The following is a 105084-nucleotide window of genomic DNA, read 5'->3' as shown; positions in this document are numbered from 1 at the left end:
GAAATAAAATATTAATGAAGTACTGGGCTTTAAAGTTGGTCCATAAGTAGAATCTGAAGGAAGTATTATGAATTTGATAAACTGCATTTAAAAAATTTGCAACTGAGGGCACCTGAGTGGCTCAGTTGGTTAAGCATCTGCCCTCTGCTCAGGTTATGATCCCAGGGTCCTGGGATCCAGTCCCACAGTGGGCTCCCTGCTCAGCCAGAGTGTCTGCTTCTCCCTCATCCTATGCCTCTCCTCCCCCCTTACGCTCACTCGCTCTCTTGCAAACAAATAAAAAGTTTTTGTGTTTTTTTTTTTTTTTGCAACTGAATAATGGTTCAGACCATAGGAGGTTCAGAGGAAGCCAGTCATGCTGGCTACTGTTTTTCTCTTTGAGATTTGCATTCAGATTTATCAAGGGACACATAACATGCCAAGTGTGGAGGAAACTTCTAAAGAATGTAGTATTTTTTCCCTCAACACACTCTAGTCACACCCAGCAATGACCACAGATATGTTGAAGTTCGGTCTGGCTGTATCCTTGCAACATTCTGAGCGGAGTATTCACCTCCTGTGGAATCTGTCAAAACACTGAAGGGTCTGTTCTCAGTAATCTGTTATCTGGCCTTCAGCCCAGTTAATTCACTGGAGCTGAGCAGGAAGAGAAGACCAAGAGTAAGAAGTGAATGGAAATCTTTTGGGATTCCCTTAAGTACCAACACTCAAATGATGCATAAAATTAGAACCATTGCTTTTTAAGGATATGCACTTGAATACTAGGCATACACAAAAATGCTCAACCTCTTTCAAAATGAGAGGAATGTCAGAAGTACATCAACACACACACACTTTAACTTAGTCAATGGACGAAGATCAAAAAGGTTGATAATACACTCTGAAGCTGGCAAAGCAGTAAGTGAATACTCCCATATGTTTCTCTTGGGGGTATATATTGGCATAATACCTGTGGTCAGGTCTAAGATTTGATTTTACCCTACTTATAAGCTAAGAAGTTAGCCTGTCACTCTTTCATGAATCCTGAAATAAGACAAGGGACTCCAGGATCAGACACACAGGACTTTATTACTCACCGAACATTAAGCAGCATGAGCATTGGTGTGTTTGCACAGATCTCCTTGCCCCCAAGTCCCACAGGGGAAGAGCAAGAGACCCAGAGGGATTCTGCTGAGGTACCCTGAGCCTGAGGAACCTGCCCCTTTTATAGCAAGCAATAAGCAAGCTTGCTTTTTTTTTTTTGTCTTAGAGGGAGGCATTACTCGCCCACTCAGGGTTCCTCGCTACAAACCCTAACCTGAGAAACAGTCCATGTGAAAGTGGTCAGGGCCTTGCCTTCTTGGTATACCCAAGAATGCATAGGAGAGAGCCATGGAAGAGTTCTCCCAAGATCTCTGCTAGGCAATTTGGCAATAAAAATTACAAATATACTTAACTTTTGACCTAGCAATTCCACCTCTAGGAAACTATCTTATATATATATACTTGCACATGCACAAAATGATGGCTATAGAGGTTATTTATTCCAGCATTATTTATAATAGAAAAAGATCAGAAACTGAAATGTCTGTTGATATGGGACTTTGCTTGATTAATTATAATACACCTTCGTGATGAAATACCACAGAGTATAATAAAACATGATGAGTGGTAACTTAGACTGCCAAGTGAAGAAAACAGATGCAGAAAGTATTCATAACATTCTCCCATTTGTGTAAAAGAGGTAAAATGTATGCATTTTCTTGTGCTGTATATGCTTAAGTTTCATTTTTTTTAAGGACACACAATAAACTGTGAGAGGTGAATTGAATGGCTCGAAAAAGCAGTAGGAGACATTTTCTTGTATATCCTTTTACATGTTTTGGTTTTGAAACTATATAACTACTCAAAGGAGTAACTGAAAGAAAACAAACTATCTTCTGAAATTCCACCAACCATTTTATTTTATTTTATTTATTTCTAAAAGATTTTATTTGAGAGAGAGAGAGAGACAGAGTATAAGCAGTGTGAGGGGCAGAAGGCGAAGCAGGGTCTTTGCTGAACAAGGAACCTGATGCAGGGCTCGATCCCAGGACCCGCATCATGACCTGAAAGGAAGGCAGACACTTAACAGACTGAGCTATCCAGGCACCCACGTTTTGATTTTTGAACCATGCGATTTTAACTATTCAAAAAGATTAACAGAAAGAACACAAATTATAATATTTTCTGAAATTCCAACCAACCATTTTAAACCAAAGTTCAGGGAGTTACCGTAGTCCTCTTAGTTTAAGTGTCTCACGAAGGGAAATCAGCTCCTGATCAGGATTTATTTTATCACCCACCATACATATTTGATATCCCACTTAATCCACCTGCTGATCCTAGTGAAGTATATTTTGTCAGCGTCTTACGGAAGAGAAGATAGGTCACAGAACCATACCCTGACCTGGACTTTCTGTGTATAACCTGAAAACCCATTTTTCCCATACCTGACCCTTCCTTCCTGAGCCAGAACTCTGTCTGGGGAGGCTCTTTTCCCTCCCTCTCATGACAGTGCCTCCATCAGCAGCTGGCAGTCCTGGCTGCATACGGATAACTGAGAAACACATTGATAAGAGCAAGAAATTACAGATTCCAGTACGACATCACACCAAAGGATTTGGATTCAAACTTTTAATAATAAATTGTGCCAGTAGAAGCTTTTCAAAGGCAATGATATATCAATAAATAATAGTTAAATTGAGTTCCTGAGAAAGAACCTACCACATGAAAGTATGTCAGAGCGCTGTAAATAACAGGGCGTTACTATAAAATAGCGAAAATACTGACAGTCACGATACAAGCACAGCAGACTTCAGAATTTGCCATTCATACAAATGTAAACCAGTACACAGTAATTGTTTTTTTTTGTTTGTTTTTTCTTAGTTTAGACATTGATAAACTTGTAAGTGTTGTTGCCTAGATATATACTAAATAATGGATACATTATGCTAAAAAATTCAAGGAAAAATATGTGGAATAACATAATGAAAAATATGACACATCAGATTTTTAAAAAGCAAAAAAGAATTGAACTTTTTACTGAGAAATAAATCACTTTAAATAGGAATCATACTAATTTGAAATAAGGAAAATTTTGTGTGTTTATCTATGTAGTTATATATACATCTACACTTCTAAGAAAATACGTATGGCTTATTTTTTTATTCCAATGTCACTTTGAATAATCCTTGCTGTTTTACAAAGATTAGAAAAGTATATTTTTAAAACCAAGTTAAGATTGATGCTTCAAAGCACACCAAAAAAAAGTGAAAGAATTAAATTTCATCATGGTCATAACACCTCCCTTGTCTACAATGACAGGAGGAATGACACCACGCAAACTGTTCAGTGCGGGCAATGTCCTGGCAGCCGGGCCGTGGCCACAGGGTTCCACTTATCAGCTATGCCAATGAGAGTATACTAACTAGCAAAATGGACAGAGTTCGATGATTAACTTAATATTTTTTGGCATAGCTAAATTAATCCCTTTTGATGTATACAAGTTTAGTATATGACAAATATTTAAGTTTACCCCCCAAAGAATCCAATCATACCCAAGACGCACACACAAAAATCACCTCTCAGTTACACATCTGCATTTCTTTGACAAAACAATAAGGGATACAATCATAGCAAAGAAGTCACCCACACGATACGTTATCAGCAAACTGTCTAGAACATCTCATTTAAAGATACTCAGTAAAAACATATTCACAGAACCTGCTGTGAATGGCAAGATATGGTAATTTTATAATAGAAAAACCCTGCTCATGCAGTACTCTCTACACACCAGACATCTGAAATCACACCCACATAATCACCTTGCTCACACTTCCTAGTATACTATCATATGCAAAAAGCAAAAAAAGAAAAAAAAAAGAAAGAAAAAGCAGCTTTTAACATTATATCACAATTTTGAAATGTGGGAAAAAATATAAAACAAAAACCACTGTGTGAATAAAATGGTATCAGTAATATCAGAACAGTGTTACCTTTTTTTTTTTTTTTTTACACATTATTGCACAGAGATTTCTTATCACATGTTCTTCAGTTTTTATGTCTTTTCCTAAATGTGAGTAAGTGCTATGGATAAAATACAAATGTAGAAAATAACAGCAGCATGATTTGTCAAAGTTAATCCCTATAATTTAGTAAGAAAAATGGCTATAAACAAAATAAGTGCTCTTTCTAAACTGTACTAAATTTTTAAAAATATTGTTTTAATGCAGTGAAGGTCCTCAAAAGCCAATTTCAGTTCAACGCAATGTTGACACCTGTCCCCCACCCCCATCAAACAGAATCTGCTAGACTTGAGTCCTTTATAAAAAAGCTTTTTTGTTTGTTTTGGGGGTTTTTGATGAAGACCAGAACTTCAAGTGAAGTAACCAATGGACTAACTTGAACAAAGAAGACCTCGACTCTCAATCAGGCCTGTTAAGAAACCAGCTTTGGGCCCCCTGGACCTCTGAAGAAGCAGAGTGTCAGGGACTCCAAATCACTGTCTACACGTACACTGGCTGGCAACCTTCAGTCTGATCCACCATATCAGAATTTTCCAAATCAGAGTCCTCAGCCTGTGAAGCATCTGCTCCTGAAGGCTTTGGGCACCTAAAGGGATAGCCATTGTCATCAAAGAACCTTCGGAAAGTGAACTCATAAAATGCATGCTCAGGGTGTTTGTTATTTGGAGAGGTGAGTGTGTCCCAGGCCTTCGTGCTATCTTCACTAGCATCGTTCCAAGGGCTTTCTTCATCAACAGGGTCAAAATTTGAGGTGTCCATAGGGTGGCTGATCTTGGGGACATAGGGGGCTGGCTGCTTCCGGATGTCACTCGAGAAATCAATGGCCCCGAAGAATGGATGAGCCTTCAGGTCGTCGGCCCCATTCCTCCCCAGCCGGTGGTCAGCTGCGCAGCACAATTTGGTGATGAGGTCCCGGGCCTCGGGGCTCAGCTTGACCTGGGCTGGAATGTGGAGCGTGTTCTCCCAGTTTATGACCTGAAGAGACAACAAAACTAAAGTTTTCCTTTCTTTTCACATTTTAAGTTTCACTTACGGCAGTTCTGAGATAGTATGTGATGACATAGCTTTTAACTAATTGGACTTTGACAATGGGAGGATATTTAGAATAGATCGAGGAGCAGCAGGTGCAAAGCTGAGCAGCTATCAAAGGTCAACATGGGTAAGTAGCAGGCTCCCAGCCTGAGGCGGGGGGTATGTAAGCCAAACAGACCATAATAGACGGACTTTCTTCTATCAGAAATACAGTTAAGCAAAAGAATTTTGTGATTTCTATAAAAATGAAGAGGCTGATCACTGGAGTCATTTCTTTAGCTTATGCAAGAGATTTCTATTGAACCATCATGGTTTGCATTCAGTACTTATTATGGCCAAGAGATGGTCCACTGGGATTTTGTTAAAAAAAAAAAAAAAAGACAACTTCACATAGGAGAATAAAGGTGACAGAACCTATGGTCTTGGCCTCGTGCTTGTGACGGTCAGTTGCACAGACCAGCCATCAGGATGTTTAGTAAATACATTTGTCATAAAGTTCATCTACTATGAAGAGAAAACCTAATGGACGTCTCTATTATTTATACTTAGAATCAGGATAAAGCAAGGCCAAATTATCAGGCTACAGGCAGGGGTGACAGGGCACTGGAGACAGGCATGGAGACAGCTGGGTGTATGGGTGGGAGGGCTGATTTGAACTCGAGTAGTTGTTTTAATAAAGCTAAAATTATAAAAGTCAAAGAAGAAAACATAGGGGAAAATCTTCATGACATTATATTTGGCAACAATTTCTTGGATATGATACCAAAAGCACAGGCAACAAAACAAAAAATACATAAAATGGACTTTATCAAAATTAAAAACTTTTGTGTACCAAAGGACACTACTAACAGAGTGAAAAGGTAACCCCCAGAATGAGAGACTAAAACTGCAAAGCATATATCTGATTGGGGATTAATGTCCAGAATATATAAAGATCTCCTACAATTCAACAATAATAACCTGATTAAAAAAGAGCTAAAGACTTGAACAGACATTCTCCAAGCATGTGCAAATGTCCACTAAGCACACGAAGAGAGGCTCACTCACTATCATCAGGGAAATACAAATCAAAACCACAATGAGATACCACCTCACACCAACTAGGATGACTGATTAAAAAAACAAGTAAAATAAGTGTTGATGAGCATGTGAAGAAACTGGACCCTTCATGCATGGATGATGGGAATGTAAAATCATGCAGCCACTGGGGCCAATAGTTTGGTGGTTCCTCAAAAGTTTAAACACAGAATGAACACATGATCTGGCCATCTCACTTCTGGGTATGTAACCCCCCAAAAGAAAGCAGTACTTATATATGTACTCATGTTGACAGCAGCATTATTCAATCACCAAAATGTAGAACAAGCCCAAGTGACCCATCACCACATGATGGATAGATAAATGTGCTGTACACATACAGTGGAATATTCTTCAGCCTTATAAAGAAAGGAAATTCTGATATGTGCTACAGCATGGATGGACCCCAAAGACATTATGGTAAGTCAAATTTAGCCAGTCATGAAAAGACAAATACGGTTATTACACTTTCATGAGGCATCTAGACTGGGCAACTTCATAGACACAGAAAGTAGAAGAGAGGTTATAGAGTCTAGCGGAAGGAAGAAGGGGAGTTATTGTTTAATGGGTACAGTTTCTGTTGGGGATGATAAAAATATTCAAAAACAGGTAATGGTTACAGTTGTACAACACTGTGAATGCACTCAATGCCAATGAACTGTAAAATTAAAAATGGTTAAAATGTCAAATTTTATCACAATAAAAACATTGGGTTATTATCATGCAGGCAAATTAGTGAACAGTTCGGCAATTCAATTAAGATACAGATAATGTCAAATTGCATTTTTATTATTACTGGAGTGAAAACTAAGCCTTCATTCAGGGTTTTTCTAAGTAAGGGATTATTAATTTAAGGCCTAACATAGACTCTGGGACATATGGATACTTCATAGAATTGTTAGTAAACACCTATGGTTAAGTGCACTGTTAAAGGAAGTCTCAAAGATTTCATCAGCTTCTCTGTTCAATCCTTAAATAATCAAATCATTTATTTCAGAGAATGGCTATCATTCTATCATTCTAAAACTAGTTATTTAGTATTAAATGATTGACAGAGTAAATATTCTTTCCAACTGATATTAGAAATATGTAAAACTAGCCCAACCACACAGCTGATAGTCTGCAAACAGTAATATAGCATATAATGCAGTATAACATTCAAAGAAATAACTGTGTTTCTTTAGGTCTAGTTCATAGAGTTTTCAGTGTTTTTTGCAAAGGAGGCATGGGTGACAGCAGAGAATGGATGTATACAGTGCACCTTTAAAGCATCTCACTGTTCATGGTTCAAGATGGTGGGTGGCCACTGGTTCAAGTAAAACTTCAGATACACATATGTATCAAAACACAGGTCTCTCTCTGCTTGACTTATTTCACTCAGCATAATCTCTTCCAGTCCCGTCCATGTTGCTACAAGAGTTGGATATTCATCCTTTCTGATGGAGGCATCATACTCCATAGTGTATATGGACCACATCTTCCTTATCCTTTCGTCCGTTGAAGGGCATCTTGGTTCACTTATTTGTGGAGCATAACAAATAGCATGGAGGACATGGGGAGTTAGAGAGGAGAAGGGAGTGGAGGGAAATTGGAAGGGGAGGTGAATCATGAGAGACTATGGACTCTGAAAAACAATCTGAGGGGTTTGAAGTGGCGGGGGCGGGGTGGGAGGTTGGGGAACCAGGTGGTGGGTATTAGAGAGGGCACCGATTACATGGAGCACTGGGTGTGGTGCAAAAATAATGAATACTGTGATGCTAAAAATAAATTAAAAAAAAAAAAAAAAAAACCACCTTGCTAACCAATAAAGCTTAACATTTGGCCAAAACCAACCAAACAAACAAACAAACACAGGTCTAACTTTGTGGCATTAGTAAAATGAAAAATTTTATACAGGTAATAATAATTACAATACTTTAAAATACACAACTAACAATCCAACACTATTCAGAATGAAAGGTCAAATGCTGAGTGGAGATGCATGGGTTCATCAGAAAAGCACGTGTGTTTGCAGCAAGGGGACGCACAGGCTCATTAGTTCCTACCTTCAGTTGCGTTTCTGTGGGAGTAGGGGCCAAAAAGGGAGGCTGCCCCACCAGCATCTCAAAGAGAATCACACCGACACTCCACCAGTCACAGAGCTGAGTGTATCCTGAAAGACAGAGGCTCACTCAATTCCAACACAGGCATGTATTCTTCTCAGAGAAGCATTTTGTGAAATCCTCAAATGCTAACTGACTGTTAAGGGGGAAAGCATGTTCAAGCAGCATACATGTTATGTAAAAGAAAACCAACCTACACAAAATGCACCTCCCTGCACGTGTGGCTCGGAATAGAAGGCTGGATGGGACACCTGCCAGGATGGTGCCAGTCTTCATGTATTCTCTTCTTTTCTACCATTAATCTATGATAAACACAGGATGCTTTTGTAATAGAACTTTCTAATTTTAAAAGCCTATTGTTATTATTAGCAACACTACTAACTAGGATTTTAAGTCCTTAAAGAATGTACAAAGACATCAATTAAAATAGGACTAACTAAAAAACAGCAAGTGCTACACCTGCCAGCCTCAAGGGCTTCCTGGGGAGGCTTGCTAAGTTGATTTTGGAAGAAGCTGAGGAATATGGAGCAGAAGAGGGAAAGGGGGCCCTTTGGCAACTGAAACAACTGTCTCCTAAGACACAGTGTAACACACTCACGGAGCCAGGCCCTTCCTCACCGAGCTCCCAAGACACTGGTAGCTGAGGCGGGGCACCCTGCAGCTTGGGCAGGCAGGGCCGGCCTCATCAAGGCAGCGGAACAGGTCCATTTTTCTTTTATTTTCTCCCACTTTTCCTTCAGAGCTCTGTATCCCAGTCCCAGCCATGCTCTGGTCCTGATGTCACCTGAACACTGCCAAGCCTGAACTGGGCCGTAAGACCTGCCGGCAGTGCTTGCTAACTCTGTTCTCCCCGCATCCCATCTCCTCCTGCCCTGGTGTGGCGCTGGAGGCAGTAGGGTCACACCAACCTGTTTCCTGGACTGCGGCACGTGTCAGGGTGCCAGAGACACCTCCCACCTCCCACTGGGAGAGGAAGGAGAGAACTACACCTTTCCGGGGCAGTGAGGCCGGTATTCACAACCACCTCTCAAGGTAGTTACTGTTATGCCTGTGGCTCTGAGTGGTTAAGTGATTTGCCTTGGATTTCCACAGCTAACAAAGAAAACTGACTTGAACAGACTTCAAAGACTCGAAACAACACATGTGAAAAGACAGACCACCACCCATGTGAAAAGACAGACCACCACCCTTTGGATTTACTGCATTGTCACTACAAGCCCCACAGCTATCACTGAAAGGTTCCTCTGGTACTCAGTCAAATGAGTATTTAATAGAATAGCCACACAGATCAATTTTACTGAATGCTTGTAATTTCACGCATACCACTGTCCCCAAATCTCACCTGCCAGCACTTCTGGACTAACAGGGGAGAAAGGGAGGAAAACAAAACTAGCGTTCTGTCATACTTCCTAACCAACTGGATAGGCTATATGCAGCTAGGAACCTGGGCACATACGGTTCAGACAGACTGAATAGTGTCCCTGTGCCCTCAGAGTTGTTTCTGTCAAAACCAGTTGTGGAGATTCTCTTGGGTTCTAGACAGAAAGTCCACACCCTACACCCAATCTATCCCAGCCAAAGCTAGTGAGGCAGGTCTAATGGTGTGTGTCCTCTTTCACCCCAGAAGCCACAGCAGCTGCAAAACAGATGTGAGACATGCTGGAGGCCTGTGAGGGAAATAATTTCCTCTCGGGCTTCCACGAGTACAAAAAATACAATGAGAACATTCAGCCTTGGAAAACTGGAGCTGGAGAGACTCAGAGGTCATCTGGCTCCACAGGTTTGAAGTCAAGATGGCTGCCAGTTGGGGAGCTGCCTGTGGCCGGAAGCACAAACCTTTTCGGAGGAGCACTTCCGGCGCAATGTAATTTGGGGTCCCAACCAGGGAGTGTGCCAGACACCTCTGGTGCTGCTTCCTGGCTCTCTGCTCCAGAGTCTTCAGCCTGTCTCCACATCGACAATTAGACACGTCATCCCAGAGGTCGCTGGGTTCCATGCTGTCCTGTCTGATGTGGCTCCCTTTCACCCAGAAATCAGGGGCAGTGAAAGAACAGAATAAAAAACAAAGTGAATTTCCACTATTCAATGATGCAACAAATCCACAGCTTCAAAGGGGGAAAGTAATTCAGTTCAGCTCCAGACATATTACAAGAAAGGATCCTCCCCAGCTGCTCTGCAGGGGTGGTCCATGATTCCTGGGTGTGAGATTCAAGTCAAGAGGTAACAAACACTAAGAAAGATGGATGAGGCAATAAGAGGAGCTGGGTGCTGTGCAGGGTGACAGTGTGATGTGCCAGGAGAAAAGCTCAGGTAACTAGGGGAATACCAGACATAGCACTCTGGTCAAAGTCTACTACCTGTCTGACAAGACATGTCTCAAGATGAGCATGGAAAAGCATGAGACGACTTAAAAATATTTAAAAAAAAGTGGCTTTAATGCCAGAAAAATGGGAAAGATTAAATGATTTAGGATTAGTTTTGAGTTAAAAAATAAATGCATGAGGCTCAATTGATAAAGCATGCAACTCTTGATCTTGGGGTTGTGAGTTCAAGCCCATTATGTGTAAAGATTACTTAAAAAAAAAAAAAAACTTACTAAAAAAGAAAGACTGAGCCATGGTATTAAAATAACTATCTCAAGAAACTGAGTCATAAGTAAGCTGGCCATTAGCTTAGAAGATGGAGTTAACCTATATCTGTACTTACAGATACCTATAGGAGAGGGTCACATTAACTAGAAGAGAGGACTCTTGGGAGGTTGTGAGACTTATTTTTTAAGGCTCATTTTATAAGGGCATAGTGATGGTCCCCACAAAGGTCCCATGATACCCCATAGCCTATTGTCCTAAAAATACTATAGTAAAACTTGAATCCATTAATTTAAAAAACTTTTTTCACGTATCATACTACTGCTTCAGGGAGAAAAGGATGTCATGACGAATTATAAAATAACGGAAAACAGATCATTTCAAATGATCAGGAACCACCCAGATGGGTAAGAGTTGCCTTAGATGGTTTAGTTATATGTCTAGATGTAGAAGGTGGATGTGGCACATCTAAGACAATACCTTTCTGGTAGTATTTGGAATTGTGAGTCCACCTGAACCCAGTGCAGAGGCCAAAATCTGTCAGTTTGATGTGACCATCAAGATCTATCAAAATGTTGTCTGGCTTAATGTCTCGGTGGATAAAGCCCATCTTGTGGACACTCTCAATGGCCAGAGTCAACTCGGCGATGTAGAAGCGGGCCAGGTGCTCAGGGAAGACCTCCATCCGGATCAGCAGGCTCATCATGTCTCCCCCTGGGATATAGTCCATCACAAAGTACAGGCTGTCCTTGTCTTGGAAGGAGTAGTAGAGTTTGACCACCCACTCGTTGTCCGCCTCGGCCAGGATGTCCCTCTCAGCCTTGACATGAGCCACCTGATTTCGGTTCAGGACATCCTTCTTCCTCAGCGTCTTCATGGCATACAGGGCATGAGTGTCCACCTTACAAGCAAGGCATACTTCTCCAAAGGCACCAATCCCCAGAGTTTTGATTTTCACAAACATGGACTTGTCCATTTTGGCCCTCTTCAGCCTGTTGTAATTAGACTCCTTCTGGTAGAGGATCTTCCTCATCTGTTCCTGCTCAGCTTCACAGAGTCCAGCCTGTGGGGAAGGAAAACAAGGAAGTCATGTTAGAGGAGTCTGTGGGAGGAAACATATGGGACAGGAGATACAAGGGTCCTAACTTAATTTATAGAAACAAGAACACTGAATGGGTCCAGTATACTACAAGCAAGACAACAACTGATTCTGTTCTTTATATGCTTATGTAGACACAAGTCTGGAATCTAAAAGGAAGACAAAACGGGTGATTTTAGGCCCCAGAGGAAATTTCTATAAATAAAAATCTGCAAAAAAAAAAAAAAAAAAAGAAGGGACCACAAAGTTCCTAGAACTCTAAGAGCAATCTAATAATTTAATAGCTTAAGGAAAATGGGAACAAGGAAAAGTCAGTGAAAATGGGAGAGTAGAAAGGACAGAGATTTGATTTTTAGAATCTGGAATGACTGGCGTTGTATGATTTAAATTTACTGTAACATTTTATTTATTTATTTGACAACAGCGATCACAAGTAGGCAGAGAGAGAGAGGTGGAAGCAGGCTCCCTGCTGAGCAGAGAGCTGGATGTGGGGCTCAATCCCAGGACCCTGGGATCATGACCTGAGCCGAAGGCAGAGGCTTTAACCCACTGAGCCACCCAGGTGCCCCTATTGTAACATTTTAATTTAGATCATTTCATTAATCACCTTCTCTAGCAGATTAGTGTCAACTAAGGTACATTTAAAATATTATTTACTGGGGTACCTGGGTGGCTCAGTCAGTTAAGCATCTGATTTTGGCTCAGGTCATGATCCCAGGGTACTGGGATGTCCCTCTCCCTCTAGCCCCTGCCCCTCCCCCTGGTTGTGTTCTTTCTGTCTCTCTCTCTCTCTCTCTCAAATAAATAAATAAATAAATAAATAAAATCTTTCAAAAATATATATTATTTGCTAATTAAAGGATACATAGATTATTACCAGATATATTTTCCCTTATAAATCCCACAATTTCAATTTGTAGAACCTCAGACTTTGTTTCTCCTCTTTCAAAATGTTTAAATACCAGTTACTAACAAATTTTGTTAAGGAATAAGTACACACCATAAAAATCGATCTGGTAATCTGCCTGTTGGCTGCATCACACTCAGTGTTCACTGCTCCCCTGCAGAGTCAGGGTGAACGGGCAAGGGAGCCTGAAATATGTGTCATTTCTCCAAGGTGTTCACCCTGTAACCGTATCATTGCCCTGTGAGATGAATCATTTGTGATAAAGATGCATAAAGCAGAAACAAAAAAGGAATTCTGCTGTAATTCCTACTACCAATATAGGAAAGAGCCAGGGCCAAATGATAAGAACATAATTAGAAATTACTTTAGCCATTTCCTGTTCTAGCTGCAACCTCCGGTTGACCTTCTGCTGGTAGGTTTTTATGACATTTTCCACGTGCTGCTCCATGAAGAACTTAAACGCATACGGCGAGTAGCTCTTGATGCGAGATTCCCTCTTCTCTTCATCTCTGCTGTTTTTCCGAACGGGAACAGGAGAGGTCTGAATCTGCTTTTTATCCTTCCCCACTTTCTCCCCTTTGGCATTTTTGTGGCTCTTGTCACTCCTCTCGGCAGGCTCGGCAGCCTGGCTGCCTCGGAGGCTCTGCTCCATGCCCACACACAGGCTGTCCATGTCATACTGCTCTGACTTACTCCGGAGCAGCAAATGCTTGGGATACGGTGGGGGCGGGCACCTCAGGTCTGGGCTGCCATAGTCAACGTCCAGCGGGTATGCATTGGCGCCCCCCAGGGGCAGAGGGTGCTCATCCTTGGAGTCCAGACTCTCCACCCCGGGGCTGGGTGCAGGCACCCAGGCTGGATGGGAGGGCCCCACAGCTGTCTGGGGCTCGGGCCGCATTACCCTCACACTCTTCACTGGGTGCAGGATGTGGGCGGCCGTCACAGCCGTGATGGTGTTGGGGGAGGGCATGGAAGGCTCCGTCTTGCTGGGCACTCCTGCCCGGATGGGCACGGCCACTGGCTGCTGGTGGTTGTTGAAAGAGTTGGTTCTGCTGGGGATGGGGCCTTCAGGCAGGAATGCCACGTGCTGGCGGGGGGGTGCCTCCAGGCCCGGCTTCTGAAGAGAGTCGCGGCGGGACAGGGTAGAGGACTGCCACTGCTGGACAGGAGGGCTGCTCAGGTCATAAAGGTCCACGTTGAGGCTGTTTCTGGAGGGTGTGATCAGACTCTGCGGGGGGCTGTCGCTTGTGAACACCTGGCCCCGGGAGCCCATCATGTGCATTTGGTGGGCCTGTTTGTGGTGCGAATGGGGCATGTACAGCCCTGTGGCCCCTCCCGTGGGTGGAAATACATGGCCAGCCCCCGGCTGCACGGTTGGGCCCTTGGCAGCAAGGTTTGCGTATGCTCCTGCCTCCTTGTTTTGGAAGGAGGGGCTACGCTGGATGCCATAGCCCAGAGGCTCCCCAGGTACCAGCACGTGTGGCCTGTAGTGGGGGCCTTGCAGTGGGAGGGGTTGGCCCCCGGGGCCGGCCACTGGGAAGTTCATCCCTGCAGCCTCCATGTTTGCGGCATAGCCTTTGGGCTGGTGCTGATGGCCACCAGGCACGCTGTGAGTGCTTCCGGCGAAAAGAAAGTCCATATACTGACGAGGTACCTCCTCCAGTGTGCTGCTGCCCTCGTAGACTGCCCCACTCATCTGATGGTAGGGTGGGAAAGGCTCGCCTGTTCCTTCAAAGCTTGGCCTCCTTGGCACGGGGGCTGGTGTGATGCCCTTTCCTGCAGAGGAAAGAATGGGGACATGGTATTAGAGGAGAACCTGCTCCATTGACTCTGGCTCTTTCAGGCTGGCGCCTCGCTCTGGCCATGTCCTTGGGGTCAACAATGCTGTACAGGCTCTGAAATGACCCCAGGCCCTCTGGAAGGCCCTCCCACAGAGGCTAAACTCTGCTGTGGGCAGATCCGGACGACCTTCTGGGTCAAAGGCTCTGCCCCACCCATCAAAGGCCCCTCACAGGGACACCTGGCAGAGCCGAGAACCTCTACAGACATCATCTAGGGCAGAAGCACAGCCAAACAATTACTTTTCCTGGGCTAAGAAGATGCATCAGCAAATACATGTCAAAGGCAAATGTAGAAGACAATCATTACAGACATAGGCCTGCATTTCCCCTTAGAGCTGTGCTCTAAGACAGACCCTGGGACTCTAAGAATCTTGATTTGGAGAGCCAGCAGGCAATCATTCAAGGACCTTCTATCAACAAGAAAACAAGAGTCTGTGTTCTCTTAACAAAAAAGATACAACTTCCCACTCAATAGAAATTGATGAAGTGGGCTTTATCAAAGATCTTCTACAAAATAAGGAAAACTCTTTTTGCTAAATATCCAAAAATCCCTTATCATTCCCAGGGACTCAGCCACCCAAAACTTCTCATCTGCTACATCCTCGGAGAGAAACATTCACTGAGATCCAGTGAGGCAGAGCATGTGTGCTGGTGTGTCTGGCCCCTCCCAGGGGACACTGCAGGGGCTGTCCTAGTGCCATTGCCACGGCTGCCAGTCCGGAGAGCTGCCTGCCAGCCTGCTCTGAGGTAAGAGTGTGAGCAAAGATGTGTTCTAAGATCAATGAAATAAACCTCCCTTTTCAAAGACTCCCTCATAAGCCCAAGAGAAAATAGAACATTTTAGATCTCACTCTGCTGGGTTGCCTAACTTTAATATCCAGTGGGTTTTTTAATCTTCCCAGAACAAAGCATATATACAAGCAACCCCCGCCCCCACCACAGGAAATACCACAGGCTATTTCAGGACCCAGGTAAGTCCTGTGATTGGCCAACTGCTGCCTCCCCTCACAGGGCATGAAGGCAGAGCAAGGCAGGCCCAGCTCACCACGAAGTGCAGTGAGGCAAAGGGCCAAGAGATAATCTGCTGGCCGGGGCCATACTGGACCTCCCTTCTTGTAAGTGGAGTTGTGTTTTTCGATCCCTCACAGTGCTGCAGGTCTGAGCTCACCTGGCGAGGTCTGCTTAATGACTCGCACAATCTGCTCGTTCCTCGGGTCCAGGTAGCCCATCTTGCTGATGTACTCCAGAGCGGCTTCAATGCTCCGGCTGCCGGTCTGCTTCAGAGCCCTGCCTGCCATCTCCTGGGAGAAAAGCACAAGGCTGCTTCAGTGGGTGGTATCAATGCCTGTCATCTTAAAACAAAGCCACGCGAGGACTTGCGTTGCCACCATGCTCAGGACTGTTGTGACATCTGCCCCTCTGTGCCTGCTGGGGTCCTGCAACGTGCCACAGACAAGTCTCAGAATGAGCACAACTGGCTCCATGTCCTCAGGTGCCTTGTGACAAAAGCTCCCACACACTAAACCGTAGGCTATTTTGGATACGTCACAAACACACTGGAATTTTGATGGTGGACCTGGAAGAATCTTAAGTTCTGCTTCTCCTTAGAAGACTTCTGTGATTGGACTGATTCTGCTTTGTGGGCAAACCTAAAACTAGAACAGTTTAATGTGAAGAATGGCTGAAGGCAGAGACCTTGTCTTTAACCTGCTCTGACCCCCAGGTTAACTTGGAGAAAGAGGAAGAGGGGAGGGTCACCAGAGACATTTAAAAAGAGCTTGCTGAATGCCCCTAGCTGGCTATGGTAGCTGGAACTTGCACTTGGGCTCCTGGTCTTGTGGGAGAAAGAGAAGCCAGGCCCTAAAGGAGCCCTCAGAGAAGTGCCCAGCATAGGACAAGCCCCCTAAAACTGCTTGTGGGATGAACAAGAGAAATAAGCTGGGGACAACCACAGGAGACACAGAGGACAAAGGTCAGGGTGAAGGACAAGGGTCAGAGGAGACGGATTCCTCCTGCTGGTGGGGAGGGGCCCCAGACACTGCTGGTGGAAGAGATGAAGGCATAGCTAGCTCCCCAAGGACCCACAGAATTTGGGTAGATGGAGAGTCCAGGGGGTATTCTTGGCAGGGGGAACAGCCAGAGCAGAGGCCAGGGGGACAGAGGATGGGCTGAGTGGCAGGCAGCAAACAGGGACATGAGAGACAGCAGAGAGGGAGCTAGACTGTACCAGGTACAGAGGCTTTCCAATCGGGGACATGAGGCAATGAGAAGATCAGGTTGGGCAGAGAGATGGTAAGCAGAGCTGGAGGCATTCTGAGGTCAGAGAGATCACACAGGCAGAGCGGATGGGACACAGGAAGGGACAAGGTGCCTGTTGGTTGGCTCAGTAGAGCTGTGGGCGCACAGGAAGGATGGCAGAGGCTGGCCTCCTCGAGACAATAATGGAACAGGCTGAGGCAGCAAATGGGGAATTTGTGGGAGGGAACACAGAGCACTGTGAAGGTGGAGGGGCAGGCAAGCAGGGAGGAGCAACAAAAGGCAGAAGGGGTGGTGACAAGAGACAAGAGGGGGCCCAAAGGCATAAGGGGTAGGAAAGCAATGCAAAGGAGATCCCGTGGCTCAGACAGGAGGAGAACAGGAGTGAGGGTGCAGGAAGATCCCAGGATGACGAGAAGGAAGCTCAGAGCTGTTCCAGGCAGAAAGACAGTGGCTGTGCTAGCTAGCTAAGGGCCACTCTGGAGAATCAGAACTCATCCCACACACTGAGAAGGAACCGATCTCCCTGGCTTCCCAACCAAGTGCTTTTCCAGGCTAACTCAGAGCTGACCACTATGCTCCTGCCAGCCCTGGGACAGGGCATCACCTACCAATGACCTTCATCAGACCAATCTGTCTGTCCATGTGTCCTTCTCTGGGACTGGGAGAACCTGGTGGGGCCTGAATTCCACCTCATTTGTGACTGTATCCACCCACCTAATGCAGCAAGTGGAACAAATTCAGCGCCCAATACCCCTCTGATTACGTAATACTAAAATCCAGTTTTCCTTTCCTGGTCATATCCCCGCTTCGTGGCAGGACAAGACGTGACAAGATGATTGGGGCAGGGGCAGGCACTGATGGCCTGAGATGGATGGGTGCGGACATGGTAGGTGCAGGAGGCAGGGCATGGCGGGGGCAGGGGGTGGGGAGAACATGGAGAGCCACTGATGAGGCAGAGGGAGAAACAGTGGTTAAGAACAGAGCTGAGTTTTGAAAGCAGAGCTTGGACGGACAGAAATGGCAAGTGTGTCAAATCTGGTGGGGCTGTTGAGAAAAGTGCAGAAGTGAACACAGCGATGCCTCACCTGTAGACGGGAGGTCATGCTTCAACCTCCCGACTTCACAGCTATGTTATGCGATGAGATCATGTCTGCAGAGAACTCTCGACAGCTCGGAGGAAAACACGGTATAAGGCCGCATCTTATCAGGATCACCCTGGAGCTTTTGGCACCCATTTAAAATGTGTGCCCAAGGGGGCTGACCCTAACCACGGCTGTCTGCTCTGTCTGAAACATGACCACCAGCTCCTGTCTTCTTCAGGGTGAACTGCCAGACACGCTCACTCCCTCAGCACCTGCCAAACGGCAGAAGAGTGTAGACTCTGACAGACCACCACATTCTCAAACTCTCTCAGTTTACTGGGTACCCATGATTTCAGGTTTATACGTTTATTGTGCTTTGAATCTAGGAACTTAACCAAGAAAAATGAACAGGAGACCACAAATAATGACTGTTCATAGCAACGCCTCAAATCATAAAACCTAACCAATGCTAACGAGGCAACCTGTTTATTAAAAACCATCAAATAATCCAGGTCAGGAGAGTCTTGCCCCTGTGTGTTCCTCATCCTCATTTGGAAAATAAGTGGTTTGTATAAGTTAACTCTCAGAAGATGCTATATACACACATGTGCAGCTGGGTTTTACAGCTGAAGGAAATCCAGGATCATTTCTAAATCCACGGGAACACGCATGCTGCCTCTCATCCACCCGCCCCATCTGCCGTGGACTGCGCACAGACCCAAGCAGGCGTCAGCCAGTGCTAAACCCGTCCAACAGCATACCCTGCTCCCTGCATGGCTGCTGCGTGTGACCTCGCTAAAGCCCCACACAACTCTGGCTCTCAGACACCAAGCCAGCAGCTTGGACTGTCACCCCGGGAAGTAGGTTGGAACCTGCTTGGGGAGAGGTGCCAAGAGAGGAAGGGCAGCAGCCGCTGCCTCCAGCATCCCCACAGGGTGTCCAGGTGCTCCCAAAGGTCAGATGCCCCTCCTGGCACAGGTCAGTGATGATGGTGGAGCCAAGTCTGTCATTATACACAGTATTTCTAATGTACCCAAGAATGCCCAACTTCTGCCCCAGAGCATAGGTACTTTTCCTGGATGGTATGTGCTTGGACACTGGCATATCTATATGCATGCTGCACGGGCTAGTACACGCAGTCCCCCTGCCCCTTTCTCCGGCAGTCACGTCCTGTCTGCCTGAGGACTGCCTCTTCCTCTTACCCGTCCCCACACCGCCCCTGCACTCCCCACCGCCCACACACGTATGCTCCTCTGTACCTCGTGCTCCCATCTATTACTGATCTGTCTCGGGGCATCTAAAGTCTGCCCTACTAGTGTAGCAGCCCAATGAGCACAGAAACAATGTCTCACTAGTTCTGATTTCCTTAGTACCTTCAGTAATAAGTGTCTTTGGAATAAAACTAAAAAGGCCTATCACAACTGTAATAGAGAAAAGGAAAACAAAACAAAAACCAAGGGAGAAAAGGGGTGACCTAATAAGGCCAAAGTTAAAGTGATGTGGCATGTGTGGGGCCCAGGCGGTGACAAGGCCCCCCACCCTCCACAAGGACCACCTCATTCACAGGAGCTGTGAAAACGAAGAGATCATCTTCCAACCATTCCTGAGACCTGACTAACAATATCACTTCTTCCCACACAGCTTTTTTTCAGTGTATACCTTCCATGGAAATGCTCCATGGGCAGTCTTGCCCTCCAAGGCAGATCTGAGAGGAATCTGGGCTCTGAGATCTGGTGGGCCACCTGGCCCTCCCACCCTCCTTTGTTGCAGGACAGGGCTTCCATGGAATTCAAGGGAAACAATGAGGGATGAACCAGGCCCTGGGAGGGCAGAGGTGCCCCCAACCAGGGGCAGCTGCATGGCAGCAGGAGTGAACAGGGGCCCCCAGTCCCCAGACCAGTCAGGGGATCCAGACTTCAACATCCATCCCCAGACCCCAACTGTGTCTGTCTGTCCATTGGCGCCTTCCATCCTACTCCCTGTCTCATCTCAAATCCCCATTTCACAAAACTGCTCTTCAGTTTTCAATGGACTGATGAAGAAACAGAAACTACTGATCAGCCCATTATCAAATCCATAATAAAAATGACTGGGAGGAAAAAATAATACACCCCAAGATGCAATTAACAACAGCTAAAAGTACCTATTACAGGGGTTTGCACTTAACAGAAGGGTGACTTTCTATCCGAAATTCGAACCTGGGAAGCTCAGAGATACAGACATGGCCAAACAGTGGCTGCTCATAGTTCACAGCGTGGAAACAAAAATGAGCAGGAGCTGATATGGTCAAAGCTAATCATGAACGCAATCTTCACTGTAAAATTTCCATGGAAACTACTTGGTTTTGATGAAAATAAAAGTAAAACCGGAAACAATTGTAAATTATCTAATTTCTAATGAAACCTAATGTGGGAGCTGACAAATGATGACCTTAAGCCTGTCCCAGAAAGTCACTGAAGCTTCATCTGCCACATTCTCCCCAACTCGTAGGAAGCTGTCCTGCCACCTGCTGCCCATAGGAGCCCATACTGCTGTCTGCTAGACTCTCTGCAGACCCCACACAGTATGTCTTGTGGTGCAGCTGGCTCAGCTCCAAGGTTTCCCTCCTATTAGAGAAGGCTAGAGGGTGACAGAGACAAGACAGGCGACTGCTCCCTGAAAAAGAGATCCCACCAAAGGCCCTGGAAACACTTCAGCGTTCACCCACAGCTTCCTAGTCGGCCCCAAGGAGCAAAAGCTCACAGGCAATTTGGTGGCACCTCTTCTGGACAAGCTGCCCCAGGGATGAGAGACTGAGAGAGAGGAAAGAAGCCACAATCCTACGCTCACTAGTGACCACCACGGGCCGCACACCACATGCCAGGCATGAGCAGAGAGTGGCAAAGGTGCTCAAAGCCATGTCAGGACAAGGACAACTGGAAAGGGGGCTGGTGCCCTCTGGCTGGGCAAAAAGCCTGTGCACAGGCAAAGAGACAAGTGCACAGACAGTCAGGGGGATGGCAAGAGGCTGGCACCAGGAGATGGAGGGGGGATGAAGCTAATTCCGGGCATCGAGGCCTAGAGCCAAGCTGAGGCGCTCCTTTCTTAAGCGCTCACCCACCGTCAACGTCCTGATCGAGAATTGTGCAGGGCCATTCCGAGCTAAAACCTGCTCTTGAGCAGGCAGCAGGGTGGCAGAGCACTACAGAGCCTCGACATGGGAGCATGAGCCATGCGGCCTGGCTTTACTCCTGCCCTCTGCCACGTAGCAGCTGTGTAACCTTTAGCCAGCCAGGCATCTACCTACTTTGAGCATTTGTTTCCTCCCTGTGAAAGAAGCTAAGAGGGCCACCCCACAGATTAGAAGAGATAATGACATGTTTCAACACCATTTAAGGGTTTGCTCTTATAGTTCACAGAGGTACTTCAAGTGTCTCTGGTGACAAACATAAAGATTATGTTTGCAGATTTGATACAGATTCAGTATTTAATCTTTCTAATACTTTATACTTCATTTTTCCTACCATAATTATAACTAAACGGTAAGGAATTCTTTTCACCAAGTCTCAACAGACACCTCCAACCTCTTCCAGTTCACCTAGGGCTGCCCCATAAATATTACTCTGTTCCGTGGGTGCTAAAATGGGAACAGGGTTGGGTGGCCGTGCCCTGAAGTGAACAAGTTGCCCTAAGAAGGATGGTCAGGAATCTGACACTAGAAAGAGCCAGCTGAATGACAGAATGACTGAATGGGACTCTGGCGGGAGAGCCACAAAGGAGGACAGGGGTGCCTCTGCGGAGTCCAGGAAGTGGGGAGGCAGGATGAGGTGCTCTGGGTCCTCACGCAGGTGGCCTCCTGCTGTGTGGGAAGGTGGAGATAAAGCACAAACAAGGGCTGTACCCAACCACAGGCTGAAGGAAAAGTAAAACGCATACTTCAGTATGATTTCACAAAAATCAAACTATTTCCCCAAGTTTTCCTCTAGTACCTAATTTGCATACCTGGGCCATTCTTCAGGAAAGCCTCTTCTACAGAAGTTCACAAAATCTTCAAGCTACCCTACCATGTGTCTCCTATATTGCTTACCACTTACTAATTATCAACGGTCTAAAACTGAGCAATACAATAGGTTAAAAAGACTTTGATAGCTTTATGCCACCTAGCAACATGCACCAAGAAAATATTATGTACAACTCATTCTCCTAAAGCACTCCAGAAAGCTTCAGTTAGGATTGTTTAATAGCTCATACAAAAGTTATGCTTATCCACTAGGGACTCGGGCACCGTGTCTATAAGCCAGCCTTCTCTTTCACACAGCCCGGCGTGCTGGGGTTGAAGCTACTGCGTGAGCTGTGCTAGGTCTGGTACAAGCTGCCTCCAGGGTTCAAACTCACTTCCTTGGTGACTGCTCTGTGCCACCTACGGCAATGACTCCACCTGTGCAAACCCACCCACCTGTTCCAGTCCTCCCGTTTAGTAAACAACAGTGCCGTTCTCCCAACCTTGGAAGCATCCTGACTGAGATTGCCTTCACATCCCACATCCAATCTAGAAGCACTTTTTCTCAGCTTTACCTAGACTAGAGTAGTAGAAGATGCTCGATGCTCTGAAGGCAAGAGCCTTACACTTTAGGTATTTCTCCCAAAAGATTTCTCCTTTTATATTTTATCAATAAACTGTTGAGCACTTAAAACTGGTTCTTGTTAAAATAAATTCTGGAAAATGGGATTTCCCCATATCTTGTCTGCTATCAAAGGGACTGCAGTGAGGCAGTTTAACAAAATGGCCAAGTGGCTGGTGTGTAGGGCATGGAACCAAACTGCCCTCTCGCTGTTCTGGCAGACTTGAGCTGCTCCACACCCCAATTTCAAAGCATTCACCAAGACCAGCCAAGCCTCCACTGTAGGTCCATTTCACCTAACAATCCCCTCTGCCTAGTCGGGATCCTGCCCCTCAGTAAGCTTCCTACCCAGCAGCCCTGCCAGCTGCTGCACGGCTCCCAGAGCCTGCCCTGCCGGCCCTGCAGCCCAAACACGACAGGAAGCCCACCGAACAGCTCGAGGAGGCCCAGCAATCAGCTGTGCTACTTCTCCAGGTGTGAGGGCTCTTGATGCCAACAATACCCAGCCTGGGGAAAAGGCTGTGGTCTGGCCAGGGATGTGCCCCACCTGCCTTTGCTCTCCTGACATGATCACCCTCAAATGGGTACATTTTCTCCACCACTCACAGGTCCTCCAGTACAGAGCTGTAGCAAACCTAGTTATGCACCTACGGTTTTTGAGTCATAACTCATAAGAGGACAAAAGCTGGGTTCACACACTCTATAAGGCTCGATTATTTTATGGGCATCAATGCAGGATTAAGCTAACTGAAAGTCAGCGGAGAGTTATTATGTATGAAGGAAGGAATTTTCTATGGAGGTCCTTCCTGGTAAGGAAGCATTTTTTTCAAATATAGCAAAGCCATATCCCAACATTTTAACATTCCACTTACAAATTTTGGCTGCAAAATGAGAAATGTAGAACTCGGGTCTTGTTGGGTCCATGTGGGCCTATGTCTCAGTCCTCAATAGACACTACTAACTTAATTTCAGAGTCAGAATGGAGGAAAAGAATCTCTGGCCATCCCTTGATGAAGACCCCATCTCTGGTCAAGACCCCCAGCCACCTGAGCACTGCTGTCCTGGGACTCAAACACCTCCCTTCTATCCCCAAATCAATGGGCACTTCCTCAGCCTGTCCAGGAAAAGGAAGACAGCACAGCTAGCTTTGTAATTGGGTGGTACTCCTCTTTTTCACCTTAAAAAGGAATCTGATCCAGAAGACTAGATTTCCTGAAGAGAACACCAAGATGGAAAAGAAACAAACAGCAGCATATTTGGGAAGGGCACCCACGGTGAGCAGCAGCCCTGAGAGGAAAGGTGCCCGGGTGCATGGAAAGCTACGGCCCAGATAGCTGCTCCCGGTGTGCATAGCCCACACATGTCGCAAGGGCTGCCGCCGCTCTGCGTTCCCTCAACCAAATGCTTCCAGGAGTTCTTTTGGAAACAGAATGGAACACAGTGTTTCAGTGCATCCTGCCGCCAGTCTGTCAAGCCTTAATCAGAAACACCGGCCTCGGCGGACTGGATGTGAATCACCAGCCAGCCCAGCAGACCAGCCTCCTGCCATTCTCTGCCCTGCACGCAGTTCCCAGACAGAAGGAAGAGCTCTCTACGTGGGCTTGTAGGCACTTCCTTGTGTGTGTGCTCCAAAAATGGCTTGGATGAACAGAAGCAACCTCTGACTTTTAAAGGTGTGTGCAAGAAAAGAAAATTACTAATGCACATTAGTGGCTCACAGCAACTTCAACCGCTCGTGGCGGCCTCCGAAAGGTTTGCTGGATGAAGCCACTGGACCTACACCTTATTTACCCAGCAAGTGGCTGTGAGTAGGTATAGTAACGGCCCAGTACTTTGGAGGAAAAAAACCACTTTTTAGAGTAACCTGTAGATAAGAGAATGAAGAATAAATCTGGCCTAAAACTAAACATGAAAATTTTCAACCTTGCCAATGATCAAAGAAACACTAATAAAATAATATTTTATAATCACTATTAGCACCGAAATAAAATAAAACAGTATAAAGACAAATGGGTTGTTGAAACTCTTCAACAGTCCCAGACTTTTGGTGGCAATATAAACTATCATACTCCTTTAAGATGAATGTTTGTTATTAAGTATCAATAGTTATAAAATTTGCTTGTACCCTGATTAAATAATTTTACTTCTTGAAATTTATTCTAAGGCTTTTTTTTTTTTTTTTTTAAAGAAATCTCTACCACCAACATTGGGCTTAAACTCATGGTCCTGACAGATAAAGAGTCTCATGCTCTACTGACTGAGCCCAGCCAGGTGTCCCTTTCAGGCTATTTATTTATTTATTTTTTTTTTTAATTTTTTTTTTTTAAAGATTTTATTTATTTTATTTGACAGACAGAGATTACAAGCAGGCAGAGAGGCAGGCAGAGAGAGAGGGGAGGAAGCAGGCTCACTGCTGAGCAAAGAGCCCGATGTGGGGCTCGATCCCAGGAACTGGGATCATGACCTGAGCCGAAGGCAGAGGCTTTAACCCACTCAGCCACCCAGGCGCCCCCTTTTCAGGCTATTTAAAATAATACTTAAAAAGTATTTTAAATATCAATTTGTACAAAGAGGTATCCAAATTAGGTATAATAAATCAGCCCCTTAAATAGAAGGAGGTGGAACAGGAGTTGGAAGGAGCTTAAATATCCAATGATAGAATGATTATGTTAATTATAATTAATGTATTGCCCAGAACATACTAATACAGCCATAAAAATACTTTCTATGGCCACAATTATTTCACTTGGCAAAAATTTACTAAGCACCTACCTCTGTTCTCAATACTAAATATGCAGTAGTGAACAACACATGCAACTTGCAATAGTGTAAGCACATGCAAAAATGCTTACATACAAAACATTATGTATCTTTAACTACGTACGAATTAATTATTATATGTGAACAAGAGCTTAATTAGAACACGAGAAAAGAATCTGATTTGATTTTATATTGGATTACCCATGATTTCTTTTTGTTAAAGACAGTAACACAGTAAGAGTACTTATTGATGAACATGCTGCATTCCATTAGAATAAAACTACCTGTATTATCTAGCATCATCATTGTGAGCAGGTAATAAACTATTCAGATCACTATGGAGTCCAATGAGAGAGCAAGATTTCACAAGGTAATCCCTCTAAAATACCATGATATTTGCTAAACTGCTAAAGATTTTTACTTTTGCCAGTGTCAAGGTAGGTGAAGAGAGGTATGCACATTCCATGGAAACTTAGTACAGCAAAATTCCCTCTTAGTTTTCATACACACATATGGTTTCAGGGGTCCAGATCCTCTCTTTCTACTCATGTGTGCCTGTGTCCAAAAATGAGGACCAACTCCTCCATCCCTTGTACACAGGCTGCAGCTCTCAGAGGAAGGTGGAGTCTATCGCCCCACCCCTTCAGTCATGGCTGGCCTGGGATCTTGCCCCAGTGGAATGAACCACAAGTGAAATGGTGCCCGTTCTGCGCCTTGCCTAGCCTTCAAGAGGCCTGGCTGCTTCCATCTTTACTCTTTGGCTCCCTGTGTGATTTAAGAGAAACCCAGCCAGCCTCAGCAGTTCCAGCCTGCCCCGCTGCAGTTCTGGCTTGTGGGTGATGCCATCTTGGATGCTAAACCCCCAGCTGAGCTCCCAGTGGAATATGTCATAAAGAACCCCAGCAGATGTCACATGGAGCAGAAGAACCGTCCAGGAGAGGCCAGCCAATCCAGAGGATCACCACAAATAATAAATTACTGTGATTTTGCAGCCACCAAACGTTCCGGGATGGTTTGTTACACAACAATAGACAATTGATAACTGACTCATCTTTTTCTGCAGTACATAATCTGGGGAAAAAAGTATGATTACCTATTTATCTTAAAACTTTACATTATCATAATTTGGCTGCATATTCAGCAGTAAGTAGTACTGCCTTTCTACACAGTCTTGCAACTCTGTTGGCCCTCAAATAGATACTTGGTTGGGTTAATATTTGACTACAAAATTATTATTTTATCTCTAAATGTTTTTGTTCTCTTAAAGGAGTACCTAACCCTTGGGTATGACTTGTTACAGTAATTAAACCCAATCTCTTGTTGAGAAAAATAAACTATTTTTTTAGTAATGAAAGTAATAAAAAAAAAATATACAAAGCCACTTTAAAGTGCTTCAGGAAAGAATAGGCAAATGAATCTTTTTTTTTTCTTAAGTAAGCTCTATGTCTAATATGGGGCTTAAACTCACAATGCTGAGATCAAGAGTTGCCTGCTCTACCAACTGAGCCAGCCAGGGGCCCCTGGGCAAATGAATCTTTAACAGCACACATGCTGTTCAATGTCATGTCTGCAAGGGAGAACTCCTGGGTTCCAACCACATGTGTGCATGGGCACGCACTTACAAGTGCCCACAGCCCACAGTCTGGGCTTAGGAAATCAGTACTGTACTGAGCTTCCCAGTCCCAGTCTCCAATCTGCAGGCATCCCTGTGCTCTGGCAGGAAGCCCTTTGGCTCCAGCAGCACAGGGAATAATCCAGCAGCATCCTGATCCAAAGAGTGAGAGCCAAAGCCCAACAGAGATTGAGCAAGAGCTTCACAAGCCAGAATCGGCTCTGTCCCCTTCTCTCCCACACACAAGACATCCCTGCTCTTATGACGGACAACAGGTACTCTAAAATGTGGCTGGTAAAATTCAGCAAAAAAAATAAGCATACACACAATGCACACGGAGTTATCCTATGCCTCACTTTTATCAAGTCTCTAAAACAACCTCTACTGCTGAAGGAAATGCAGATCATCACTTCCAGTGTTCTGAGTGCTTAGGGAAGCAAGAAGCCTCTGGCAACACAAATATTGTGTGATCCACAGGAAGCAATGATGATGGCCCCTCAGAAGACAGAATTCTAGGGAAAATTCTGGTAACCATCAGCCATGGGTTTGACTTCTTGAGTACGTACAGGTCCATGTTTTCCCAGCACAAAAGAAAGCCTATCATCACTAAGAGCACACACTTTTCAAGAATGAGCTGAAGAATGCCAGATGGGAGGGTAGGGCTGAACTCAGGCAGAAGACAGATCAACAAAGTTTCTGGCTAAGAGGACAAGATTATACAGAGAAAACTTAGAACATAACCTGACCTTGACAGAGTAGATAATTGAATAGATACTAAGAGACCCAAAGCCAGCCTTCTTGGCTCCCTCTGTTGGGGAGAGCTCAGGCTGGCCAGGATGGCACCAACCTCAGGCTTTCTTCTGTGGCTTTCTCTTCCTTTTAAGACAGGCTCAGAGGTCAGGACAAGAGTCCAGGAAGAAGGACTTGCCAAAGCTTGGGAGTCCAACTGCAAACTTAACTCTGAACTTCTACTGACGTCTAACAGGGACACTGGTAAGATAGATACTAAAGATAAGGTAAGCAAAAGGCCACCTGCCATTTGTCTTTGGCTCCTAGAGGAGCATTACCCAGTGGTAAGGAGAATTAGGACAGGAGGTAATTTTGAGTTTTAATTCACACTCTTGATGGGAATTCTACCTTTAGAGGAAAAAAAGTCTCCATAAAGGAAAAGATTCAATGTCTGCCTCAACCCATTGATGCCTGAGGAAGAAAAATCATAGCAAGACAGTGATGGGGCCAGTGGTCAGTAAGCAAGGCATGGGGATGTTATTAATGAGCAAAAGAAAACTGTGCCCGAGATGTGCATGCTTTTATCAAAGATACTGGTACCCGTCCCTGGTCTCCAATACCCACTGTATACATCCTTTGAAAAGGGCAAGTAGATGACAGGTTCAACTCTATGAAGAATCGTCTGCTACCAAAGCATACGTACTATGATGGGCTTGAGTTTATGAAGGACTAGCCTGTGCCGGGACTGGGCATCAAGCCAGCCAAAAGATAAACCAGAGTCCTCGAAGCTGAAGCATGAACAGCTTAAACACAGTTCTGGACAAACAGATTTCTCCTACTGGGCTCCAAGCCAATCCTGACTCTTGAAATTAAGTTCACCAAATACGTGGGAAGACTGGCTGCTCTTCACTTCCGGACAAATGCTGCCTGTCAAGTTCTGCCCCTGTCTATGAGATGCTTACCTGAAAACAGCACATGGACCTACTTCACTAGCCCATGCTTTTGTCACAGAACTTGAAGTTTGTTTTCCTTGCTTTTTAAATGAGTAACTGTTTTTGTTTTTCTGTGTGTTCTGGGCCCTCAGTACTACCTCTGTCTCACTTTGTTGGGGATGGTCAGCCCGTAAGTATCAAGCGGAACAGGTGTTTAGATGCAGTGTACACAGAGCTCTCTTCCCTATGGTTACTTATTTTTTTTTTTTTTTGTTATCAAGTAAATGGGAATATCTAGAAAGCTATAGGCTGGTCAAAGAAAACAGTAATCTGCTACTTTTGTAAGAACTCTTCAAAGATAATCAGGTAATATATTATAGTATAATTTATTAAAATGTATAAGTATCTTAGTTATGAAACATGGTAGTGAAAACTGAAATTCACTATTAAGTTTTTATGTATTTTTCAGAAAGAGTTACAGTATAACTTTGAGATGAATATATATTGGGCAGTCAACTTTTAATTCACATCTCTGAAGACTTGGAAGCTCTGTAACAATCTTCATTTTCCAACAATGCTTTATTTTTATTTTAAGTAGGCTTCACACCAAATGTGGGGCATTAACTCATAATGCTGAGATTAAGAACTGCATGCTCTGCTGACGAAGCCAGCCAGGTACTCCTCCATCAATGCTTTCAAATCCACTCATTTTGTTTCAAACTTGGCTATGACTAACAGATATAATTTTTTTGTTAATTCTATGTTGCTGACAGTGAGACACTGCATTGCCAAAATAGTGGTGACAAACATTGCCAAATAGTGGTATAAATTTTATGTTAAAAAAATATATCTGTTTGGCAATAATCTGGAGAAAAGGGAACCCTCATGCACTGTTGGTGGGAATGTAAACTGATATAGCCACTTTGGAAAACAGTATGGAGCTACCTCAAAAAATGAAAAATAAGAATACTGTATGATCCAGCAATTCCACTTCTGGGTATTTATCCAAAGGAAATAAAAATACTAACTCGAAAAGATATTTCCATCCCCATGTTTGTTCCAGCATTATTTACAACAGCCAAGACATGGAAGCTTAAGTGTCCACTGATGGATGAATGGATAAAGAAAATGTGGTATCTATATCTACATCTACACACACACACACACACACCCACACACGAATATTCTTCAGCCATAAAAAAGGAGCTAGAGAATGACAAATACTGTATGAGCTCACTTATATGTAGAATCTTAAAAAAAACCCCAAAGCAAGCTCATAGCTACAGAGGAGATACAGGCAGTTTTCAGAGGTGAAGTGTGGGGAATGGGTGAAACGGGTAAAGGGGTCAAAAGGCATAAACTTCCAGTTACAAAATAAGTAAGTCCTGGGCATGTAATACATAAGCATGGTGACTACTTAATAATACATACTGTATTGCATATTTGAAAGCTGCTAGGAGAGTAGATCCTAAAAGTTTTCATCAAAAAAGAAAATTTTGTAACTATGCATGGTAATGGATGTTAACTAGATTCACTGTGACAGTCGTTTTGCAATATATACAGATATTGAATCATTATGTTATATACCCTAAGTTAATATGTCACATATCAATCATACCTCAATTATTTAAAAAATGTGTATATAACATTTTAATATTTTTTAAAAGATTTTATTTATTTGAGAGAGAGAGAGAGACGGCACCTACACAGGCTGGGGGGTGGGATGGGCAGAGGGAGAGAAGCAGACTTCCCGCTGAGCAGGGAGCCCCCTGTGGGAGTTGATCCCAAGACCTTGAGATCATGACCCAAGCCCAAGGCAGACACTTAACCGAATGAGCCACCAAGGTCCCCCAACATTTTAATATTTTTAATATTAAATATATATTAATAGATTAAAATAAAAAATATTAAATAGAATGCTACATTTACATTCTTGTTGTGCCCAATAGGGCAAGGATATATTCTGCCAAGTTCCGATGACAAACATGTCTCTCGATACCCAATTTTTCCTAGGAAGGAAGAAATTATCAATGACACTTCTTAGAACACCAAGGAGTGAACCCAGGTCTCTGAAGAGCCTTTGCTGTTAGCTACGGTACCACAAAGCTCTCTCCTACTCAGGGAACAGGGGTAGACCAGGCCCAGCCCAACAACCTGGACAGCCACCAGCGGAGGATACAGAGCAGTGGATGTGGGTGCAGATGCGTACATGAGAGAGGGAGAGATGGAGAGAGGGACTAATTGTAGAAAAAGGGGATGGGGCACCTGGGTGGCTTAGTCATTAGGCATCTGCCTTAGGTCATGATCCCAAGTGTCCTAGGATCGAGCACCGCACTGAGCTCCCTGCTCAAGGGGAAGCCTGCTTCTCCCTCTCCCATTCCCCCTGCCTGTGTTCCCTTTCTCTCTGTGTCTGTCAAGTAAATAAATAAAATCTTAAAAAAAAAAAAAAGGCAGGCTCAGTGTGGCTGGAACACAGCAGGCAAGGAAGGCCAGGATCGTGAGTGCCCATCCCACTGAGACTCCCAAGGCTGCGATGCTACTTTGACTATGGCCACAGGAAGCAGTCCATTTTACACAAAAACTCATTACACATGCACCTAACTGATCCAAGTGATTCAACACCAGCTGTGCGCTGCACTCTTCCATCTCTCCTCTACTTCCTGGCTTTGGAATGCTGGACATGATCCTGCAGATTCATTTCAGGATGAAAATGGGCAACAAACCACTGGGTGGGAACTCAACACACAGGCCATGATAAGGACTTTGGCTTTCACCCTGAGTGAGACCAGAAGCCACACAAGAGCACAAGATCTGCCTTTGGCTTTAAAAGGATTACTCAGGAGCTGCCTGGGTGGCTAAGTGGGTTAAGCCTCTGCCTTTGGCTCAGGTCATGATCTCAGAGTCCTGGGATCGAGCCCCGCATCGGGCTCTCTGCTTAGTGGGGAGCCTGCTTCCCCAGCCCCTCTTCTTGCCTCTGCCTACTTGTGATCTCTATCAAATAAATAAATCTTTAAAAAAAAAAAAAAAAAAAAAGGATTGCTTGGGGGACACCTGGGCAGCTCAGTGGGTTAAGTGTCTGCCTTTGGCTCAGGTCATGATCCCGGGGTCCTGGGATCGAGTCCTACACACTGGGCTCCTCGCTCAGCAGGGAGTCTCCTTCTCCCTCTGCCTGCCATACTCCCTGCTTGTGCTCTCTGCCTCTCTAATAAATAAATAAAATCTTAAAAATAATAAATAGAAGGATTGCTCAGGCCACGGTGTGAGAATGGACTGTAAAGGTGCAAGGGGAGAGAAGGGAGATCAGTTGACACAACAGACCTGACTGACTCCACAAGCTCTGTGGCCCAGCAACTGCATGAAGGGCCCTCCTGGGACTCCTGCTGGGCTCTCAGGAAGGTCCTTCCAGCTCCAATGGGGCCTCTGTTACTATCTCCTGCTGCTGCAGACCACAACCCTTGGTTGGGTGGGGGGGGATATCTCCTCAGTGTAGGGGGCAGGCTTGTGGGTATTGTTGGAAGAAAGACTTGAGACAGACAGAAACAGAGTCAGAAACTGTGCACATGGTCTCCAATCTTCAAAATGACTCTAAAACACCAGTATTCATGTTTTATGAAAATCAGGAGATGAGGCTTGGAATGAGTAATCATATTGCAAGTTCATGTCATCAGCGGTTCAAACTCAAATAGTCAAAAAAAAAAATACAATGTCATTAGTAACAGAGAACTGCATTTTCTTTTTTAGAGAGAGAGAGCGTGCAAGTGGAGGCGGGGGAGGGAGAGGGGGAGAGAGAGAGAGAGAAAATCTCAAGCAGACTACACGCCCAGCAGAGAGCCCAATGTAGGGATCTGTCTCACAACTCTGAGATCATGACCTGAGCCAAAATCAAGAGTCAGATGCTATCTGAGACTGAGCCACCCACGTGCACCTAGAATTGCATTTTTAATTTAAATTCAATTTAGTTAACATAGTATATTATTAGTTTCAGGGGTAGAATTTAGTGATTCATCAGCTGCACATAACACCCAGCGCTCATCACATCACCCAGTTACCCCCTCCCTCCACCAACTTCCCCTCCAGCAAATGTTCTCTACAGTTAAGAGTCTCTTATGGTTTGCCTCCCCCCGGAATTGCATTTTGAAAAACTATTTCACACCTCTTAGGTTGACATATTTAAAATGTCTGACACCACCAGCTATTGGCAAGGACAGGAAAACCTGCCCTGATAAACCAAGGAAAGGAATGTGAATTGGTATAACCACAGAGAATACTTTGACAATATCTAGGAAAGTTAAAGATGATCAAATCCTGTGACCCTGAAATCCTACTTCTAAGTATATACTCTAGGGAAACTGCCATGTTCACAAGAGGACATACAGAAGAATGTTCACTGCATTTCTGTTGGTAAAAGAAAACTGGAAACAATCTGAATGTCCATCAATGGGCTAGTGGATAGATAAGTGATGATGTAATTATACAATGCAATACAACTGAGCAATTATAATGAATTAGAGCCTCTTCTGTCAACAAGGATAAATCTCAAAAACATGGGGCATGAAAAAAGTAAGTTGCAAAATCATACTGTACAGAGCTTTTTCCCCAAATTTGTAAAACAGTCCTGTGGATTGGTTATAGGATGCATGGGAAAAAGATGAACTCAGTATGATAGAGGCTGGGGAGGGAGGGGTGCGATCAAGGCTGGAAGAGCCCAAAGAAGCCCCACACTGTATGTAATACAGTCTCTAAAGCAGCACCAGGATTCCTGACTCCAAGTTATATTACAGCTGTAGTCATCAAAACAGTACTGTATGCATGAAACAGACACATAGATCAATGGGAATAGAATACAGAACTCAGAAATAAGCCCACAATTACATGATCAATTAACCTTCCACAAAGCAGGAAAGAATATACAATGGGAAAAAGTCTCTTCATCAAAGGTGTTGGGAAAACTGGACAGCTACATGCATGCAGAAAAATGAAACTGGACCACATTCTGTAAGAAACACACAAACATAAATTCAAAATGGATTAAAGACCTAAATGTGAGACCTGAAACCATAAAAATCCTAGAAGAGAGCTCAGGCAATAATGTCTCTGACATCAGCCATTGAAACATTTTTCTAGATACATCTCATAAGCAAGGGACAATCAAAAAAATTAAAAGGCAAACTATTGAATTGGAGAAGATATTTGCAAGTGACCTATCTGATAAAGGGTTGGTGTCTAAAATATATAAAATACTTCCAAAACTCAATATTGAAAAAACAAATAATCCAATCAGAAAATAGGCAGAAGATATAAACAGACATTTCTCCAAAGAAGATAGCCAACAGACACATGAAAAGATGCTCATCATCACTTATTCTCAGGGAATGCAAATCAAAACTACAATGAGGAGACGCCTGGGTGGCTCAGTTGGTTAAGTGGCTGCCTTCGGCTCAGGTCATGATCCCAGGGTCCTGGGATCAAGTCCCGCATCGGGCTCCTTGCTCAGTGGGGAGCCTGCTTCTCTCTCTGCCTCTGCCTGCCACATAACCTGCTTATGTGTACTCTCTCTCTCTCTGACAAATAAATAAATAAAATCTTAAAAAAAAAAAAAAACTACAATGAGCTACCACCTCAAACCTGTCAGAGTGGCTAAAATCAACAACACAAGAAACAGCAAGTGTTGGCAAGGATGTGGAGAAAAAGGAACCCTTGTGCATTGTTGGTGGGAATGCAGATTGCTACAGCTTCTATGGAAAACAGTAGGGAGGTTCCTCAAAAAAAATTAGAAGCAGAACTACCCTGTGATCCAGTAACTGCACTACTGCTTATTTACTCAAAGAATACAAAAAAACTAATTCAAAGGGTACATGCTCCCGTAAGTTTACAGCAGCATTATTTACAATAGCCAAATTATGGAAGCAGCCCAAGTGTCCACCAATGGATGAATGGATAAAGAAGAGGAGACACACACACACACACACACACACACACACACACACACAGAGGAATATTATTAAGCCACAAAAAAGAATGAAACCTTGCCATTTGCAATGACGTGGATGGAGTTAGAGGGTTATGTATAACACTAAGTGAAATCAGTCAGAGAAAGACAAATACAGTATCATTTAACTCATATGTGGAATTTAAGAAACAAAACAAAGAAGCAAAGAGGAGAAGGACATATCAACAGACGCTTAATTATAAAGAACAGACTGATGGTTACCAGAAGAGAGGTGGGTGGGGGGTGGGTGAAATAGGTGATAGGGATTACGAAGGGCACGTTCATGATGAGCACCAGCTGATGTATGGACGTGTTGAACTGCTATACTGTACACCTGAAACTAATACCACAATGTATGTTGACTAAATGGAATTAAAATAAAAACCTAAAAAAAAGTCTTGGAAACAAATGTGGAGAAATGTTCTCTTATTCTCCTTTTATGAATGTTTGGAAGATAACATCATCACCAATCATCACCAAACATACTGAACAATAAAACCAAGACCCAGCTTCTCTTTGTCCCACGGCCTTTCTTCACAATCCTGCCTCCTTATCCTGCATGCTCTCAGGGCCAAAAACTGAGTCATATTCATGTTTGTACCCACTGGGCTTAGCAAACAGGGACTGTTCAATGTTTGGTTAAGTAATGAACAAATGAATAAGTGTGCGAAAGCATAGCTCTTTCATGCCTTGGTTACCTTACCACCTTGCAAGGTCCCGGGAGGCAGGAACAAGCACCCTTTCACTGTGATTCAGTGCCCCAAAGACCTTTACACAGCGTCAAAAAACTCGTACTTCCTTTGCACCTGTTCCTGTCTCCTCCCCTTCTCCTCTCAGGCAAGTATCTGAAAATCCCTCTGGCAAATTGGTTCAAATTCTCTGTTGGCAACTGGCCCAGCAAATCATGTCTAGGAATGATATAGTATATCCACATGAGTGTTGCAAATAGGGTGAAAAATTACAAACGAATGGAGTGCTCCCATATAAATTAATGTCTATCACCCACTTAGTGAAATACAACACTTTTTTTAAAGTGCTAGAGGGGCCCCTGGGTGGCTTAGTCTTTAGATGTCTGCCTTCAGCTCGGGTCACCATCCCCAGGTCCTGGGACTGAGCCCCATGTTGGGCTCCCTGCTCAGTGGGAAGCCTGCTTCTCCCTCTCCCACCCCTCCTGCTTGTGTTCCCTCTCTTACTGTCTCTCTCTCTGTCAAAATTCTTTTTGAAAATCTTCAAAAGAATCAAAATAAAGTGCTAGAGAGTAAAATTTCATGACATAGAAAAATGTTTATAATACATTTTTATGTAAAAACAAACCAAAAAATTGGGTAACAAGAATATATACAGGACTTGGAGCATTAGCCACAACTCTACTTACTCTGCTTAGTTTTCCATCACAACTCTTATGTGAACAATCACAGTGAAGGGATTTCAGTTCAGAACCAAACGGAGGGGCAACCATGGATTCCACATACACCCAAGTGTGTGATGGGAGCCCACAGGGCAGGAGAGGGTAGAAAAGAGGGTGCTCTGTTGGAGGTCCATCTGCAGTGAACCCAAGTCCTGGGGTTCCCACGCTGTGCAGGAGACACTGAACCAGAAGCACCCGAATCACAGCCTGTAGCACAGCAGGGAGCAGACAGGAAGCAGTGGATTAAAGCGGGGGTGGGGGGGGGGGATTGAGCCCTACTCACTGAACTGACTATGGCCTGCACATCAGACACTCCCATCCTGAGAAAAGATCTCCCAGAGCCACTGGCCATCTCACAGACTTGAGGGTCTCTCCTGGAAAAACCCAAGGGCCCCTCAGACAAGCCTCTAGAAACTGATATTTGTGGGACCGGCTCTCCACCCAATCACCCTACAGTGAAGCCCCCATCAACAGGCCCCACCCCACAGTCCTTCCAATCAGCATTTTAGCGCACTGCCCCAAATATGAAGAGCCCCAAATCACTAGATACTTGAGAACGTCTCCCAACAGAAAGTCAACACAAATTAAAGAGTACCCACAACATGACCCTGATCTTGCAAAATTTTTAAAAACCTGAGTATACATCAACATTAATGGCTACTGGTGGCTAACCTGTAGTGGTGGCAGCATATTTTTCCAGAAATGCATGCCAAATATCTTATAACAGGACCCATCACCCTTCCTACTTCCTCTCCCTTCTTCTTTGGCTACTCTTCTGAAATATCTGTCTTCCTTCAAAGACTGAAACGGACTTTTAAAGATGGTGAATGTGAGGGGCACCTGGGTGGCTCAGTGGGTTAAGCCTCTGCCTTCAGCTCAGGTCAAAGTCTCAGGGTCCTGGGATTGAGCCCCCACTGGGCTCTCTGCTCAGCACGGAGCCTGCTTCCTATCTCTTACTGCCTGCCTCTCTGCCTACTTACGATCTCTCTCTCTCTCTCTCTCAGATAAATAAAATCTTAAAAAAAAAAAAAAAAACCTAAAAAAAAAAGATGGTGAATGAGTGTCAACTTCTGGTGGAAACAATCTATACATCCTCTTCACATCCTCTCCACCCACCACTCATCAAATGCGCACCTGGGCGCTGCTGCAGAAGATGTGGCTGGAGGTGATGCTGCTCATTTCAGGGAGGATGGCGTTTTTAAACAGGTCACAGTACCCACAAGTGGCAGAGAGCCAATAAACAAAAAAATCAGAAAATGTACAACTCCTCAAGAGCATTACATTTTTTTCTGAGAAAATGGCTATTTTGTGTAGCAAGTGACTCTCTGTGGAAGATGATTACACACTACTGCTAGGAGATCATTCAAAACCGTTATTAAATCACCAAACAGTAAGGGGCCCTGTTATAGGTATTGGGGATGCAGCAGTGACAGAACAAAGGCCCTCTGCTTATGTGAGTTCCATTCTCGTGGTAGGGTATGTTTCTATACCTAAAAATTCTCATTCCTTGCTCATTTAGGCCAGTTAAGCCAACCAGCTGTAGCTACAGGTAAAGCGGGGCTTTCAGGATTATGAGTAACTACTCACTAGAGTTATGGAAGCTTGAGGTTAGCCCCAGAGGGACCTGAACAGGTGCCCAGGTTTGATGCCTGAGTAATATGCTCACCCTCAGGATGTGAACAATGTGCTTGGGCCAAGACTTATTATCATACTTTATAAAAGCAAAAATCAGCGTGTTAACTCCAAAATGCATGGAAAGAGTCGAACTTTCTGCAGACAAGACCTAACATGGCAAGAAAGGTAAAGATAAGGTTGTTTGAAAAGCTGCACTCAGGAAGGCTGTAAATGATACAAAGTCCTGACCTTTGTTTCAAGGCCCTGGAACAGAGGTCCATTTTAACGGTCTGCCTTCCACATTTATACTGGAGTGCTCTTCAATGTCCTTTTCCTTATCCTGCCATTAAATGTGTATAGCTGGTTTTAGAATGAGATCAGGAAGCAGATTTAAAAAGCTAAATAATTTAAGGGAAAAAAACTGATAAAAGGAAATCATTCTAAAAAACAAGAACAGGACAATATGAGCTCTGTGACGCTAGTCCCCACTCCCTGGATGGGAAGGCATGGCGTCAGGGAATCCAGCAGCTTCCCTTCTTACTGATTCTCTCAAAGATGAGAGCAAACCACAGAGGACAATTAGCAATTCAACCATCTATCCTCTCAGGTCAAATGATCTATCTGAAACAAATTCCAGAACTAAAACACACCAGCCAAAGAAAGTAATAACGGAGTCAGATTAAACAAACCAAAAAAGCCAGTTTGCCCTGCTGTACGGTTTGGCTTAGTTCAATGCTGAAGTATGAATAAAGCATAACCTTTGCTAAGGAACTGCTATGAAGGAAGTATTTTTGGATGAAAAGTATATGCTTGATGTGTATTAAAAAACTGTATGCCAGAAGGTTCTACAATAACTCTTTCAGATAGCATGGAAACGTCGAGACGGCATGGTGAAGCAGCGCCCCTCGCTGGCAATGCACGCCTTAGCCACCGAGTCAGAAAGGCACCACCAGCCCATCCGCCAACACAAGTTCTGATTTCACTGAACTTGACTAATCTGTTTCTGCAGGCAGCACTGCTGCTATTAGTCTTAAAGTCCAATCTGAGCAACAAAAATAAACATCATAGGCCCAACGAAAGAATGAATATGACACTTTAAAAAAAAAAAAAAAGTTTGGGGGCGCCTGGGTGGCTCAGTGGGTTAAAGCCTCTGCCTTCAGCTCAGGTCATGATCCCAGGATCCTGGGATCGAGCCCCACATCGGGCTCTCTGCTCCACAGGGAGTCTGCTTCCTCCTCTCTCTCTGCCTGCCTCTCTGCCTACTTGTGATTTCTGTCTGTCAAATAAATAAATAAAATCTTAAAAAAAAAAAAAAAGTTTGTTGCATGGTTTAACTTTAGAGCCTCAACCACATTGAACACTCCTTTCTCAGAAATTCAGAAATTCACAAATAACACAACATTCTTCAATCAGCTGGGCAATCAAAGCTATTCTAAGATCTTGTCTGTTTTAGGACAATTTAGTTTGGAAAAAGGTATTAAAAATGTATTTGTTGGCTGGTCATAAACTCCAGGAGGGGCCACCCGTCTATTATGTTTGCTGTAGCACCTGTGGGGTCCTAACACAGTGCCTGGCACACAGCAAGCACTCCACAATGTGGACTGAGTCAGCACCATTAGGATTTTCTTTTGAGTTTCTGGTGCATGGTGTTCTAGGTAAAACTGTAGAACTCTCTTGGTCCAGTAATATTTAGATTACTGTGAAAGGGCCTGTACTGCACTTGGGCAAGAATGGTTTGGTAACACATTTCTCTACTCTTCTCCCACTATCAACTCTCTCACTCCAAGGGGTTCAGACTCAGCAGATGGCAGCAGAAGTCCAGATCAGCCATAGAAATAAAGGGACAGCCAGCTAGATGACTGACCAGGACAGGGTGCAGCTGCTGCTTGTGTTGGCCAGGGTTTCACTTTGTGCTGGTTTGTTGCAACCATTAGGATCCTGCCCTGGAAGAAGCCCCGTGTTTCAGACACAGCGAGGACCTGGCCTCTGGCAGAGATGAAACATGTTACTCTCTAGTGCACAATTTCTACACTTAGAGACATCTAATAGTACTGCACAGTAATCCATACTATACACATCGATTCACCTAAAACCCAAATAAAACTTATTCTTAAACTTCTGTAAGAAGACAAGCAAAATACCTTTGGCTTCATTAACGTCCAACTTTAAAAATTCTCCTAGGCAGGTATTATAAACAGAATTCAAGGGACTGTCAAGAATTAGTTTTCAGGGTGCCAGCTGGCTCAGTCAGTACAGTATGCAACTCTTACTCTCAGGGTTGTGAGTTCAAGCCTATGTTGGGTGTGGAGATTACCTAAAATTAAAAATCTTCTTTATTATTATTTATTTATTTATTTATTTTTGAGAGCACAAGCAAGAGGAGGAACAGAGGGAGAAGCAGATGGCCCGCCAAGCAGGGAACCCTGTGTGGGTCCGGATCCCAGGACCTTGGGATCATAACCTGAGTGAAAGGTGGATACTTAACCCAGGCACCCCCTAAAAATAAAATCTTTTTTTAAAAAAAGTATTTTCTATAATCAGCAGTTTCCCTTTTTATACGAGTTCATTCCTTTAAAAATGGCCACACACACACACACACACACACACACACAAATACATATATCTTCACATTTTGCCCTTATCCTACAATCAGGAAATATTAGCACTCTACCATAAATACTAAGATACTAAGCACAGCCTCTCCTGGACCTTGAGTAAAAACAAGTGTTTCTTCACTCCAACATTAAGTGACTGGATTGTGCATTTCACAGCTGAGAAATTAGCCAGATAGCACCTTGCTTATAAAACCCCATAGAAAACCTGAAGTAACTACTGTGGACAGGGTCCAAGACTGCCTCCCTCATTTCCTGTTAAATCCAAGTCCTTGAAATGAGGGACACCAGGACAAAGGACAGCACCATGCCCAACCCTTGGCCATACATTTATTCTAAGACAGAAGGCTAGTTAGGGGACCAATTACTCATGAGGAAAAAAAAAAAAAAAACATGTTCCACATAATATGGCAAATCCAGAAATAAATTCATCCTCATTGTTAGTGCTTCTTTCTCTCTCAGAGTTCTAAGGAATCTGAAGCATTGAAGGAGGAGGTGACAGACCATTAGAAAAACCCTTAGCAGAGTGCTTGGCACCTGAACAGCAGCTAGATGTTGCTGAAAAGCACAGAGTCTGTCCCTTCAGTCTCCCATCCAGTAAAAGTTAACATTCTACATAGCACTGTGTTATTGTTGTTTTGTTTATACAGTGACTCACAATTTCATAAGAATGACTTACCCTTATTTACATGTGATGTGATTCTCTGCGTTCTTATTCATAGACCACAAAATGCTTGATCCGCTCAAGGATCTCAAGGATCTCATCCTGCAGTCTGACAGACACTTGACTGAAAATGCTGGGGTGCTGTCAGCAGCCACCCACCTTTCCCCAAAAGGATCACTCATTTCTTCATTCTAGTAATGTGAGACTTCTCAAAATGCCATCCCTTCAGTTAGGTGCCATGATCCTCTTTATATGGTCTCAATTCAAGCTGCCACGGGGAAGCAAAAGTTGCCAGCTGGTCCGCTCCTACTCCTCAGGCTCAATTTCATTTCCACAGAGAGCACCAGCTAGTTGCTTAACAGCTCTGCAGCCTCACAGGTCAGAATGGCCTAAAAAACCTGAGACATCCCCTCAGGCATATGTCAAATACTTAGAATTCAATGAAAGAGTAAAGATTTATTGGAGAAATACAGTTTATGGAGATAAACAAAGGCAAGTTTCTTCCTGATTCGGAACGTAGGATACTTGTTAAGTGTGGGCTCTGCAATGATGAAGGGACTTACTACTAGGAGGTGATAAGGCACTGACACAGAAAACCAAAACTGTCACAGAACCCCTGACGCGGGGGCACCACCTGCTCTGGTCACGCGCACACCTGGCACACTCCTGCGCAATAGCCTCTGACAGGGCTCAGGGGTGCTTTCCACAGCACCCCAGAAACCAGCTATGTCACAAAGCAGCACCTTCTCAGTTCCATAAACTGAAATAATAAAAATCTGTACATCCCCAAATCAGAAGAGCTAATATTGCTTGTGATACTGAAGTGACTGGGGTAAAGGGGAGTGAGCCCAAGGGAAAATAGGAAGATGAAAGCTGAGAAGACTAGCCCAGTGGGTTCTCACACTTGCTGAGTTTTTAAAAATACCAAGGCCCAGAACCCATCCAAGACCAATTAAATCAGAACCTCTGGGGTTGGTGCCCACGCGTTCCAGGTGTGTGAGCATGAATGAAAGTGTGAGAGGGAGAGAGAGTGTAGGCTCACATGTGTGCCCAGAGCTCCTCAGTGAGTCTAACTGCTCAGGGCTGAGACCTGTCACTCCAGGTCATGCATGTACCTTGGGGTTCTAGACTTCCTCCAACACACCCCTTACCTTTTCTCTCCTACTGGTGGTGGAGCTAACCTCCTTAACACCCGACCTTCAGCCTGCAGTGTTAGAAAGCTCCTCCTGGTATCATGCATATACCACACGGACCTTGCTCTCACCTGCCTTACTTCAAACCATACAGAATAAATCTTGTCCCCTTTCCAAGTGTTCGAAGAGACAAAGTGAGCTAGACCAAAGTCAAAATTAAACTTTTTATTTGTCAGGTGCCTCCAGACACCTGTTTACTACCTGTATCAGAGAAATTGAATATTCAAGCAAGCTGGGGTCAGAGATGAGGGATGTTACAGAAACAATCAATTTAGATATGAAGGTGGAGAGTTTCATTTACATGTTTTTGAGAAACTGAAGTTGATATAAAGAGTTATTCATTCTGATAGAGAATAAAAGATCTTCATTATATTCACAAAGGGATTTTCCAACTACTCTTCAGGGAGGTGGGAGGAGCCACAATACCCTGGCTTTATAAGAAAGAATCACCTTTTCTGGGGCACATCTATTACCTTGATCATACATAAATTAAAAAATAATAGTTTCCCCCTTTTTATTCTTTAGCTGGGTGCTTTGCCAATGGCTGGTACTTTCTATTCCCCTCACCAGGCATTTTAATCTCCCTCTTGAGCAAACATAGAAGGCCAAGGAGCAGCATATTTTGAGCATCCCAGCCCTTAGAGTGGGGAGTCACTGGAGGGGAAGACAGCTCAGCTTAGCCCGCTCCTCTAGCTGGTGCTGCAATCCCTGGCACCAGGGCCCGAGGCAGGACAGCCCACAGTCCTCAGGGCCAGTGGGCCCTGTCTCACATGAGCAGCTGCTTGGGGGCTTGGGGTTAAGATTCCATGAGAACATACTTTACAAGGTGGAAACTGATTTTTTTTTTTTTTGAACTGTAAGACTGTGTGTCAGTAGAACAAAAACACCACTGCTAAAAGAAAGAGCTCCTTGGGGGTGCCTGGGTGGCTCAAAGGGGTAAGGCTCTGCCTTCCGCTCAGTTCATGATCCCAGAGTCCTGGTATCAGGTCCTGCATCAGGCTCCCTGATCAGCATGGAGTCTGTTTTTTTCCCCCTTTCCTTCTGCCCCTGCTCATGTTCTCTCTCTCATTCACTCTCTCAAATAAATAAATAAAATTTAAAAAAAGAAAACAGAGAGAAATCCTTAGGCTTCAAGCCCGTGAGCTCTGCTATATCCAAACTGGAAGCTGAGCTGCCAAGCGCACTGACCAGCCTCCGCCTGCCTGTGGTGTGAACCTGTATTTATCTAAAATCCATGTGCATGGCACAACCAGTACATCTTATGTAGTGAACTGCCACTCTTGATGGAACGTTTGCTTCTCGAATCTTCTGAAGTTGAGGATCAACAATGAAACAAGATCTTAAAATTCCAAAAGTACTGAAGGGAGGTTCAACTAATGACACATTTTGTGCTACTGGCTAAAAGAAAACAGGACTTGGGGAAAAAGACAGCAGGCCTCCTGGCATCTTGTGAGGGAGGTGCTCCCACAGCAAATTTATAGACCCTAACAAGAAAAGTTAAATGTTTACTTGTGAAAAATAAAACATCAATTTGAAAAAGAGCATGCATGGGCTTAAACCATGTTTGTTTTGTAAAATGCAAACATCCAGAAAGACTGAAAGGATCGATTCGTATCAATACATTGTTAAAAATTTTAATTTTATCAGTAGTTGCCTTTCGGAGGTAAGGTTTTCAACAGCTTTTGTTCTCTTCACTACAGTGCCCAAAGTTTTCTACAATGAGCACAGATTACCATTTTAGATGTAATAAAATGATCACAACAAAATTGTAACAGTTGCCTCTTCTACGTCAGCTGAACTTTTAGTGAGGACAGTTACAACCAAGTGATCTGGGCAGAGAAATGTCCAAAGCAACAGCACTGTGCAGGGAGCTGCCCCAGGCAATGGTGTGACTGAAGATGGCCTCACCGCCACTGTTGCCACTGACTAGCTACCCATCCACATATGGTTATTTCTAATTTTCTCACAGCCACATTTAAGAAAACAGAGATAAAAGTGGAATTAATGTTAACATGTGTTCTGTAGTGCAATAAATCTTTTCAGCATGTAACCAATATTAAAAAGATGGAGACAGGATGCCTGCGTGGCTCAGTTTGTTGACTGACTGCCTTCAGCTGAGGTCATGATCCTGAAGTCCCAGGATTGAGTCCCCCTTCGGGCTCCCTGCTCAGCAGGGGGTCTGATTCTCCCTCAGACCTTCCCCCCTCAAGCTCGCTCTCATTCTCTTTCAAATAAATAAATAAATAAAATCTTTAAACAAACAAACAAAAAAAGATGGAGATATTTCACATTCTCTTTTTCTCATAAAGTCTTCCAAATCAGGTGTCTATTATAGACTCACATATCTCAACTGTGATAAGCTACATCTCTGGGGCTGCACAGCCACGAGTGACATGATATATGCAACAGTAAAACCACCATCACAACCAAGACACAGAATGTTTTCATCACTCCTAAAATTTTCTGAGTGCTCCTTCTTGGCACTCCCTCCTTCCACTCCGACCCTAGTGAACTACTATCTACTTTCTGTCACTAAAATTAGTTTATATTCTCTAAAATATTATAAAAAGAAAATCCTATATGATTCTATTTTGTACTTAGCAATAGTATTCCATTGTATGGACATGCCAGGATTTATTATCCATTCACCTGCTGATGGACATTGGGCTGTTTATAGTTTTTGGCTATTGCAAATAAACCTGCTATGAACACTTATGCACAAGTCTTTTTGAAGATACAGGTTTTCATTTCTCTTTGAGAAATAATTATGAAGGGAATGACTGAGATGTATGGTTGGTATATGCTTAACAAACTTTTTTACATTTCCACCAGAAGCATAAGAAAATCCTAGCTGCTATACATTCCATCAACACTTGGTGTTATCAGACTTTAAAATTTTATCCTTTCTAATGTAGTGATATCTCATTGTGGTTTTCATTTGCATTTCCCTGCAATATTCCCTCTAATAATATTCAGTATTTTTCATTGGCTTATTAGCCATTCTTGCATATTTTCTTGTGAATTGTTTGCTTAAATCTTTGCCCTTTTTTAAAAAAAATTTTTTTTCAAGTTATTTGAGAGAGAGCGAGATGGAGAGAGAGAGCACAGAGGGAGAGGGAGGGGGAGAAGCAGACTCCCCGCTGAGCAGAGAGCCTGATGTGATCCCAGGACCCTGAGATCATGACCTGAGCCCAAAGCAGATGCTTAACCAACTGAGTCACCCAGGTGCCCCTGATCTTTGCCCATTTTTAAGGGCTTGTCATTTTATTACTGAATTGTAAGGATTCTTTACATATTACAGAAATAAATCTATTGTCCAGTGTATGTATTTGAAGTATTTTTTCTTATCCCATGGTTGACTTTTTGTTGTTTCAATGATGTCTTCTGAAGAGCATAGATTTTTAATTTATAATTAATTTATAATTATAATGATTTATAGTTAATTCTGAAATTAAAAATTTCAGAAAAGTCATATTTATCAATTTTTATTTTATGATCCATGTTTTTTATATTAGATCTAAAAAAATCTTTGCTTTTCTTAAGATTGTAAAGATTCTCTCCTATGTTTTCTTTCAAAAGTTTTTAGAGTTTGTATTTAGGGCTATAATCCATTTTAATTATTGTGACTGGTGTAAAAGTGTTAGTATTTGTCCACTAGGATATTCTTTTATCCCAGGACAATTTGCTGAAAACAAACAAACAAACAAACAAAAAAAACCCTTTCCTTCTTTTCTTTTCCTTGGTATCCTTGTGACTATAAAAAGGTGGGCTCATTTCTGCACTCTGAATTCTTTATTATTTTTTAATAAGATTTTTTTGACACAGAAAGAGAAGGAGCACAAGTAGGCAGAGCAGCAAGCAGAGACACGGGGAGAAGCAGGTTCCCCACTGAAGAGGGAGCCCGCTGTGGGTTCCACCCCAGAACCCTGGGATCATGACCTGAGCCAAATGCAGAAGCTTAATCAACTGAGCCACCCAGGTGCCCCTGGACTCTGAATTCTGTTTCACTCATCTGTGGATCTATCCTTGTGACAGTACCACACTGTCTTATATAGCTCTAGAATCTATTATGAAGTTTAACTAGTATGAGTCTTGAAATTACATAGTTTAAGTATTCTACCTATGTTCTTTTTAATATAGCTTTTGTTATTCTAGGTCCTTTGAGGAACATATGAATTTGGAATCAGTTTGTCAATTTCAATTAAAAAAAAAAAAAAAAAGCCTGCTCTGGCTTTATCAGAATTGTGATGAATCTGCAGATAAGTTTGAGGAGAACTGCCATATTAACAAAATTAAGTCTTTCAATCTATGAACATGGTATATCACTCCATTTATTCTGATCTTCTTTAACACATTCAGTATTGTTCTGTGTTGTTTTTTTTACAGGTCTTGTACATATATTTTGTTAAATTTATCCCTAAGTATTTCATATTTCTAAATGCTAATATAAATGAAATCACTTTTTTTTTTCTTAAATAGGTTCCATGCCCAGCATGGAGCCCAACATGGGGGTTTGAATTCACAACCCTGAGATCGAGGTCTGAGCTGAGATCAAGAGTCAGGACACTTAACTGACTGAGCCACCCAAGGGCCTCATGAAATCACATTTAAAATTTTAATTTCCCAGTGGTAATTGCTAAAATACAGAAAACTACTGATTTTTGCATATTAACCTTGTCCTGTACCATGCCAAATTATTATGTAGGAAATTATTAGTTCTGGTAGCCTTTAAAAATAGATTCCTTATGATTTCCTACAAAAGGATCATGTCAATTGTAAATAAAAACAGCTTTACTTATTTTCCAATCTGTGTGCTTTTATTTCTTTTACCCTCCTTAAGGCACTGCCCAGGACCTCCATATAAGATGAAAAATAGACATCCATGCTTTTTTACCAATCTTAAAGGCAATGTAAGTAGGAAGAGTTTCACCATTAAATGTGATGCTGGCTGTAGATTTTACACAGTAATGTGTCCTTCAGTAATGTGAAGAGTTCTCTTTTATGCACAGTTTTGTTATGAATGGCTGTTGGATTCTGTGATGGGATTTTTTTCTATCTATGGAGATGGCTTTACCCATGGCCTTACTCTTCACTTTGTTGACATGTTGAATTACATTAATTTTCTAATGTTAAACCACCCCTGCATGTCCAGGATAAATCTCATTTGTCCTTAATATATTTTCACTGAATGGCATTTGCTAATACTTTGGTTAGAATGTTTGCCTTTATATAGCATTTACAAAAGATACTGGAAATATTGGTCTGTAGTTTTCTTATAATGGCTTCGTCAAGTCTTGATACCAGAGCAACACTGGTCTCATGAGATTAGCTGGGAACCACTCCCTAGTCCTTTATTTTGTGAAAGAGTTTGGCTAGCATCACTATTACTTCTTCTTTAACTGTTTGATAGAATGCACCAGTGAAGCATGTGAACCTATAGTTCTCTTTGTAGGAAGGATTTTAATTATGAATTGAATAGAAGTTGGGCTATTCAGATTTTTCTATTTCTTTGTGTTAATTTTGGTAGTTTTTTGTCTTCCAACAAATTTGTCTATCCATTTCATCTAAGCCACATTTATTGGATCATAAATTTATTGGTTATATATTCCCTTACAATTTTTAATGTCTTTAGGACCCACAGCAGTAGCCATTCATTCCTGAAATTGGTCCTTTGTTTCCTCTGTGCTTTTTTCTTTCCTTTTTTAAAAAGATTTTATTCATTTATTAGAGAGAGAGAGAGAGAGAGAATGTGTACAAACATGGTGGGGAGGAGGCAGAAGGAGAGGGATAGGCAAACTCCGTGCATAACACCTTATAGATACTCAAGCAACATGCGCTCAAAGAAGGGCTGCAAACATGTGGGTTTACTCCTGGTTCTGCCAGTCATTTACTACTACTGAATTTACTCAACCTCTAGGCAAAACCAACTTGCATGAAACAATTATATAAGAAAGCTCCTGGAGTAATTTCACTTAAAAAAATCTAACCTAAGGAAAGCCATAGAGATGTCTTTTAAAATTTACAAATAAACATGCTCACTGTAGCATCATTTATAATAGTAAAAACTTGAAACAATTTCACTGTCCAAAAACAGGGGAAATGGGGCACTTGGGTGGCTCCATTCTTAAGCATCTGCCTTTGGCTCAGGTCATGATCCTGGGGTCCTGGGATCGAGCCCCGCATTGGGCTCCCACCTTGGTGGGGAGCCTACTTCTCCCTGCTCTTACTCACCCTGATTATGTTCCCTCTCTTGCTGTCTGTCAAAGAAATATATAAAAGCTTTTTTTTTTTTTTTAAAGATTTTATTTATTTATTTGACAGATAAAGATCACAAGTAGGCAGAGAGGCGGGCAGAGAGAGGGGAATGGGAAGCAGGCTCACAGTCGAGCAGAGAGCCCGATGCGGGGATCGATCCCAGGACCCTGAGATCATGACCCGAGCCGAAAGCAGAGGCTTTAACCCACTGAGCCACCTAGGCACCCAGAAATATATAAAATCTTAAAAAAAAAAAAAAAAAAAAAAAACAAAACATTAAAAAAAAAAATAAAAACCTAGGAATTGCTAAATTCTGGCAGACTCCCATGATAGCATGTAAATGTTTTAATGTTTTTTTTTTTTAAAGATTTTATTTATTTATTTGACAGACAGAGATCACAAGTAGGCAGAGAGGCAGGCAGAGAGAGAGGAGGAAGCAGGCCCCCTGCTGAGCAGAGAGCCCGATTCGGGACTTGATCCCACGACCCTGAGATCATGACCTGAGCCAAAGGCATCAGCTTAACCCACTGAGCCACCCAGGCACCCTGTTTTAATGTTTTTACTGATATGAAGAGATGCTATGTATGTAAGTGTTGAGGGAAAAGAATTCAGGATATAAAACAAGAACAGCCAGATCTGCATTTTTGATTCCTGGTTTCATTACTTAGTAGGCACATTATTTACCTTGTGTAAAAACTGTGATCCAGTTTTTTCATCTGTAAATGTTGACAATAATAAAATCTTGCTGTGGGCTTGTTGGGAGGATTAAGTGATATTCACATAGTAATTTCTCAGGAATATTAATTTCATTAATAAGCAGTTCTAAAATATTAACCATGTAGTCATAAAAATTATATTAAATTTAAAATGTTGGGGCACCTGGATGGCCCAGTGGGTTAAAGCCTCTGTGGATTAAAGCCCTCTGCCTTCCATCCCTGATGCCAGGGTCCTGGGATTGAGTCCCGCATCGGGCTCTCTGCTCAGCAGGGAGCCTGCTTCCTCCTCTCTCTCTGCCTGCTTCTCTGCCTGCTTGTGATCTCTGTCTGTCAAGTAAATAAATAAAATCTTTTAAAAAAATGTTTATTCTGTTGAATGTGTGATAACAGTATTGTGATTATGTTCCTATTCTATGTGGTTTTTATTTTTTCTGTCTTTTGCAGATACGTTTAAATATATGAGTATATGAATGATGAATGAAATGATGTCTAGTATTTGTTTTCAAAATATTCTAGATGTTGGGGCACCTGGGTGGCTCAGTGGGTTAAGTAAGCCTCTGCCTTCAGCTCGGGTCGTGATCTCAGGGTCCTGGGATCGAGCCCCGCATCAGGCTCTCTGCTTGGCAGGGAGCCTGCTTCCCCCTTTCTCTCTGCCTGCCTCCCTGCCTACTTGTGATCTTTCTCTTTCTGTCAAATAAATAAATAAAATCTTTTTAAAAAAAATTCTAGATGTTATATTTGAATTAAATGCTTACTCTAAAATTACTGGAGAGAGAGAGATGCTATTGTACTTTTAAATTTTTTCCAAAATAAAAAGTTAATCAAAGCAACAATAAAGGAAATAAAAATAGCCAAATAACAATAATTACCCCTGGACCAATTCTACTACGTGGAAATATCTCACTTTCATAAATGGTAGGGTGATGACTATTTCTCTTTCTTTCTCTTTCACGTTTCATGGGTGAAACTGAGAGGCTTGTACCTCTGGGTCTGTCCTTCATTTGCTGTATAGTCTTAAACTGACCACATTACCTCTCTGGGTCTCAGTTAATTTAACTGTGTAAAGAGCCATGTGGCCTAGATAATCCCGAAGACCCCATATAGACCTACCAGAGCACTCTGGATGATACCAATAAAAAATGGGAATTCAGGAAAGGGAGAGCCCCCACATGTGCAGGAACGAATAGCTGGAAAAGGCCACAAAGATGAATCATGGAAGAAGTGGGACTTGAGTGGGCAGAGCGTGGCTGGGCTGGTGGGGAGTGCATTCCAGGTAGCGTAAACAGCATGAGTAAAGCCAGTGTGGGAGAAAGTCACACAGCTTGGTAGTAGCTGGTGTGTAAAGAGGCAAACACAGCTGGGGCAAGCAAGCTGGGCTGGAAATGAGAGAAATAATCAAGTTTGGTAAGTGGAGATCACATGGTAGGAAGAGGAGGGGAGTGGATATAAGGGAGTGGCTGACTGTCACCTTTCAGGAAAAGTTCACTGGCAGAAATACTGGGTCAGGGAGACTACTTAGAAGAATCCAGGTATAGAGCAGGGTGTTAGCACTAAAAAGATACAGAGATGTGAAAGCTCTGCAGGAGAAGAAATAGGTACTGGGGAAAGTGCGCCTTAATATAATGACCAAAGTAGAGATTAGAGTCAAAGACAGGTCACTTTACATTCTTTCTGGTCTGCAACACAACCCATAGGGTAGGAGTAATTGTTACCGCCAGGGTATAGATGAAGGATCATGAAGCTCAGAAAGGCAGACTAGTAGCCCATGGTGACAGCCAGTACAACATGTGGTCATGCTCTGGTTCCTTAATGAAATCTACTTTCTGACTTCGTGAAATCCAGTCTTCCTTACTAAGAGAAGGCCAGTTCTATCGTGGCAGCCGTATGCGCAGCTAAAGTACACAGTTCTGCTTTAACCTCTGGTGACTAAGTGACTACATTTGGGCCTGTGAGGTAGAGAAGCATTTCTGCTGCCATATTCCTGCTTCTTGTACAAACTGTTGACTCTCAGAGAGGTGCCACCTTGGGCGCCTGGAAACGGAAGCCTCTTATTAAGGAGGCCAGAACTGACAGAGAGGAGGAGCCCAGGGCCTTGATGACACTACAGAACCGCCATGCAGGCCACATCCTGCCGAACTCCAGCCTTCCTTTGTTAGGCCACCTATGCGTACTAAGCTCTGTAGCCGGGAATCTGTCACCAGCACCTTAATTCAATTCCCAAATCATACTCAGAGCAACTTCAGTCAGAATGGAATACAGTCCATCTGATTCTAACTGCTGGGGATATCTATTGAGCATTCACTATTTATTCAGGACTATGCTAGATGGTCGGGGTAAAGGTGAGGACATGGGAGAATGGTACAAAGGGAAGAGAAATTTCCTATGGTTTTCCACAACTCCAGGAAAAAGAGCAAGTACACTTATAAAAATTGAAATTGTTGCACTGAAAGTCAATTATATATATATCACAAATTTGAAAAATACAATTATGAAAAATGTTTCCTTTCCAAAGACTAAAGACAAGAAAGAGGAAATACAAATCAAAACCACAATGAGGGGGCGCCTGGGTGGCTCAGTTGGTTAAGTGTCTGCCTTCAGCTCAGGGCATGAACCCAAGACTGCTGGGATTGAGTCTCACATCAGGCTCCCTGCTCACCGGGGAGCCTGCTTCTCCCTCTCTCTCTGCCCTTCTCCCTGCTTGTGTGTGCACGCTCTCTCTCTCTCTGTCAAATAAAAAATAAAATAAAATCTTAAAAAAACAAAAACAAAGAAACACAAAGAGATACCACCTCACACCAGTCAGAACGGCTAAAATTAACAAGTCAGGAAACAACAGATGTTGGTGAGGATGTGGACAAAGGGGAACCCTCTTAAACTGTTGGTGGAGGTTTCTCAAAAAGTAAAAAGAGAGCTACCCTACAACCCAGCAGTTATACTACTAGGTATTTACCCAAGGAATACAAACATAGTGATTCAAAGGGGCACATGCACAACCAAGTTTATAGCAATAATGTCCACAATAGCCAAACTACGGAAAGAGCCCAGATGTCCATCGGCAGATGAATGGATAAAGATGTGGTATTTCTCCTGTTTGTGTTCCTTCTCTTGCTGTGTCTCTCTTTCAAATAAATAAAATCTTTTTTTAAAAATGTGGTATACATACACAATGGAATATTACTCAGTCATCAAAAAAATGAAATCTTACCATCTGCAGTGATGTGGATGGTACTAGAGGTATTACGCTAAGTGAAATAAGTCAAGCAGAGAAAGAGAACTATCATATGATTTCACTCATGCAGAATTTAAGAAACAAAACAAAGGATCACAGGGGAAGGGAGAGAAAGATAAAATAAGATGAAATCAGAGAGGCAGACAAACCATAAGAAACTCTGAACTCTAGGAAACAAACTGAAGGTTCTGGAGGAGTGGTAGGCGGAGGGATGGGGTAATTGGGTGATGGGCATTTAGGAGAGCCTGTGATGTGATGAGCACTGAGTGTTATCTGCAACTGATGAATCACTAAACTCTACCTCTGAAGCTAATAATATATACTATATGTTAATTTTTAAAATTAACATATAGTTAACAAATTTTTTAAATTAACATATAGTATATTATTAGCCCCAGCGATACAGGTCTGTGAATCGTCAGGCTTACACACTTCACAGCACTCACCATAGCACATACCCTCTCCTGTGTCCATAACCCAACCAACCTCTCCCAACGTCCCTCCCCCTGGCAACCCTACGTTTGTTTTGTGAGATTCTCTTATGGTTTGTCTCCCTCCGATCTCATCTTTTTTCATTTTTTCCTTCCTACCCCCAAACACCCCACCTTGCCTCTCAAATTCCTCATATCAGGGAGATCATATAATTATCTTTCTCTGATTGACTTATTTCGCTCAGCATAATATCCTCTAGTTCCATCCACGTTGTTGCAAATGGCAAGATTTCATTTCTTTTGATGGCTGCATAGTATTCCATTGTGTAGATATACCACATCTTCTTTATCTATTCATCTGTTGATGGACATCTAGGTTCTTTATACTATATGTTAATTAATTGAATTTAAGTAAAATAAATTTTTTTAAAAAACAATAAAGAAATCCAAGATGAGTAAATCATAATATAAAAAATTGCATGATAAACTCATTTTACATTAAACTTGAGAACCATGAGCTTCCTGTAACTGAATTTTAATGCCAAAATAAGAAGCAGCTGGGTAGTGACTATGATAATGGAGGTGGCTTTTTTGTTGTTAAGTTTGAAATTTATAACAACTGTATTACGAGTAGCTTAAAAGAGATTATTGTTAAAGGACATAAAAGGTAGGCACACCCGGGTGGCTCAGTTGGTTCAGCGTCCGTTTTTGGCTCAGGTCATGATCCCAGAAACCTGAGATCAGCCTCACGCTGGGCTCCCTGCTCATCAGGGAGCCTGCTTCTGCCTCTGCCCACCACTCCCTCTGCTTGTGTGCTCTCACTCAAATAAATAAATAAAATTTAAAAAATAAATAAAGGACCAAAAAACCCCTCAATGTCCTTGTTGGGTATTTCACTTCTCTTTACATCCATAAATGGGTTGGCAATGACATAAACAGTATAAGGAGCCCTGAAAGAAACTGCAGGCAAACATAAGGCTCAGATCTTAGAGGCATTTCTCAGAGCCGACTCTATCAAGTTCAGAGCAGAGCGGAGGTCCCTGGCTGCCCCTCAGTCACCATCTGGGACCTGTTAGGAAGGGCTCGTACCCAGGGCCCACTCCTCACCAAATGAATTCAATCGCTGGTGCTGGCTTCAGTGGCAGTATTTTTCCAACACATCCCAGGTTGGAAAATCACTGGGTGCAAGAAAAGGAGGAACAAATAATTGTTCCAAAACCTTCTCTAGCACTTACAGTATCTGCCTATGCAGCACTTCTAAGGGGGAAAGCACTACACTATAGAATATATTAAAAATGTTCATTAATCACCTATGAGGCTAGCATGAGCCATCGAGTGGCCACAACCATATATATAAGAGCAAATAATCATTTAGGTAGAAAACTGCTCAGTGTGAATAATAGGTATTAAATAAACAATATTTGTGATCTCCAATATTTTCGACATTATGGCACATACAGAAAATGTCAATAGTTGTACTGCATGTTTGGATTAAGGCAGAAGGTTGCTCAAAGAGGAGGCCAGAGCTGGCTTCCTAAGGGCAGCCAGAACCAACACCTCAGCAACTCGTAACCCATCATTCCTAAACACCAGCCAGGGCGCTCTGTTCTGCACACCAAATATTCTAGGGAACAAAAGCAAGCTGAACGTCCGGACAGTGCTGCTGCTGGGGCTATTATGGCTTGTCCTCCCCAAAGGGCAGGCCTTGCCTACCTGTCTGCCAATGACTCTCCTGCAAATCCTCTAGGACTGCAAAATCCTGTGTTGGCCCAGAGATGTACCAGGCACAAATGTAAACCACTCAGGGAGGAGAGAAAAGACGTTCCTCAGAAGATGCATTTTGGTCTTGATGTACTAGAATTTGCATTGCATTTTAAGAGGAAAATGGATCCAGTCTCAGACACTTAGAGCTCCCCTCAAAATATGAGTTTCCTGCTACTTAAAACTGAACAACTATCACTACTTTTTTACTACCACATACTTATTGCCACAATTAGGAATACAGAACAAACAACCAAACTGACAAACAGATGTGCTGTTTCATAGCAGCAGTATTCATTGTTGGCAGGGTTGGAAATATAGAGGCAATTTTAAAATTTTCGAAAGAAACTTGGCGAATTAAAACCGTAAAAATGCTCTTATCGTTTGTCTTAGTAATTCCATTTCTAAAATTTATTCTAAGTAAATCAGTGATATTTATAAAGACGTAGAGGGATGTTCATCGCAGTATTTAATTAAACAAGAAAGCCATCAGACTGAGGTGATTCTAAGATTTAATGCCTATGTACACAAACCAAATCTAAGTCTGTAATGCCTGGAGGCTAAAAATCAAAACCTAAGGACAACCAATCATAAACAGCTACCCAGGCTTTCCCAAATAAGGTAACCGTTTAAGGTATAGACACTGGAATCATTTTCTCGCTTTGCTTCTGCCTCTGCTTTCTGAAATTCTTTCCCTGAGCGACTTTCAGTAGACTGCTCCTAATCACTTCTGGTTTGGAATCATTTTTGCTCAGATAAACTTTAAAATGTGCTTCAGTTTACCTCTTAACGCCAGTTACATATAATATGTATAATAAGTTATAGAACTGCTATTTGGGGGTGCCTGGGTGGCTCAGTGGGTTAAGCCGCTGCCTTCGGCTCAGGTCATGATCTCAGGGTCCTGGGATCGAGTCCCGCATCGGGCTCTCTGCTCAGCGGGGAGCCTGCTTCTCTCTCTCTCTCTCTCTCTCTGCCTGCCTCTCTGCCTGCTTGTGATCTCTCTCTGTCAAATAAATAAAATCAATCTAAAAAAAAAAAAGAACTACTATTTGAACAATGGAATACATTATAGGCATTAAAAATGAAAATGTTCATAGCAAAACATTTATCCCTTCATTCATATATCAGATGTTTTTGAGAATTTTGAGAATTTGCAAAGTTTTAGGTACTAGAGAACGATAACCAGAACAAAGCTACTGCCCTAATGGGGACTAAATCTAAAGAGAGAAATGGATATTATAAGAAATACACAACTAAACACTTAGTAACAAATTCTGATAAATGCTATGAAAGGACATGTCTATGAGAGAGAATAAAACAGAGGCATGTGGTCTAGACTAGGGGGGTCAGAAAATGCTTTTCTGAATCCAGGAGAGCAAGACAAGCCTTCCAAGAAGAGTAGCCTTTATCCAGGCAAGAAAGGGCCAGTGCTGAGAAGAGGAAAGGCAGTAAAGAAGGTAGAGCCAGAGCACCAACTGCCGGAAAAGGGGTGCCACCTGAGGCTGCGGGATGGGCCTCGCCTTCAGGTCAGGAGCTTCATCCAAGTGCAGTGGAAAGGTTTCCAGAAGGAAATCAGAGGATCTTCTCCTTTTTAGAATGATCACTCAGAATGTTCTATGCAGGGAACACAGGAGAGGAGCCAGGAGGAAGGGCAATGTCAGTGAGCAAAGGCAGAGGCTTGGTGGGTGGGGGGACCAGGACTCAGTGGTGCACTGGAAGAGAACGGATTGGTCTTGATGCTAGAGAAGGAGAGTGAGAAGGGCCATATTATACATATATATTTTTTTATAAAGGAAGAGGTGGGATCATACCCCATATTCTGCCTTTTCTACCTGTTACCTGGCCCAAGTTTCCTCACTTTCCTTAATTTCCTTTAATTAGAAAAAAATCTGGCCACTTTTATACTAGAAGTTCAGAGTGGTCTCATTTGAGCTGACAAAATTATAGGCAATTTTTATTTTTTTATATGTTTCTAAATTTTGCAAACTTACACAATGGACACATATTCCTTTGATAACTAGAAGGGAGCCGCAGGGTGGGGGGAGGGTATGACACAAAGGTATGATGTGACTGTGTCTTTTCAAATTAATTTTAAATATACTACTTTAACAAAGTATACATTTTATCTTTTGGCAAGGCCAGATTTAATTTGAAAAGCTAAAAAAAAAAAAAAAAAAGGTGGGGGGGGCAGGGGTAGACAAGGAACTGCTACACCCAAAAGCCATTGTAATACAGTTTCCTGTTACATTACTGGCATTCCTAAACTTAAGTGTTTCTTTTTTCCTTCTCCTCTTATGAATATTTCAGGGCAATACCCAGTGTTCGGTAATACTAAAAAGTCGTTCCCTTTCCAGAATAAGGGAGGAGGAGGAAATGTACTGGTTATCTAACCTTTTCTACTTTTTTTCATTAGCAAACTACCTGTATTCCAGAGAATGAATCCTGAGGCAGGATCCTGACACCAGGTTAAAGGAAAAGCACTTCAGGGTTAACATTTCTCTAGGTCACTGTCTAGGGCTTTCCTGATGATGCCAACTGCTTGAGCTAAACATACAAAGAGGCTTTGTGCTGTCTCTCTCCTAAAGTCTGATAAATCAGCAATGGCATGTACGTTGGCCAGCGCAGGGAACCGCCTGGGCAAAGTTTTCCAGGGGCACGCACAGCTGGTGTGCAATCCCCACTGTGCACACAGCAGGTGAGCCACACCCAGGACCCTGCGCTCATGAGGACACACCTGGACACACGGTGGACATAGCACCAGGAGGCCTGAGTGCCACAGGGCAAGTGTGATGACAGCACGACCACCTGTCCATACACGGCTGGCCTCAAGCGTCCAGTGCCCTAGACATACGGAACAATGGAAGGCTGAACAGGAACAGTTCAAATCCAGGTGTAAGAATCAAGACCCTGCAGTAAGAAAGAAGGAGTTGAACCATAACATGTGCCCAAATCCACGCCGGGGAAGATGGACGCTGACACTGCCAGCCAACAGAATAATGTTTGAAGAAGCCCCCTGAACAAATGAAGCAGAGATGCAAGCAGGAGGAGACCGTGCCATGCATCTGGGACAGGTGCACAGGGGAGGAGTGGGTGGGACACCCCTGGAAAGGACCAGGCAGGGCCTGTGGCAAGGGGGCCTGGGGACTGGAAGTGCTGAGCAAGTGCCACCTGCCCATGCAAGCGAGAGGACATGAGGGAAAGGAGAGGACAAACTCGCAGAGAAGAAAATCCCACCAGGACGGGGTGTACATCAGCAAACACAGAAACTGGCCAGCAACCCACACGATGCAAGTTAAAGACAGAGATCTGTATGGCCCATTAAGGGAGCACTGAAGTCTTTCCTCTCAAGTATGTGTAACAAGTAGGTCTAACCCTCACTGAAGACCTGGGGGTTGGGGGAAGGGGCGTGCAGAGGAGAGCTTGAGTCACCTGCCTGGCCACCCAAGCCATAGTTTCCTCTGCAATACTCAGGTAAGGGCTGGAATCCATCTCAAATGCTTTCTGTGTAGTTTCAATAATGAGGCTACGGGTGCAAGTGCTTATTCGAACAGTACTTGGCACAAGAGGTTGCTGCCAACACCTGGGTCTGTCCTTCCTCTGTGAGATTCACAGGCCCCAGCAGGCCTCCCCTCTCTGCAGTGCTATTTCCTTTGGCAAAAGGACCTGGATTGAAGAATAACTTGTAAGATGGGTTGAGAAACTTGATTTTTCTGTACTTTTTGATTTGAGAATGCCAAGAAATTCACTCCCTTTCCCATTAACCAGACTACCTGAAATTTATTTGTTGTTCTGACCATTATTCTCAGGAAGCATGTCTCTGAATATATATCCTGACCATCAGCTTTTCCTTAGGCCAAATTTGGTGTAATAAATCAATTTGTTTGTTTACATTTCTTCCTACCTTCACTCCAATAATGATTTAAGTCGTTTACACATTCACAATAAGGTGAGAAAAAATTGGATTAAGTCAGGATTAGGTAAATTATGCTAATACAGGACTGAAAGAATGTAGCTATGACAGGCCAGAGCCCTAAGAAGTCTTAAAGCTGCCACAGATTTGGCACCTCTCACAGCAGATCAATGAGGGAGCCTCATGAAGGTCAGGATATGGGTTGTCCAAAGAGAAACAGTACATGCTAATTCCTCAAGAGAAGCAAAAAACATTTCTCAGTATTCACATCTGAAAGGCAGTTCTCACCTAAGTCGGCCTCTAAGAGGCACAAAGTGATAAAATGCTTAGCTATTCTGAAGACTACAGGAGGTACTGCTGAATAGGACCCTTGTCATCTCTAGACCCCTATGCCAGCCAGCCATCCCTGCACCCTGAGAAGTCCCAAGTATGGTGAGCCTGTCCCAACAGCACCCTTACACCTGTTAACCCAATGCAATTCAGTGAGAGAACTCAAGTCATATGCTTTCAAGAAGCAGACAATGTCATCGCAAAATCAAATTAATGGGTTTTTTTTAGCATGTTTATTTATTTATTTGGCAGAGAGAGAGAGCAGAGCAGGGAGAGCAGGAAAGAAAGAAGCAGATCCCCTGCTGAGCAGGGAGCCCAACGTAGGAACTGACCCCAGGAATCTGAGATTATGACCTGAACCAAAACAAACATTTAACCAAAAAAGCCACCCATGCACCCCTAATTAGTAGTTTTTAAAACTTTGTCAGGAAGAAAAAGAGGGAAAACCTGGTAATATGATCACTTGAAACCACTAAGAGAAAAAGTGAAACTAAGTTTTATAAGATAAAGTAAAAGCTAACTTTAAATTATTACCTATGTCAGTATGAAGAGTATCCAAATGATAAAAAGTATGACACTCATAACCAAAACACTTATCCTTTCAAGTCCTTTAATCTGTGTTTAAAGAATAGCTCCTTCCATAAGGATTATTAATCCACTGGCCTTTTTTTTCCTGTAGAAATTTTCATTAAGTCTTTAGTAAAATATATGTGAAAATATTTTAGACACTGCATCATTTGACACTTACACTATATCACTACACAGAAAATACTTAGTCTTTTACTTTTCCATTAAAAATATAGTAATTTACATTAAAAATATAGTAATTAAAAATATACCCCGGTGGGGGCTGGAGCACCTGGCTGGCTCAGTCAGGTGAGTGTCATACTCTTGGTTTCAGCTCAGGTCATGATTGTGAGACTGAGCCCTGAGTTGGCTTCACGCTCAGTGGGGAGTCCGCTGGAGATTCTCTCCCTCAACATTTGCCCCTCCCTTCTGTGCTCTCTCTCATGCACAATGCTGTCTAAAAATAAATAAGTAAATCTTAACACACACACACACACACACACACACACATATACACACACACCCCAGGGGTGCCTGGCTGGCTCAGTTGGCAGGGCATGCAACTCCTGAACTCAGAGTGTTAAGTTCAAGCCCCACGTTGGGTATAGAGATTACTTAAATTTAAAAAATAATAAGGGATGCCTGGGTGGCTCAGTCGGTTAAGCGACTGCCTTCAGCTCAGGTCATGATCCCAGCATCTTAGGATCGAGTCCCGTATCAGGCTCCTTGCTCTGTGGGGAGCCTGCTTCTCCCTCTGCCTCTCCCTGCTACTCTGCCTGCCTGAACTCTCTCTCTGACAAATAAATCAATAAAATCTTTAAAAAAATAAATAAAAATAAAATAATATAAATAAAAAATAATTTTAAAAAATTTAAAAAATAATTAAAAATAGCCTGTGTGGCTCAGTGGGTTAAGCCTCTGCCTTTGGCTTAGGTCATGATCCCAGGGTCCTGAGATCAAGCCCCACTTTGTGCTCTCTACTCAGCAGGGAGCCTGCTTCCTTCCTCTCTCTGCCTGCCTTCTCTGCCTACTTGTCATCTCTGTCAAATAAATAAATAAAATCTTAAAAAAAAAAATACACCCATCCATCCTAGTTACATGGGTGTGATTCACTGGGTGAAGTTCACTGAGCTGTCCACTTAGGATCCTATCATATACTATTCTTATTGAAATTTTATTTTATTTAGATTTATTTATTATTTGAGAGAGAGAGAGAGCATGAGAGAGGAGGAGAGTCAGAGGGAGAAGCAGACTCCCTGCAGATCAGGGAGTTGGATGCAGGACTCAATACTGGGACTCCAGGATTGTGACCTGAGCCGAAGGCAGTCACTCTACCAACTGACCCGCCCAGGCACCCTCTTATGTAAATTTTATTCTAATAAAAAGTTTAAAAGAAAACACTCATAAACATTCAAGTAAATATTTTCAGTAAGCCTCAAGTCAAATAAAGTGGGGAAAAAATGTATAAACATGTATATGCAATGGATAAAATAGGGGCATACAAAAGTGTGTATCACTGGTAAGACCTTGACAAAACATGGAGTTTACTACTATTCTGTTTAGGGTTAAGAATGACAAAGTGTGGGGTGCCTTCGTGGCTCAGTGGGTTAAAGCCTCTGCCTTCAGCCCAGGTCATGATCTCGGGGTCCTGGGATTGAGCCCCACATCAGGCTCTCTGCTCCGCAGGGAGCCTGCTTCTCCACTCTCTGCCTGCTTCTCTGCCTACTTGTGATCTCTCTCTCTGTCAAATAAATAAATAAAATCTTAAAAAAAAAATGACAAAGTACAAGAAAATAAAACTGAAGCTAAATTAAAAGGCAATAGAGGAGGAGACAAAGGAAACTGAAAAGCTGCAACACTAGGTACTCTGTACCTATTATACTGGATCTGATAATCTGCTTTATTGAAGACCCACACAACTCTAGAGGTACTATTGATTAATCATTTCCACTCCAATTATTCAGGTTCTTCTCATAATGACGTTCTGACCAGGATTCTCTGAAAGCAAATGCACCCTGTATACATACCCAAACTGGAGGGTCAGGCTGAAGGCAGAGGTTTTTGCTTTATAAAGTAACACTATACACCAAAGCGACTGAATCACTTCAGGAGCATTAGGTATGACAAATGAAGTCCTTCCTACTATCAATTAACATAAATTAAATGTTGATGGGAACTTCACTGGTGTCATGATCCTTAATTTTACTGTATTTGTATTTTACTCTCTTGGATACAGCACCAGCTTCATTATTTCTTGCACTGTAATTATCACTAATGGATTTCACTATAATGAGATCCCACCTGTATTTTGGATTATTTGCTTCACTTGTTTCTTTTTATCACAGCTGAAACACAACTGCAAAGAACATCCTGCTCTGATTACCTCTTTTGTTTGCAAGTGATTTATAGAAGATTTTAGGCTTTGCTGTTGGTTTTCAAGTCTCTGCAATCTTACTCTAGTATTTCCCCCAGACTGCTCCTTCCTACTTTCAAAACCATCAAGTTCTGTTTGTCAAGGGATAGCACTTGGCAGCGTATTTAACTTCATATTTTCACAATGAGAAAGGTCATGCCTCTGCTGTCAGCTTCCACTGCTAAAACACTCTGCACCACATTATTCATGATCCTATGCTTTAGAAAAGCAACTCTCAACACAACAATGCTTGCTTCACACAAGTTAATCCCAGTATATCCCAAAGTGTCAAGGCAGTGCCCTGCAAAATAGCACGATTAGTTTCACAAACATATCATCTGAGAAATATAAATTCTCTAGTTAAATTCTATGGTAATCAACTACAACAAGAAGGTTGAGATAGCTTTTGAAAATAAAAGAGGGTATTGTTAGCCTTTTCCTGTGACTGTGAGGCCAGGAGTAGGTAATTAGATTCTTCCTAAGAAACTACAAGTGCTCAAGCCATCCTGATGTGCTTTGAGCATGAAATCTTACTAATTTTCCAAGGAACAAAAATACCTAGCTTAATTCCATTTTCATGCAACTGAGACTTTTAAGATGACAGATGGCAACACAGCATTAGCTTTCAAAGCCCTTTTGTAAGACAATTACATTTTTACCAGTTAGATTTTACTAAATTCATTTTTATATGGTTGGACACCAGTTCCATTTTAATGGTCCAACCCCTCAACCTGGGTTTTACATGGCTATGTGAGTCCCCACAGCATCACAAATGTATAGCGAAAAGTTGTGTATTTATATATTATCATTGTCACCTCCATTAATGTGTCCCTTATCTTGAAAGCAATTGAGAAGTCAGATTACGTTGCCTGATCATTTCCTTAACATAGTTATGTCTCCTATAACAGTATACATACTGTTTTTCAAAATAGAAGAAAAAAGAGTCTAAGAGCCAAATCATGTTAATCAACCTTTCCCTTAACTAAGTCAAACGAATGCACAAACTAAAAACAAATGAAGCCACTATCTTCCCCATCACAGCTCAGAATAAGCCCAAATAAACCACAAAGAAAGGGCTAAGTGTGATAGCCCTTCTCAACTTCACAAGGACAAAACAGAAAAGACACATGGTACAATTTCAGTAGAGTTCGGAAATGTCTAGATTTTGACTGTAAAGGAAAAGTAGCCAAAAAGACCATTCTGGGGAGAAGATGGAAAAAAATGCAATGGCACACCAGAAGGGCCTCTGGTTTTGACCCAGAAACACTTCTCTTCGGAAGCAATTCAGAGCCTTCAAGTGCAAGCACAGGATCCTTGGCTGTCTCCCCTGCACATTGCATGCTGGACTACTTACTGTTAAATGCCAGGGCAGGAGCCTGGGGAGGTTACACTCACCTGGTCACATCCCGCGTTCACCAGTTCCTGCAGCATCTGTCGGTTTACTTCTGCTGCTGAGGAAGTGCTGGATTCATTAGCAAAAGGCAACAGGGAGTATCTGATTTCTCTCAAAGCTTTCTGATAAGGTCCGAACTTTGGGGTAGCTCTCATCTGCTGCTGTTGCCTGGCAGCACCCTTGCCCCCCACGACTTTGGTGGCCAGGGAAGCATCACTGTTTGGTCCCACAGGCAGCCCCTGAGTGGAAGACTTGGATGGCTGCTTTAAGCCCTCTCGAATCTCCTGCAGTCGCTGGCGGCTATTTCCAGAATAAGTTGTGGCAGGAAAAGTCTTTGGCCTCATTGTTAGTCCAGTTTCCTTTTACCATAAATACAATTTTCTTAAAGTGTTTTATTATTTAAAAAAAAAAAAAAAAAAACAACTGTCAACAGTATCAGTTAGTTGTAAACATACTTTCAAAACAATTTCCTTTTGAAAATCTTCTTTCCTTCAACTTCTGTAGTTCCTATAGAGAACCTAAAATTTTCCAGAGTCTTCATTTTGAAGATCATCGCTATCTGAAAAAGAAAATTGAAAGAACATAGTCATTTGTGGCTTTCACATACTGTTAACAATACTTTTCAGAAACGGACAACGATCTTGAAAAAATTCCACTTGTTCCACTTGGAAGGATTAAGAACGAACATATCACCTCTCAGAAATGATTTTTTTTAAAAAGTATTCAGCTTTGGTTGGCACACATGACATCTAGGGCTGTGCCAGGATGCTTCCTGTAATATGTAATCTGCAATGAAGTAAATCTCCACAAGCTCATACTGACTTAGAAATATTTAACTCAGGCCAGAGCAGACAGTAGTATTAAAGTTGATAGCTCATTTAAAATAATTCACTATAATATAATTTCATTTTGAAATTCACAGCTTGGGTGTGTAGGGTTAAACTTTCTATATGAGGTCTTGGATTTCTGGCTTGTCCCTAATAACCAACCACTCAACTCATGAGCCACACCTTTGTCTCTTATCTCCATGATTTCATTAACCTACTCTCCCACCCAAACCTGTGGTCCTTCCGTATCTTTAAAAATTATTCCTTAGAGGGGCAGCTGGGTGGCTCAGTGAGTTAAGCCTCTGCCTTCGGCTCAGGTCATGATCTCAGGGTCCTAGGATGGAGCCCCGCATCAGGCTCTCTGCTCAGAGGGGAGCCTGCTCCACCCGCGCCCCCACCCCACAACCCCTTTGCCTGCCTCTGCCCTACTTGTGATCTCTGTCTGTCAAATAAAATCTTTTTTTAAAAAAGAAAGAAAGAAAGAAATTATTCCTTAGAAAGCCCTCCCAAACCTCCTGGAAAATACCACAAAACTTATCATATTAAAGGTGTCCTAATATTGCAACTAAAAGCAGTTCTAACACAACATGTTATGAGATTCTGAAGGTAACTACTCCCTTGTTTTTTTTTACAAAGTGGTCAAGTTCTTATCAGCATTGTGACCTAAATACCTTTATTGTAGAAACTGATACTTACATGAAGGGGACTGGTAAAAGCATGTGGGTGATTTCTTTCTCAGGGTACACTACGACCATACTAACGAGGGGCTGTTTCAGTAAGTTATTCATATAGATCACCTACGACTTTGGCATGGAAACAACTTCTACATGTAGAAACAGGGACAACAAAGCCATTTTTTGATAGTGAATTACACCTACCCCAGGCCTAATTCACTGACTACTCTGTTGTTCTTGCATTCAGAAAACAAAATGGAGCCCAACACGATACTGCCCTTAGCAGCCAGCTCTCCTGGAAGCAGGATCTAGCTCATTTGGTGACTGGGTGACCTTGGACAAGTCCTTTAACTTCCCTCACCCTCCCTGGGTGAAACAGATGACACCATTTAGTGAGAGAGCAATGGTGAACGGAGTAAGACCATGCATGGAACAGGCTCAGTAGCACCTGGAACTCTTTGGTAAACAATGTTTTCTACTACTTGTTATTATTATTTGTGTAATTAGCTGTCATCACCAGAGCACAGATGCCCACTGGTGGCAAAAGCACAGACCTGTGGCAATGCCTCTGGGCTCACACCTGAAGCTCCAGGGGCCCCTCTCTCTCCCTGTCTCTCCTCTTCTGCCCTCACTCATTTCACTCCTTTTTACCCACAGAACAATGAGCAAACTGTAAAGGAGATGCATTTTGTATTTTAATGAACAAAGAAAAACCAATTAAAAAAAGAGCAGTCTTTTAAAACCACAGGGCGAAGGGGATGATCTGAACTTTCTGTTTCAGTAAGGAATTTCAGAACTGTAAAATGGAAATCTGCTTCACAGGCTTCATCATGTAGAAGGAAAAATGATTGCTAATATTTGTCTAGTATCCACTATGTGCCATACTCTAAAAGCTTTATGTGAATTTACTTATATAGATCTATTTCAAACCATATATGACTGTAAATTTGAAGAAATGACATTAAAATTACTATTCTTTTCTTAGAGGTGGGAAGATGGAAGGTCTTAAAAAGTTCAAACTATTGTTCTCAATGACAGGGAAGATTCTATTTAGAAAGAAGCAGACTAAATACATTTTTCAACATGAAATCCCTATTTTATTTTATTTTTTTTTAAAGATTTTATTTGCTTATTTGACAGACAGAGATCACAAGTAGACAGAGAGGCAGGCAGAGAGAGAGAGAGAGAGAGAAGCAGGCTCCCGGCTGAGCAGAGAGCCCGATGCGGGACTCGATCCCAGGACCCCGAGATCATGACCTGAGCCGAAGGCAGCGGCTTAACCCACTGAGCCACCCAGGTGCCCGAAATCCCTATTTTAATATACAACATCTAACACAGTAAAGTCACCGAAATGACTGTTTTAAGACTATACAGACAGTGAACAATTAGATCCAAGAACTGCTGAGATTTCCCTGGGGCCTGCACCAGAGTGTTGGCAGGGGGCCAGAAGCCCAGAGCTCTGCTTAATTGGTGTAAAATGGGGCATATTGCAACCACACTCATTTTCAGTGACTTCGTGGTCTAAGCATCTGTTTTGAAATACCTAAATTTCTAAAACCATGAATTCCCATTCCAGCAAAAATACAGAGATTCTCAAGGAGCTGCCAAGCATGTATGGAGGATCCTGAGTGACTCGCTATGTCTGAGAACAGGCAGAAGAGTTCTATCTTTTCCTGTGGGAATTTACACAAATTGTTTCTAATCTCTAGGGTCTCCCCCCCCCCTTTTTTTGAAAAGTGAAATACAAAAGACATAAATCATCCTACCTTCACAATAAATCATCAGGGAGAGTTTCTTTGCATCAAAATGTACTCACCCTACCTCTATTACCCACCTACCCACCTTGCAAACATTCATCAGAAGCCTACTAAGTCTCAGGCACCGCTAGTACAAATAAAAGCAAAATCCAACCTTCAGCAAGGGGAGGGTGAGGTAGCCAAATAAAAGCTCCAAAGGAAAAGAGATGCCCGAGAAGAGGGGGGGAAATCATCTAACAAGTGGGAGAATAAAGGAGAAAGACAGAAAAAGCTCCCAAGTAGATAACTGAATCTAAGTGTAAGAACAATAGAATTCCAGCCAAGGGGAAAGGCATATGCAAAGGAGCAGAGGGACAGGCCCCACCCCTCACATGTACATCTGGGTGGCAAACGCTTTTCCAGGAGAGTTCGGGAGGGAGGAGGGATGAAAGGGTGGGTGTCATACAGGGTCCCAGCAGGACCTTCGAGGCCATGTTAATTGTCTGGACTCCTTGCAGATGGTGGCAAGTCATTGTCTGCGGTTAAGCTAAGGAGTGACATGGCCAAAAGTGCCCTTAAAGAGGAGTCTGGAAGCCAACTGGAAGGTGGACCACAAGGGACAACTGCAGCATACCAGGTGCGTGAGGAAAGCCTGGGTAAGGGGCAGCAGTACCAGGGAGGGAAGCGGAGGGGTTTCAGGAGCTAGTTACACCTTGGCCAGACACACTGGGCTTAGTTTAGCCTCAAAGACATCAGTGAGAGCCACCAGCTCTCAAACAGAACACTCGCCTAGCTAGGTAGCTCTGCCTAGCTACACTCTACCTACCTAGCTCTCCTCAGCCACAAGAAGGAGCAGTTAGGTAGGTGAGTGGAGAGCCCACATCCCTCCCAACTGGCATGACTCAGAAGAGAAGCCTCATTTTACCGTCAAGTGATATTAGCAAACTAAAGAGAAGCTACAAAGCTGCTTTGCACTCAGCTAAGGAAGGGCAAGGATCACAGGAGACAGTCCACACTGAAGAAAAGAGAGCTTTGAGAATGCCCAACCCAAGATGCGGGGGGTGTCCCTTCTGCCCAACCACATCAGCAGAGAGAAGGGGAGCCAGGCACAGGTGAAAGAGGCCCTGGTGGGTCAAGGCTTGAAAGCTATCTGGAATTTACCGTAAAAACACAAAGTTGCTGAAAGCTGGGGAAGAAGTCGGTCTTTTGAGGAGGTCAGGGGGAGGGCTGTTTTCATTTAAGTTGAACATATATTTCTTAAGGTGCACAAATCATAATAAGATCAATGAATGTTTCCAAAGAACACACCCTTGTAAATATTATCTAGATCAAGGAGTGTGTCATTACAATCCAGAAGGTCCAGGCCCCCCACAGACCAATGCCCCAGGGGGAATTGCCTTCACTACTTCTAACACCAAGGATTAGTCCGACTGGTTTTTGAACTTTATATCCATGGAATAACGTGGTGTACTCTTCATGTCTAGCTTATTTTGGTTGACACTGGTTATTCATACAGTGATATGTAGCAAGAGTTTGCCATTCTTCAAGGCTGAGTAATATTCCATTGTATGAATGTACTTGTTTATCCATTCTGCCACTGAAGGACATCTGGGTTATTCCCAGTCTAATTTGCTTTTGCAAATTGTGCTGCTGCCGAACGGCTGCTGGAGCCCACATGGCTCCGGCCCCAGAACTATGAGGGGCTGAGGAGGGAGTGGTTGGCTCTGAGACACTGATTCTACCAATACTTGCTGTGTAGTTATTGGCAGAGCCCTAGTGGTTCATGTGGTACCTTTGTGGGACTATAAAAAGGTACTCCTTCCTCAAGTAAATTGTTACTATATTATTGTACAACATAGGCAATCCTGCCCTGGGGAGCTTTCCAGAGCTCTGTGGACAGTGGCCTGGCACACTCTGAAACATACCGATGCCACATGTCACAATCTATCACACTGTCACAATCTATCACACCAATGTGTGCACGCGTACACACACACACACACACACACAACATACACCCCCCAGGGAGCGGGGCAGGTAAAGTCTGAATCACAAGGAGGGTGGGAACTGGACCTCTGAGGCAGGTAACAGAGGAGTGATCGTGTGTACTCTTTGGAGTGGGTTCTTCGGAATGGGTGTACAACATGCACGCCATGTGGCTTTATGCACAGAGGTGACTCTCTACTACTGCACAGGTATTCTGTGAGTGGCCCAGAGTCTCCACATTGGCTACTCATGCCCTATTTAAGTGAGCATTCGGATGACGTGAAGTATACCCTTTTACACGTAAGGCCCTTGTAACAGTGCACAGCTCGAACACCCATACAAGGTGGCCTTGTTACTAAGTCTTAGAGAAGTAGAAAATAATGACCAGCCTCTGACTTTAAAAAGTTCACAGCTTAAGATGGGAGACAGACAAGAAGATCAATTACTCAGATAACGTGACAATAAAAGTCTACCCAAAGAATTATGGGAATCCGAAATAGAATAGTAGCTGGAAAACAGAAAGAAGTGGGTGATTCAACAGCTTAAGAAGTAGAACACATAAGGGTCAATGATGTTCACTAGAGGACTGGTTTGAAAAGGGAGGCCAAGGGGTGTCTGGGTGGCTCAGTGGGTTAAAGCCTCTGCCTTCGGCTCAGGTCATGATCCCAGCGTCCTGGGATCGAGCCCCACAACAGGCTCTTTGCTCGGCAGGGAGCCTGCTTCCCCCTCTCTGTCTCTCTGCCTGCCTCTGCCTACTTGTGATCTCTCTCTCTCTCTGTCAAATAAATATTTTTTTAAAAGGCGGGGGGAGGCCAAGTTTCTGGTTTAGGAACCAGAGCCAATGGTAGTACCATTCTCTGGGCCAGGACAACCACTTGGACTATGAGCATCAAGAAAGAAGCCTTGGTGGAGATGGAGAAGAGCACTTAACAGGAGGCGAGGACAGGTTTGGGGGAGACGGATTCAAAAGATGGCTGTTTCACTGCAAAGGAAAAAGCAGCTGGAGGTGAGAGCCTGGCTTCCACCCCCAGCTCTGGCACTTAGCTCCATGTTATCTGGGCAAGCACTTCATCTCTCAGAGCTTCAATTTCCTGCTGGGTAACAAGCCTTTCTCTGTCTACTTGACAGGGCTGCTCTGAAGATCACAGGTAAAACTGCATGTGAGATCACTCTCAGCAGTAATGCACAACACACTGCCCAACTATCAGAATTACTAAGAAATTCAGGACTCAGAATCAGTTAGACAAAAAACAGCTTTTTTTTTTTTTTTAAAGAATTTATTTATTTATTTGACAGAGAGATCACAAGTAGGCAGAGAGGCAGGCAGAGAGAGAGAGAGAGAGGAGGAAGCAGGCTCCCCGCTGAGCAGAGAGCCGGATGCGGGACTCGATCCCAGGACCCTGGGATCATGACCTGAGCCAAAGGCAGTGGTTTAACCCACTGAGCCACCCAGGCGCCCCCAAAAAACAGCTTTTAATCAAGTCAAGAGACAAGACCAGGGCAAAGTCCAGATTGGTTTAGTGGAAAAGGAACCAAACTGAACGTAGAAATGTAGGTGAATAACTCCTCTTTAAATGACTACTTGATAGCAATGCCTGAAAAGTTAAAGTATCTTCCTTTTTAAAAAAAGAAAGCATGAAGAGAGAAAAAACTTAAGTGATTAGACTTAATGTTTCAAACATGTGGCTGCAGCGGGGCCTGAGTTGGCCAATTCTGAGCAGGACCTGAGCTTCAAGAAGCTGACTCCTCCCCAACCAGCCAACATCAGGTTCAACCTGGATGACCTAGGGCAAGTTAACAGCAACAAATTCTTCCTTACCTCTGAAACTTAGCACGACTATTCTCTCTGCTAGGAACAAATACCACTCCCAGTCTGGTTCACTTATACCTTTTACAATTCTCAGCTGAAAACCTCCCCCTGCAGAAGGACCTCCCTGCCCACCCAACCTCAGAAACCCTGATGTCCCCTAACAGCCCTGTCACAGTGTATAACAAATGACTGATGTGCCTGCTTCCATCTTGAGCCACTTCAACTGCAGGGTCTATGGGGCAAGAGCGTGCCTATCAGACCTGCACAAAGGCCCAAGAATGGGCCTTGAATGAACACATGAAGTCACCTAGTACTCTGGGTCTGTCCCCTCCATCCTAACCCCGGTGATAAACCCTGCCAGTGGGCTAAAGATGGGAGAGAAGAGTGCCTGGCACAAGGCTGAGCACACGGAAGGCACTCCAAAACAGCAGTGCTCTTTCTCTGAAGTGTAAGATGTGGGCCCACCTGAAATGCTCCCCAGTAATGTTCACACGTAACTGTTATACAGAGTTGCGTAACACAGTAGATTATTCAGTCAGAAAAAGGAATGGAACTTTGACACAGGCTACAACATGGATGGACCTTGAAAATGTTATGCTAAGTCAAGTAAGCCACATAGAGGGACAAATACTGCACAATTCTGCTTCCATGAGGGGCCTAGAATATGCAACTCGAGAGAGACAAAGTAGAATGGAGACGACCACGGGCCAGGGGACTGGGGAGCTATTTAGTATGGACAGTTTTTTTTCGGATGATAAAAAAGCTCTGAGTATAGATTACGGCGATACGGCGATGACGGCAGCTGAATTATACACTTATGAATGGTTAAAATGATAAATACTATGTATATTTAACACTCACACAAAAATGGGGGAAAATCGTCTAACTATTCACATTTAGCTAACTGGTATTTGAACATTGGTTCCCTTGCTACACATAGTGACACGTGCAGAGACCGAACCTTGGGACAGGGTGCTGGCAGGAGGGCAAAGTCCCTGCACAGAGTGCAATCTAACCTGTCAGGTGCCACATACGCCCTCCCACGCATGTGCCACCCAACAGCCAGGAGGCCAAAACACACCAGGCAGCAGCTTCCCAAGAGCAGCGGTCCAGAGATTCTTGGGAGTTTTAAGCACTCATGTGTCCCACAAACATTCCAGCTATAAAGCCAGCCGGCACAGGTGAGACCAGACATTTCTGTGTTGATATCTAAATTGACGCAGAAGCCAAGAAATACCAGGTGGATGAGCCCTTAAACAGAATTTGGCTCAGCTTCTTTTCGTTCTGTTTCCCCCTCAACAATTTATTCTAAAAAATTTCAAACATACAGAGAAATCGAAAGAATGATTCCGTGACACCCCACTAACACACTGCTGGGGAAGCTCCTTCGTGGGGTGGGAGTGGGAGGTCACCACCCACTCGTCTCATGTTCTTCTCGTCTCCCGCCCTCACTGAACAGAAAGTGCTGGTCCTGGGACCACCACAGGCATTGCCCCGTGTCTGTTAGCGAATGTGTAAAATAGCACCTCTGGGCAAACTGTGTTCCTGCCTGAACAATCTAGAAAGCATGAAACTTTCCTTCAGTCTCACAAAGAATGTAAGATATTTTCTCAGCTTGAGATGTTGTATTTTAGGTTTTAATTTGAAGACAGTTGGTTTCATGACCAAATTATGAACTTAAGAAAGAATTTTTCATGAGAATACTCACCAAAGATTGCAGCTGGAAATGAGGTACTCTGACACACCATTATATCAAAAATTTTCTAAATATGACCCTAAGGCCTCATGATTGTGGATTTTTAAAAAAAGAGAGTATCAAGCAAAGTAAGTCTAATTTTGGAAATTCATTGGCATCATCAATCAATTAAAATATACTTTAAAAGAAACTATAAGACAGCAGAATTTTAAAACTATAATACAACTCACAAAACAGAAACACCTCATTTTCAAACCTGGAACTGAAACGACTGCTTAGAATAGGTAGCTCATGTAAAAATGTGAGAGCAGTACTTGAAGCATCCCTTAATTTGGCCCTCTCAAACCCAATTCCAATCCTAGAAGGTGCTATCAGATGTTCACAAACTTTCATTCTAATTTCTGTTAGTGCTTCATGAACCCACACTGGATGCTAAACACATCAAGCCCCAACCACAGAATCAACCAAACCCATGTCTCCTGAGACCCACACTAATGACAAATACTGGCATTTTTAAAAACTGTATTTCTTGGAACTAAAATTCCAGTTATTATTTAAATCATATCCTTACTATAATTAACTAGCAAAGTTGAAACTAAGTCAGGCAGACAGGTCAGACTTCCAGCCAGACGCTGAATGTCAGAAACACAAACTACCATGCTGAGGGACCTCTTCAGTACCGTCCAGGCCAGGAACCACGACAGGGGCTCCCTCCTCATAATGAGGGTCTTTGAGGAAATCAATGCTTACATTCCTCTGGGGATCCAGGAAAACTCTCCAATAAATAGTGCAATCACAAGGCTGCAGTGGGTTTGGAAGCAAATACTAGCAAATACTTTGCTGGATATTATGAGGTCTCACCCAGGAAGAACAGGGTCTCATCTCTAAATAAGTTTACAATCTAGAGGAAAAACAAACCATCACGTTCTCTATTAGCTCTATACCTGATATCTGTGGGATATATATGAATGCATTATGAACAATGGCATAAAAAAATGAAGCCACAGAAGTTCGCCCTCAAGATTACCACACAGAACGATCAGGTTATAGATAGATTTATTACCCATTATTTGCAGCATTCCTAACAGCAAGCAACTGTATGGGATGGGTCTCCTTATCTTCAACTCCATACCCCAGTGTAGGTTTTCAGTCTTTAAGAAAGCGTTGCTTCCTCTCCCTCCAAATTTCAGACACAGACCAGTGAGGGAGTCAGAACACGCATCCCATCTGAAAGTCCCTGCTATGGACAGAGGTAATAATGTGACTGTCCAAAGAATTCCAGTACATGTAGATTCTAGAGAAAATCTACTAGAAAAGGATTGTTTCAGCAAAACTAGAAAGGCAAAAGGCTATGATTTGATGAAGGAAGTGTGAAGCTATTCTTAGAGTCTGGAACTTCCTGTGAAAAGGCTCAAACATAGAAGAGAAAAATGAATAGGTAGATAATTTTGGGGAGGGGGCAGGTATTGTCTGGGTACATTTAATGAAAACACAAGAGTGAGACTTCTGAGGTAGGATGACATTAATTAGAAATGAAACCCACTGGTTCTTAGCATTCCTGATCAGGAAAACTGCTTGGAGGCAAGGAAGCCAATATTCCAGAGATCTACCCCAGTCAAGAGCCAGCTCACCTTCATAAGATCTTTACCATCCTTACTAATTTACAGGTTACAGGATCTATGCTGTGCCACAAAAGAGCAAAGATTAGTTAACAATAACTATAAAGCACAGCTACAAAATATGAGATTTTTTTCCACTTGTCCTCCAAGAAATTCCTATGAATATTAAAGATTAGTACATAGGCAAAAACTATTTAATTAACTTAAGAAACCGTTTGTCACAATTAAGTTGACATGGTCTAGATGGTAAGCGACATAAGGTTTTCATATAGTAAACGGTAAACATTAAGTAATGTTAAATTTGTCCTAATTTTAGTATCACAACCACTATCCTTATTTCCAACACTACTTTGTTTGACTAACACTTCAGAAATGAAACTATAGATCAAACAGCATTAGCTTTAAAAATACTGAGAGAACAGCTGACTTAGTGAAACTGGTGGTCCAAGGAGGGCTCCCTTCAAACACCAGGAGCCATTCACAGGTGCTGTGTAATAAAGCCCTGGCTCATACAGCAGCATCCACATAACACATAATGGGAACGGTGACCTCCGAACTTGTGCCACGAGGCCCAGTTCTGTCCAGAGGAATTACTAAACAATAGGCTTTTGTTAAAAAAAAGAAGAAGAAGAAGAAAAAGAATGAGATTCAGAGAATTTTTTGAGCTAGAAGTCAGTCATTTTTGGGATTATCAAGCCCAACCCCTTCATTCTGCTGACCAGGATATTGTGCTCCCTTTTAAAGCAGATTTACAGTTAAGACAAAGTAAAGGCACTGAGTTATCTTCTGTATTTCTCCAAGTCATTTTTTAAAAGTCAGTGGGGGTGGGGAGTGGGGGGCGCCTGGGTGGCTCAGTGGGTTAAAACCTCTGCCTTCCGCTCAGGTCATGATCTCAGGGTCCTGGGATGGAGCCCCTCATCAGCTCAGCGGGAAGCCTGCTTCCCCCTCTCTCTGTGCCTGCCTCTCTGCCTACTTGTGATCTCTGTCAAATAAATAAAATCTTAAAAAAAAAAAAAAAAGAATCAGAACCGTTAAAAATAAATAAATAAAAATAAAAAAATTAAAAGTCAGTAGGGAATATTGTTTAGGAGTTTCACATTATAATGAGGAAATAAAATATAAAAGCAGCTTTTCAAAAACTGTGTTGGTCTGGTTTACCTACTGCAAAGCAGAACACCCTCCCCCTCCAAAAGCTTTCCCAAATCCTTCCTATGTGTTTATGGTGAATTTATCAGCTTCAACACCTGCCCCCCAACTCCCCCCAACACACAGTGGGATTTAGAAGCCTAGGGCTGGCTATTTACAACGCAGCATTTAAAATAACAAGGCATCTTATTGTAAAAACATTCCCCTCCCACCAAAGGAAAGTCCCTCCCATCAACCATGTGATTTGCTAAGGAAAGAAATATGTACAGTCCCAATTTACACTCAGGTCAAAACTATTTCCAACTAGACAGAGAGGCTAGTTGAATCTTTGCAGTTCTAAAATTCCATGATTTTAGTAATTCCCCTTAATACTTTTGCATGAGGTCTTCTGTTTAGATACATTTTAAATAGCTTTACATTTTGAGATTTATTAAATGTTCGGCAATTTTTATTTCAAAGGAATGCTGGTGTACTCATTAAACAGTGTTCTATATACCTAGATAATGAGACCAAATTTTATAAGAGACTGAATAACATAGCATCTCGTTAATTGTAATTTAAAACAGACTTTTTTAAACAGTCTCTGCATTCTTATTTTGGAAGATTGTTCTGTTACTACCTTATTACTACAGCTGCTAAAGGAAAAAGTAAAAGATACAAGGCAGCTTAGTCTCCTGATTAAGCACTCAAAAACGGTGATCCATCATGGAGGGATTTATGCTGAGATTCAACTAACCATATAGAGCAAGATCTACTTAGTACAAATTTCCTAAAAATAAGCCACGAGTTGCTTTCTCCATTATTAAAGGAAGGCTCCTCACCTTCTTATTTAAACAGAACACCTGTATAAAGACAACACACGTTTTGTGACTTTCCGTTCAAATTTCAGTAAGCCTAAGTTTCTTGGTAAAATGTGGGCCAACTTTCCTTTAAAAATGTAACATATGTGCCGAATACTTTGGGAAGAGATCTGTTTGGCCACTGAATCTTCATCTGCCAAATGTATAGCCTCTAGTTTAAGAGTACCGTTAAACAATTTTTAAGTCTAGATTACTATTAAGAGCACGCTCACTTATATCCTACATACGTGTGAAAATGTAAAAGTTCTTAAGATTTTGTCATAATCTACAAATAAAACTACAAATAAACTTTCACGACTATGATTGCAACAACAACAAAAAAATAGTTTCTCATTCGAAGGGCTCAGAACGTCCAGGCAGCAGCCTAGGACACCCGCGCCCCCCCCCCTCTTCAGGTGAGTTTCACCTTCTTCTAGGGGTCTACCCTCCCCGCCTTCCCCTGGGGCACTGGGGAATCAACAAACGATAGGCTGGCTCCAGGCTTGCACTCCCGCCCAACCCCGGAGCCAGACTTCACCCTGAGGGAGATGCTCTCCCCGAAGTTCCGAAGGCAGCCTTGCGGAGAGACGATCGGCAAGACGCGAATTAACTCAGAATTCGCATCTCCGGAGTCCGGCAAGGGAACTAACTGCACGTGAGGTTGCATCAGAAAAGACATGCTCCAGAAAGTCGGCTAAATTAGGGCGCAGGAAAGGCGTGTTATGCAACGGCCGCCGCTCTCACGGCCACGAAAGTGTCCCTGAAGCTCGGGCTGCGACCCGCGAGGACCGGGAGGCAAACTTGGAGGGCTAGGAACGAGCGCCGGCCTGGCAACGCCGGGGTCTCCGTTGGCTGCACTGCCCGTGGGGGGCGGGCGGGGCGGACGACCGCAAGAGCAGCGGGGGCACGACGCCGCGGCCTGTGGGGGGGACGGCGGCACGGCCCGTGGCGGACGACCGTACGGCCTCGGTGGACGGCGGCGCCGCGGGCGCTGGATCCGGACGCTGCTGGCCCCCAGCCGGCACGTCGCCCGGCCGGGTCTCGGGGTAAAAGCCCGTGGAGGCTGGGTGCCCCTGGCGCGGACGGCCTCCCGGGACGCCCCTCTCGCCGTCCCCGGCCGGGCCGCTCCAACCCCGCCAGAAGCCCGGCCGCGGCTGCCCGACGCACAACAAAGCGGCGGAGCCCCGGCGGCCGGGCTCTCGCTCTCAACTTCCCCGGCTCGGCGGACTCCGGACGGCCCGCGACGACGCGCCGCCAGCGGAGGCGGCTCCCGGCCCGGGCCGGGCGGGGGCCGTGGGGGCAGGGCGCAGGGCTCCGCTCGGGACAAACTTCCTCGGCCGCCCCGCTCCCCGCCCCTCTGCCGGGCCGCCCCGCCGTGTCGGGCGCCCCTCCCGGAGCCGCGGCCCGCAGCGGCCCGAGGGTGGGCGCGGGGAGCCCCCGGGGCCCCGCCGGCCCTCGGAAACTTCCAGCCGCCCTGCCTTGGCCCCTGGCCACACGCCCCCCGCCCCTGCCCCTTCACCTCCTGGGGCGCGGTCTACACCCTCCGGGGCGTCCTCGTCCGTGGCTCCCGGGCCTCGCGCGCCGGGGGACCGGGCGCCAGTGGCTGGAGCTGCTGCTGGCCCCACGGGTACGGGGGAGCCCCGGGCGGCGGCGGCGCGGGCGGCGGCTGCTCCATCTTCCCGGGGCGCTCACGCCGAGGTTCCAGCGCGCAGACCCAAGTGGGACATTCGCTACATTGTTGGCATTCCACGGGCGTCACGTGACCCCGCCTCCCGCGTCACTCTCGGCCGCATACCAGCCCGGGCGGGGCGCCTGCGGCCCTGGCTGCTCGGCGGCCGGCCCGCTCCGCCCCGCCGCCGTTTCCTCCCTCCCGGTCGCGGCCCGCCCGCGCCCGCCGCCACCTGCCCGCGGCCTCCCCGCCGAGTGTTGCGGACCTTTTTGCCACTTTGTCACCCGCCCCCAGCTGCAGTTATTGCCCCATGGACTGCACTGGTATAAAAGTTGGTAACTCTGTCGTTAAAGCTACTGTTTTCTTAAGGATCTCACACCGGCCCTGGTGAAGAAAGTAAATTAACAGGCCTGAAGGAGCCACCAAGTAATCAAATAGGTGTCAGCTGTTTAAAGTAAAGGCAGAAGAGGGCAGACAGCTTAGTCTGTGGAATAAAGTAGTAAAGGACGTTAAACTGTATATCCAAAATTAGTTTAAATTTAATCAAACCCTAGTGCTGTGGATATTTTATGAGAAATGTTTCATGATGTGCAGAACCAGATAGAAATGTATACCAACAAGTGAGAGTCTGAGTTTTGCATTTGCATTTGTGGGTTATGAGTGCAATACAAGGGCATATGCAGGGATTGTGCAGAGATTTAAGTAGAAACAGTAGTAACCTGGAAGCCAAATCCTTAATCTACTTCTGGACTTCCCTGACATCATACTTCCTACCGCTTACAGTCTGTGGCAGGTGATGGTGAGGGCTAATTTGTTTTAAAAGCCAGTCCGATTTCCTTTTTAACTAATAAACTCTTGTGAAGTTCTTAAATTTTAATGTGAAAAGAAACGGTAATGAAGGTCATTATCTCTGGACATTTTAACAACCTTCCCAGTCCCTTGTCTGCCATCCTGTCCACTTTCCTCTAATTCCTACCCAGGCTTTCAGTCCTGTCTTAGCTCTGGCAAGGAATCTTCCTAGATCGCCCTCCTGTTTTCTCTCCTCTTTGAGCTCTGGTAATTAAACCAATTATTGTGCAGTTAGAGTTCAATTTCATTTTTCAGTCTTCTCCTGTGCTCTACCCAGGCATCTTGCACAGTGTAAGTCCCCAGTGGATGTTCTGTAATTGAGTCCCTCTTGCACTCACCTGTGTACATTTTCACTCATACATTGACCTTACTCTCTCCTCCCGAGCCCCAGGACTGCAGGGACTTTTTTGTATGTATTTAAAGGTCCTGTCCTTGCTGTATTCGAAGATGTAAACGTAATTAAATAAAACTTTTTTTTTGTCAAAGAAATCTTGCAAATAAAAGGAATTTAGTGACTTAAAAATTATGTATAAACTCCTAATAAAATTTTGTAATTATACTGACCATTAAAGCATTGTTTGCAATAGTGAAAAATCAAGAAGAACCTAAAATATCCAGCAATAGGGAATAGTAGGAAAATAAAAGATAGATATTCAAGTGATGAAAAAGCTAAGTGAATGAACTAGTTCTATACTTTTCATACGATAGATGATAGAATTCAAATTGTAGAGTGGAAAAAAAGCCAGTTGCAGAACAATATTTACACTATGATATCATATTCATAAATAAAATGCCACAGTACCTATAGTAACAATACTTTTATAAGTATAGACATGGAGACTGCAAAAAGATGCACCAAATTCGTGATGGCTCTTGCCTATGTAGAAGGAAGGAGGGAAAATAGACAGAAGAGTAGGAGGACTTCCACTTTACCTCCAATATGTTATTTCTTTTATTTAAAAAAGTAATGCAAAACTGTCAAAGTCTTAAAATTTGTTGATTCCGGGTGATTAGGTTCAATCATTTGTGCTGTGTTATTCTTTGTGTCTTTAAAAAATAAATCTTTTTTAAAGTTTTCAAATATCAGGGCGCCTGGGTGGCTCAGTGGGTGAAAGCCTCTGCCTTTGGCTCAGGTCATGATCCCAGGGTCCTGGGATGAGTCCCACACTGGGCTCTCTGCTCAGTAGGGAGCCTGCTTCTCCCTCTTCCTCTGCCTGCCACTCCTCCTGCTTGTACATGCGTGCTCTCTCTCTATCAAATAAATAAATAAAATATTTTTAAAAATCTTGCTTGGACAAATTGACACACCTATACAGGAGAATATTATGAGTAATGGTCGTGTTTATTATTATTCTGGATATGTGTTAATTGATATGGAGTCATTCATTCCTTAGGGTTTTTTGTTTTGTTTTGTTTTGTTTTGTTTTGTTTTTATTTTTTGAGCACTGCCAGGAGCCATGGGCTAAACCAGGCTCTGGGGATACCATAGAGAACAAAACCACATGATTTATCCCCTGCTGGAGCTGACAGTGTTATAGATGTGTTCGAAAAAAAGCAAGTGGTATCCAATTTTATAAAATAAGTATCTATGTTTATATTTTAAAGTATATATACAAAAAATATATAACATAATATAGAATTTTCCAAAAGTATACATATGGGGGGCGCAGCTGGGTGGCTCAGTTGGTTAAGCAGCTGACTTTGGCTCAGGTCATGATCTCAGGGTTGTGGGATCAAGCCCTGCCTCTGGGTCCACACTCAGCAGGGAGTCTGCTTATCTCTCTGCCCTTTCCCCTGCTCTCTCTCACAAATAAAATCTTTTTTTTTTTTTTTTTTTTAAGTCCGGAAAGGTATGCAGCCAAATGTTAAAAGTTGTAGTTTCTAGATGTAGTCATTCTGGGTGATTTTTTTGTTTTATTTCTTTATTATTTTTTATAGGTACTTGATTATTTTTTTAAGATTTTTATTTATTTATTTGACAGAGATCACAAGTAGGCAGAGAGGTGGAAGCAGGATCCCTGCTGAGCAGAGAGCCCTATGTGAGGCTTGATTCCAGAACCCTGAGATCATGACCTGAGCTGAAGGCAGAGGCTTTAACCTACTGAGCCACCCAAGTGTCCCTATGTACTTGATTTTTTAATTAAGTTTTTAATTTCAATTCCAGTATAGTTAGCGTCAGTGTTACATTAGTTTCAGGTATACAATATAGCAATTCAACAATTATATATATTACTCAGTGCTCATCATGATAAGTGTACTCTTAATCCCCTTCATCTATTTCACCCTTCTGGGTGATTTTTGCCTTATAGTTCTTAATCCTTTTAAATGGTAAAATTAACAACAAAAATTATATCTAATTAAATAATCAACTAAATAAGTACATCCAAACTTCTCCAGCTGAGAAGAGGAGAAAAGAGAGAACACAAGTCCAGCTGAGCACAAAGCCTAGCAGTGGCAACGTTACAATGTATAAATTAATTAACATAGTATGTATATATATGTGTGTGTTTGTGTCCTTACTCTACACCAGCTGTTGCCCTAAATCTGTGTGTTCTCACTTAATGCTCTAGACAGCCATGTTATTAACCCCATTTTTCTGGACAAAGACCCTAAAACACAGATAGCCCCAGTAACCCCAAGATCCAAGAGCTGGGATTCAAACCTTGAATGATCTGACTCCAAAGCTTGAAGCCATAGAGCTCAAGAATCATGATTAGAATGCATTTATAAATAAGGAAACTGAAATTAAATAACTCCCTTATGCTTTGTCTGAGGGAGGAGGAATGGGCTTTGTGCAGTGAGGAAGAGGGGAACTCAAAGATGTGTCTCCAGCATCAGCCAGAGCAGAGAGAAGCTGTGGATCCTCCCTGGCCAGTCCCCTCCAGTTGTGAGGCCAGGATGTTTTACGAGCTCTCACTGAGGCCCCTGAAGAATATGCCCTAGGACAAACTTCCTGCACTGTCCCTCAAACTTACAGTGCAAGAAACCTCATTATGGCTCATCCTTTTTATACATTAATGCCTGAAAAGTAGGCTCTAGTCTTAAAAGCCCTAAAAAACTAGAAGATGAGCGACACTGATTTAATTTGTTTTATACCTGTATATTTTGTTTCCTTGATTAGATTATAAACTCCACAAGAACGGGAGCCATATTCTTCCCCCAAGACTACATATAAAGAACTTCTTACCTGCTAATTTGAATATACTGAATGCACTTAAATATCTTAAATATCAAAATGTAATACCACATTTTTCTTGAAACCAATGACCCTGGGTCCGCCAAAGAGATCTACTGGTTCGTTGTTGTTCTGAGTTTTGGGTTCTGCAAACTTGTGGCAACTTCCAGAGAAAAGAAAAGAAAAAAAAAAGAATCCAGAGAAAAGATTAACAATATTGGTTCTATTAGCTGGGGGCTCTGTTTCAATGATGAATTCTTTTTTTTTAACCTTTTTTTTTTTTGGAAATTGTGATAAAATATAAAATAAAATATAAAATTAAACATTTTAACTAATTTTAAGCGTACAGTTCAGTGCCATTAAGTACAATCACAATCATCACCACCATCCATCTCCAGAACTTCATCATCCCAAACTGAGACTCTCACCCATTAAACAAATCCCATTCCTCCTCACCTTCTTGTTTGTTTGGGGGCCTTTTTGCGGGATTTCCTTGCAGTTAGTTTTGCTTCTGTTAGGTAGTCAACTTCTTTTTTTTTTTTTTTTTCCCCTCCTCTGCTATCAAGATTCCAGTCTCTAGTAAAATACCATACCTTACTAATTTTTTGCTTTTAATCTGCTCTTGGGTAAGAAAGATTACTTAATTTATCAAAACCGTATGTAAACTAAGAGCTAATAGAACTTCTTCATAAAGGGCTTGCTTCTTCAAGGAAGAACTAGAACTTTGTGATGGCTATTTCAACTGTTAAAAGGCCTTTCACTTCTTCAGTTTCTGGACATTTTCCAAAGGGTATATATTGTAGAAAGTCAGACTTAGAGATAAGTAGATTATTATTGTTTTTAAGAGAGGAATAAATTACTAGAGAGCAGATGAGTGACCAGAAATGTTTTATATTTTGTAATTTTTAAAGAGCCTTTATTTAATAGGAACCTATTTAATAGTTTCCACCTCAAGGTTTCTTTCCAATTTTTTTTTAATTTTGGAAAAATACACCTAACTTACAATTTACCATCTTAACCATTTTTAAGTGTACAAACTCTTATGTTTCACAATAATGAAAACAGTTCTGATACCAGAGGAGAAAATCCCCAGTATTAAGTTTTCATTCCTACATGTGTTTTCTAATATTAAAATCATGAGAGAGCAAAATTTTCACTGATTTTGGTTTATTTCTATTTGTTTTCACCATTTTGGAAAACAGGACCACGTGGAAAACTTGGTAAAAGTCTCTGGGGCATGTTTAGGAGAAGGCTCAGGGTCCCAGCAAGACTTCCACAGTGGCTACCTGGCCAGTCTCTGCAGACCTGCCTTTCCAGCCCTCCAAAACCTGGGAGCACAGCTTCATTCTCCACATAGCTGCTCTGCTTCTCAGATGAGTAATAAAGTATGTGATTGCATAAGTTAGAATTGCTCAAGAGTTTAAGAAGATTTGTTCCCAGAAGACCTCAAAGAAACACTGTCAAGATAAAAATCACATTATGCATTTAGAGAATTCTTATGTTGACACATTACATTATTAAGAGACGAATTGCTAAGACAAATTTTCTTTTCTTACCACATCTTCCGTTAGCTTACTTTTTATGCTGAGTGAACTATGACAGCAACACCAGCTTACGTTTATAGTTGGGTGCAATTTCTGTTTTATTCACAGACATGAACGGCATGTTGCTATGTCTGTAACTGAAATAAAAAAGCCCACTGAAAAGGTCTATATGCTCCTATATGTTTTAAAACATTCCATTCAAAATTTTTATTTATTTATTTTTCTTTTTTTTTTAAGATTTTATTTATTTACTTGTCAGAGAGAGAGACAGAATGCACAAACATGGGGAGCAGCAGATAGAGTGAGAAGCAGACTCCCCACTGAACAAGGAGCCTAATGTGGGGCTCAAACCCAGGACCCTGGGATCATGATCTAAACCAAGGCAGACATTTAACTGACTGAGCCACCCAGGCATCACTCAATTTTTTAATTTAACCTCTTGCAGTAAACATTGGTAATTCTTGCTTTAGGAAAAGCTAACAGTCTAAGGCTCAAACTCTCCTCTCCACAAAATCAATTTCAACAGCGAAATTAACATTTTCAAAGGGAAACATCTGAGCTCATCTATATTGACAATAAATATTTAATTAGTAATTGTAAAAGAAATATTTTCATGGTCTATATTTAACTTTAAAATTAACTACTAAATGTTTTGGTTGTTCTCAAACAGTGCTTTTAAGACTATGTATTTTGCTTTGTTAATCAGATCTGAAAAAAAAAACAATCGAGTGTGTTATGGTCAGATGCTTGATAAATGGGTTTTGATAATAAAAACCCTGATGAGATGATGATAAGGTGATTTCGCATGCAGAAGTGAAAGGAGGCCAGTGACAGACAGGCTGCCAAATTTCAAAGAGCCAAGGGAAATCTGTAAAAGTCAGGAAGCAGTCATGCAGATTGTATTTGATAGCTGGCAACTTCAGAACAAAAAGAGTTTCTTGGTTTGGGTTGAAACTTGAAAAATGTCCCAGAGCTAATACCCCTCAGGAAGAGACAGAGAAAGAACTAAAGTTTGAGTAAAGATACTTGGAAGGGGAGAAGGGCAGCAGCAAAGTCATGGAAAAGCCTGGCATTTCAGGCATGCGGAGAATGGATAGAATGGAGAGAAAAGGGAGAATGTTAGAGAAATAAGGCCATGAAGTAAACAGAGAAGTTGGGAAGACCAGATGGTATCGCTCTGTGCTTATGTACTGTCAAATTAATACTTGGGGAGGAGAGAGGAGCTGAAAGAATATTGGGGAGATACCACAGGGGGTGAGAGAAAGTTAAACTGAGCTCAGGCAGAGAGAGGAGATGCCAAAGCATCATCACAGTGCTTAGCATTCACACAACTAAAGAACAGAACAATGTTTTTGCCTACACTGAAAGGTGACCTCAAAGAAAAATACGATCTTGAGTTTGCCTACCTTTTCTCCCTGATATTTTGCATACATGGGAATTTGGGGTGTGTTCATGGGTAAGAAAGTTATAATGTGCATTTGAAAGTCCCACATATTCATTTCCACACTCCCAGCCAACCCTAGACATTTTCACATGTGTAGTTTGACAACCTTTCAAAGTCAAAGTGGTCTAAAATAGAACACATATATTCACTCAAATATTTATCGGACATTTACAATTTGCTACTCTTGTCACTATCTTCAGCAGTATCTAATTTGTTCAACACATTGGGCATCCAGATGTGCTAGCCACCAGGGACAAAATCCTGAACACAGGCATTCTCACGGAGCTTATAGCATTATAATAATGAGGTAATGCTATAAACATAGAAATTTTGGACTGTGGCTAGTACTATAAAGGAGACACAAACTGTCCATGAGATTTTAAAAAAGAGGGGATGTGATCTGGTCTAAGAAATCAGGAAGCACTTTACTGAAATGTAAAAGATGCCAAGAAATTAACAAGATAGACAGGAAAAGCGTTCTAACAGAAAGAACTACCTGTGCAAAGGCCCTGTGGGGGAAGGAACATAGGCACAACTTCAAATGCTAGAAGAGACTATTTTACTGGTATGCAGAAATAGGGGGATAACAGGTAAGGATAGAGAGGTACGCAGGGGTCAGGCTACATGGGGCCTTGTGTGACATTTTAAGGAATTTAGTCTGTATACTTAGAACAATGGGAGGTCATGAAAGGGACATGATGGAATGACATGATCTGATGTGTTTCCAAAAGGTCACTCTGGGGGCTGAGTGAAGGATGAGTGGGAGCTGAGAGGAAGGAGGCAAAGTCTAGTCGAGGAAAGAAGTGATACAGCTTGGGCTAAGATAATAGCTTTGGATGAGGAAAAGAGTAGGTGAAATTTTGAAATAACAGTGGGATCAGCAGTATGGACCGGGGGGAAGGAAGTGGCTCCTAGGTTTCTAACTTCTCAAACTGGTGAACTATAGTGCCATCCATTGCCCTGAGATCCTACATTTGGTTTTGGAGCTCTCTTTTGGGGTGGAGTGGAGTAAATGGAGGTGTTATGAAGGCAGTTGTAGACATCCATGTGTAGCTCAGAAGAAATAACCTTATGAGTTGCCTGCATATATTGCAGGTGGCCACCAAAGCTGAAGTTGTTGAGGAATTTGCCCACAGGGACAGTGTAGAGAGAGGGGGGGAGGGGACTTGAATGTTAAGGAAATGCAACATTCCATGGTGAGTTGAGCAGGCTGAGCCTGCACAGGAAACCAACAAGCTGCCGGAGAGCTGGAAGTCAATGTGATTTTATAGAAACAAAGGGAAGAGTGTTTCAGGGAAGGAGGGATCAACAAAGATGCATACTCCTAAAAAGTCAGGTAAAATGAGAACTGAAAAACATTGGTTGGATTTAAAGACCTGGCAGTCATTGGAACCTTAGCATAGAGCTCTCTCTTGGGAGGTTGAGGAGAGGAGACATTAGGTGGGAAACATGTGTGATGAAAAGGTGACAAAGAAACAAGGATACCAAAGTGGCTGGAGGACAATGCGGGCTCAAAGGGAGAACTTGTTTTAAATGGGAGAATTCTGCCACTGTAATAAATTACCACAAAATTAATGACTTGTAGAAGCACATATTTGTTACCTTACCACCTTGTAGGTCTGCAACACAGGTGAAGAATGGGATGGGAGACCCTAAGACCATTCCCTTTCACCTTTAGACCAATATGGTTCCCTAAATGGGCTCCCCTCCTTTCAGATTCTTCTTTTTCCCATCCATTCTTCATAACCTGAAGCCACATTAGTTTTTCTAATGTGCAGCCTACTCAAAAACCTCCAGGAGCTCCCCACTGCCTACCGAACAAAGCCCAGACACTTCAATAGTTGACAAACCTTCCATGGTGAAGCGGAAAAAATGTATTTCCGGGCTTCTTCTACACTCTTTGACTCTGTGTGCATGTACCCTAGACCTCCATGCACACTAAGTGGCTGTTTCCTGCTTGGAATCTGTCTCCATATCCTGCTCATGCCTTGCCAGGCTTGGCTATCTGCTCCCCACTTTCTCTCCTGGTTGAAATCCTACTCCCATGTGGTAGGTAGCAGAATGCTGCCTCCCCACCAAAATAGCCATGTCTTAATGTCTGGGGCCCATGAATGTTACTCCACATGGCAGAAGGGATATTGCAGATGTGATTAAAGTTACAGACATTGAGGGATGCCTGGGTGGCTCAGTTGGTTAAGTGATTGCCTTTGGCTCAGGTCATGATACTGGAGTCCCAGGATCAAGTCCTGCATCAGGCTCCCCGCTCAGTGGGGAGCCTGCTTCCCCCTCACCCCTTTGCCTGCTTCTCTGCCTACTTGTGATCTCTGTCAAATAAATAAATAATTTTTTTTTTTTTTAAAGTGGAAGAGAACAGAAGGGAAGTTTAGATGCTACAATATGGAGGAATTTGACCTGCAATTGGCTTTGGAGATAGAGGAAGGGCCATAATCCAAGGAATGCAGTGGCCTCTAGAAACTTTGTAAAGCCCTCAATTTATAGCCAGCAAAAAACCCAGGAACCTCAGTCCTACAATCACAGGAAACGGAATTCTGCTAACAACCCAAATGAACAGCAAATAGACTCCCTCTCCTAGAATATCTAGGAAAGAACTCAGCCCTGACGACATCTTGGTGTTAGCCATTGAGCTCCATGTTGGACTTCTGGCCTCCGGAAGTGTAAAAGAAGACATTTTTGTTGCTTTAAGCCACTAAGTTTGTGGAATTTGTTGTGGAAGAAAAAGGAAGCTGCTCCACCTTCCTTCATAGGGTTTCTCCTTCCCTAGGCACTTTCCAATTCACTGTCTCCAAGAAGCTGTCCTTGAGGGTCTTAGTCACAGATAACCACTTTCCTTTCTTTTGAATACCCAGCAGCACTGTGCGGGACTTTTCTCCTAATGAGAAATGGTCTGGTATCCTGGTTATTTGCAGACTTCTCCTAATTCTCCTGTTAGACTTCTAACTCCCTGAGGGGAGTGAGTATTCAGGATTAAGGTGCACATAGCAGCCACCACAGTATTTAACCCCTTGCCCTAGTACCTAGAAGCCTCTCAAAAATTGTTTTTGTTTTCCTTTGTTTCGTTTTTACAAAATAAAGGAACAAATGGAAATCCCTATAAAGATGGCAGACTTAAAATAACCATACTGTACCCTTCCTCTTGTTTTTTCCCTCATGTTAGATATAATCACTTTTTCTAAATTTAACTTTATTTTGTCAGTGTTCCAAGATTCATTGCAAATATAATTATCTTAACTTTGAAATTTGAAGCCATTCCTTTACTATCATTGGTAGCCCCAAACCATTTGAATATTGACTGTTAACAGAAAATATTATTCCCATAATTAATTTCAATTTGTTATATTTCATGCCTTTCCTCCAATGCAGACCTTGGAACTTCAGGGAACTGATAAAAAGTAAGAGTGGATAAAGAGACATGTTTACCTGTAAATGGCTGCTGACAAGCAAGGTATAATTTTTTTTAATATTGCTGATGCTAATCAGTTGTATTCACACCGAACAGGATTTTCTTTACTTATGAAGGACTAAGTCTACATTTTAAAGTTTCTTTTCCAGGATGGAATTATGAGAGAGGGAAGAATACAATAGTGAATATAAATTATACTTAGAAAGAGAAAAATGTGTTTAAAAATAATTCCCCCAGATTAAAGGACATGTTCATGCCCATCTATACCAAACGAACACCATAATGATAATAGCAAGGCAGACAGAACATTTATAGACTACTACAAATCCCAAGATACGAAGCTACAGTGTCCAAATAATCACTATAAAAGCAAAAAGCAAGATTCAGATATTAGAGATGATTGCTCCCTTGACAATAGGCTCATGAATTTAATAGATCGCAGAACCAGACACCTAAGTAGTCAAAAGGTAAATATTTTTCTGGACAGTGGAAGCCACACTAAAAAAATGACAGCTCAGAGCTGAACTAAGAGATTAATTTTACATTGAGAGATCAAAATGACGGATTTTGTTTTGGCCAGGATCTCGCTAGCTTTTAAGCCCCCAGAATGCCTTTATTTAGCAGATAGTATACTACATATTTTTCAAAATGAATATGCGTTGAAGATCTCTGTAGCAAACACGCAACTACTCAAATACTGAACATAGTTAGATACTGAAATCTAGAGGAATTTTAGATAAAATCTGACTAGGACGGGGAAGAAGTGACAGGAAAACAGAAGCCAAGCGGTACAACTAGAGCAGAAGCTGAGAGAAAGCACACTCAGGAGACAAAGCAGGTGAAGAGGAAGGGGCTGAGCTCCCAGCAGGAAAATAATCAAGAAACATGGGTGCTCTCGGACGGACAAGGCTGTGGGATTGTGGTTGCCCATTCTATTAGTGTAGAATTATTCTTGGCAGATTTCTCATTTTTCCTCTACAGGTAAGTTTTAGTTACTAAATGCACTAGAAATACTGCCTGAGCCCAAGTCCTTTTTTTTTTTTTTTTTTTTTTTTTTGGTTAAGATTTTATTTATTTATTCGACAGAGAGGGAGGGAGAGAGAGAGAGAGCACAAGCTGGAGCAGTGTGAGAGGGAGAAGCAGGCTCTCACTAAGCAGGGAGCCCAACACTGGGCTGGCTAGGTCCCAGGATCCCAGGATTATGACCTGAGCTGAAGGCAGACTCTGAACTGCACAACCGATTGAGCCACCAGTCCTTTTTATTAGTGGATCCTAAAAAGGAGGTCAAAAGTAAGGGAGGAGATTCTTTGAAGTCCTCATGGACAGTAACCAATGCTCTATCACCATGTCCCCCAGATAGTGCTGGTCCCAAGTGTAGCTGCCATGTCTGAGCCCATTCTGATGCTGCATTTCCTCCCTAACAAATAACCACTAAATATTTGCATTTTAAAGGGAACCCAGGAGATGTAAAGCCTTTAAGTTTCAAAGGACTGAATCTCTTTAGGTGGAATTTCAAGAATTAGAAATACTTTGTCATTCATTCATTTATCACATGTATATTGAATTCCAGGCACAGTGAGGCATTGAGATCATAATGGTGGTGAGCAAACTCAGACAGGACCCTCTCATCATAGAAATTACCAGTCTGAGGAGAAGGAGGTGGCTATAAATTCATCATCATAAAAACAAACGTGTGATAAGAAACAGTATTAAGTGTCATATCATCAGATTCCTCTAACTTGCTGGGCACAGGAGGTAGTCAGGGCTGCCCTTCCTGAAAGAATGACATCGGAGGCTTGAAGAATGAGTGGAAGGTAACCAGACAAACCGTAGGGATGGGGGCGAGCAGTTTCCCAGGCCTGGGGACTTGATAATCTCCATAAAGGGAGGGAGGGGAGTTCTGTGCTAACCAGTGCCCTATGAAGATTGTAGCCAGTCTACTCTTGCTGGAAGGACCCTATTCTTTTCAGTAAACAAACCCCATCTTGGTGATACTGATAGGAGTGATTTAGGGGCCACAAAGTGTACTTGGAGGGGCTAAAGCAGATGTTGGTGACCTAAGTCCTTCTCCTGTCCCCCCTCACAAAGAGGCAGATGGAACCGCCAGGGCAACCTCCCTATCAGGCCCACGAAAGTGTTTTAATTTTAACATCTTTTGAGATCAAAAGAAAAATATGAATATCATATCAATTATCAATTATATTTGCCTTTATACACAGTCACAAACAAAATTTTCATTTTTATGGAGGAAGGGGCCCAGGAAGGCAGTCTTCACGCCACAGTCATGGGAAGTGTCTGTGGCAGAAGGGCACAAGTGGGGGTTGGAGGGCAGGCAGGGCCAGACTTCTGGGAAAGGTAAGGATGTGGGACTTCATCTACCTTGGAGCAATGGGCAGTCACTGAGAAGGTCTAAGCGGAGGACTCACATGATTGTGAAAAGATCACTCTGGTCACAATGGAGAGAGCAGATTGTGGGGCTGGTCGGGAAGGAGCTTAAGCAGTCACCGGCCTCACACGGGTGAGAGATGAGGTCTCTTCCTCAGAGCAGGGCAATAGGGGTTTTCTGAGGCTGCCTAACAAAGTACCACAAACTGGGCGGGGGACGCCTTACACTACAGGAATGTATTGTCTCAAGGCCGGGGAGGGTAGAAATCTGAGATCAAGATGTTAGCAGAGCCGGTTCCCAGCAAGGGCTAGGAGGGAGAATCTGCTCCAGTCCTCCCTACAAGCCCCTGTAGTCAGGTGTTCCTTGGCTTGCTGGTAGTCATTTTCTCCTTGTGTCCTCACGTGTTCTTCTGCTGTATGTGTTCAAATCTCCCCCCTTTTTTATAAAGATTTTATTTATTAACTTGATAGACAGAGATCACAAATTGGCAGAGAAGCAGGCAGAGAGAGGAAGGGAAGCAGACTCCCTGCCTAGCAAAGCACCCAATGCGGGGCTTGATCCCAGGACTCTGAGATCATGACCTGAGCTGAAGGCAGAGGCTTAACCCACTGAACCACCCAGGTGCCCTCAATTTTCCCTTTTTTATAAAGATATATAATCGTACTGGATTAGGGCCCAACCTGACCACCTCACTTCAACTTGATTACCAGTACAAAGACTTTATCTTGGAATAAGGTCACATCCCAGAGGTACTGGGGGTTAGGACACAACTCAATCCATAACAAAAGAGTCAGCAAACTATGGCCCATGGGCCAAGTCTAGGCCACTACCTGTTTTAAGTGACCCCTGAGCTAAGAATGGTGTTTATATCTTTAAATAGGGGGAAAAGTCAGAAAAATAACAATATTTCATGATTCGTGACTATTTTGTGAATCTGTAGTTCAGTGTCCGTGAATAAAGCTTTATTGGAACTCTACCACTCATTCATTTACGAGTAATTTATTCATTAAACTCGTTCATTTATGTATTATCTATAGCTGCTTTTGCCCCACACTAGAGCTGAGTAGTTGTGACAGATACCATATGGCCCGTAAAGCCTAAATATTTGCCATCTGCCTTATTACAGGGAAAGATTGCCAACCGTCACCGCAGAGCCACAGCAGAGGGCAAGGAAAAATTGGAGGGGTATGGGGGCAAAATCGACAAAACTTGGCATTGTGTTACATAGAGGTTGACAAAGAGGGGAATTCGGCAGCTGCTGCTTTTTGGGTGCCTCCCCCAGATATTGCCATAGAGCTCAGGATATGCAAAAGCCCCTACAGACCAACCAGGTAAGTAAAATAACCCTGTGTTGGGACCCCTGTAAGAAATAAAGAACACCGGGGCCTTTGGGGAGACGCATGGCTTACACACAAGTTGGCAAAGTCCGTTTTTGTGAGTACACAAGGCTGGTGAAACAGGACACGTCCGAAACCAAGTTTAGGCTGACTTACTGTTCACAACTCCCACTTGACTTATGAGGTTGATGCGTAAAGTCCAGTTCGGCTTACAGGGAGAAAGGAGGAGCCTCACATCTGTTAAATTCCAGACTTGCCTGTCTACCTCCGGCTGTAACCAACACCACATGCACCCCACCTTCTTTCTCTCCCGAAGGCCTTCAGCATCGAGACTTGGCGCTGCTTTCCCCATCCCCTCTGACCTCCTTTGTTCCCCAGGCCTACCTCTCCCTCCCTCAAACCTGATTCAGCCTTCTTGCACCCTGGCCTGCGTGAAGCCAAGGGAGAGAAGACGAAGCCCGTCTTCGCCTATGAAGAGTTCTCCTTTCGTAGGGGAGACAAAAATGCAGGCAGGTGCAGGTGTGTGAAGAAGGCTGGAAGTGTGGACCAAGGCCACAAGACTCTGAACAAAGGCCCAGACAGGTTTACCAGGATGCCATTCAGAGTAAGTGGGTTATTCCCAACAGCCTCCCTGTACCTCTGCCTTCCTGGTAGCACTTCCCACCCATCTGAGATGGGACCCAGGCTGGACACAGACAGACACTCTGCGGGAACTGATGCCCAGGGGCAATTCTGCTGCCCCAGGGATGCTCCACCAGCCAGAAACTGCTCCCAGCCTTCTCTCTGCGTCTTGTCTCCTGGATGCACTTCAGAAGTTCCTAGAAAAGAAAGGTATGAATGAATTACTAAGTGAAGGGGGAAAAGAAGGAGAAACCTTACCCTGCTGTCAACTCCATGATGGTGGATTCTTTTAGTCTTAGCTCATCCTCAGCACCCTAGGACAAGGCTGGCACCTAGGAGGTGATCCATAAATGTGACAGAACAATTGAAAGTAACTACTTTCAATGGTGTGATTTCAGGTGCCCAGAAATGCCATGTGTATGTTGCATTCCTACTTATTTTCCACTTGGCTTTGATCTTTAGTATTTTTTCCCCACTCGTTGCTCTCAAAGCTTCCATCACCCTGATTTAAAAGAGCTCCCATCCTGCCACCTCCTCCACAAAACCTTTCCTGATCCTGGATTCCCAGCTGAGTGTGCTGGGAAGAGCCAGTCTTTGGAGCCAACATATATTATATGGTTAGTTGTGAGATCTTGACCAATTTCATCAAAACTTTTGAGAGCCTTGGTTTCTTCATTTATAAAGCAGGAATCCATATCTGTCTCATGGTATCATAAGAGCAAATAACACAATGTATGTGAAGCCTCTGGCATATGATAGGTGGTTGTGGAATAAATAAACTTTTTATCCCAGGAAAAATTTTGAAGAGCTGGACCTTACCAAATCTCAAAAGAGTGAAAAGAGCATCCTAGAAGGGAGGATAAAGCCAACAATCTTTCGGTGAGTTTTCAGCCTGATGAATTATTAACATCAAATTTAGGGAGGGAAATGTATTTCTACAGAAAGTAATAGCGCCATATGCTACCAATTATAGCCCATAGCTGTGCTTTCTTAGAAATCATGAACAGAAAACCTAAATAAGGCATTTATGATGATTTTGAAGTAAGGCACAGTTGTGACCAACATCCTGTAGATACTGAATTTTTTTTATAAAACTATTTATCTATATTAAACTCCACATGTTGTACATGCTGGGGGAAAAAAAAACCCAAAGAATTTGGGGACTTTGAATGGAATTTCCCTAACCTTAGGAAGGAACGCCACAAGTCGAATATCATAACTGCCAGCTGTGGAATTAATTCTAAGCCATTTTAAGACCTGACAAGTATTTTGTTTGGCAAGAAGAGAGCTATGTGTTATGGTGGATCTCTGAAACTCGGGGTTCTGATTCGGGGATAACCCAAGTTTTCCTCTGGTGCTGTTAGACAAAGAGAAGAAACATAGGATTTACAGGTTAGACTGGAAATAAAAAGAAGATGACTTTGAACACGTTGATAGCCTATAATCCTATGTTGCGACTCCACCTTTTTTTGAAGGTTTGTTTTTATGTTCATCACAAAGTTATTTGAATTGATCCAAGTCAAACCCTATCTTTTGTTAACACATGCGCATTCACACATGCACACAAACATGGGCCCCACGTCAGCTGGAAACAGGAGGTCAGACAGTCTACTCACCACAGCATGTTCTGTGAGGCCACACCCTGTTCGGGCAGTTCACACGCCCAGCAGAATGTGTCACTGGAAAACGATGAATGTCAGGAAATTGAGACTATGGGTAAAGAGAGACGGTCAAATGATTTCAATTCCTTCCTCAAGAGAAGCAATTCCTGACACCATGAGGAATGCTCAGAGGAATTTGCTCTTACACTTCCAGGAAACCGTTCTCCTATCTACTGGGCATTATCTCAAGCAGCAAATGGGCTGAACGAGGACAAACATCAGTACAAGGGGCTCAGCCCTGAAAATTCCCTGGCAGTGCTGGACGTTAATTTAAGATGCAATCATTACATGTAAGTTCTACAAAAAAGCACAACTGACAAACATGCATGTATGGAGTTTCATTTGTGTGCAAAACAAGTACTTCTCTGCTCAGCTGCAGATGAATTTCATATTTGCAGTTGCCTTCATTGCTCCGTTGCTAAATGCTAAACATAAATCTGGGCAGCGCATGTTACAATATTCTTCTAAGTGCCCAGCATCCCATAATAGCGTAATGTTTAGTTTCTGTAGGTGTGCTATTTAGTAAGGTTGGATAGAACTGGATATCAGCCAATAGCATCCATGGAGCACTGCTGTGCCAAGAACTGAGAAGAGAAGGACCAGAAAGGACTGATGGAGAGAGACCCACGTACAAGAGAAATAATGACGGCATGCTTTTTATGCCGCAACAGAGAGGTAAAAAGTTCAAAGTAATATACTAACAAAGCAAGGGCTTGAGTACTCAGAGGGTATCAAACCAAAATTCAGAGCTCAGTTGGAGTCTGAAGTTCAGATGAGTGCACCTAAGGAAAGCAACAAACAAGGTACAGAAGGGGCAGCTCTGGGGGGCAGCCTGTGTGGTCTAAACACAGGTATGTGGACTTGGAAACATAGTTTTGTTTTTGAGATTCTTTTTTAAGATTTTATTTTTATGTATTTATTTGAGAGGAAGAGAGAATGAGAGCGCATGAGAGGGGAAAGGTCAGAAGGAGAAGCAGGTTCCCCGCTGTGCAGGGTGTCCATAACTTTTAAATAGTACCCAAAAATGAGGCTCAGAGAGCTATGATTTCACCTTCAAAATCTAGAAGGCAGAATTAGATCTTTTTCTTACTGAATTTTAAGATAAAACAATCTATTTCGATTGAATTGCTTAGTTATTCTCATGTAAAAAAAAAACAAAAAAAAATGGTTTGTTTGATGCTACACAGTTCGCTGACATTTGGTTTGAAGGCAGTTTATTCTTAAGCTTGTGGTACTTGATCGTGATAAGATGAAAGATGGAAACAAGTGGAGTATTAATTTAAAAACTGGGTTCAACTATGTATGCATGGCCTCACAGCCCTCCCCCCTTTTCTATGGAGGTGGCCTAATTGAGTGACAATTTAACGAAACTTAACATTTTCAAGCAACTGAAGTATTCACTAAGTCAACATATAAATGACACCGCCAAATCACAGGTTTTTGTGAAAGTAAAGAGGCATCTTTCATCATGGCTCCTCGAACACAGACCTGAGTTTGGCAAAGCACCAAGATGGTGAAAACCTGAAGGGGATCCTGAGCCAGAATAAAGAAAGCTCTGTTCACTTTTAATTCACAGACTGGGATGGAAACCCTCAAACAATATTGTCTATAGGTATCGTCTGGGGAGATTATTAAAAAAGTTCACTCTTTACCCAGACATTTGGAGTCCAAAAGTCCATCCAAAGTGATGACTCCAGGCACGTTTTGTTTTTTATTATGGAAATTTCTAAGTATTTACAAAAATAAGGAGATTGAGGTGCTGGGTGGCTCAGTGGGTTAAGCCTCTGCCTTTGGCTCAGGTCATGGTCTCAGGGTCCTGGGATTGAGCCCTATTGGGCTCCCTGCCAAGGGAGCCTTCTTCCCCTTCTCTCTGCCTGCCTCTCTGCCTACTTGTGATCTCTCTCTCAGTCAAATAAATTAAAAAAAAAATAAAGAGATTAATATGATGAACCCCTACATATTCATCACCCAGCTTTAAAACATGGCACATCTTTTTTATTTTCTTGTATCCCTCCTCTGTATTATTCTGAAGTAAATCCCAGATATCATTTTTTTCTATATATATTTCAATACTTATCTTTCAAAGATAAGAGCATTAAAAAAAAAAAAACAATAAAAGACACCCAAATCAGAAAGGAAGAAATAAAATTATCTTCATTTACAGAAAAACTATCCTAAAAATACATATGAATAAAACTATTAGTCTGAATAGATTAGTTCAACAAAGAAAAAGGATACAAGAGCAATATAAAAAAAATTGATTTCATTTCTGTACACTAGCAATGACTAATATGAAAATGAAATTAAGAACAAAATTCATCTATAATAGAATCAAAGAGACAGAAATATTTAGGAATAAATTTAACCAAGAAGCACAAAATATTGTTGAAAGAAATTAAAGAAGACCTAAATAAATGGAAATATGTCTGTGTTCATGGATTGGACAATTTAATACTGTTGAAATTTATCTATAGATTTAATGTAATACTTATCAGAATTCAAAAGTTTTTTAACGGAAATGGACAAGCCAACCTTAAATTTCAATGGATCAGAGTAGATAAAACAATCTTCAAAAGAAAAAACAAAGTTGGAAGACTCACACTTCCCAATTTCAAAACCTACTACAAAACTACGGAAACCAAAGAGGTATGATATTGGCATATAAATGTCATATAAATCAATAGAACTAAGATTCCAGAAACAAACCCATACTTCTATGGTCAATTGATTTTTGATAAGGTTGTCCAGGCAATTCAATGGAGGAAAAATAGTCTTTTTAACAAATGGTGCTGGGACAACTGGATAGTCACAGGTAAATCCCTACCTCACACCATATGCAAAATTTAACTCAAAATGGATCACCACTCAAATTTAAGAGTTAAAATGATAAAATGTTAAGAAGAAAACATGTGTGTAAATCTTCATGACCTCAGATTTGGTAACCTTTCTTAGATATGACACCAAAAGCGCAACCAACGAAAGAAAAAAATTAATAAATTGGACCTTATCAAAATTAAAAGTGGAGCACCTGGGTGGGTCAGCCAACTAAACATCTGCCTTTGGCTCAGGTCATGATCTCAGGGTCCTGGGATCCAGCCCCACACCAGGCTCTCAGCTCAGTGGGACCCTGCTTCTCCCTCTCCCTGCTGCTCATTCTCCCTGCTTATACTCTCTCTCTCTGTCAAATAAATAAAATCTTAAAAAAAATTAAAAGCTTTTATACATAAAACCATAGTATCAAGAAACTGAAGATGGGGCGCCTGGGTGACTCAGTCAGGCATCTGCCTTCAGCTTAGGTCAGGATTCTGAGGTCCTGGGATCCAGACACTTGTTGGGTTCCCTGCTCAGCGGGGAGTCTGCTTCTCCCTTTCCCTCTACCACTCCCCCACACTGGGGCATGCATGGGGGCTCTGTCAAAAGATCTTATTTCTTTCTTTCTTTAGTTAGTTAGTCAGTTTTTATTTATTTATTTATTTATCACATTTATCTCTTTTTCTGGGGAGAAATAAGTCAAAACTGAGCATCAGTAACCCACCACACTTATGCCAAATGAGATGGCATAGGAGATGATGACAATGATGTTGATGATATCAATAGTAACAGGTACTTGCTTTTCTGTGTCTGCTATGTGCCCATTGCCATGCAAAGGGCTTTAGAAATACAAATTCCCTTAAATCTTCACATTGGCCCTCTCATATCACGCCATTTTGCAGGCAAGGAAATGGAAGCTGATGTAGTCTTTGCTGGCCTCTTTGCAGGCACGTGTTCCAAAGCAGCTTTCAGTTTCTTCAAGGCCGCTGTTGGGGAGAGACCCCCACAGTGCTTGCAGCCATGTTGGAACCCCATAGTTAGGCTGGTGTTAGAAAGAGATGTTTGATATCAAAGAGTTTGAAGTGAGGATCCTGTGAGATCATTACGTGGGGGGGGTGCTTTTTAAAAGAATTTCATTGTAGTTAACATACAGTGTTAGATTAGTTTCAGGTGCACAACTCTGTACATCACCTTGTGTTCATCATGGTAAGTGTACTCTTTAATCCCCATCTCTTTGGTAACCCTCAGTTTATTCCTTATAGTTAAAAGTCTGTTTTTTGGTTTGTCCCTTTTTATTTCGTTCATACGTTTTGTTTCTTTCTTTCTTTTTTTTTTTTTTTTTTAGATTTTTATTCATTCATTTGAGAGAGAGAGAGAGAGCGGAGGAGTGGTGGAGTGGGGGAGGGGGTGGGGGGAGAGGGACAAGCAGACTCTACTCTGAGCACAAAGCCTGTCGTGGGACTCAATCCCAGGATCCCAAGGTCATGACCTGAGCTGAAACTAACAGCCGGATGCTCAACCAACTGAGCCATCCAGGTGCCCTCATAGGTTTTGTTTCTTAAGGGAATTTAAGAATGAATGAATGAATTCATTTTTTTCAGACTGGCTTATTTTGCTTAGCACTATACTCTCTAGCTCCATCCATGTTGTTGCAAATGGCAAGAGTTCGTTCTTTTTAATGACTGAATAATAAGGTGTATATATATATATATATATATCAATCACATCTTCTTTGTCCATTTCTATATCAACAGACACTTGTGCTGCTTCCATATCCTGGCTATTGTAAATAATGCTACAATAAACATAGGAGTGCATACATTTTTTCAAATTAGTGTTTTCAGGGGTTTTTTTCAGGTAAATACCCAGCAGTGGAATTACTGGATCACATGGTAATTCAAATTTTAATTTTTTTTAAGATTTTATTTATTTATTTGACAGAGAGAAATTACAAGTACACTGAGAGGCAGGCAGAGAGAGAGAGAGAAGGAAGCAGGCTCCCCGCTGAGCAGAGAGCCCGATGCGGGACTCGATCCCAGGACCCTGAGATCATGACCTGAGCCGAAGGCAGTGGCTTAACCCACTGAGCCACCCAGGCGCCCTCAAATTTTAATTTTTTGAGGAAACTTCATACTGTCTTCCACAGTGGCTGCACCAGTTTGCATCCCTACAACAATGCACAAGTGTTCCTTTTTCTCCACATCCTCACCAACACTTCTTGTTTCTTGTGTGGGGGTGAGGGGGGTTTAGGATTTATTGATTTATTTTTAGAGAGAGAGCAGAGAGGTGGAGGGGCAGATGGAAAGGGAGAGAAAGAATCCGGAGCAGACTCCCTGCTAAGTTTGGGCTCAATCTCACCACCCTGAAAAACCTGAGCTAAAGTCAAGAGTCAGACACTTAACCGACTGGGCCACCCATGTACCCCTATTTCTTGTATTGTACATTTTAGCCTTTCTGACAGGTGTGAGGTGATATTTCCTTATAGTTTTGGTTTGTATTTCTGTGATGATGAGTGATGAGCATCTTTTCATGTGTCTGTTGGCCATCTGGCTGTCTTCTTTGGAAAAATGTTCATTTCTTCTGTCCATTTTTAAATTGGATTTTTTTTTTCTGGTGTTCAGATCCTTATATATCTTGGATACTATCCCTTATTGGATACATCATTTGTTAACATCATCTCTCATTCAGTAGGCTATCTTTTAGTTTTGTTGATTGTTTCCTTTGCTGTGCAGAAGCTTTTTATTTTGATGTAGTCCCAATAGTTTATTTTTGCTTTTGCTTCCTTTGCCTCAGGAGACATATCTAGAAAAATATTGCTACAGCCAAGTGTCAGAAAGACTACTGCCTGTGTTCTCTTCTATGATTTTTATGGTTTTAGGTCTTTAATCCCTTTTGAATTTATTTTGCCCAGTTTCATTCTTTTGCATATGGCTGTCTAGTTTTCCCAATACCATTTGTTGAAGAGACTGTCTTTTTGCATTGTTTAATTGACCATATAATTGTGGGTTTATTTCTGGGTTCTGTTCTACTGATCTTTGTATCTAGTTTTGTGCCAGTACCATACCGTTTTCATTACATAGCTTTGTAGTATATCTTGAACTCTGGGATTGTGATACCTCCACTTTGGTTCTTCTTTTTCAAAATTGCTTTGGCTATCCAAGGTCCTTTGTGGTTCCATACAGATTTTAGTAATTTGTGCTAGTTCTGTGTAAAATGCTGTTGGCATTTTGATAGAGATTGCACTAAATGTGTAGAATGCTTTGGTTAGTGAGGACATTGTTTTTCTGCTCTGTGAGCATATGGAGTATCTTTCCACTCATTTGTGTCTTCTATTTCTTTCATCTGTGTTTCATAGTTTTCAGAGTACAAGTCTTTTACCTCCTTTGTTAGGTTTATTCCTAGGTATCTAACTATTTTGGTGCAATTGTAAATGGGATTGTTTTCTTAATTTCTCTTTCTTCTACTTCATTATTCATGTATAGAGAGATGCCATATTTTAAAACAGAAGTTTGTGGGCTCAAATAACTCTTCTGTGGATAGGAAGTATGGGGAGGTATTTTGAGGCCCAGGTACAGCTCTGCTTCCATTTCCTCAGCCTGCATCACAAGAAGAGGAGTCAGAGCTTTGGTTTTCCTGAAAGACAACAACCTTCCCCAACATCTGACCACTACTGAGTGGAGGTACCCCCACAGTTCTCAAAACTCCTTGAGTATCTGTGGTCATTACTGATTTTTACCTGCCCTTTGCAAGAAAGTAAATTCATTATAAAAAACATCTCAGCAAATCAAACTTTGTTAAAACAGGTAAATAATAATATGATTCAAGTTGACAGTGCCTTTCCCCATGTAGGTATGCAGACACCACATTCACGTTGCTGAACTGAATTTCCTTCCCCCAGAAACTAAATATTAAAGACAGGAAAGTAAGGTGTAGTGGATGACTTCAATGAAGTGGGGAAGAAACCCTTCAGTTCTACAAAAATCATTCCAAGAAATAGTGAACATAGGCTTAAAGTTACATAGGACTTTCTTAACTAGAATCAAGTCTATGCGGTGCCTGGGTGGCTCAGTCAGTTAAGCGTCCAATTCTTGGTTTCTGTGCAGGTCATGATCTCGGGGTCCTGGGATGAAGTCCTGCTTCCCCTCTCCTATGCCCTCTTCCCCTGGTTGTGCTTTCTCTCTCTCTCTCTCTCTCTCAAATATATAACTCTTACAAAAAAAAATAAAATAAAATCAATCTAACCTCAAGACATATGGGCAATGGCAGCCAACTGGCAGAAAGGGCTCAATGGGCTAAAGGAATCAGGAAGTGCAAGAAGAATGTTTTTAAAGTGGAAAGTGTTTTTCTTTTTTGCTTACCTATATATTCTGATTTTTCTCTCCAGTGCAAATGTTGCCTCTGTGATCAGAGAACAACAGCAATAAACTCTTTTTAGGAAAACTGAAAAGGACATGCCAAAGGAGCCTAGGGTTCAGGCCGGAGGATCTGGGGGTGTTGGCAGCCATGTCCAGGTCCCAGATTTGATGACTATAGGATCGATCCCCTTCATCCTCTGCCTTCTTAGTACGTTCCGGGAGTCGAGGTGGCCAAAAAAGTTGAGGACCTGGAAACCTACCTGAGTAGGACCTTCTTTGTTTAATGATCAACATTGTGGGGGCACCTGGGTGGCTCAGTGGGTTAAAGCCTCTGCCTTCGGATTAGGTCATGAACCCAGGGTCCTGGGATCAAGCCCCACATCGGGCTCTCTGCTCGGTCGGGAGCCTGCTTCCTCCCCTCTCTCTGCCTGCCTCACTGTCTACTTGTGATCTCTGTCTGTCAAATAAATAAATAAAATCTTTAAAAAATAACATTTCTTTAAAAAAAATGATCAACATCGTGGGTATGAGTTTTTAAAAATACTGCTGCAGATTTTTTAAAAATCTGGCCTTCCCCCAGAGGCCCTGCTTCAGTGGGTCTGGGGTGGGGCCCAGACCTTATTTGGAAACTCCCCAGGTGAGCGTTATTGTTTAATGGGGCCGGAGTTGTTTCTGTTTGGGAAGAACTTCTGGAGATGGACTGTGGTTGTACAACCTTGTTCATGTACTTAATTGCCACTGAATTGTACGCCTATAAGTGGTGAAACGGTAAAGGTTATGTTATATATATTTTACCACAATAAACATCCCCTTCACACACACACCTCCCGTGATCACTCCCTGAAGCCAGCATGCATGAGGACCAGGGTTGAGACTGGCACTCACCACGTGTCAAGCCCCTGGTAAATTCCTTCCAGGATTTTTCTCATCAGATCCTCAGAGCATACCTCCAGGCAGCCACTCTGGGCAACTCCAGCTCATAGTGAGGAAAAGGAGGCTCAGAGGCCTTGACTGGCCTAACATCTCATAGTAAGTGGCTAAACCAGGCTTCAAAGCCAAATCCGTTTTTACAAAATACTAAGTGGACTGCAATCTCATTGCCATTAGAACTAACCAGAGGGTATCAACCAGCAGGCACCTTTCATCTCAAGTGACTTTAATATAAAGTTAACGAGGACCTTTCTCCCCTCCTCCTCTTCCTTCCCTTCCTCCTGCTCCTCTCTGTTCAACACACTGTGTTCATCCTGAGCCTGGAACAGCTTCCAGTTGACTTTTAGAGCCGGCAAAGCAGGAGCCGTTTATCATGCATTTCTGTACCGTGGGCCAAGGTTGAGCTTCACTGAAAACTATGCAATACATTTGCATTAGATCTCCTTTTGTTTTGATGCCACTGCAAATACTGAGGCTCACACCGAAAGTGCGGAATTGGAAGTGTATTATTTTTAATAGCAAATCTTATTACCGTAACGACGAAATACTAGCAAATCGCCAGGCCCAGATGGGAGGACAGCGAACATGGAGGGAGGGAACAGAGAGGAACTGAGGCAGATGCCTCCTCTTCTGGTCTGGATTCTTAAGCAAGAGTTGTTTTCCATCAGCCTGCACTTTGCCATCCCCCACCTCCTTCTAGCTCGCTTGAATTCAGAGTGATGGCTGAATCTGGCTGGCAGAGCCCCGGGCTTGGAAGATATTCCAACCCTTGCATGTTTCAGAAATAAATTTCAGCGGAACAGCTATCTCTCAGTCTGGCTAAGCAGGGCTTTGGTTTTTTTTTTTTTTTTTTTTTTTTTTAAGAAATGAACCTCTTTAGCAGTCTGGGGAAACCAGTGGATCCCTTCTCAGAATATTTTCTAATGCATGAAATAAAAACCATATGATTACAAAGGAAACCAATTTTATTGAAATAAGATTATCAAATACTTTAAAAATCTGATGATATAGTAACATATGTGGGTTTCTTTACCCGTGCATTAAGATCTGATGGCAGATGTAATAATGTCCATAATTAAGAAGTAGTAATGACCATAAATGGTATTTCAAGAATAACTACAGTTGTCACATGATAAGAAAAATCTGTAATTTCTACTGGAGACAAAGTCACAGGTTCTGCTAATACTGCTGAGAATGCTGTGTACATTCAGAAAGGAAGGAAATTCTTAATTTCAGTTAGAAGTTAGGGAAAATAAAAGTGTAACTTTCCCTTTCCAAGTTCATAAACCCTTTAGCTCTAGCCACAGACTTTTTGGGAGCTCTGAATCTCAGGTTAAGAACCCTAGACTTGTATCCTCTACACAAAATGTCCCCCACATGAAGCCTGATAAAAGGCTTGACTTAGCATTGAATGTTAGCAGTGATCACAATATACATCACATCATTAGAATTCTTTCTAATGAACCTAATCAAGGAGGATACTTCCATAGCCAGCTGTGAAGGGTGCTCCTTCCTGGGGTAAGGCTAGCTGACCTCTCCTGGACTCACATTCTTCTCTCCGCCCGAACTTTTTATCAGGAGAATTTTCAAACTTACAGAAAACGTCAAAGAATTGTACACTGGTCACCAATATACCACTATTTGCATCAAGAGTTCTCAGATTTTAGCATACACCAGAATCACCTCCAAGGCTTGTTAAAACATGGTTGGGCCTCACTCCCATAGTTTCTGATTCAGTGAAACTAACAAGTTTCTAGGTAATACTGATGCTGCCAGTTCCCACACGTCACTTTGAGAACTGCACAGCCTGGTTCTTCTAGATTTGTCTTATCACACATCTATCCACTTATCCATCCACTTATCCAACCATCCATCCAAATATTTTTTTGAGAGAGAAGAGAGAGCAGAGGGGGAGGGTTAGAGGGAGAGAGATTCTTAAGCAGTCTCCAAGCCCAGCATGGATCCCAACACGGGGCTAAATCCCACAACCTTGAGATCATGACCTGAGCTGAAATCAAGAGCTGAGCACTTAAGCAACTGAGCCACCCAGACACCCTATATCCTTCCAATTTTCTGATTCATTCTAAAGCAAATTTCAGGAATCAATACATGTTATCCCTGAACACTTTAAGATACATATCAACTAAACCCCAGTATTTGTACATGGACTTTTTTTTTTAAAGTTACGTCCAGTGTGGGGCTCGAACTCATGACCCTGAGACTGAGTCGCATACTCCACCAGCAGAGCCAGCCAGGCGCCCCTTCACAGATTTTTTTTTTTTTTTGAAGAAAAATTTACATACAGAGAAATATGAACTGTGCAGTCTTTTTCTTGCTCAAGTTTATTGAAATAGAATTACACATAGTAAAATTTGTCACAGTCACGATACAGAACATTTACCTTGATATGAAATGTTTCTTCAAACTCCTACGTGATAAACACCTTTCCCAACCTCCAGCCCTTGGCAACCACTGATCTGTTTTCTACCTTGATAGTTTTGCCTTTTCCAGAGTGTCATAGAAACTTAATCACAAAGCATGATGCCTTTTCTGTCTGACTTCTTCACTTAGCATACTACATTTGAGATTCAACCCTATTATTAGTAATTCCTTTTATTTCTGAGAGTACTTTACTGCTAAAAGCATGCCATTGGTTGGATAGTCTTCAAATTAAATTTGAAATTGATTGGCACACACAATTGCACTGAAGTGTTTGGAAGTAAATTACAGATATCTAAACACCTGCCTTCATGAGAACATTGTGTCCTGGATGCTGACTTTTGTAATGCTCTGCACTTCACCTTCCCTGGGCCTTAGTAATATTCTCTACTCTACAACCCATGATTTCCTTAAAGTGACTTAATGAAATCTGGTGCTCTGTTTCCTCCCATGAACCTTCTCCTGGAAACTCTTAGGACAAGAATCCTCCAAGATTCCTTGGGCAACCAGGAATGCTGGGTGCGTGAAATTTGGATACTTCCCCACCCCCACATAATTATAACATTCCCCTATTCTTAGGCCAGTTTCTCCTTCAGGCCAATACAACCTTCTTTACCTTCTTTTTTTCTTTTTCTTAAAAGATTTTATTTATTCATTTGAGAGAAAGAGTTCTAGCGCGGTGGGCAGGGGAGAGGCAGAGGGCCGGGGAGAAGCAGACTCCCCGCTGAGCTCAATCCCAGGACCCTGAGATTATGACCTGAGACAAAGGCAGATGCTTAACCGACTAAGACACCCAAACAACCCTCTTCTTTTTTCTTTAAAGGCTTAATTTTTTAAAAGCGGTTTAAGGTTCATAGTAAAATTGAGAGAAAGGTGCAGAGATTTCCCATATATTTCCCACCCTATGCAGGCGTAGCCTTCCTGCTATCACCACCCCTACCAGAATGATACATTTGC

At 42.8% G+C, this 105084-nt stretch overlaps 1 protein-coding gene across 1 annotated transcript; it reads right to left on the bottom strand.

Annotated features, from left to right (window-relative positions):
* Nucleotides 1–2640: 2640 nt before the first annotated feature.
* On the bottom strand, nt 2641–77280 carry LATS2 (large tumor suppressor kinase 2). Its single transcript, XM_059143778.1, has 8 exons — nt 77005–77280; nt 63155–63711; nt 15861–15993; nt 13216–14627; nt 11326–11908; nt 10094–10276; nt 8201–8307; nt 2641–5021 (listed from the first exon to the last, which is right to left on the bottom strand). Exons 2-8 carry the CDS (start codon nt 63494–63496, stop codon nt 4527–4529), a joined length of 3255 nt encoding a protein of 1084 aa, XP_058999761.1. The 5' UTR covers nt 63497–63711; nt 77005–77280; the 3' UTR covers nt 2641–4526.
* Nucleotides 77281–105084: the final 27804 nt, after the last annotated feature.

This window comes from Mustela lutreola, chromosome 13 (genome assembly GCF_030435805.1).
Source record: "Mustela lutreola isolate mMusLut2 chromosome 13, mMusLut2.pri, whole genome shotgun sequence".
NCBI classification, from domain to species: Eukaryota; Metazoa; Chordata; class Mammalia; order Carnivora; family Mustelidae; genus Mustela; species Mustela lutreola.
The sequence above is the reverse complement of the archived record's forward strand: the minus strand, read 5'-3'. Positions and strand labels throughout refer to the sequence as shown.

Coding starts and splice junctions, on each gene's coding strand:
- LATS2 (XM_059143778.1), bottom strand. CDS start 63,496: ATGAGGCCAAAGACTTTTCCTGCCACAACTTATTCTGGAAATAGCCGC. Junction 15,994..63,154: donor TGAACGCGGGATGTGACCAG/GTGAGTGTAACC, acceptor CTTTTCTCCCAG/GAGATGGCAGGCAGGGCTCT. Junction 14,628..15,860: donor CATTAAGCAGACCTCGCCAG/GTGAGCTCAGAC, acceptor TTTCCTCTGCAG/GAAAGGGCATCACACCAGCC.